The following is a 144179-nucleotide window of genomic DNA, read 5'->3' as shown; positions in this document are numbered from 1 at the left end:
AAGGCCACGGATTCAAGAATACGTGAGACCCTAACTTTGAAAAACAGTAAAAATTCAAGAGTGGAATAGGAAAGAGTGGAGAAAGGGAATTGTTTTGAGAACCAGCAAAAAGAAATGTATATTAACACATATGTTCCTTTTTTTAAAAAAAAATTTAAATGATTTATTTATTTTTTCCAGACAGGGTTTCTCTCTGTAGCTTTGGAACCTGTCCTGGAACTAGCTCTTGTAGAGCAGGCTGGCCTCAAATCCACAGAGATCCGCCTGTCTCTGCCTCCCAAGTGCTGGATTAAAGATATGCTCCACTGCCACCTGGCTTTTTATTTTTATTTGATGTGCATTGATGGTTTGCCTGCTTGTCTTGTGAGGGTGTCACATGCCCTGGAACTGGAACTACAGACAGTTGTGAGTTGCCATGTGGGTACTGGGAATTGAATCCAGGACCTCTGGAAGAGCCGCCACTGCCCTTAACTGCTGAACCATTTCTCCAGTTCCTTTTATTTAAAAGTGTGCACTATTTTTTATGATCTTTAACTCTAGTTTTGAGTTTATTAGTCCACAGTATTTTAATATGTAAGGGAAGAACACAAAGGCAAATAAATCTGTGCATTAGCAAAGTAACCCACTTTGAATGGCAGCTCTGCTAACCAGCCCCGAATCAACAGCTCAGCTAAGTAGACAACTTGACTGTACTGGGGAGCTGGGGAGCATGCATTATTTTGTTTATGATGATGAGATTGTTTTTATGATATCAAGACTGTGAGATTTGATTAGTATATTAGAAATTTCAAATTGTAAAGGGCTTTAAAAATTATCTTTTGTGCTTTCCATGACATGGTTTAGGATAACTGGATGCACATTAATGTAACCATGTAAATAGAATAATTATGTGATATTGAGCATGTAATGTTATCCTAAATGTTGCTTAGAAGAAAGCACCACTTAATTTTTAAAATCTGCATTCACTTACAGTACACAACAAGTAGACTAGAGGCCTGAATGAGCATAAATGAAGAAGGTAGTGTGGATGGCTGAGACTCACAAGTCCTAGCCGGCTAACCCTTTCTGAAGCACTAAGATGGGACGTGGTTTCTTCAAGTCCTGGGACTTGAACTAGACTCAGATCTCACATCCTCTGATTTTTTTTCTCTTTTCAGACTGGATTTTATTTAGCCACCGACAGTTCATAGAGATCCCTCCCTTCTTCAGTGCATTTGAGCTTTCACTTTGCTGTTGACAAATTCTGATTTAGGGTGCGAAAATGAAATTAGCTTCTTCATATTGCTTTCTGAGAACAAAGACTGCAAGGTTTGGTTTTAAAATAAGATTTGAATTCCGAAACCTTAATTGGAGGCCCAGTGTTGTCATTGGCTTGCAGTATGATTGGAAATAGCTAGATTTTCTCTGTGTCTGGCCTCAAGTACATAGGCATTTAAAGAGGATGGAATGACGCTGCCATCCAGTGCACCGAAAAGGTGAGCTTTGGTAATTGTGGAGATTTCTCTGGAAGCCCTTGGCTTTCCCTGTATAGTACATTCCTACTGCACTGACTTTTGCCTTCTCATAATCAGCAGAGGTGGAACCTGAGAGGGTCCCTTCACTGTGCAGTCAATTCTAGTTCACTTCTGTCTTACTTCATTAACTTAAGAAATACGATGAAAGAGTTGAGAACATAGCTCAGTGATAGAACATGTGCTTAGCATGCAGGAAGCCCTGGATGTGATGTCCAATATTGAAAGAAAAAAAAATCATCCATCTCTTTAAAGCTTTAAGAAAGTGTTATTCTATTTCTTCTCCCGGTACTTATTCCTAACAGGTCAAGGAAGATTTATTGGTTTTGATAATTTTAGATCTTTTAACAAGGTAGAATTGAATAGCCAGTCCCATCACTATGTATTTATGGCCTAAATGCTTATCACTCACATGAATTGATTCTCTGCAAATGAATGGGGAAGAAGGCACTATACACTTATGGAACTCAGAAGAGTCATGACAGGGGCCTAGGAATTGCTTTGAAATCCAGGATCCGCCTGTAAATCAAGGGAATATCTGATTGACTAGTTAGCAATCTATTTTTCACTTTTAAGTTATCTTTTTTTAAAAAAAAAAGATTTATTTTTATCTCATATATATCGGTGTTTTGCCCCATTTATATCTGGGCACCATGTGCATGCCTGATGCTCACAGAGGCCAGAAGAGGGTGTCAGAGCCCCTGGAGTTAGTGTTACAGATGGTTGTTAGCTGCCATGTGGTGCTGGGAATCAACACAGGTAGAGCAGCCAATACTCTTACCCACAGACCCGTTTTTCCAGCCCCAATTATCTACTTTTTGATGTCTTACTGAAGATAAATATATATGGATTAAATTCCTTAGTATATGACAAAGTTAGCCCCTTTATTCAGTATAAATGGCTATGCAAGGCCCTGTTCTAGGACATGGAGATACAGCAGGAAGATACCGAGGGCTATCTATGCTCAGACAGCTCACATTCCAGCTGTGAGAATCAGACACCAAATAAATTAATATTTAATACAACACCAGTAAGTTGAAAGTTATAAAAAGGAAAAGAAGCAGGCTAAGGAAACAGAATAATGAGGAATTTTTTTTACAAGGTGGCCATTATAGCTTCTAGTCTCTGCCTTGCCTTCTCCCAAAGTGTTTTAAAGGATATTCACAGTTGAAAAGCACCTCCTAAGAACAATGGGATGTGTTTATATGGGTTCTTTATAAAGAAACAGGGCAATAGGACACAGTTCTCCAGCAGTCAAATCAAAGTTTGCACTAATTTCCAGTGTCTGACTTGTGTTCGTTTTGGCCAGTGACTGACGTCTGTCAGATGGCTCATCTGGTCTGTTAGGACAGCTGAGACCTGCCGTTGGCCCTGGGAGCTGACCTGCTAAGCTTATTGGCTGGGCACCTCCTGTAAGCTTCATAGTTATTTTTGGGTTTTGATTTCTTTAGTGTTTTAAACTATACTTAAAAAATTTAAAGTATCTTCTAGGAAGAGAAAGAAAATGTTCTCTTGGTCGGTTGTCGTTCTTCTGCCAGGTCATATTAATCCAGTCTTTTCAAAGGACAGCTTTCAGGAATACGTTTTCTACAGCTTGAATTGCGGTTCTTTTTTGCTTCTGTCTTTGTTTTCTGTTGTTGTCGTCTGTTTTGAGGCAGGTTCCCACTTTGTAGTCCAAGCATTAGCAGCCTTCCTGCCTCATCTTTCCGAGTGCTGGATTATAGGTGTCAGCCATCATGTTAGTCTCCATGTTAGGTATTGTAAAAGACGCTTGTGTTTGTGTGTTTGTTTTTTCCTTTTTTAATGAGGAGTATTCTCATAGACTGTACTGCGTTGACCCTGGCCACTTCTGTCTTCAGCTTGTTGAGCTCGATTCCATGTGCTTCCTCAATCCTCTTGTGTGTGTGGAGACTGGAACTGTATTGCTTTTCCTGTTGCTGGCCAGGATACCTGGTGGCAGCAGTGTAGGAAGGAAAGATCTAGCTGGGCTCCCTGTGTGAGGATCTCCATCATGGAGGGGAGCATGGCAGCAGCAGTGTGGGAGGGAATGCCCACTGTGTGACCACAAAGGACTGCTTTGCAGAGTTGATTCTCCCTTCCTTTACGTGGATCTGGCAATCAAACTCAGGTCACCAGGCTTGCCAGACAAATGCTTTTACCCACTAAGCCATTTGATCCCGTCTTCTCCCACTTTTTAAAATTACATCTATCTTTTGTGGTGAGAAGCACTTACTGAGATCGAGGGCAATTTGTAGGAGTTGGTTCTCTCCTTCCACCAACCATCACAAGAACTAATTTTCATTTTTAAATGTAGCAAAATCTATGTGACAGCTTTACCAATAATATGTACTGTGTAATGCGCACAGAATCAAGTCCTTTCTTTGTGGCACAGTTGGTACAAAGTTACAATTTCCTGCTTTGTCCCTAACCTAAATTCCTGTCTCTCATTAGCCATTTATTTCCCAATTTTGTGGATTCTTTGATTCTACAACTGGCTAGTCTTCTTGGCAACAAAATTAGAAGATGATTATTTTGTTTCAAAATGTTGCTGGTCAGAGACACAAATGGCAAAGGCTTTTGAATGGAAGAGTTATATAGTGAGTGGCTTTTATGGAGTTGTTCTCTAACATTTTTATTTCTTTGTTTTGACTTTTGTCATGATTCAAAAAGGGATATATCTGCTTGTTCCCTATTGGATGTCCCACTTAATGAGCTTAAAGTCACTGAAGCTGCACAGCAGTGAAAAAAATCTTTATGACTTAAAGAACTGGAAAGCTTTGGGCATTATTTACTGAAGTATTATGCTAATGCATTTCCTGTTTGGCTGGAACCTGATTTTAAACTTGTTTATCTTTGCTCTTAGATAAGAGTTTTGTTTAGGGCATTTCTAATTTATTCATCCTTTTATTGGGCTACTACAGAGCAAAATATAAGCATAAGCATAATACAAGCCAGCCACTTGTGTTTTATGTTGGTGAAAAAGTTTGTCTTTACCCATAATTTAAGCCAATGAGAATAGTACACTTGATTTTAGCCAGAAATTAGAGAAATGGTAACAGGGTGAATACTTAAAAATTAGTTAATTATTTTTTTTATTTTTTTGTTTTTTGTTTTTTCGAGACAGGGTTTCTCTGTGGCTTTGGAGCCTGTCCTGGAACTAGCTCTGTAGACCAGGCTGGTCTCGAACTCACAGAGATCCGCCTGCCTCTGTCTCCCGAGTGCTGGGATTAAAGGCGTGCGCCACCATCGCCCGGCAAAATTAGTTAATTAAAATGCTATTCAGTTTTAGCTTTTGTCCATCACTGACCCTTCTTTAAAGTTAATGTATGAAAAACTTTCAGTTGACTAACATAACTGTATAGGATTTTAGCAAAGTAATTTCTAATTGTATAGCTGTAGTGACAGAGTTATATAAAATGATTTCATTAAAAGCTTAGATGACTTACATTTTTGTACTGCTCTCTCAGTTGGGGATCCTTAAACACTTCCAGAGCAGATGCTAGAACAGATTGCTGAGTAAATAAGGCCCCAGGGTTGAACATTGTCATGTAGCTCATCAGCTGTGTTCCCAACTCAACTCACTCACTCCTGCTTTCCCTGCCAGAGCCTAGATGTGTCCGGGAACAGCCCTCTCTCCCTCCTAACACAAGAATGCTTGTCATGAGTCTACACGGCACTTCCACAGTGAGCAACTGGGTCTTCTCTCAAAGCTGCCCGGAGACTTAGAGCCGTGCTGCATTGACAGAAGCAAGCTCTCAGCTCCTTGGAGTGATGTTGTTGCCAACACAGGCTTAAAGTGACTCACTTATTTTATAGCTTTAGTCAAGAAATGGAAAAATGTTCGAGAAAGAGAGTTATTTTAAAAGGGAGAGAAAAGGAGGAGCAGAGAAAAAGGGGAGTGCAAAATCCAGGGAGTAAGAGAGAACACAAAGAACAAGAGAGTATACTTTAGACTCACAGAGACCTACCTGTCTGTCTCCTGAGAAATCTGAAAATTACATTCCGGGGTCAAGAGAACTACTATTCACTCTTGAGAAGTGTAAGGAAAGAAAAGTAACACTTCCTTTGGCTGGGTATGCCACTGAGTGGTGGAACATTTGCCTGGTATGTCCTTAGTGTCCTATGTTGCACCTCCTGAACCCCACCACACACACACACACACACACACACAAGGAATCAGGAAGTAGGCACACTATGCCTGACTGCCCTGATTCACCAGGTAAACCTTTGCATATAGCTTTGGACCAGAGAAAAGGTAAATATTAAATATCATCTTAGGTAATGTGATTAACCTGAACCTCCTTAAAATGCCCATGTCCTCAGTCATCTAAGAATGGGTGAACTCATCTCTCCCTCAGTAAGACCATCTATTTTCATTAAAAACACTATCAAACCATTTGCTTAATTCTCTGATCTGTATGCGTATTGAGTATCAAATGTATGTTATATAATGTTACATTTACATGTACATTTCCATAGGGTTAGAACAGCAGTGTCCATGACATTGTGGAGGTACTGTAGTGATCTGGTAGCACAGAAAGGAGACTTCCATTTTCACTTCATGTGCCCTCAGCCTGTGATGCCCCTGACACTTTAGACTTCCCAGGAGAAAGGCCACATATTAGGTAGCTGTACCACCCCTTGCCTCTCCCAGGGAATTGACTGCTGGTACTCAGTTCAAACATATGCCTGGAGTTTCACTTCCTGGAGGATTTTTGATTATGGAATTGGTTCTTCCTGCCAGAAAGATTAGAGGTCCCAGAGTATTGTGTTGTAATATTAAATTGAGTAGTGTTAGTAAAGATGGCATTTATGAAAACAGCTTAGGCCTATATATATGCTGTATTTAAATTTAGATGTCTCATAAAAACTTTAGATTTTTTTTGGTTTTCCAATTAATTGTATTTTCTTTTATATTTAAAAATTTTTATTGCTATCTTCAGTGAGACTCTGCCTCCATTAAGTCAGGAAGATCAAAGGATAAAGAGAAGAGATACTAACTACTAAATTGACATAAATAGAGAAGCTATTAACGTTTTGAAAGTCAATTTAGATTTTTTTCCTTTCTTTAAAAAAATAATCTCTTTCTCTGAGACCTAATTGTGTTTGAGGAGTATTTACACAATTGTTGTAGAAGTTTATGATTGTCAAGTTCATTATGACCGTTCCTTTTCCTAGAGCCTTTCAGAGTTGCTGAGGGAAAAGTCCTAAGAGTAGCATTGATCTAGTCAAAGCATAGTTAAATAGAAAACATGTTTGATTCTTGGCTATAAAAGTAAACTTGGAAAAATGTGAAGTTTGAACTGGTTAAGTCCACATATGATAATTTTTATAAGCTTTATTTGTTTTTTTAAAACATTATTTTCAAGGAGAAATTGATTTCAGGGCCATTTTCTATCTCTGTAACATAATCCTAGAGACTAGGTCACGTGGTAGAGAATATGGCTAGATTTTTCAAAAGTTTTTGACTCCTATTACTCCTAGAGCTTGGGGTTTAACACCCTGCACTTGTGTATTTTTCTAGTTGGACAGTTTTAGCTCTGTAAGTGAGAGCCAGTAAGGTGGCTCAGCAGGTAAAGGTGCTTGCTGCAGGAGCCTGCTGACCTGAGTCCCGTCCTCAGGACCGGCACAGCAGGAGATAACTGACTGCCGAGAGCTGTGCTCTGCTCTCCACACGGGTGCTGTGGCACTCACGCTATATACACTAATAACAGTAAATTAAAATTTAAAGGGAAGTGTAGTAACAATGAAGTAATTCAGTTAAACCAGAACGAGAAAGAGGATTTTTGCTGTAGATATGAATGATTGGGTTTAGCTAATTAAATTTCACTTTTTCCCCTTTCTTTCTCTTTTGGGAAATAGGTCATAGCAAATGACAGAAGTCCTTTGGTGGGTAAAATCCACTGGGAGAAAATGGTAAAAAAGGTGTCAAGATTTGGAATACGAACAGGCACTTTTAACTGTTCTAGTGATCCCAGGTAAGTGGATTGGAATCTTTCTTGCTTAATAAAGACAATACTACCAGAAACCCACCTGAACAGAAAACTAATTTTATGTTTAGTGTACAGCTAGTTACTAAGATGTCTGTAGTTTTGCATAAGCTGCTGTTTGTTGACTTTCTGAGCGATCCCTTAAAATGGTCTGTAGACCTTTTGTTTCAGTATCCTCTTGCAGATAGACGGTGTGGGTGACATCACTGTTCTCATCTGCAGCTCAGACTGACTTTGAACTCACTGTAGCCCTTCCTCAGTCAAGGGCTGGAATTGCAGGCATGCACTACCACTTTCGTACTTCTGACCTCGAGTTTGCATTTCCTTAGTCACTTTCCTTCTCTTCTACAACTGTCCCTAGGCATGCCCTTCTCCCTAATGTCACATATACTTTCTAACTTTTCTACCCTTCACTGTTTTCTTTTTCTTCACATTTTCTTAGATGAGGTGGTTTGGTTTGTCATCATCGTCAATATTCAGTGTATTATTACATTCATTTTTGTCCTGTTATTCCATTTTTTAAATTTAAAAAATTTAGATTATATTTAGAGGAACATATATAGGTATAGAGGAACGTGTGTGTATGTAGAAGAACATGTATGAGTGCAGGTGCTGTTGGTGTTCAAAAGATGGTGTAGGATCTCCTGAGTCTGAAGTAATAGGCAGCTGTGGGCCACACTATGTGGGCACTGGTGAAAAAAAAATCAAAATTTTTTATATAGCCAAAAGAAGTGACTAATAAATTGGGCAAAGTGGTATGTGTCTGTATTCCCATTGGGAGGTAGAAACAGGAGAATCTCAAGTTCTAAGCCAACCTGTGTAGTGAAATACTGTTGCAAAAAAACAACAACAAAATTGAAGAATGTTTTTGTGATAGTATCAGTGAATTTATTCTGACCTTTAAAATGTTCTTTTTGAATTGGATGTAAAGGGTTTTATGCTGATACATGGTAATATAAGATTCTTAAAACAATATATGCATATAGTCTGGTCTTTATTTGGATACCTTTAGATTAGTATTTAGAAAAATGAATATTAGTAACCTAGTATTTATAAGTGTTAGAAATTATTACCCAAACTTGGAAAATATGATTTAATTTTAAAGTTGTGACATAGGGAATATTCTTCTGTTGGGTACTCTTAAGTTCTCTTCAGAATAACAAAACTTAAAAATATGAGTTCTGAACTGAAAAGAAAACATAAAAGAAAGAAATGAATCAACTAAAACCTTGCCTGCTCTACAAAGAAAGACTCTGTGTCATAAAGATTATCATTTGATATATGACACAAATCAGAAATGAATGTAGTTATAGGAGAAAAGATAAAAATAATGACCAAGTGTAGAGATGTGGGACTGGAGAGATGGTTCAGTAGTTAACATTTTTCTGCTCTTGCAGAGGACCTGGAGTCAGTTCCCAGCACCTAGATAGCTTCCAGCTATCTGTCTCTAGTGCCAGGGGCTCTGATATATTGTGCACACGTGATACACATAAACTCACACACACATGAAAATAAAGGCAGATGTAATGAACAGAAATGTGTCATCACAAGTATCTTGCACTGAAAGCTCCTTAGATAATATCTGAAGGAGGCCGTCATCTACCTGCATTTTACCTACTGTGCTTTTGGCCAGGGCAAAAACAGATTCTAACCATTGAACTATTTTACATTGGATAAATATATAGTTAAGGGGTAGAAATACGTCTAAGGCAGGTTGTTTTTTAAACCATTTCATGTTGATGGAATCTGCATTGTAAGGGAGTGAATCAAGGAGTAGGAAGCTGAGAGTCAGGATCCGTGATTCAGAGTTACTGAGATTGCTTCCCAGAGTCCTCAGCGGCCTGCTCTTTGAAAGTCAACATAGCATCTTCATTTATCTTTCATTAGACCACAGTGTTCCTAAGATTAATTAGTCATTTTACCATTATAGAGCATAGGCCACACAACTAGACTTTCCTCTCTGATTCTATGAATGTGTAACATACTCATTTAACCCTAATAAATATGAACATGTGCTTAGTAAATAAAATGAGCATCTATGACTTTTGTCAGTTTTCTGAGTAGCAGCATAAGAAACCAAGTGGAACCTGTTTTTAAATCTAATGAAGCATAGCCACGTGGTAGTTTTGTTTTTTTTTTTTTTTGTTTTTTTTTTTTTTTGGTTTTTCGAGTCAGGGTTTCTCTGTGGTTTTGGAGCCTGTCCTGGAACTAGCTCTTGTAGACCAGGCTGGTCTCGAACTCACAGAGATCCTCCTGCCTCTGCCTCCCGAGTGCTGGGATTAAAGGCGTGCTCCATCACCGCCCGGCTTATGTGGTAGATTTTTTAAAAAATCCTTTATCAAGATAAATTTTGTGTATCATAAAGTTCCACGTGGCAAGTTTGGGGCAAGGAAGGTGTTATTTAAAAAAAAGAAGGAGGAGGAAAATGTTTCCAGTTATCATCTATCCACAGTCATGCGGGAGCTGTTTCCTTTTTAGTACTTCTCATCACCTAGTTTTCAGAAGGGACAAATGTCCTAACGAGAGCTTGCTGGGTACCAAAAGGAGTCGAGTCCCCTGCATCCACGGAAACCTTAACCAAGAGCTGATTGCAGTTATGCTCTTCTGTGGTCACTGCACTGGTGGACGAGGCTCGTTCTTGGGCCACATCTCTTTGTCTGTATACTGTAAACCTTTTCTTCGAGTCTTCATTAAAGAGAGAAGAAAGCTACCTATGGAACTTGGAGTAACTCTCTTGGATTGGCTTGTGGAAAGATCAGTCACTCTGTAGTCGATAGTGCTGCTGCTCTGTGGGCATCAGGCCGTGTGGTAGTACTTAAGAGAAATCACAAGGTGGGGTTTCTTTCTACACCACCTCAGGCACCCAGCTTGTAGGAGCATTCATCCTTCTCTGTCTCTACTTAATGTCCAACCATCTTTCAAGGCTTATTTCATTTCCCAAACCTTTCTTGAGATCTTCCCATGCTCAAACCCCTGCTGATATCCCTTTTCTTTGATCTTTCATATTGGTTTTGCATCCTTTACAGGATTTTTTAAATTCTATATGAACAGAAATTACTTTCCATTATCTTTGGTTCTTATTATGTAATGAGTAGCACATAAGAGATGCTAAAGTATTTACTGATTCTTCTATTTTGTACAACCTTTTCTTTTCCTAGAAAGATACTCAGAGCAGACTATAGTAAACTAGCTTGTTCTGACACAATTACCAAGTATTGGTCTCTCTGGTTATTTGAAGGTTATCTGAGAAGAGGGTAAAAGGGGACTTTTCAGGCCCTAAAGAAACTGTTAGGATGTAAGTTGTGCAGTAGCCCAGCTGTTGACTACAGTTTACTCTCTTACAGGTACTGCAGGAGAAGAGGCTGGGTTCGTTCCACCCTCATTATGTCTGTCCCACAGACAAGTACATCTAAAGGAAAAGTCATGCTTAAAGAGTATAGTGGACGCAAGATTGAAGTAGAACACATTTTTAAGTGGATAACTGCCCATGCAGCTTCTCGAATCAAAACTATATATAGCGTTGAACATTTGAAAGAAGAATGGAATAAAAGTGATCAGTACTGGATAAAAATATACCTATTTGCAAAGCTTGACCAACCACCAGCTTTCTTCTCTGCATTAAGTATAAAATTTACTGGAAGAGTTGAGTTTATTTTTGTTAATGTGGAAAATTGGGACAACAAGAGTTATATGACAGATATTGGTGTTTATAACATGCCATCATACATACTTCGAACTCCGGAAGGAATTTACAGATACGGTAACCACACAGGTGAATTTATATCCCTCCAGGCCATGGATTCATTTTTGCGCTCATTACAACCTGAAGTAAATGATCTGTTTGTTTTGAGTTTGGTTCTAGTTAATCTTATGGCTTGGATGGACTTATTTATTACACAAGGAGCAACCATCAAGCGGTTTGTGGTTCTCATAAGCACTTTAGGGACATACAATTCCCTATTAATTATTTCCTGGCTACCTGTGTTGGGCTTTCTACAGCTCCCTTACTTAGATAGCTTTTATGAATATAGCTTAAGATTATTGCGATACTCTAATACAACCACACTGGCTTCATGGGTAAGGGCAGACTGGATGTTTTACTCTTCACACCCAGCCCTGTTTCTCAGTACGTACCTTGGACATGGTTTGCTAATTGATTACTTTGAGAAGAAGAGACGGCGCAGCAACAATGATGAAGTTAATGCGAATAATTTGGAATGGTTATCAAGTCTGTGGGACTGGTACACCAGCTACCTCTTCCACCCGATTGCTTCTCTTCAGAACTTTCCTGTAGACTCTGACTGGGACGAAGACCCTGACTTATTCTTGGAACGGTTAGCTTTCCCTGACCTTTGGCTTCATCCTCTGATACCAACTGATTATATTAAAAACTTACCAATGTGGCAGTTTAAATGTCTTGGGGTACAGTCTGAAGAAGAAATGTCCGAGAGTTCTCAGGACACTGAAAATGACTCAGATAGTGACAACATGGACACTTTTAGTAGTAAGAATGTATGTGAAGATAGACAAAGCATGGTTCACTGTGATGCTGGGGCTTGTTCATGTGCCAATAAATATTGTCAGACCAGCCCGTGTGAAAGGAAGGGGAGGTCATATGGATCACATAACACTAATGAAGATATGGAACCGGACTGGTTAACTTGGCCTGCTGGTACACTGCACTGTACTGAATGTGTTGTTTGCCTTGAGAATTTTGAAAATGGATGTTTGCTAATGGGGTTACCTTGTGGTCATGTATTTCATCAGAATTGCATTGTTATGTGGTTGGCTGGGGGCCGACACTGTTGCCCTGTTTGCCGTTGGCCTTCGTATAAGAAAAAGCAGCCATATGCACAACAGTTGTTGTCAAATGATGTCCCATCGTAACCATGTGCAATTTGTCTTTAATAAGCTTTGAGTATCTTACAGCTTGCCTTTTTAATGTTAGTCACAAGTTTTGTGGTTTGAAGTTTAGTTTAATGTTAGTGCAGTGACAGGAAGTACACATTATGCTGATGTTGATGGCAGAGTTGATCTGGTTGCCTGTGTGTCAGTTGAATGCATACTAAACTGTAAAAATTTATTTCCAGCATTGGAAATTCAGAAGTTAATGTTTTTTGTAAGCACAAAAGAAGTATAGTAGAAATTTATCCTAGGAAGACTTTACAAGGCAGAGTCAAATCTAGTGGGACTGAGCTGGTTTCTTATTCTAAATGTTTTCTCCCTTTTTACAATCTTTGTCCAGCACCTCTTGGTTAAATAATGTATGCTCTGAGACATGAAATTAAAGCAGATCTATGAAATAAATTATTTTAAAACCAGAAGGTTATAGGTTTTCCAGTGTTAAGCTGTGGTACAGCGACTGCTTTTTGTAGGTGTGTTGCTGGTGTGTTAATTCCACGGGGAAGGAGAGGGCAGGAATCCTGCCGCTGCCACTGGCTGTGAGTAGTGGAATCATCACCGCTAGGCAGCTTTGACAGGAAAGCATGTCATAGGGTTTTTAAATAAGTGTTACAATTTGTTATTTAGAATATTCATCTAAATAAAAGCAACTATGGCTTATTAGTCATACGAGGACTAGCTTGTATGTTTAACTGACTTTAAAAAAGTTTCAGTGCTAGAGAAAAGCTGAGATTATAGATAATATAATAAATATCCATTTCTCCTTAATGCCCCATATTTGTATTTTATTACATCTACTTTATCACTTTTTTATTACAATTTTAATATTTTTCCTTTTTCCCTCCGAACCTGTTGAAAATAAACTGAATCATCGTGCTGCTTTAGCCCTGATCTGTCACCGTATGTCCCCTATAAGTAAGGGCTTTCTCTGCAGACACCACATCACTGTCACCCCTGAAATAGAATACTCAGTAACATCTGCTCCATGACCTTTGTTCCCTGTGACTGCAGCGAAGAATCATTTATTGGGTTTGGTCTCCTCTCCTTTCATCCTGTCCTCTGGAGAAACTGCTGTCCTTTTGTTTTTGTTGATTTGTGTGGTGCTAAGGCTTGAACTCAGGACCTCGGCATAATAGGCAAGTACCCTGAGCTGCACCTCAACCCTCTTTATTTTTTAATTTTGAGATAAGTCCCACTAGGTTTCCTGGGCTACTCTCGAACTCAGTGTGGCTCAAAGAAGCCTTACACTCAATCTTCCTGCCTTGGCCTCTGGAGTAGCTAAGATTACAGGCTTGTCCCACAGGTCTGGCACCCTTTCTGATACTGATGTTGGAAAGGTACAAATGAACGGGTTTGCAGTGTTCCTCATTCTCTTTCATGGTAGATATGAGTGTTGCCCGTGTACACATCAGGATGCATGTGGTACAGCTTTATTGTTGGTGATGCTAAATTTGTGTGAGGTGCTATCTGTCAAGTCTCCTTTGTGGGACACTTTCTCTCTCTGTAGTTTAAGAAGCAACCTGTGAGTATACGATCCTTGTCCCAGGTGCTTAAACAGCCAGTGACGATTCTCTGAATCAGTTATCAAACAGCTGCCATGTGGGCACTTTATAATTTCACCTTAATGCTACATTTATTAACTAGAGGTGTTTGTGTGTGAGAGAGAGAGAGACAGACAGACAGAGACAGACAGAGATGGGGAGTGGGGAACAGAGAGAGCAAGACTTTCCATTTTTCTTCCATGTTTTTAATATCACTGAACTCATGGTTTTTGTTTTCAGTGTATTAAAACCTCAGGTGTTAGAAGAATGCTTAGTGGTTGTGCGCACTGGCTGCTCTTACAGGAGTCCTGGATTTAGTTCCTGGCATCCATGTGGCAGTTCACCACTTCTATCCGTAACTACTGTTTCAGGGGATTCAGTTCCTTCCTGCCTCTGCAGGCAATGAGTGTAATGGTACACAAGCAAAGCTGCCCACACGCATACTTAAAAAACATTTTTGGTGCTCAAACAATGTTTCTCTCTCTCTTCCCAGAAGTCCCACCTATACCTCCTGCCTAGCTATTGGCCATTCCGCTTTTTATTACACCAATTTACACTAATACATCTTCACAATAGGCACCTCTAAAATCCTTAGTTAACTTCAATCCAAATGGCAAGGAAAAAAGAAAACTCATACTAAATTGCTCCCAGTACTAACATCTTTTTATGATAAATTGTGCCTTACTTTCAAATACTAATAGAAAATAGATGCTTTCCCACTGTTTGTGGGATTATGTCATGATAAATCCATCATAAATTGAAAGTATCACAAGTAAAAGTTGGATTTCCAAGTCTAAACTACCAACACAGTACACTGTAGAAGAATGTCAGTTGTCTCCCTTCAAGACCCTTTGACTGGCAGTTCCAGCTAGATGCCCCATCCAGAATACCTTACTTTTCTAGGTTAGGAAATGCTCAAAATTTCAACTCATTTCTCTAAAGAGATAGACTTCTTTTTCATTGTCATAAAAATCAAGAAATCAAACATCATAAATAGGGATCTGGGGCCATGGCTCAGTCAGGAAAGTGCTTGCCTAGATAGAATTCATGAAGCCCTTAGTTGATCCCCAGCATCATATAAATCGGGCATGGTATAATCCCAGCACTCAGAGGTGGAGTCAGGAGCCTAGTGGCATCCTTAGCTGTCCCGCGCTACCGTCTCGCCAGCAAGAACGACGTGGCACACTCAGGATCCTTCTGCAGAAAAGCTTTATGCATCTTGAGAGGGAGAGCATAAGCTTACAGAGCGAAGACCTCAAGGGTCGAAAACCCGGCCCTTATATAGCTTAACAGTCCTCGTCTCGGACGTGTCAAACTCTGACTGGCTGCAGCCTGTCAAACCCTATGACGCCACGGGAGAGGCAAAGAGCAAGGGATGGAAAGTTATTATGTGCATGCGCACTGGCTTGACAAGGTAAACTGTCATTTACCATGCACATGCGCACTGGCTTGGTGGTGCTGATGGTCAGCGTCATCTTGCAATGGAGTATGTGGGAACGGCTCCCCACATCTCCCCCTTTTCATTTTTAAAAGCAATAAGGCTTTCCCAGGCTATGAGGGTAGAGACAGTGGTTGTACTTCCCAATGTAAAAATATGTAAGACGTGTACGAAATCTATCCCTAGATTCATTGAACCTGGGATGCTTTCGACCTGCCCTCTGCCATTTTTTCTGGGAAAGGGAAAATGAGGCAGGCAACCCTTATGCAGGACAACATGTCTCTCAGAGAGAACCACTCTCTGTGCGATGCCCTTAGCTCAACACCCCTCTTGGGAGGTCAGGCTGAACACTCTACCTTGTGCAGTGAACCTGAGTTCCAGGTGTGCAAGAGCTGTTCAGTCAGTGGCCTATTGCTTGAGCATAAATATCAGTGGAAGCCCCTTGTTCTAGGGTGACCAGAGCCTGTGCAATCATCACCTTATCTCTTTTGTTTTGGGTTTTGAGCTTACAGACCAGTCAGAGAAGTAACACCAATCCACAGCAAATGACTGCACCAAATAATTCCACCCCCACCCATTTCTTGAAGTATGAAACAGCAGACAGTCCCTCTGTGAAGGACAGATCAAGGCAGGTAGAGTTGATCTGGACAATGGCGGCTCTCAACTCGCGAAGACATCACTGGCATCGGCAACAGAAAGGTCGACACGATCAGCATGAGAGTGATCCCCGCCATCCTTCCGTTCCAAGATTTTTCTTGTTAGCCGTTCAGGGACCCAGAAAGGATTTTCTTCATTCTGTGGAAAAATACAAACAGCTCCCCTGGATCTTATTAAAATAGGATCCAGGCCTCTCCATTCATTAGTCAACACATCTTTCCATTTTACAAGTTACCTTGGCCGTTGTGGCTGTGAACAGTGTCGGTCCGCCACGGTCTGATCATGGTCATCCAAATTTAAAAAATTTATAGTGAACAAAGCAGTGGCAATGGCCACTCTTGGCGTCGGGGGCAACTCCTTCATTATTCCCCTTTTTTGTTTAATTAGATAAGACTTAAGTGTGCGATGTGCTCGCTCAACAATGCCTTGTCCCTGAGGATTATAGGGCAGGCCTGTATTGTGTGTAACTTGCATTTGCAAACAAAATTGCTTAAACTTTTGAGAGGTATAGGCAGGCCCATTATCAGTTTTTAAAAATGTGGGCTTGCCCCAAGCACTCCATGCCTCAAGGCAATGTTGAATGACATGAGAAGCCTTTTCTCCTGTGAGAGGTGTGGCATGAAGAATGCCAGAGCATGTGTCAATTGACACATGCACATATTGAAGTCTTCCAAAAGCAGTGATATGAGTAACATCCATTTGCCATACCTGTAAAGGCAAAATTCCTCTGGGATTTATCCCAGTATGTCTAATAGGGAGAAACTGGCAGCAATTGTGACACTGGGTCACAATGTCACGAGCCTCCTTTCTAGTGAGAGAAAAGCGCCTACGCAGGGTTTCAGCTGTAACATGAAAGTTATTATGAAAGAGTTTTGCAGCTTGTAATGGGGAGGCAAGGGCCACCGCAGCTAGTCGTGTAGCGCGATCAGCCAAATCATTGCCCGAACTCATAGGACCTGGGAGGCCTGAATGTGCTCTAATGTGTGTAATAAAAAATGGAGCTCTTCTGTTTAATAAACATTCTTGCAGTTTGTGGAAAAGAAATGCCACTGTGCTGGTAGTTCTTATAATTCCAGCTGTCTCAAGTAATTTGACAGCATTGGCCACATAGGCAGAGTCGGAAACGATGTTGAGGGGGCAATGAAATTTTTGAAAAACTTCTAATACCACCATGCATTCCACCACCTGGGGTGAGGTGGCAGAGAAATTTTTTGAAAACACTTTGGAACCCATAACATAAGCTCCCATGCCATTTTTGGAGCCATCTGTGTATACCACCATTCCGTCTTTTAGCGGGATGGAAGATGTTACCTGGGGAAACACAATGGGATGACATGCAGCAAACTGTAGCAAAGGGTGTTTGGGGTAGTGATTATCGATTTTCCCTGAAAAGGTGCTGACCAAAATGGCCCAGTCATCAGAAGTGGCAGCTAAGGTTTGTATCTGAAGGGAAGTATAGGGAACGATCATAACCATTGGATGTTTACCAAAATGACTAACAGATGTTTTCAGTCCTTTAAGGGCAATCTGAGCTATAGCTGCTGGATACCAGTCAATAATTTTTTGAGGGGAAGCATGTGGATGAATCCATAGCAATGGTCCATTTTGCCATAACAGAGCAGTGGGCAATTTCCTTGTTTTAAACACACAAAGAGAAAATGGTTGGGTCACATCAATACGGCACAATTGTGCCTCCTCCATGGATTTTTCCACTAGTGTTAAGGCTGCCTCTGCCGCTGGTGTCAATGTCCGAGGGGAAGTAATATGAACATCCCCCTCCAAGATGTCAAACAGGGGTTTTAAATCAGCGGAGGAAATCTTTAAAAAAGGTTGTAGCCAATTAATGTCTCCTAATAATTTAAATCTTTTTTATAAATTTTTAATTTTTGTGGGAGGATCTTATCTGGAAGAACAATGGAGCCTAAAAATTGGCCAGTATCAGCAATTTGAACCTTTTCAGCAGCTATCTGGAGGCCCCAAAGCTGTAAGTTTCTACGTAGTAATGGATAGGCCTTTTCAAGACCTTTAATTCCTCGTGACACATAAGCACATCATCCATATAATGGACCATAAGCAACTGTGGAAAACGCTCTCATAGTGGTCTTAGAGCCTCCTGTACATACAATTGGCACATAGTAGGACTGTTGGTCATACCCTGGGGTAAAATTTTCCATTGAAATCATTTATCAGGCTCCATGTGATTAACTGAAGGGATAGTAAATGCAAAACGAGGTCTATCAGCAGGGTACAATGGAATAGAAAAGAAACAATCTTTAATATCTATTATTATTAGGCTCCAATTCTTGGGCAGGGCAGAAAGTACGGGGAGCCCCCATTGCACTGCTCCGAGAGGATGCATTTGCTCATTGATAGCTCTTAAATCGTGTAGCAAACGCCATTTTCCTGACTTCTTTTTAATGACAAAAATGGGAGTATTCCAAGGGGAGGTTGATGGTTCTATATGTCCCAAAGCTAATTGTTCTGTAATAAGCTTGGTCACCGCTTCCAATTTTTCAGAGGTCAGTGGCCACTGGGGAACCCACACTGGAGTCTCTGTTTTCCATGGTATAGGTCGTGCTGCCCCAGTGGCGCCTAGGAAAAACCCAGGCCCTGTCTTTCTTGGTTGGGGTTGGGCGCTACCAGCTCTATCTGTCCTTGTCCTAGGCGACCCAGCCCTTTTCCTGCTTCGTACCCCATCTTTCTCATTATATCAGTAGCTTGTGGTGAATATTCATTAGACAATGTTAATCCAATGTCTTGCATAACGTCCCTTCCCCATAGGTTAACCGGCGGGGGAGCACATACGGGGTAAACCGTCCTTGTTGTCCTTCCATGGTTCTCCAGATAAGGACCGAGGAGCTAATGGTTGGGTGAGCATTATATCCTAAACCTTGTAGTGAATGTGATGCCTCAGTGATTGGCACCAGATGTCCCGCGCTACCGTCTCGTCAGCAAGAACGATGTGGCACACTCAGGATCCTTCTGCAGAAAAGCTTTATGCGTCTTGAGAGGGAGAGCATAAGCTTACAGAGTGAAGACCTCAAGGGTCAAAAACCCGGCCCTTATATAGCTTAACAGTCCTCGCCTCAGACGTGTCAAACTCTGACTGGCTGCAGCCTGTCAAATCCTATGACGCCACGGGAGAGGCAAAGAGCAAGGGATGGAAAGTTATTATGTGCATGCACACTGGCTTGACAAGGTAAACTGTCATTTACCATGCACATGCACACTGGCTTGGTGGTGCTGATGGTCAGCGACATCTTGCAATGGAGTATGTGGGAACGGCTCCCCACACTTAGCTACATAGCAAGTTCAAGGCTTAAGCAACGTGAAAAGTCTGAAAAAAAATCAAGAGTAGGCAGCTACCTAGTAGTAAGACCTAGTATCTATGGAATTTGTATTTCATAAATTTGAGAATTTAAAGTAGCAGCAGCCAGTACTGTATGCTACTGAACAAAAGCTGCACTCATTTCTTGTAGATGGGTTACACCATTGCTCACCTCTTTCTGCTCATACGTCTAGAAGATGGCTCCAGTCCACCTGTTCCTCAGAGATTCTTCCCGCATCGCCAGGTTTATATACAGCTACCTGTTGGGTGTTGTTTGTTCTACCCAGGTCTTCCTGGGCATGCCAGGCAAGCACTCTGCCACTGAGCTCCATCTTCAGCCCTTGTTTTTTGGGGGAACAGGGTTTCATGGAGCTTGGGTTGGCCTTGAATTCATAATCATCCTGTGTTCTACACTGCCATGCCCTGGCTCTGGATTCTTTCCATGAGCTATAGTGTTCAGTTGTCTCTCTTCATCCCCAGTCACCCTCTTAAAGTTCCAATCTCAGTTAATGGATATGAGGAAGAATGTGTGTGTGAGAGAGAAAATGTACATGAAAGTGTAGAAATGTTTAGACTAAATTTCTCCAGCTGTCCAGAGCACACCGTATTTTGGATATTATGGCCCTAGAACAGGTCTTTTAAACCTTTTTCATTCATGATCCCTTTCACCCAAGAAAATAACCTTGGATGTATAGGTATATAAAATAGCTATACAAATCAGATGTTTACTGGCAATAAAATCATAAACTCATTTAAAAACAAACCTCTATTATGCATACAGCTTTACTGTTCACTAAAGAGGAAGGCAATTTTTCACACTAGTGAGATAGGTCGGTGTGCTTAGTTTTACATAATTAAATCTTGGCTGAATATATTATGTTGATCTAGCTTACCACATCTTCATCCTTTAGAACTAATCAGCATTTTTATTTTTATGATTGTCAGCGCAGAAGATGCCACTTTGCATAAATATGTAATATAAAATGAAAAGCAGAAATACGTTTAGAACCATTTCAGAAATTATTCTGAAAATTATTCTATCTAATCCTATGTCAAAATTCAACCATTTTTAATAAAACTGAGTCAGCAACTAGCAATTCTTAAAATCAAACAATCTGATGCAATCCAACCCAAAGATATTTAGTAATTTCACTAGTATACTGATATTGGTGATTACATGCTGAGAAATAAGGAAAATATTTAAAGTCTTTGCTTCCTATGGCTAACCCAGTATGTTCTGTAAGAGCAGAATGTGTGTATGTACGAGAAACTCTTCAATCAGTCACATCTGATGGCCCTGAGTCTGAGCCGAGATGTTTCAGGCCGTGTGTGTTGGCACTGTGTGGTACCGCGGACATACAGTGCAGCCTGTGTGTTGTATGTTCAGGACAACGCTCTAGTGAAGCCACCCTGTGCAACACAGGTGAATGTCAGAAACACCTCAGATTCATCATCTGTGATTTTGTAATACCCTTTGACCTTTTGCAAATTCAGGAAACTTTGACTGTTATCAAATTTATCCAGACCCCCACATTCATTTACTGGACCCCCATAAGAGGTCACAAGCCACAGTTTTAAGAAGCTGAGGCCTAGATAAGGAATCTTAGCACTGGCCTGTAGTAATAAGGGCGGCGGCGGGGCTGCGTCCCCAACACCCCAGCTGCCTGCCCGGCTAGCTTTACCTGAAATAATTACACGGACACTGTATTCTTTTAATCACTGCTTGGCCCTTAGCTCTAGCCCTTACTGGCTAATTCTGATATCCCAATCAACCCATCTCTAACAATCTGTGAGCACCGGTCTTACCGGGAAGATTCTAGTTCAGAGCTTCATCGCGTGTGTCTGCCCGGGAGCTGGGCATGGTGTCTCTCCTGAGGCGTCTGCTCCCGCAAGGAGAGCTGTCGGGTCTGAGCTCACTTCCTCTTCCTCCCAGCGTTCTGTTCTGTTTACTCCACCTACCTATGTCCTAACCAATAAGATGGGCCAAGGCAGTTCCTTTATTAGCCAATGACCTTCCTCCATCACTGGCCAGCAGTGCCCCTTGTCACACATTCCTGGTTTACTTTCATTGGTGGTCCGCACTTGTGCCTCCCATGCTAGAATTTTTCTCCGGGGTTATTTTGTTATCATCCCCTCTACCTGGTGGTATTGTTCCCGCACACAAAAACACATCTTTGCTTGTTGTTGTTAAAATCCTTTATGCCAGTACAAAATTTCATATTGATTATTGCCAAGTTCTCTTAGTTTGTGTATGATGGGAGAATGGTCTCTTTACATGTTAAAATGGTGCTTGAATATGCCTTGTTGTTTTAAATGCCTGTTGTTATTGTTGTTTTAGACAGGGTCTTACTGTGTAGCTCTAGCTGGCCTGGAGCTCACTATGAGCCTCAAACTCACAGGAATCCAACTGCTTCTGCTTCCCAAGTGCTGGGATTAAAGCTGTGCAGATCTTGTTCCTTGGTGCTAGAGACCAGATCCAGGGCTCTGTGCATGTTAGTCAAGCTCTACCACTGACCTCCATCACCAGTCTCTAAAGGCTCTTATTGATAGTCTGTCTTAAAACATACTCAGGCGCCTAAGAGATGGCTCAGTAGTTAAGAACACCTACTGTTCTTGCAGAAGGCCAGCTTCAACTCCCAGCATCCCTGTTGGGCAGCCCACAGTTAACTCCAGCTCTAAGGGGATCTGACATACTCACGTGCATATATTCTCCACCATATATACATAATCTAAAATAAAAATAAACCTTTAAAACCTGTTCAGTATTGATATGGAGAATATTTGACTAACTGTGTAGCCTATGAATAATGAATAACAAAGGTAACCTTAAAATTAGCACCTAAAGATATGTCAAAATTAGGCATTTGTACCTCTTCATGGGAAGGTGGGTGGAGACAGTGTTTCTCTGTGTAGCCCTGGCTGACAGTGGAACTTGCTTTGTAAACCAGGCTGGCCTCAAACTCATGTACATCCACCTGCCTCTGCCTCCCGAGTGCTGAGACTAAAGTTAGGTGTCACCATGCCTGGCCGGCATTTGTGTCTCATTTTTTAGTATCTGCTGAACCAAAGAAGTCCCCCTCCCAGACATCCTCTAGGAACTTAGTTCTACTCTATGTAGGTTTTGAATGAATTTGATAACCTAGCTTCCTAGTCCCTGTCGCAGGAAATATACACATAGAGTCTATGGGTGGAGGCCAGAGGCAGCTGCACCAAAGAAAGACGGCACCTTTTCTCTCCTTGACGAACAAGAGGAGAGAGGAGTTCGAGCTGATTCAGCACTAAAAACCGAGTACTAATGTTGTGAAGATGTCACTGAATCTGACAAAAGAAAATGTTTCTATTTTCTGGACAAGTTATTTGGAAGATGATGCCGTGAGAAGACAGAGTTTGTGCCTGGAGTCCTTTACAAGATGCTAATGTGACTGGAGAGATGGCTCAGAGGAAAGAGTACCAGGGTTTCAGTCCCAGCACCCACGGCTCAACAATCCCCTGTAACTCCAGCTCCAGAGGATCTGAGTCCTCTGGCCTCTTCAGGCACCTGCACACACATACACACGACTAAAGGATAATTCATGACTAGCTCAGCCAGTAATGTGTGTGCTTTGCAAGCACAAAGACCTTAGTCTTCTCTAGAACCCTTGTAAAATGTGCAGGACAAGGAATTCTTATTCCAGAGAGACAGAGAAGAGGATCCCTGGAAGTCAGAAATGGATCTCTGGAACTGACTGGCCAGCCAACTGCAGCCTGCTTGTAGAGGCCAGTGAGGAACCCAGGCCAGAAAAAGAAAAATGAGAGGTACCTGAGAAACTACTTCCGAGATTGTCCAGTGGCCTCTGCATGTCTCTCTCTCTCTCTCTCTCTCTCTCTCTCTCTCTCTCTCTCTCTCTCTCTCTCTCTCTCACACACACACACACACACACACACACACAAAATCCTGCACTCGCCCAGTTTATCTATAAGCCTGGTGATATAAAATTCATAAATTTCATAGAAAAACAGTGTCTATAGAATATTTGTATCCTTGCAATTGCAAAGTTCTGCAAACTCATTTGGGGGCATATCTTTCAGAATGCCTTTTTTTGTTGACAAATCAGGGATTGGTGACATTTCTACATGGGTAGCTTACTTGAGTTTTGTGATTTTTTTTTTTGAGAACAACTGGCAGGGTGTTTTACAGTGAAGAGCAGTCAGAACACTTGTATCTTCAGGAGGCTCATATTTGTCTTCCATATGCTCTGGTTTGTTTTCACTTCAGTCCTGAGCCAAGTGGCCAAACAGTAGGTTTCGGAAACAAAACCCAGCAAGCTGACTCCTGCCTTTGTTGCCAGAGACCTGGGTAGGAGGAACATCTCAAATGCCAAATAACAGTATCCTGGGCTTTTAAACTGTGTGCTCAGTTCATTTCCTAGTGCTGAATATGGTGCCCTGCGACCCATCTCAGTGAACGAAGCAGTGCCCTGCGACCCAACTCAGTGAACGAGGTGGTGCATTGCGACCCATCTCAGTGAATGAAGAAGCGATGCACTCTGACCCATCTCAGTGAATGAAGAAGCGGTGCCCTGCGACCCATCTCAGTGAATGAAGAAGCGGTGCCCTGCGACCCATCTCAGTGAATGAAGAAGTGGTGCACTGTGACCCAGCTCAGTGAACGAAGGGCCCTGCGACCCATCTCAGTGAATGAAGAAGCGGTGCCCTGCGACCCAGCTCAGTGAATGAAGGGCCCTGCGACCCAGCTCAGTGAATGAAGAAGTGGTGCACTGTGACCCAGCTCAGTGAACGAAGGGCCCTGCGACCCAGCTCAGTGAATGAAGAAGTGGTGCACTGTGACCCAGCTCAGTGAACGAAGGGCCCTGCGACCCAGCTCAGTGAATGAGGAAGTGGTGCACTGTGACCCAGCTCAGTGAACGAAGGGCCCTGCGACCCAGCTCAGTGAATGAAGAAGTGGTGCACTGTGACCCAGCTCAGTGAACGAAGGGCCCTGCGACCCAGCTCAGTGAATGAAGAAGTGGTGCACTGTGACCCAGCTCAGTGAACGAAGGGCCCTGCGACCCAGCTCAGTGAATGAAGAAGTGGTGCACTGTGACCCAGCTCAGTGAACGAAGGGCCCTGCGACCCAGCTCAGTGAATGAAGAAGTGGTGCACTGTGACCCAGCTCAACAGACACTGATTTATTTTGAATCCACCCAGCATTGTTCAATGTGGAGTAAAATCGGGTGTGACTCTTCACTGTTTTCCTATTTAACACCATAGTACCTGAATGTCAGAATCGTGTGTGATGGCCACCTAGTCCAATCTTCTGCCTTAGTTTAGGTTACTGATGGCCTTGTTATATCTGGCACACCCGTCATCTAACAAAAGACACCATACCTTCCAAAATCTGTAAACCCCCCACCTGCCAGGACTCACAGAGAAGCATGGGGTAGCTGGCAGCTCTGTGGCCTGTGGTGTTGAAGATGAACATCTCATTGGATGCTTCCCACGCAACCATCTTTGGGAAGAAAAATGAGTCAGAGTTTGTCTTTTGAAAAATGCAGAAAAATATAATCTGCTCTCCTGGAACTGAGTTTCTGTCACTCATCAAAAGAGCACCCGTTTCACCAGAATCTTTATTTCAAGAAAGCCCTATGAGCTCCTTCCTGTGCTTTCAGGGTCAAACTCCTCCCTTCACCCCGATCATCTCCAAAAGGGGGACGGGGGCCACAGGACCAGCTCCTCATTCTAGGCAGGCAGGTCCTGCTGTTCACTGTGGGAGGGCAGATCTGTAGGCTCTGCTGTGTTCTCATGGCCGTGCAAAGGACCAAGGGTAATATGCCGAAACAAAAGGCAGTTTGTAGCCCAATATGCACCAGATGGAGTTGCACAGAAGGGACACTGCCGTTCTCTAGGGACTAGAAAAGCACACAGGAACCACTGACTTGCACGCCTGTCCTAAGGAAAGGCGTGGAGTTGGAGAACATTAGTTTGAGTTTTCAGCAGAGGAGGTCATAGTAAGTATAAATTACATTGTTTACCTGAGGCTGGTGAGGGCAACACTAGCGTTTTCAGAAATAATGTTCCTAGAGGAAGAACTACGGGTGGGAAGTGGGAATGGTTTTTGTTGCTTTGTACAATATATTCATCACCTAACAAGAGAGATGGGACAAGGATGGAACAAACACACAATGTTCTTGATGTCATTTTATTTAACCACTTCCAGACATGAGAAGGAAATATAGGGCCAAGGGGATGGATGACTTGGTGGGTAAAGGCAGGTTAAGAAAGACAACCCGGGTTTGGATTTGGAGAGCCCACATAACAGCCAGATGCAGCAGCGCACATTTGTGATCCCCACATTCCTATAGTCCTGAAGCCCATGGGTCAGCAAACTACAGTACACACAGAAACAAAAGAGACCCAGCCTCAGAGAAAGCCAAGAGTGAAAACTGACTTCTGACCATGTCCTGGTTCCCAACATGCACTATGGTATATTTCTTAGCTACTTCCCCATTGCTGTGAAGAGGCACCATGACCAAGACAACATATAAAAGAAAGCATCAATTGAGGGCTTGCTTCCAGTGTTAGCTAGGTAGTTCATGGCCATCGTCACACAGAGCATGGCGGCAGGCAGGCACTACACAGTAGCTGAGAACTTAGATCTCACCCACAAGCAGCAGGCAGAAAGATAGCCAGACTGGGCCTGGTGTGGGCTTTTGAAACCTCAGAGCCCATCCCCAGTGACACACTTCCTCCAACAAGGCCACACCTCCTAATCCTTCCTAAACAGTCTACCAACTGGGAACCAAACATAAAGACTTCTGGGTCTATGGGGATCATTCTTATTCCAACCATGACAGTAATGTTTGCCTGTACAGACACACAGACGCACACCAGAACAAAACCCATACCAATGATATACTTGGATATATATAATCCAAGACCACAAACAAGATTATTAAAAATAACTAGTAACTAGTGAACCATGCTCAGAATAAAAATATATGTAGTGGGGCTGAAGAGAAGGTACAGGAGCTAAGAGCTGTTCTTCCAGAAGACCTGAGTTTGATTTTCAGCAACCATATGATGGCTCACAACTGTCTGTCACTCTAGTCCCAGGAAACCTGATACCCTTTTCTGACCTCTTTGGGTACCAGGCATGCATGTGGTGCTCAGACCTATATGCAGGCAAAATACTTAGGAGGCAGAGGCAGGTGACTGTCTATGAGTTTAAGATCAGAATGCTCTACACAGCGTGTTCTAGCCAGCCAAGGCAACATAATGAAGTCCTGTCTTAAAACAAATTTTTTAAAGTGTGTGTGGGTACATTTTGATAAGCACTGTTGGGAATTTCCCAGAATATCTGTGCAAACTAAGATGGCTGCAATATTATTAGGCAGTATAATTTTATGGGAACATCATTGTACATGTCGTCCATCACTGACTGATGTGTCATTTCTTGGCACATGACTATATTTTGAATTAATGTACCACAATTTAATTATGCATTCCACCATGATGGACATACAGCTTATTTCTAGTGCTTGGCAATGACACATAGTGAGGTTATGAATATTCTCAAATATGATTTAGAGTGGGATTTCTGGATTACTGAGTTTCCCTATGCCCAGTTTTGGCAGACACTGATTGTCTGAAGTTAAGACCCAGCAGCTATCTGAGGCCTCAGATAATACCAAACCCAGTGATCACTTTTCCCATACATATTTATGATAAATTTCAATTTATAAATTAGGTACAAGCAAGTGATTAACAATAAATAATAAAAAGAATGATTATAAATTATGTTAATATTCTCCCTCAACGTCTTGTTTTTTCATTTATAGGAGACATTTTATGATTTTCCCTTGGCATTTCCAAATTACTAACATCATTATTTTTTTTTAAAATAACATTTTTTTATTTGTTCTTTGACAGTTCCGAACACCTTGCTCATATGCACCCAGACTTCTTCCCTCCACCACCCCTCCTCCCGGCACCTCCAACAAGTCACTCAATAGACACTTATTCTCAGTACTTGTACCGGTTGTGAGTCTCCGCATCAACTGTTGACGTAGCTTAGCTTAGGGCAGCCCCAAGCCATGGCATCATCACTCGTACCCAGGGCCATTACTCCAGAAACAAGTGTTACTTGAAACTGTTAAGACAAGCTGATAACCAAGACAGCACGTGACATTCGCAGTGTGCACACTGGACAAAAGGACAATTCCTGTTCTAGGCAGGATGGTAAAAAAATTCATCAATGTACCCTGAATGGGGTGGAACTTAAAACAATGAATGCTTATTTCTAAAATATTCCATTTTATATTTTCAGCTTGCCATTGGCAGCAGTTGACTGAAACTGTGTAGAAGGTGAAATCACAGCTAAAGGAATATGAGTGCACAGGTTATAAGACAGTATGTGCAGGGCTCGCTCTGTGCAGGCTCAGATGAGTGCACAGGCCATAGACAGTATGTGCAGGGCTCGCTCTGTGAAGGCTCAGATGAGTGCACAGGCTATAGACAGTATTTGCAGAACTCACTCCGTGCAGGCTCAGATGAGTGCACAGGTTATAAGACAGTATGTGCAGGGCTCGCTCCGTGCAGGCTCAGCTCCTATCAGATGAGCACACAGGCTATAGACAGTATGTGCAGGGCTCGCTCCGTGCAGGCTCAGCTCCTATCAGATGAGCACACAGGCTATAGACAGTATGTGCAGGGCTCGCTCCGTGCAGGCTCAGCTCCTATCAGATGAGCACACAGGCTATAGACAGTATGTGCAGGGCTCGCTCCGTGCAGGCTCAGCTCCTATCAGATGAGCACACAGGCTATAGACAGTATGTGCAGGGCTCGCTCCATGCAGGCTCAGCTCCTATCAGATGAGCACACAGGCTATAGACAGTATGTGCAGGGCTCGCTCCATGCAGGCTCAGCTCCTATCAGATGAGTGCACAGGCTATAAAACATTATGTGCAGGACTTGCTCCGTGCAGGTTCAGCTTCCATCAGGGCTTTGGGCACCCACCCTGTGGGCAAGTAGTGAGCTGTTGCAGTTTGGAAACAGGTTCTTTCATTTCCATTGTTTTCTCTTCTTAATCACTGATTTCTTTGGGTGAGGAGGGGTGTTTGTTTTGTCTGGTTTTGTTTAAACAGTCTCTCTATGTAGCTAAACTGACCTCAGTACACTCAATACAGGATCCTCCTGCCTCAGCCGTCCAAGTGCTGGGATTGCAGGGATGAGCCACAATACCTAAAGACATTACTCTCTCTCTCTCTCTCTCTCTCTCTCTCTCTCTCTCTCTCTCTCTCTCTCTCTGACAGGCTGGTCTCTAAGTCATTCTGCAGCAAAGGATAAACCTGAAACATCTAATCTTCAGATCGGGCAAACACCATAAGCCTGGGGTGCTGTTTCTAGCCCTACTGAAATGTGGTCATACAGTGTGCTGTGTACACAGTTAGCTTGTGTTTCATGTGTGACAACTTCCTATTTGCGTGTACAAAATATGACAGATCAGTGGGTATCATATACTTTATATGTGTCTTCCTGATCCATCAAGTATCAGAAGAAAGCTCTTAGGTTTTCTATCTGTAATAGTGGAAATTACAGCTCCTACTATAACTGTATTTGGCCAGCAGGTGTCTAGGGGGGCAGTGAAGGCTAAGCAAGGACATGTGTACAGAGCCCCCTTTTTGAAATCATTGTGACTATTTTTTCAATATAATACTTTTATTATTTGGGAATTTTGCATAATGAACCCCCAGACTCACTCCCCAGTCTTCCCAGGTCTACCCCTCTTGTGACCTCTCCCCTCAAAAAAGAAACAAAACAACAATAAATCCATCAAACAAACAAAAGACACAAGTCCAATTTGTGTTGCCCACATACTCACCCGAGCATGGTCGAACTCCCAGTGGCCATCCCCTTAAAGAAAACTGGGTCCTTTCCCACGTGCGTTCTTTCAAGAATCCATCGAGTGTGGAGAGTTGCATTCTAGCATCCTTATAATTTTTTTTTTTTTTTGGTTTTTCGAGACAGGGTTTCTCTGTGGTTTTGGAGCCTGTCCTGGAACTAGCTCTTGTAGACCAGGCTGGTCTCGAACTCACAGAGATCCGCCTGCCTCTGCCTCCCGAGTGCTGGGATTAAAGGTGTGCGCCACCACCGCCCGGCCATCCTTATAATTTTTAAGAGTTCTCTGCGATAACTTCCTGGGGGTGGGGGTTCTTAGAAGCCGTCTATGACTCTCTTTCTCAGCTGTGAGTCTGAAGTCATTGGTGCCACTGCGAAGTAGCTTCTTTGTCCCTTACAGTCAGCGAGAGAATGGACCATAGTCTTCTACATGGTTACTGGAGACAACACAGACCACGGACATACACATGGCCCAGGCATCGGTACGTGCGACGGACCTCGGCACAGCCTCCACTGGCAGTACAGACCACAGACATCAATGCAGCCCTCTGCTGAAACACAGGCCATGAACACCATCATGGCCCCTGGTGGCAGTTCAGCCAACGGACATCATCGTGGCTTCAGGCTGCAGTGGGACCACAGACCCCAACATGTCTTCAGGCGGCAGCATGGGCCACCCACTTCAACATGGCCTCTGGCGGCTGCACGGCCCATGGACATCACGGCTCCAGGCTGCAGTATGACCACCGAGCCCAATGTGGCCATCAGCATGGCCTCAGGAGGCTGTACAGTTGTTACATGGATTGCTGCTATTTTTAAAGGATTGTTACTATTTTTAAGGGACATTCTTTGGGATTTCATTTAGTATTGATGTGTGGTTTATGGGATTCTGTTGGGATCTTGTTAGGTTTTCTCTCGCAAACATTTTGTGCCCATCATCAGTCATTTGGAGAGAGTTTTCCAGAATGACTCAATTCTGGTGTGTTAGAACCAGCCCAGAGTGTTAAGAAACTGAAGAAGATCAGACAGGCCTGGGATCTCACAGAGAACAATGTCCTGGTGGCGCCCGAGCAGAGGCATCCCTGAGACTTGGTTGGAAGAAGAGAGCTTAAGGTGGCCTAGACAAAAGTAGCTTTTGCTGAGCTACTGGTCCTTCTCAAATTACCACCGAACTGCCTAGGCACTCCAACCCCAGGAATCCTTGCTAAACCTTCACGGATTACTCTGCTGGCTGCCTGTGCTTATAACAGACTTGGAAATAACAGGGGAAGAAGCTGGCCAGGGTTACTCTGAGCGACACTCACAGTGGCTGTCACCACAGCCGCACAGATGGCCATTCGGCAGGGTGCATGGCCACGAATAAGCCATCCTTTGGGTTTGCCACAGCACTTGGAAAGCATCTTTTTCTTTCTTGCAGTTTCCAGGTTGTTGTCCTTCTGATTGTGGCCCTATGTATTTATTTTCTCTCTGGTTATTTTTAAGATTGCCACCGTATACTTATCAGAAAAAGAAATTAGGAACAATATCCTATTGAGAATACCTTCAAAATGTTAAGTATTTAGGAATACATCTAATCCAAGAAGAGAAAGGGCTCTACAATGAAAACATCAAGACACTGAAGGAGGAAGTCGCAGAAGATATTAGCAGACACTAGATGATGGAAAGACCTTTTCTCGTGATCCTGAATTGGCAGAATTAATACTGTGAAAATGAATACTAAAATTAATTTACAAGACTTAATGCAGTAACTATCGAAATTCTGATGGTATATTTCACAGGCCTAGAAAAAAAAACAATACAAGAATGCATATAAACTGAAAAGAGCACAAACAAGGAACAGGAACACTGCTGGAGGCATTACAACATCCAGCCTCAAATCATGCTACAGAGCTCTCGGGATAGAGACAGCCTACTGCCGCCATAAAAACAGGCAGACCAATGGAGTAGAACAAAGGACCCAGCAATAAAACAACAAAGCTATGGACACTCAGTATTTGACAAAAGAGGCAGAAATATACCTTGGGAAAAAAACAAGTGTTATTTATGTCTCCGAGGGAAGAAATTCTTACAGCATAAGAAATTCTTAGGGATTGAATTCCATATTCAAACATGGAACTTCCACAATAAGGATCTTACTTAATCCCAATCGTCTCCCAAGGTACGTCATAGTACTTCACAATAGGAACTAAATTCCAACCTGAGTTTTATATGGAAAAATAATATCAAACATAAGAAATACTTACTGTCACTGAAAAAAGAAATTAAAGAAGACCCAGATGGTGGACTTCCTATACTTAGACTGGCAGAATTAATATTTTGAAAATGGGTATATTACCAAAAGTCATATACAGAGTTAATGAAACTCTCATCAAAATTCATATGGAAACACAAAAGGCCATACACAGTCAAAGCAACACTAAGCATGAAACACAACTGGAGGCATTACAATATTTGACCTTAAATGATACAGAAGAGCTAAGCTGACAAAGACAACATGGCACTTGTGTTGGACGCTTTAAGTCAAGTTGACACAAGCTAAGGTACTCTCCGAAGAGGGAACCTAAATTAAGAAAATGCCTCCATGAGATCAGGCTGTAGGCAAGCCAGTAAGGCCTTTTTAATTACTGATCGATAAGGAGGGTCCAGTCTATTGTGGGTGGTACCATCTTTCGGACAGTGGTCTTAGGTTCTATAAGGAAGCAGGTTGAGCAAGCAATGGGGAGCAAGGCAGCAAGCAGCCTCCATGGCCGCTGCATCAGCCCCTGCCTACAGTTCTTGCCCTGTTTGCATTCCTATCCTATCCTATCCTTCCTTCAACAGTGAGCAGTGATGTGGAAGCAGAAACCAAATAAGCCCTTTCCTTCCCAAGTTTCTTTTGGTCATAGTGTTTCATCACAGCAACAGTAACCCTAACAAAGATAGTACTGACACAAAAAAAGGCATGTAAATGGATTGAATAGAATTAGGAACTCATAAATAAATTCACACGGCTAAAGTTAAAGTCACCTAAATTTTAAAAAAAGCATCAAAACCATATGCTGAACAGAAACATAGACTATTCAACAGATCGTAGTAAAACCAGGTGTCTACATGTAGAAGAGTGAAGTTACATACTCATCGCTCACCCTGCACAGAAATCAGTCCAAAGTTGATCAAGGACTTTATTTAAACCATGAACTCTGGAGCCTGCCAGAGAGAGACAGAGGGAATACACTTCACGTTATAGAGGCTGGCCTAATAATACAGAAACCTTCGGATTCCATGCAGTCCCAAGAACCAATCAATGGGATTGCATGGAATCCAAAAGTTTCTGCACGGCCAAGGAAACTATCAGCAGAGCAAGTAGCCTACAGAATGGGAAAAATTGTTCCCAGCCACTCCTCAGATAAGGGGTTGATATCTAGAATACATAAAGAATTGCAAAAACTAAACACCAAGAACAAAACAAACAATAAAAAATGGGCTAATGAAATAAATAGACAGTTCTCAAAAGAAGCACAAATACCATTAAAAATATTTATAGTTGTCACCACACTTAGCCATCAGGGAAATGCAAATTAAAACTACAGAGATTCCATCTCACCTCATTTCGAGTAGCTGAGATCAAGAAAGCAAACGATGGGGCCTAAGACAGCAGTGGCTACTAGAGCACTGGATGTTCTTCCAGAGCACTGAGGTTGAGCTCCAGCATCCATGTGGTAGCTCACGACCATCTGAAACTCCCCAAGGACTCAATGTCCTCTTTGACCTCTGCGGGGACCAACATCCACAGACATCCATGCAGGCAAAACAGCCATATACATAATAATAAATAAATATTTTTTTTAAAAAAGAGGCATGGTGGCACAAACCTTTAGTCCCAGCACTTGGGAGACAGAGACAGGTGGATCTCTGTAAGTTTGAGGCCAGCCTGGTCTACAAAGTGAGTTCTAGGACAGCCAGGGATACACAGAGAGACACTGTTTCAGAAAGGAAAACTGACAGTGGCAGGGAATGCTGGAGAGGATCCAGGGAAGGAGAAGCTTTTCTTGCTCATTGCTGGTGGGAGTGCAGGCTAGCACAGTCACTACGGAAATCAATATGGGGTTTTCCTCAAAAAATTTAAAAGAAACACCATATGCCCAGGAAAGCCCTCCTGGGCACAGGCCCCAAAGATTCCAACTCTTACCACAGAGACTGGACACTCCTATTTATTGCTGCTCTGGTCACAATAGCAAGAAAATGGAGTCAGCTTGTTATATCCATCAACAGACGAGATGGTGAAAATGTGATATATATATATATATATATACACACACATATATATTCACATATGGAATTATACTCAACTGTAAAAAATGAAATCATGAAACTTGCAGCAAAATAGATGGATCTGGAAGGCATCATATTAAATAGATAACTCAGGCTCAGAAAGACAAAAGTCCTGTTCTATCTCATATGCAGATTCTAATTTTCAATATGTGTATATGTAAATAAAAGTGTAAGTGTTGGTATAGGCTAAGAAACTAAATAGGGGATCATGGGAGGGAAGAACGGGGGCAAATGGAGACAAATGGGTGAGGAAGAAAGGCTGCTGGGAGTGAGAGGGTACGGACATTTGAAAAATAACTGAGGCTGGAAGGTTGGAAATAACCAGGAGGTGACTCCAGGTCATGTTCACTTTCTCTTGAGATACATGATGGATAAGAGCCCCTTTAGACCTGAAGATTTGTCAGAAACAAACCATTTTGGGCCAGAAGAGATGGCTCAGTGGAAAGGGTGCTTACTGCCAAGCCTGATGACCTAAGTTCATCCCCAGAATCTACCTGGCAGAAGAAGAGAACTGATTCCTGAAAGTTGTCCTCTGACCTACACATGCGTAGGCTCCCTGTGTCCATGTGCACACATAAATAAATAAAAGTATGCAAAAATGCTAAGAAACAAAGATAAATCCATTTCAAATCCATTGTCATCTAGAAAAATTCTATTTCCCGAGATTGGCTTATACTTAACATACACTAGAATAAAGTCCATCTACGAGGTAGATTTTGGTTTTTATTAGGCAAAAATTCCTACTAGTGGCTGGACCGTGGTTTTCTCATCCAAAGCATTTCACTAAACAGCTACCTCATAAACAGGGAGACTGTGGGCAAGAAGCTCTGAAGATGGGTGTCTTACAAAATGAGCAACGCCAAACTGGGAAGCTAAGGAAAGATGATTCTTTGTATATTACATATTCCCCATTTTCATGTCAAATTCAGAGAAGGACTAAAAGCACAGGCCCTGAAGCATCTCTTGAGTCAGGGATACTCATCTATTTGCACCATTTTCAGGGATCGAGAGGAAAGCGCAGAGACAGCTTCTGAAAATGTGTGTGACAAAGTGTCTGTGTGAACCTTAGGCAGGGGCGCGTGAGCCCGCTCAACATGTGCTGTGCTTGGCAGGAGGACGGAGCCAGAATGTCTGCTCACTGAGTTCTTCCCACCCCCTCAGAAGTGAACGTCTTAGGAAGAAGGCTACATGGCATACTTCCTGACGTTCGTGCAAGAAGGACAAACTACAGCCACAGCAGTAGCTAGGAACGGGGACAGTATCAGGGCATAAACAGAGTGTGTGTTGCTGACGGCAGACTCCAAGACATGCGTGGAAGGAAGCTGCATGTTCTCCTTTCAGTTGCCAAGGGGCGGTGTGCTGCTGCGCTCCTGACTCTATTAGTCTCTGTGGTCTTTCCACTCTATTGAGAGCCAAGTACATGCATTAAGATGTAGGTATGGAAATCAGAGGACAACTTGCAGGAACTGGATCTCTCCTGGAATGTGGATTGAGCTCAGGTCATCAGACTTGGCAGCAAGTGCCCACGGAACCATTTTCTGGCCACAGGTTCTTATTATTAAAAAAAATGTCTAGGACTTTGCATGTTCTTTATTTATTGTGGCTATTTGATACTTTTCCTCACTAGGTTATATGAGGCTTCTTATGGGTTCACTGTTATTTTCCTGAGGCCATAGGAATGTCTGATGCATAGGGATTGATATGTTTTGTTGACTATTTGGCAATCCTGCTTGAAACATTACTGGTTTATGGTTTTATTTTGTTTTAAAAGTGGTTTATTCTTTGAAAAAAAAAAAGGGCTGTATGTGTTTTTTAAATAGGTGTGGTGTCACACCCATTTAAATTTATTAAAGAAATTCCGGTGGCCAACAATAAGCAAAAATATGATCATCAGACTAGTAAACAGGGAAATTAAAATTGTAAATAATGTTTATGGACTTCTAGGGTAAGATAACAGACTAGAACCTGCTTTCAAGTGACTCTGTGACAGAATCCTGGTGACAAAGGACAGATTATTCCAAATAGAAAGAGAAGAACACCGGCAACCAAGAAGGAAGAGAGCTAAGCACAGAGCAACAGAAGACTGTTGCAACAGGTAGGAGAAAGACTCCGGATCCAGTGGATGCTCCAGCCTCAGCTTCTACCAGCAAAGGGAAACTGAAGCTATAGCCAAAGGGTGGACCAGGCAGCCCTGTCACGACAAGGCTGGCAGGGAGCGCCCACCACGCAATCCGTTAATGTGTGGTACTTATATAGATTGGAGGTCTAAGCCATAGGATAAGTTCTGTTTGGTTAGGTCTTCAATCCAGTTGAGGATTTGTGGCAGTGAGTTCCCCTGTGTAGCAGGCCAGACATCCACTCTATCACTCTTGGTATCCTGCTTGAGGGGGGCCAACTGTTAGAGACTTGTATATTCTGAAGACAAGGGACAATTGCAAGGTGGAAGCCTGGGGACACTGCTAGAGGGACTCAGGGGCAGACAGTCACACAAGGGAATGGAGGAAGAGGTTTGGACATCAACATGCTGAATGTAGTCAACACAACAGCTAGGACTGTAAAGGGCACAGTGGTTGGTGGCCCAGTGGCAAGCAGCAGAGCCCTATCACTGGAGGGTAACTATGGAGACTGATGACAGTGCAGGCCCATCACTGGAGGGTAACTATGGAGACTGATGATAGTACAGGGCCCATCACTGGAGGGTAACTATGGAGACTGATGATAGTGCAGGGCCCATCACTGGAGGGTAACTATGGAGACTGATGATAGTGCAGGGCCCATCACTGGAGGGTAACTATGGAGACTGATGATAGTGCAGGGCCCATCACTGGAGGGTAACTATGGAGACTGATGATAGTGCAGGGCCCATCACTGGAGGGTAACTATGGAGACTGATGATAGTGCAGGGCCCATCACTGGAGGGTAACTATGGAGACTGATGATAGTGCAGGGCCCATCACTGGAGGGTAACTATGGAGACTGATGATAGTGCAGGGCCCATCACTGGAGGGTAACTATGGAGACTGATGATAGTGCAGGGCCCATCACTGGAGGGTAACTATGGAGACTGATGATAGTGCAGGCCCATCACTGGAGGGTAACTATGGAGACTGATGATAGTGCAGGGCCCATCACTGGAGGGTAACTATGGAGACTGATGATAGTGCAGGGCCCATCACTGGAGGGTAACTATGGAGACTGATGATAGTGCAGGGCCCATCACTGGAGGGTAACTATGGAGACTGATGATAGTGCAGGGCCATCACTGGAGGGTAACTATGGAGACTGATGATAGTGCAGGGCCCATGACCAGAGGGTAACTATGGAGACTGATGATAGTGCAGGGCCCATCACTGGAGGGTAACTATGGAGACTGATGATAGTGCAGGGCCCATCACTGGAGGGTAACTATGGAGACTGATGATAGTGCAGGCCCATCACTGGAGGGTAACTATGGAGACTGATGATAGTGCAGGCCCATCACTGGAGGGTAACTATGGAGACTGATGATAGTGCAGGGCCCATCACTGGAAGGTAACTATGGAGACTGATGATAGTGCAGGGCCCATCACTGGAGGGTAACTATGGAGACTGATGATAGTGCAGGGCCCATCACTGGAGGGTAACTATGGAGACTGATGACAGTGCAGGCCCATCACTGGAGGGTAACTATGGAGACTGATGATAGTGCAGGGCCCATCACTGGAGGGTAACTATGGAGACTGATGATAGTGCAGGGCCCATCACTGGAGGGTAACTATGGAGACTGATGATAGTGCAGGGCCCATCACTGGAGGGTAACTATGGAGACTGATGATAGTGCAGGGCCCATCACTGGAGGGTAACTATGGAGACTGATGATAGTGCAGGGCCCATCACTGGAGGGTAACTATGGAGACTGATGATAGTGCAGGGCCCATCACTGGAGGGTAACTATGGAGACTGATGATAGTGCAGGGCCCATCACTGGAGGGTAACTATGGAGACTGATGATAGTGCAGGCCCATCACTGGAAGGTAACTATGGAGACTGCTGATAGTGCAGGGTCCATCACTGGAGGGTAACTATGGAGACTGATGATAGTGCAGGCCCATCACTGGAGGGTAACTATGGAGACTGATGATAGTGCAGGGCCCATCACTGGAGGGTAACTATGGAGACTGATGATAGTGCAGGGCCCATCACTGGAGGGTAACTATGGAGACTGATGATAGTGCAGGGCCCATCACTGGAGGGTAACTATGGAGACTGATGATAGTGCAGGGCCCATCACTGGAGGGTAACTATGGAGACTGATGATAGTGCAGGGCCCATCACTGGAGGGTAACTATGGAGACTGATGATAGTGCAGGGCCCATCACTGGAGGGTAACTATGGAGACTGATGATAGTGCAGGGCCCATGACCAGAGGGTAACTATGGAGACTGATGATAGTGCAGGCCCATCACTGGAGGGTAACTATGAAGACTGATGATAGTGCAGGCCCATCACTGGAAGGTAACTATGGAGACTGATGATAGTGCAGGGCCCATGACCAGAGGGTAACTATGGAGACTGATGATAGTGCAGGGCCATCACTGGAGGGTAACTATGGAGACTGATGACAGTGCAGGGCCCATCACTGAAGGGTAACTATGGAGACTGATGATAGTGCAGGGCCCATCACTGGAGGGTAACTATGGAGACTGATGATAGTGCAGGCCCATCACTGGAGGGTAACTATGGAGACTGATGATAGTGCAGGGCCATCACTGGAGGGTAACTATGGAGACTGATGATAGTGCAGAGCCCATGGCCAGAGAGCAACCATGAAGATGGATGATAGTGCAGAGCCCATGACTAGAGGGTAACTATGGAGACTGATGCTAGAGCAGGCCCATTGCCAGAGGGTAACTATGGAGACTGATGATAGTGCAGGGCCCATCACTGGAGGGTAACTATGGAGACTGATGATAGTGCAGGGCCCATCACTGGAGGGTAACTATGGAGACTGATGATAGTGCAGGGCCCATCACTGGAAGGTAACTATGGAGACTGATGATAGTGCAGGGCCCATCACTGGAAGGTAACTATGGAGACTGATGATAGTGCAGGCCCATCACTGGAAGTTAACTATGGAGACTGATGATAGTGCAGGCCCATCACTGGAGGGTAACTATGGAGACTGATGATAGTGCAGGGCCCATCACTGGAGGGTAACTATGGAGACTGATGATAGTGCAGGGCCCATCACTGGAGGGTAACTATGGAGACTGATGATAGTGCAGAGCCCATGGCCAGAGAGCAACCATGAAGATGGATGATAGTGCAGAGCTCATGACTAGAGGGTAACTATGGAGACTGATGCTAGAGCAGGCCCATTGCCAGAGGGTAACTATGGAGACAGACTATAGCAGAGCCCACAGCCAGTATACTACTCAGTCTCTCAAGCTGCCTCCCAGTTGCCTGGATAATTGCCTGTGGGACTGACAGCACTTGAAATTCAGCTTCCTCTCTCTTTCAGGATGCTTCCCTGCCGGACAGGATCTGTATTACTTACATGAGGCTGGTCCCCAAGGAGGGATGGCAGGATTTGGTTTGCTTTCCCAGTTCTCTTGCCTTGGATGTTAGCCACCTCAGGGTACACAAACTGGGAAGTCCCTGAAGTGACTGTGACTTCTGGCATGCTCCAGAACTGGGTGTGGTAATCAAGACTCAATGACACACCACCGAAATTACAACGTCTGTGGTTACCTGCACTGGCCCTGAACAAGACTGGACCTGTCAACAGTCAGTCATGGGGAAGGAAAGATCTCATATGGCCCTACTATCCCTTACTGCTGAATTATTGGCTATTGACAGATTGGGGCGGAGAACTCAGGGTCTTCAGCTGTGTATTTACTGATGATCCCATCAGGTTCCAGCACACAGCTCCAAACCCAAACAATAAATGTGAGAGGTTTGAGGGGATGGGAGGGTGGTAGATAGGGGTCCTAGGAAGATGGGAGGGAGCTGAGAGTGGTCAGTCTGCATTATGTACATGTGTAAAATTAAAGACAAATTAATAAGGAACGTAATTATGCCTTATTGTATGCTGGTGAAATAAATTCCATTCTCTATAAAAACAAACAAATAAAAATTATAAACAGAGGTCTTTCTGTCTGCTTCTAAATACTTACTCAGAGGCTTATATTTGTTGCAAGGAGGGGGGGCCCGCTTATTTGTCCCAGCTGTCCAGCTATCTTAGCCTCAAAATAACCACACAGAAACTGTATTAATCAAATTACTGCTTGGCCCATTAGCTCTAGCCTCTTATTAGCTAACTCTCACATTTTGGTTTAACCCATTTCTATTAATCTGTATATATATATTGCCATGTGGCAGTGGCTTACCAAGAAAGAGTCTAACCAGCGACTGTCTCAGGCAGAGGATCCATGACGTCTTTCTCTTGCTCCACCTTTCTTCCTCCCAGGATTCAGTTCTGTCTTCCCCACCTATCTAAGTTCTGGCCTATCAACTAGGCCAATGCAGTTTCTTTATTCATTAACCAATGAAAACAACATACAAACAGAAGGAGCTCCTACACCATATATTAATTGTTAATGCTTGACTAATAGCTCAGGCTTATTACTAGCTAACTCATTAAATTAACCCATATTTTTATTTATGATTTGCCACATGACTCAAGGCTTGTTACATCATTTTCTATATATCCGGCTTATTTAGAGGCTGGCTGGAACCTCCTCAACTCCACCTCTCCTCATCTGAATTTTCAGTTTGATTGTTCTGCCTAAACTTCTCCTGCTTGGCTATTGGTCAAACAGCTTTTATTATTAACCAATGAGAAGAATACATATTTACATGTATAGAAAGATCATCCCACAGCATTTCCCCTTTTCTGTCTAATCAAAATGGAAGGTTTTAACTTTAACATAGTAAAATTACATACAACAAAACAGTTATCAAGTAAGAATTACAGTTATAATATCTAGTCTATTTGTATTTGATAAAATTAGAGAAAATATTTAAATATCTATTCTATCTTGGTGAGTTTAATGTTTTATATCTAATTTATCTTTTATCATAACTAAGAAAAACTATAACTATAATTATCTAGTCTTCAGCTCCATCAAAGACATAGCTTTAAAGTCTCATGTGGTCAAAAAAAAGATAGAGGCTACACAATAAGGAGAGATTCATATAAAAAAGCCTCTAAGAGGGTTACATTCTATTGAGGAATATTACATAGGCTTAGAAGAGAATGGAGAAAGAGTTACACAGTCACAGATTTAAAAACTATAGTTTATTGTCATTGCTTTTATCTTGATTGCATTTCAATTTCAGTGCTTACTCTATATTACTTGTGACACTTTTCCTCCAGAGTCATTGGTGATATATAGCAGATGGCTTTAAGTGTTTTTGGTTGTGTTTCTATGCCTAGTTTTGTTGGCTGTGTTGCTATTGCAGTAGTCTATTTTCTCCTCTCTGGTTCATTTTTAGGACTTGCTCCTCAAGAGAAGGCCTGTTCCTAAGAAGACTCAAATAAGAACAGAAGAAGCCACATGAGAGCCTGTCTCAAAAATAAAAAAATCGAGCTGGAGGGTGGTGGCACACACCTTTAATCCCAGCACTCAGGAGGTTGAGACAGGTGGATCTTTGTGAGTTTGAGGCCAATCTTGTCTACAGAGTGAGTTCTAGGACAGTTTCCAAACCTACAGAGAAACCCTGTCTCAAAAAAATAAATAAATAAAATAAAAAATTAAAAAATCTATTAGCCGAAATTATAGCAGAAAATTCTTCCAATATAGGGAAAGATGGACACTCAATCACAAGAAGCATTTAGAACCACAGATATACACAACCAGAAAAGAACCTCTCTAGAACACACTATAGCTAAAAGTTAAGAATGCTGGGTTCAAGCGGTGGGGCGTGGTGGTGCACACCCTTAATCCCAGCACTCAAAAGGCAGAGGCAGGCAGATCTTTGTAAATTCCAGGCCAGCCTTGTAATTCCAGGACAGTTAGACTTACATAGAGAGGCCCTGTCTACACACACACACACACACACACACACACACGCACGCACACATGTGAGCACACACACACGCACATACACACACACATATACACACAGTGCAGGGTGTGGTGGTGCTGGCCCATAATCTCAGCAACTCAGAAGATGAGAGGACCTCAACTTTAAGGTCAGTTTGGGCTACAGAGTGATACTGTGTCCTAAAATAAAATAAAAAATGGTAAGAAAGCAGCTTATTGATAGACTACTAGCATGTGCAAGGCTCTAGAGTATACTGCCCAGTAACCACATAAAACAAAATACAAGATAAAATAAAATGCTAAGAATAAAAGCAGAGAAGTGATATTAAAAGCTGTAGTAGGTGGTGTTGAAAACACCAACTCACAGTGGTAAACTCATGAGAATAATACCAGATCTTTTAGGAGAAACTCTAAATACAAGGAACGCATGGGATGATATATTTCAAGCTCATAAAATAACTGCCAAAAATGATCATATTTAGCAAAGTTATCTTTTTAAGTCCATGGAGAAATAAAAACCTTCTAGGATGTCTTAGTTATGGTTTATATTGCTGTGATAAAACACCATGACTGAAAGCAATTTAAAGAGAAAGGGTTTATTCTGTCATCCAGGGAAACCAAGGCAGGAACTCAAGGCAGGTTCTTGGCTTTTGTTGAACTGCTTGATTGACACCCCCCACCTCACCGCTGCAACTGCCAACCAGGAGGTTCTTCGTCTTTAAAAACTCCCTGTAATCTCCATCTGGGCTGCTCTGCGAGGAATGTTTCTCTTCAGGCAGTCGCTGGATAGCTTAATACAGACTCTCAGTTTGAATTTTGGTCATGCTGAGTGGTCTCTAGGTCTTTACCCTGTGACACCAGCACACAAGATAAGGATAAACTGAAACAACCCATACGTCCAGTTACAGAAGATACTTGAAGGATTCCTGCATGCAATGGAGGAAGAAATCCCAAACACTAGAGCTCTGGAAAGAGCAAACCTCATAGGAGACATAGATGAATAAATTAATGCCTGTCCAGCAAACCATCAATAGTTTGGACAGAACAAGTAATATTCAGCCAACCAGGAAAACAACTAAAATGAAAGGAACCAGCAAATACTTCTAAATAACCTAAAAGTAAATGGTTTACAGGTTTTTATTTTATTAGGCAAATTAACATAATTTATAATTAGGTTAATAAGTCTAAATGTAAATTGTTTCAACTTCCTAATTAAAAGTAACAGGCTACTGCTTGGATTAAAAGAAAAGATTCAAATGTTTGTTGTCTTCAGGAAGCATATCCATGGGTCAACAAACATACAGCTGAAATAATGTAAGTTGAAGCCTAGTGGTGGTGGCGCACGCCTTTAATCCCAGCGCTTGGGAGGCAGAGACAGGCAGATCTCTGTGAGCAGCCTGGTCTACAGAGTGAGTTCCAGGACAGGTGCCAAAGTGGAAAAAAAATGTAAGTTGATATAGCAGGTAAATGGAAGACAATGCCCATGTCTGACAAAGTAGACTTGAAGCCAAATTTAGTCTGAAAAGACAAAGAAGGCCACTGTATGTTAACAGAGAGAAAAGCCCTTCAATAAGTTATAATAATTATAAAAATACCAGCACCAAACACTGATATATCCAATTTCAATAAACACTTTTGGATATAAAGGGACAGAGAGGTCCAAATACAATAGTAGTGGGTGATTTCAATACCACACTCTCATCAACAGCTAGATAATTCACATAAAAACAGTTAACCCTGAGGGACTAGAGAGATTACTAAGCAGTTAAGAACACCTACTGCTCCATCAGAGGACCAGAATTCAGATCCCAGCATCTGGTAGCTCACAAATGTTCTAACTCCAATAGACACAGTGCCCTCTTCTGGCCTCTATGGACACATAAACACACAGAGATACACACACAAATGAACCTTTTAAAAAACATCAACAGAGAAATGTTAAACTGTCCTATAGATCAAATAAGTTCAACAAATATCCACAAAATATTTCATCCAAAAGCTTTAGGGTACACATTCTTCTCAGCATCCCATGAAACTTTCTTGAAAATTTAATCATATTTCAGGCCACAAAACAGTCTTAATAATTAACAGTTCCCCAACCACGATAAACCCAAACCAGATGGATTCAGTGCCGAATTCTACTTGGCCTTTAACAAAGAATTAACATTCATACTACTTCCTACTTCATAAAATAGAAAGAGAATGATTATCACTGAATTCCTTCTACAAAGCAAGCGCTACCCTGGTAACAAATTCAGATAAGAACAGAAAAAAAAAACTATAAACCAACTTCCCTGATGAATGTAGATGCAAAATTTCCCCAGCTGATACTTGGAAACCAAATTCAACAACAGATAAAAGGTGTGCCATGATCAAATTGGTTTCAGTCCAGGGATACAAGAAAATTTCAACATATGCAAATCAGTTAGTGTCTCAGAGTACATAGACTGGTCACATGGTTATTTCAATTGATGTAGACAATGCCTTTGGCAAAGGCTAGCGTCTCTTCATAAGAAATCAGGAACATAATGAAGGCTAAACATGGCAAACCTGCAGCCAATATTATAGTAAACAGGAGAAAGGTGAAAGCCTTTCTTCTAAAGCCAGCAACAAGGAAAGTGTTCTTTTTTTCTGTTCATACTCCATATGGAACTTGAAGACTTAGGCAGAGCAATAAGCAGGAGAAAGCAACAAAAGGGACACAAGTAGGAAAAAGATCAGATTATCCCTATTTGCTGATGGTAATGGCATCTTATACTTAAAAGGCTCTGAAGAATATAAAAAACCCTTTATATCTGGCTATCACTTTCAGAATATCAAAAGATATAAAATAACATCCAAAACATTAGTACCTTTATTATATACTAATAATGAGCATGCTGAGAAATATCTTAAGGGAAAATTGTTCCACTTGACAAGAGTTTAAGAAAACTAAAAAACGCAAACTTGCCTATCCTCTGGCAACCTCGGTGGGACTCTGAAACACAACTTGCTACAATACAGAGAGGACCAAGGGGTGAGTGAGCAGCCACACCACACCCTCTAGGACCTCCATAGTGGGGCAAAACCCCGGCCCCTCCCCCACCTGCCTCAGTTTCTCTAGCCAGCCAGCAGGAGAGTTTCTTGCTGAGAGGATCAAGAGAGAAGACCAAAAGAGGAACTCTGAAGCACAAGCTGTGCCTGCGCAGAGTGGACCAAGAGAGCGAACCAGGAGAGAAGACCAAGAGAGCAGGCTAAGAGAGAGGTCAGTGGCTCTCTGAGACGCAGACATTGACAGTACACAGCAGACTAAGAACTGACGTGGGATTCCCCTCTGTATGCTGTGAATATGACTGGTTAATAAAGAAAATGCTTTGGACCTATAGCAGGGCAGAACAGAGGTAGGCAGGGAAAACTAAACTGAATGCTGGGAGAAAGAAGACAGAGTCAGTGAGATGCCATGTAGCCTCCGGGAATAAACAAGTGGCCTCTTACTACAAAGAACAATTCCCAAACACTCAGACAGCTACTGCAAATATTGGGCCAAGATGCAAAGCCACTGCCAGCATCAACTGAAGGAAGAGATGGGTAGGCACCAATGCAAGAATTCATCCAACAACCTAAAAAACAACATGGTAACATCAGAACCCAGTGGTTACACAACAGGAAGACTTGATCATCCTAACTCAGTAGAAGTAGAAGAAAACGATTTTAAACATAACTTTATGAATATGATGGCTATCTTTAAAGAGCACATGATAAACTTCCTTAAAGAAATGGAGGAAAAGACAAAAAATTGTAAGAAATTGATAAATCCCTCAAAGAAAACCAAGAAAACTAAGGAAAATTAATCAAACAGGTGAAACAAACAGTTCAAGACTTGAAGACTGAAATAGAGGCAATTAAAAAAAAACACAAACTGAGGGAATTCTGGATATGGAAAATCTGGGTAAACGAACAGGAACTACAGAGGCAAGTATAACCAACAGAATATAAGAGATGGAAGACAGAATCTCAAGTGTTGGATACTATAGAGGAAATAGATTCATTGGTCAAAAAAAACCATTAAATTTAACAAATTCTTAAAACAAAACATTTAGGAAATCTGGGACAGCATGAAAAGACCAAACCTAAGAATAATAGGAATAAATGAAGGAGAAGTTCTCCAGCTCAAAGGCACAGAAAATATATTCAACAAAATCCTAGAAGAAAACTTTCCCAATCTAAAGAAGGCTATCCCTACGAAGGTAAAAGAAGCTTATAGAACACCGAAATGACTGGATCAAAAAAGAAATGTCCCCTCATCATATAATAATCAAAACATACAGAATAAAGAAAGACTATTAAGAGCTGCAAAGTAAAAAGGTCAAGTAACATATAAAGGTAGACCTATCAGAATTACACCCTACTTCTCAATGGAAACCATGACAGACAGAAGGTCTTGGGCAGATGTGCTGCAGACACTAAAAGACCATGCATGCAAGCTCAGACTACTATACCCAGCAAAGCTTTCAATCACCATCGATGAAGAAAACAAGATATTCCATGACAAAACAGATTTAAACAATATGTATCCACAAACCCAGTCATACAGAAAGTACTAAAAGGAAAATTCCAACTCAAGGAAGCTAACTGTACCCATAAAAATACAGGAAACAGATAACTTCCCACAAACAAAACAGAGGCAGAGACCCACATGGGAGCACTGGACTGAGTTCCCAAAGTGCAGTTGAAGAGTGGAAGGAATGAGAATATGAGCCAAGAGGTCAAGACCATGATGGGGACACCCACTGAAACAGTTTACCTGAGCTAATAGGAGCTCACCAACACCAGCCAGACTGGGAAAGAACAAACATAACATGAACCTAGTCCCTCTGAATGTGGTTGACAGTTGCATGGCTGGGGCAGACTGAGGGGCCATTGGAATTGGCATCCTGATTTATCTCTACTGCTTGCACTGGCTTTTTGGGAACCTATTATCTTTGGATGGATACCTTGCTCAGCCTAGATATAGTAGGGAGGGCCTTGGACCTTCCCCAAAGAAATGTGCCTTACCCTCTCTGAGGAATGGATGGGTGGTGGGGTGGGGAGTTAAGTAGAGGGAATGGGAAGAAAGGGAAGGAGTGGGAATGTGGATTGGGTATGTATAATGAAAAAATAGGGTTTTTTTTTTCTAAAAGAAGAAAAAGAAAAACACCCAGAAATAAACCTGTGGTTTGAATGAGAATGGCTCCCATAGGCTCATGTTTGACTGTATGGACCCCAGTTAGTGGAACTGTTTGGGAAGAATTAAGAGGTGTGGCCTTATTCGAGGAGGTTGTTACTGGGGTAGACTTTGAGGTTTCAAAAGTGCACAGAAGGCCCAGTCTAGCTTGTTCTCTGCTTATAGCTCTCAGCTACCACCCAGCACCATGCCTGTCTGTGCTTCAATGCTCTCTACTGTGATGGTCACGGACTAACCCTCCGAAACTGTAAGCAGGCCCCGAGTTAAATGCTTTCTTCTAGAAGCTGCCTTGGTCACAATGTCTCATCACAACATTACAACAATAGTTAAGGCATTATTCAATGAAATGAAACCTCTGCAAAAAAGTTTTAAAACCCTGAAGACAATTAGAGAGACCAAAGATGGAAAAACATTCATGCTCATGAGAATTGATGTTGTGAAAATGGAGGTTACTTCAAATGATAGGTCCAATTCCTACCACAATTACAGTGACATTGTTCACAGAACTAGGAAGATCAATCCTAAAATTTGTGTTGTGTGACAAAACTTTTGCTGGGGAGATAAAACACACACACCTACCCACCCCAGATGGGAAGACTGCCATTTGGTGGTATTGATACCACCAAAGTCTAACTTGGTGAATTAGAGTATTACTGGCCCAATAATATGGGTCAGGGGTTACTTTAGGAGCAAAAATTGAAGGGACACTAGCCCACTTGAGCATGTGGCTCTGGCAAGCTTTGCACTTCTCTCCAATTCCTTCTGCCTTGATAAAAACATAGATTACATTCCCGAAGCGAGCCACCCAGGCTAGCTTATTTGGCCACTTCCTCTTCCAGAAGCTAGTTACCAATGTTCTGTACTCAAAAGTCCCCTTTGGTTCACCCAATTAACACATCCAATTTAAAATTGAACCACGCACCCCGACATGGGGTTTCCTCCTTTACCTTTATAAACCACCATTTTCCTATGTGCCACGTCTGTCTCCTCTCTATCCAGAGGCAGACCTTTGCCTCTCTGGGACAAATACCACTTCCACTCTTTCCCTTTTCCCTTCCCCTTCTCGCTTGTCCCCTACCTCCTTTACCACCACATCCTAACCCATTCTATCATAGATCTCTCCTTTTTCTCCTCTTAAAATTATGCCTGCAAGGCCATTTGCTGCTGTTTTTTTTGCCTGAAAGCTGCCACTTTAACTTTTCTTCCCCACTTAATAAAGGATCTGTGTGTGTGTTTTGGTGAGGTTTATGCCTAATCTGGGCTCAAGGAGGAAGCCCACTTCCTGCTGTGCAGGGGTCCTCTTCATAATTGATTCAGACAGCTAGCTGCATTACCAAGTCCATCTCCACCCACATTAGTGTCAGTTCACAAAGCTGGGAACCTGGAGCACAGCCTGTATCAGCTCAACGGGGTGGAGTGTGTTCTTTTCAGATGTCTGAGTTGGTCTAAACCTCTTCTAGGCAACTTGGCTGGTTTCTACTTCTTCCATGCAGCTAGTCTTGTCTGTGAGTTTTCTTTACAATTCTGTTTGTCTAAGAGTTTTCTTTGCAACTTTTACTGCTCTCTCAGGCAGGGAGGGGCTCAGTGAATCTGATCAGTTTTGGGGACTTCCTGAAGCTATTTTGACTTGTTTACCTTTCTGTTAAAGGAGCTTCCCGGCAGGATGGATTGTTTCAATATGGGAGGAGGCCATTATCTAACATATTTTGGACATGGAAATAGTTATGGTTATTCTGAATAAAAAGAGCAAAGCTGGAGGGTTTTGAAGATGCATAGGACTAAAAATAGCCTTGCATGGGGACAAAAACAAGCATATAGAGCAATGGGCTACAATAGACAACCCAGAAGTCTACACACACAGCAACAGTTACCTGATGCCCAAAGCACACTTTGGTAAAAGGCCACCTCTTATCAACAAATACTGCTGAGGAACTGGGTAGCCACATGCAGAGGAAAAAAACTGGATTCCCATATGTTGCCTTTAACAAAATTAAATTCAAAATGGATCAAGAGCCTTATAAGACTTGAAACTTTGAACTTTCTAGAGGAAAATATAGGGGAAAACTTCAAGCTATGGGAATAGTCAAAGTCTTTTTGAAAAGGACTACAGCCACATAGGAAATAACTGTAATAACTGACAAATGAAATTGCATGAAATGAAAAAGGTTTTGTATAACAAAGACTGAAGAGATAGCCTATACAAAGGGGGAAACTCTTTGCTTTTTCTACATAAGAATATATAAAGAACTCAAAAAAGTAGTTCAGGCATGGTGACACCAGCCTTTAATCCAAGCAACAGGAGGCAGAGGCAGGAAAATCTTCATGAGTTTAAGGACAGCCTGGTCCATATAGGGAGTTTTAGTTTAGTTGGGTTTATATAAAGAGACAATATCTCAACACACAAAAACAGGAATTAAAAAATTAAACACACATGCCAAACCAAGGAAAAATAACCCCATCCAATCAAAAAATATGGAGGCAAATGAATTGAACAGAGTTCTCACATAGGAGAAAAATGTCAACATCCTTTGATATTAATTCATTGCAATTTAAAACTACCCTGAGATTCCCTCTAACTCCAGCTGGAAAGGCTCTCATCTAGAAAACAAACAAACACTATTATGGATGCAGTGGGGGAATGAACATTTGCACAGCACTGGTGGGAATAAAACAGAGTATCCCCAGTCCTGACATCACTATTGAGGAACCCCAGAAAACAAACAGAATTACCACAGATCCAGCGTTACTACTTTAGATACATATGCAGAGCAGTCTAAGACTACCATAGCGATACTTGCACGTCTATATTTATTGTGGCAATTCAAACAGCTGGTTTACAGAGTCTAAATGCCCACTGACAGACCAGTGGACAAAGAAAATGTGGCATAGATGCTCAATATAGTTTTGTTTTATTTATTTATTTATTTATTTATTTATTTATTTATTTATTTATTTATTTATTATGTATACAATATTCTGTCTGTGTGTATGCCTGAAGACCAGAAGAGGGCACCAGATCCCATTACAGATGGTTGTTAGCCACCATGTGGTTGTTGGAAATTGAACTTAGGACCTTTGGAAGAGCAGGCAATGCTCTTAACTGCTGAGCCATCTCTCCAGGCCCCCTCAATATAGTTTTACCTAGATCATAAAGAAAATAAAATTAAATAATTATCTGGGAAAATGTATAGAGCTGGAGAACCTTGTCTTAAGCAAACAAACAAGAAACCCAGACTCAGAAACACAAGTATCACATTTCCTCTTATATAAAATCTAGATTGTGTGTGTGCATATCATGAAACTACTTTCATGTGAGACTATTTGGGGGTAGGAAGGGAACTGCTGGAGCGAGAGAAGGGACAAGAAAGGATAATGGGCAGAATATGGAATATAAACAACTCATGTGGTTCAGTCATATGAAAGCATCATAAGGAAACCCATCATTTTGTAACATGAACATATACTAATTTAAAATGTAAAGGGACACAAAATTAATATTATGCCCAAAGGTCAGATCTTCCCACATTGTCTCAGATTTATCCTGTAAATTTATTGGGACTGAAGGGCTGAAGACATTGTGTCATTGCCTACATGTGTCTTTCCAGTTGAGCCAATAAGCTTCCTTTCAACCAGAGCTGTAGCCCGTTGTCTTGGGCTTTTTTCTGAGGCTACTGCACGTGCTATGGGAGATGCTTCCGACACCCACTTTGTTGGGCGAGAGGGAACAAGTGCCTCTTATCGTCAGCGTCTTTATGATCAGGCACTGATAGACTTTCTAAATTAAAAGAGGCGAGTTTACTAAAAGCAGCTAGAATTAGTTATTGGGGGAGTGCCAGGAGGAAAAGGGACAATTACTAGCGAACAAACAAATGCTCTGAAAACAAAATAACAGGGTATCCAACCAGTGCAGAAAACTCAACATCCACCTGAAAAGGGAGCACAGGTAGGCACAGCAGGCTTTGTGTTGGTATCTTGTGCCCATCTGGGCAACTCCTTAAGTGAACCTGCCAGTTTAGTTCCTTTGTTATTTTAAAAGAAGTTAGGAAGACAAAATCTCCTGAGTAAATTGGGAGCATGGGGACCTTGGGGGAGGATTGAAGGGGAGAAGGGAGAGGCAGGAGGGAGGGGAGCAGAGAAAAATGTAGAGCTCAATAAATATCAATAAAATGTATATATGTGTGTGTGTGTGTGTGTGTGTGTGTGTGTGTATATATATATATATATATATATATATATATATATATATATATATGAAGTTAGGAAACAAAAAACAGTAAAGGCCAAGGAAGGAGTTGGGGGATCCATTTGAATAAAACATTACATTTATGTATGAAATTATAAAACAACAAATTTGAAAAATGAAGTTGTGAAGAAAAATGAACATATCAATCAATAGTTTGACCAAAATTGGTGTCTGATTTTGTCCCCTCCCCGTGAGTGGTCATATTACATATGGAAAGCTGATACAAAAGCTAGAATATATGAAGACTTAACTGTAAAATATACTAAAAGACTTAACTGTAAAATATACTGCTTCCTTTCCAGAGGAAATGGACTAGGGCCCTGAGTTGCTTTGTTCTGTTAGAGAATAGTTTAGTTTTACTTATTTATCATTAAGGTTTCAGTGTATAAATAGGGTTTTAAAGATTTACTTATTTAGAAAAAAAAAGGGGTAAAATGAGGCTGGAGAAGTGGCTCAGCATTTGAGAGCATTTCCTACTCTTCTAGTGGGCCCAAGTTCCCCTGCATAGTTCCCTGTCTATGAATCCATTTCTCTGATAGATGCAGAATGAGTCTTTTGATATCTCTTCTTCAGAAGATAGCTTCAGCTGGGACACCTGCAGGTCTGTTGAAAGTTAATCTTACAAGTGAAATAAATGTAATAATCTGTTCTATCTATCTCCTCTTCTAGGGCTTCAGCATAGATCACCGCTACGGATCCGGAACTGGTGGCAGCCTGAAGAAACGCTTCCACGGTCGGGATGCAATGAGAGGGCTGAAGTTTTGACTCGATGAAAAGTTAGAACTTTTGAGACTTCCTAAAAGGGGAAAGAGGACGATGAACAAGTTTGAGTGAGGTGCTAAGAGGAGGAGGATGGGTTTGTAGCCTGTGAGGAGACTCCCGGACACAGAGGAAGCCACCCACAAATATCTGGGAATAAATATACGTAACCGCGTAGAGATATAGATTTCTGGAATAAGTGACAGGTTTTAAACGTAGTCAATAAATATAGTTACTTCCATACTTCATCTAACGACCCATAACTGGCGCAATGACGTCATCCGGACTGAAAAACCCCACCCAACTCAACTCTGCGCCTGCGCAGCGCGTGCGTACTACCCCTGCTGCCGCCGCGCCCTTCTCAGGGCGTCTGGCCTGCCTTCCTCGCGGCCCCGCCCAGGCGGCTGCCCGTGACCTGCCTGGGTGCAGGGAACGGGAAGTCGGAAGGGGTGAGAGGAGTCCAGTTCGCCATGGGGCTGTTTGGAAAAACCCAGGAGAGGCCTCCCAAAGAGCTGGTAAGGGCGAGCGACCGGGCGGCCGCGCGCTGGGCAGCGGAGTTGGGGGCCGGCCTGCCGCGCTCTCAGGCTGGCCCATATTTCCGGGGCCTTCCACTCGGTCTAGGGGCCGAGGGAAGAGTTTAGGAGCGTGCTGTGAGGAAAAGCGGGCCCTTGCTCCCCGGCGCCCGAACACGGTGCGAAGGGTCAGTTTCGGGGCGCCTTGGCCTCGCCCCCACCCGGCACTAAGGCGTCACACAGCCTGGCCCTGAGAAACCACTCCCCCCCGTGCGCGGTGGTACGGGCCGCCCGGAACCTTTCTCACGCGGGCACGCCGGGCCGCGGACCACCGGGGCACCCCCAGTCCCGGACCGGAAGGTTGGGAGCGTTGAACGGGTCAGCGACCCCAGAAGGTCCAGGCACCTGTGGTGCCTTCTTCGCTCACCTCTGTGGATGGAAGCCCGACTTGTGTTTACTTCAGAGGCGCAGTAGTTCTACTAGGACCCAACCCATCAGAAAGCTCCCGTATTTTCGGATCTGTTCGGAATTCGTAGATCTGCCCATAAATTGAGTTGTTCTGGAAACCAAGAATCAGCCTCTATTTGAGTCCTACTTTCAGACATCTTGGGTCTGTGACCCCGAGAGACTTGTCCGAGCCTCCTCCTTACCTGTCAAATAGAGCTGGTGCAGTAACTGACCACCAAGAGGTGAAAAGCTTGAGCGGGTAACAGTGGAGGTGTGCTCTTTACACCCCCGCCCTGTTGCCCTGTTACTCCCACTTAGACCGCCAGCCGCAGCAGCAGTGGCAGCACCCGAGCATTTTAGACTTGTGGGGGTCCTTTACAGACCTGCGGAATCAGATTTTGAATTCTGCCATGGTTAGTATGTGCCCTAATGTTCGAGAAGCAGAGTTTCTACAGCACTCACACTTGGCCCTCAAATCCTTTTGTAGGTGACTTCAGCTGTCTAGCCAGTCTCATTCATAAACGCTGCCATTTTCCAGTGTGTTTTCTATTTCTTACGTGGTTACTCTATTGGGATAGAAATTGATGTCGTGTTTTTAGCATCTACACTTATTTTTAAAAAACGAAAGTGTTATATGAGTAATGCACACATCGGGCACAAATTTAGGTAGTCCTGAGACTGTTTTCTTCAGACTGTCCGCACACTAAGACAATACAAGTACCACAGAGTAGGCATCAGCATAATGGTCTAAAGGGAAAGCGAGTACTTATCTAATCTAAGCTCCACAGACTCAGTTTATACCACTGAGAAAAAGGTAACAGGCGAGTGCTCTTAACAAAAGGGTTTTAAGAGGTGAGTGGGGCAGGCTTATAGTTTAGTTCCGGGGAAGGAAATATTCCCGAAGGCAAGATTTTGAGGCTAGGCCAGGCAGTTACTCAGAAAGCAAAGATTTTAGGGAAAAGTCTGGGTATTGTAGAGTTTATGAGTCATTACCGCGCATTTATTTATTTATCACACAATATTCTGTCTATGTGTATGTCTGTAGGCCAGAAGAGGGCATCAGACCTCATTACAGATGGTTGTGAGCCACCATGTGGTTGCTGGGAATTGAACTCAGGACCTTTGGAAGAACAGGCAATGCTCTTAACCACTGAGCCATCTCTCCAGTCCCGTGCATTTATTTTTTAAATTTAATCCCTGCATTAAAAAAATAACACTATAGCTGGGCGGTGGTGACACACACCTTTAATCCTAGCACTCGGGTGGCAGAAGTAAGCGGGTCTCTGTGAGTGAGTTCCAGGCCAGCCTGGTCTACAAGAGCTAGTAGTTCAAGGTCAGGCTCCAAAGCTGCAGAGAAACCCTGTCTCGCAAAAAAAAACAAAAAAAAAAAACAAACAAAAAAACACATTGTAAACAAAAATTTTACTTGGTGTGTGTGTGGTGGTGGTTTCAAACATTTGTATAAAAGACTTACAAGGTGGGGAAGATTAAAAGATCTTAATTCCTTGTAAACATAAGTTTTTATGAGTATATGATAGAAAAGACATAAGTTTTTTATAAGTATATGATAGATAAGACTCACTATTTGTATATATACACCAGAAGGCTTATAATGAATAGTCTCATTTTATTTGTAAACAGGTTCTTGCTGTATGTGCTGGGTGGTTTTTGTCAGCTTCACACAGCCTAGACATATCTTGGGGGAGGGAATTGTAGATGGGGAATATCTGTAGGCAAGTCTGTGTGGTATTGTCTTGATTAATGATGGGAATGGGAGAGCCTAGCTCTCTGAGCTGTACCACCCCTAGGCAGGTGGTACTGGATGGTCCTCCACTACCTCTGTTTAAGTTCCTGCCTCCAGGTTCCTTGACTTCTCCTCATGGGGCACTACAAATGTAAGCTGAAGTGTACCCTGCCCTCCCCACGTTGCTTTTGTTCATGGCGTTTATCATGGCAATAGAAACCAAACTAAGACATCGTGTAGCCCAGGCTGGTGATCCTTCTAAATACTGGTGGTATTCCAGATGTGTACTGCTATGCTTGGCTGCTAATTGTGGCCACCTGCGTCAGACCATGTCAAACAATCTGTGTTACTTTTTTCCTTTTGCTGCCGTTCAGTACAGTCTTGTGGGAGGCTGTATACTTGGATTGACCTGTAGCCTACCAAACCAATATAATTTAATCACAGTTTGACTAGTTGTAAGAAATGTTGCAGCCAATTAATTAGCAAAGTGGTAACCTGTTGACTAGTTAACGAAGCTATAGTACTTGTCTTGCTTTCTGGCTTTCTTCCATTTTCTCTAAATGCCATCTTATCATTATTGCTGGTTGGATTTCTCAGAACTTGCTCTGGTTCTGGATGTTGCCTGATTTATGACTAGGTTTTGTTTTGCTTTGCTCTAATAAACTCTTGGTTAGCCTTAGGAATGTAACATGACAGGTGCTACCTTGGAGTTACATGGATTGCTATGCAGTCTCCTTAACCCTTTCTCTTCAGTGCCTTAATGCGTAATGGATTTGAATGGTTTTCTGATTGATGATTTGTTTTCTAATTTTATCATTCCTGTCTTAGTTGTTGGCTGACAGTCTTCAGTAAAGATCTTCCTTTAGTTAGGCATGTTTGGTTACTTGGACATGTACTTTCTCCTAAAAAGGCAAGAGAAGTACGTGCCTAGTTGTCTTTTCTTTAATTACTGATGTTTAGAATAAAGGATTGGCATAATGGTTTCCAGAGATGGAAATACGTTTTTTGTCCAGTGCCATTTTAGTCTAGTGGATTTTAAGATGTGTTGTATGTCACAGTCACTTTTCATCATTATTTTATGTGATGTTGAAATGCAAGTCAGTGGTGTAAACAGTTTCTGTCACTTTTTACTATAATCTTAATGGTCTTCAAGTGCTTGCTTGCTTTCTAGTATAATATTATCTTGATACATATCTTGATATTTATATATATATATATTCCCATCCTAGCACCCCAAATCCACCATTTCTCTTATAATGGCAGTGCTGTTTAGGACCCAAAGTGTGGGTGCATGTGCTGTTTCTTTCTATTGGAATGCCTTCAGTTCCAGGCCTTTTAATGAAACATGAGTAGAGTGTATATTAAATTAAAAATTGTGATGGTGACTATAAATTGTATCAAACCAACCCTTTGCCAAAAAAAAGTACAACTGTACGAAACCACTGTAGATGCCAATGCAGTGGGATATCACAGTCAAGATCCCAAAGAACTGCGATGCTCAGTTACAGGAGCTCACTAGTGCTCAGTGCATTGGCCAAGAAACTCAGAACCTGAGCAGGCCTGTTGATTAAAGCCTGTGGCTGGCTACAAGAGCACCCTAACTGGATTGTGTGACACACCAAAGGGAAAGGTTTCTGGCATATAACTCTAAAAAAAAAGATCTTAGGAGTATGTGACTGGAGACAGGTGGCACTCGCAAATACTGAAGCTAATTGCAGGCAGTCACTGACTTCAACAGATTAACTGAGAACCAATTACCCAAGTTAGATGTTTCGCAGAAATAAATGTAAGTTTTCTGTGGAAGAAGATAAGGTCACATTCAGAGACTTAAATTATCCTGCAGATTCTCACACATAATGTTCAGAATTGATTTTTTTAAAAAGAAGACTTTTATGAGTAGGAGACCTTCATATATCCTGGATACAAAGTCTTTATACATTTTGGGGGACTTGTTTAGCACACAGTTCTAAGTGGATTGTGTCGTGGGATATTTGTACACTGTGTGCAGATGTATTGCTATGATTGGTGTAATAAAAATGAATGGTCAATAGCTAGGTAGGAGGTTTAGGTGAGATTTCTGGGCAGAGAGAGGGAGAAACTGGGAGGAGAAATCTAGGCACGTGGTGATGCCAGTGACTCTGAAGAAGTTGGACTCAAACTACAGAGCAGAAGTAACTGAGCCACGTAGTAGAACGTAGGTTAATAGAAACAGGTTAATGAGTTATAAGAGCTAGTGGGACCAGCTTAAGCTAATGGCCAAGCTTTTATGGTTATTAAATCTCTGTATAGTTATTTGTGAGTTGGCAATCCAAGAAAGTCCAGTGAGGAAGCTTGCTACAGGGATATTTCCATCAAATCCCTCCCTTCAAAGCCCAGGGAACCTTGTGAAAGAGGAGGCAGAAGGAATGTGACAGCCAGAGGGAATGGAGGACACCAGGAGAAAAAGGTCCTCTAAATCAATTGAGCAAAGCTCATATGAACTCACAGAGACTGAAGCAGCATGCAGTGGGTCTAAACGGGCCTGAACCAGGTTCTCTGCACATATATTTTAGCTTTAAGTTAAGTGTTTTTATGGGACTCCTGAGTGTGAGAGCAGGTGGATCTCTGATTCTTAGGCCTTCTCTTAGGGCTCTTCTTTTCCTTCTGTTTACCTTGTCTGACTTCGATGTGATGGCTTTTGTTTTATTTTATTTTATTATTTTGTTATTATCTCTTAGAAGCCCATTCTTTATTTTATTTTATTTATTTATTAAAAATTTCCACTTCCTCTCATTTCCCTCCCCTTCCTCCCTCCCCCTCCTCCTCCCTCTCCAGTCCTAAGAGCAGTCAGGGTTTCCTGTTCTGTGGGAAGTCCAAGGTCCTCCCCCCTCCATCCAGGTCTAGGAAGGTGAGCATCCAAACAGACTAGGCTCCCACAAAGCCAGTGCATGCAGTAGGATCAAAACCCAGTGCCATTGTCCTTAGCTTCTCAGTCGGCCCTCCTTGTCAGCCGCATTCAGAGAGTCCGGTTTGATTACATGCTCCGTCAGTCCCAGTCTAGCTGGCCTTGGTGAGCTCTCAATAGATCAGCCCCACCGTCTCAGTGTGTGGGTGCACCCCTCGCGGTACCTACTTCCTTGCTCATGTTCTCCCTCCTTCTGCTCCTCATTTAGACCTTGAGAGCTCAGTCCAGTGCTCCAATATGGGTCTCTGTCTCTATCTCCATCCATCACCCGATGAAGGTTCTATGGTGATATGCAAGATATTCATCAATGTGGCTATAGTATAAGGCCAGTTCAGGCACCCTTTCCTCTGCTGTCCACGGAACTAGTTGGGGAAATCCCCTTGGACACCTGGGAACCCCTCTAGAGCCAAGGCTCTAGCCAATCCTAAAATGGCTCCCTTCGTTAGGATAACTTCTTCCCTGCTCCCATATCCACCCTTTCTCCATCTCAATTATCCCATTCCCCCAAGCTCTCCCCAATCCTCTACTTCTCCCTTCTCTCTCCCCATCTCCCCTTATCTTCACTCCACCCCCCTGCTCCCAACTTTTGCCCAGCGATCTTGTCAACTTCCAATATCCAGGAGGATAGCTATATGTTTTTTCTTTGGGTTCACCTTCTTATTTACCTTCTCTAGGATTATGAACTATAGGCTCAGTGTCCTTTGTTTATGGCTAGAATCCACTTATGAGTGAGTACATACCATATTCCTCTTTTTGGGTCTGGGTTATCTCACTCAGTAAAGTGTTTTCTATTTCCATCCATTTGCATGCAAAGTTCAAGATGTCACTGTTGTTTACCGCTGAGTAGAACTCTAAAGTATATATGTGCCACACCTTCATCATCCATTCTTCTATTGAGGGGCATCTAGGTTGTTTCCAGGTTATGGCTATTACAAATAGTGCTGCTGTGAACATAGTTGAACAAATGCTTTTGTAGTATAATTGGGCATCTCTTGGGTATATTCCCAAGAGTGGAATTGCTGGATCCTGAGGTAGGTTGACTTCCAAAATATATCTTTGTTCAGTTCCCATTCCTCACATGGTAAGCTCACAACCATCCTTAACTCTGGGTCCAGGGGATCTGATGCCCTTATCCAAACTCCTTGGTAACCAGGCATATATATGGTACACAGACATGTAGGCAAACATATATATATGTTTATATATAATATAATATTTAAGTATTTTTCAAAAGTTAAATAAATGGTTTTATTTATTTTTGGTATGGTTATAAATATCTTCCCATTTGTGGTATTTTTTCTAATTTACAGACTTAGTAAAATAGAAATTTGTAGTTTCAGTTTAAGTAAAAGTGTCAGCCCTTTTCCTTCCTGATTATTGCTTGTGTCTTTTAAAACTTAATTTTAAAGATTTCTTTTATTTTGAAGTTAAGGGTATGTGTGTGTCTGGTTGTGGCTGTATACATGTGAGCCAGTTGCCTGACACATTGGGTCTCCTAGAACATGGGTGCTGGGAATTCCAGAGTCCTAACTGCTGGACCAACGCTCCAGTACTGTTTGTGTTTTAAGGAGTCCCTAACTTGATACCATGAATGTATTTTCCTCCTTCTGTAGACCTGAGACTTGAAGAGAGGCCTCATGGTGTGTAACAGGCAAGCCTTCTACCACTGGGCTGCATCTCCAGCCTTCTGTTTGTCCGGTGTAACAATTTTTCATTTCATATTTGTGTTTTCTTTTTTTAAGATTTTTTTATTTATTTTATGTATACGAGGACTCTGTCCGCATGAATGCCTGCAGGCCAGAACAGGGCATTGGATCCCATTATAAGTGGTTGTGAACCCGCCATGTGGGAGCTGGAAATTGATCTCAGGTCCTGTGGAAGAGCAAGTGCTCTTAACTGCTGAGCCATCTCTTCAGCCCTCGTATTTGTTTTCAATCCACCAGGAATTAGCTTCAGGGATTGGTAGAATAGGAGTTTGGACTATTGGTTTCTGTGTGCCATTTGTCTCAGCACTGGTTGTAGGTGATGCCTTCTTGCTGGTTTCAGTTTCCTTCACCTAGCTTGTGTCTGGCAGATAATAGACTCAGTAAAAGATTTGAATAAAGCACTTGTCTGAAACTTTCTGTAGGTTCCTTATGGTTTTTACAGCACAGTTTAACTTAATGATTGATTTTAAAATTTCTGTAGCTGTATTCCGTATGTTCTCTTTCACTTATTATATTATCTGTTTTGAATTTTCTCTACTGTATCTTTACAGTCATGAGACATGTTTGTAACATTTTATTGAGCTCCTGGTCTTGGACTGTTTCTTAACCCCTAAAAGAATATTGGAATCATCTGGATACATGTAAAATGCTGAGTGTCATTTGGGTTGACTTAGTCCAGTTACATTGGTATTTTTTATTTATACATTAATATTTACAATAGTCATAGGTAACAGCAAACTCAGATAACCATCAATAGATGAAGAGAGAAACAAGGTTGTGGTATGTACATATAATGGGATGAAAGTCAGGCATAAAAAGATCAACATGCTCATACATACCACATCATGGGTGAACCTTGAAAACAAGCTATGAAATGAAAGGTCTGGAGTCATACATAGGTCACACATTGTATGAGTACTTTTATATGAAATATTCAGAATAATCAATTCTGTAAAGACAGAGCAAATTATTGGTTGCCAAGGAATTGGTGGATGGGGAGATTTAAGGGATTATTTAAGGTCATACTGTATTCCAAGGCAATAAAACATTTTAAGGGTTGATGGCAAGTTGCACTAAGTTTCACAGTTAATCATATACTTGAGTATGATTAGTTACATATTATATGAATTTCACTTAAATGTACATAAACCTAACCTGATTAATAATTTAAAAATTGTGTTACATTGAAGTTTTATTTATGGGTTGGTTTTTTTTGTTTGTTTTTTTGAGACAGGGTTATTTATATATTTAATGTGTGTGTGTGTGTGTGTGTAGATGCCATACCTGTGCATATGGCAAAAGAGGATATCAAGTGTCCTTTTTTTTGTCACTTTCTGCCTGGAGACTAACCCTAAAAGCTCATTAAACCTGAAGCCCACCATTTGGCTAGATTGGCTTGGCTGGTGAACTCCAGGGATTCAGTTACCTCTGTCCCCCAACATTGGGGTTACAAGCACTCATGGTCATGCCTGGCTCTTCAGTGTTGAAACATTTATTTTGGTTGCATCATTGTTGTTGTGAATATTTTGCAGATTTTGGTAATTATTAAATGTTAAAGTTGAAATTTAATGAAAATACATCTTCTAATGACAGGAAATTTTACACTCTTTAATTCATGTATCTGTGGGTGAATGTAACAGGGTTCAATGTTCTATTGCTCTAGAATTAATATAGAATTATTTGATTAGACTTCAGTGCTGAAAATCCTTTTAGTAAGTAGCTGATGCTGGAAGGACAGAGCAGTGTCACTCAGTTCTTCCGCCAAAAAGCACACTGTAAGTTAATGTAAACTATTTTTAATTTATTTTTTAAATAATTAGAATGCTTTTAATGATCCATAAGTTGACACCTCAGATTTCCCTTCAGTATTTTTGAGTAAACTTGAAGAATTGGAAAACAGTTCACTTGCATGAAAATGTGTTAGTTATTAGCATTATCTACACTCCTATCTCCAGTTGGCTACATTTGGTGCCTCTGAGGTTTTAACCTGATAGGAAGAAAATTAACATATAAAAAGATGAGTTCCCAGTACATAAGCAAAAGTTTTTAAAATAATGTAAAAGATGAAAATTTTCAGATGTCCTGAGACTGTACTTGCCATGTACCAAAAGAAGCCTTGCGTGCCTAAGTCTTCTGTAAAGTGATCTCAGTCCCTGCCATGCAATAAGCCAAATAAGATTGAATTATTAAATCCAGATTTAATAAGCAGGGCAGAGCGAAGCAACTCCCAGGTGTCTCTTGGGAAGGCAGGAGAGGGCCTTTAATACCCTATAGGAGAGGTTTTAAATACCCTATAGGCGTGGTCTTCCGCACCTCCTGGGGAGGAGCTGAGCCTTGGCAGACTTTCTGAGGGCTGGGATCTGGGTTGGGAGGAATGAGGCTCAGTTCCAGTTGAACATTTGGGTGGGGTTCGGAATGGAGCAGAGTGAGGAGCCAAAATCCCCAGCATCTATGTACTGTAAATAATAGAGTTGGTTCAAAAAAGAAAAAAATAAATAAACCTAAAGGTCTTTCTTCCAAATTAAAAACCAAAAAATTTTGTCTAAACTCAGTGTAGAATTCCTAAAAATGCGCAAAGCTTGCTAGGAGTGTTTGCTTCTCTGATAATTCCCTATCTAAAATTTTTCTCAGGTCAATGAATGGTCATTGAAGATCAGAAAGGAAATGAGAGTTGTTGACAGGCAAATAAGAGGTAAATTACTACTTTATGTTTCCTTTTCTATACTCTAATGCTATTTTTCATTTCAGTGCATAACAGTAAACTTATTTACATTATAAGACACACTTTATTATCATTAATTATGTGTAGATATTCTCAATCTTTTGTTTTCTAATTCTATACTTAGTATAGAAAGGGTAATGGTTGAAATAAACTATATAGTAAGAGCAAAAGAAAGCCCTTGGTGCTTGCAAACAAAAGTCTTTAATGAATTTTAATTAAATAAATTGTGCATAAGAAAACAATGCAATTTCAGTATCTCTACTCTCTGCATATTTCAACATAACTTTAAATTGGGAACAATACATTTCTAAATAAAAGTTACTTGAAATTAAGGTGAGTGGCCAAGAAATGGTAATGTTTAAACTAAGTTTTTTTTTTAAGTTTTATATATTTTGACAATTTCATACATATAAGCAATGTATATTCATTATACCCACCCCAGATCTCCCTCCCATTTCCCTCAGGCAGCCCATGTTATCTTCCCCCACTTCATATTCATGTCCACACCTCCACATCCATTTGTAATCCATGGAGTCCAGTTAGTACTGTCTGGTGGAGTGCTGACTGGCTTTGCTGGCTTGACCTTGTGCAGGTCTGTGTAGGCCTCCACAGCTGCAGTGAGTTTATGTGTGCGATGGCCTTGTCCTGTCAGAAGACAACACTTCACAGTACTCTTCCACATGCATCCATTCTTTCCACCCCTTCTGAGATGGTTCCTGAGCCTTGGGTTGGATGCTGGTATAGCTGTCCCATTTAGGACTGAGCACTCAATAGTCATTTATTCTCAGCACACTGACTAGTTTTGAGTCCCAAGTTATAAGGTCCAGGTAGAGGACAGCATTAATCTGTCAACATGATAATTTAGCAAGCTGTCAGTAGGAGGCTACACAGTAGGGCCTAGACAGCCTAAGTCATGGACCTTTGACGGTGTTTAAAGTATCAGATACGAATTTCCTCCTATAATCAGATGTCAGATCAACCCAAAAGCTATTGGTTGCCCCAGTATCCTTCATGCCACCGTTAAACTAGTGACTGTGTTAGTACTGTAGTATGCAGGATCTGCTGCTGGATGATGATATTGATGGCTTCCTTCCCACCCCACAGTGGCCTGCTTGGCACTTTCTAGCACTTGAAGCTAACCAAACCAGTAGGGAGGAAATTTTCAGGTCAATTCTAGCTTGATTCCGCTATGTCTTGTAAGCAAAATATGTGTCATGTTTCAGCAATAAAGTCTTACCATCTAGTTCCGGCAGGCAGCCAAAAGGTAGCCTCTGTTATTTTTAGTGCCTCTGGGGTCCTCCTATTACCAAAAGCAAGCCTAGCACTGACATTTTTAATTCCTAATTCATGTCTTCTGGGAAAAGTATTGTTCATCCATGCCTTCTATCTGCATTTAAAAGCCTTAAAATTTGTTGTTGTGTTTTAAGACCGGGGTTTCTCTGTATAGTCCTGGCTGGCCTTGAACTTGCCTGCCTCTGCCTCCCAAGTGTTAGGATAAAAGGCATGGGCCACCATGCCCTGCCTGATTAGTTTACAAAGTAGTGGGTTTCTAAGGGTTTTTAGAGCCCTAGTTTAGGCTAATACTTGGTTCTTCTCTATCCTTTCTTAAGCTTCCAATATTCCCCTGCCTCTACTTTTATACCTTAGGGGTTCTGCTATCCTCTTCCTTCTTACAGGGTTTTTAAAAACTCCTTCATGAATAGAAAAGATTGAAACCAGGAAAGTGTCCCAGTATTACACTATCAAGACTTTAAAAAAGAATTAGAGATGAGAATTCTATTCAGCAGCGATAATTGATTTTAGTCTTACACTTCTACTTGAGTTGTCAATGAAAGTTTGGACAAGGCGACTATGAAACAACCACTTTCCACACTGGACAGGTGACTGTGAATATTGGGAAAAGAACAGTCCTGTCTTTCTCCTGAATGTGGCACATGGGAGGGATTCCAGAAAGAACATGGTAGTCTCTCTGAGTTGAAGACTTGGAGATAAGGGGTGAGCAAGGCTAAAATACATGGTGCAGAGTAACAGAGAAAAGGAATATAACCAAGGAAAGAACTCCAGAGATCTCCACGTGATCTGCGTTGTGGCTGAACACTGACCTGTGCATACTTAGAGTGGTATTTGCAGAGGCTGGACAAAGAATGATTAATGGGAACCGAACAACTACCAGGAAGTTTTAAGCGGAACAATCCTAAGCTAATAGGGTTGGAAGCAAAGACAGTAAAGAGATGTTGTTTAAATACTTAATATAGACTGGAGAAGGACCACATTTAGTATTAAGGTAAGAATAAATGCACCAACTGAGGGAAGCTTATGAACAGTAACTTAGCTCCAGTCCAAATAAAACGTAGTGCTCTTTAAAGGACTGCAGAATTAGGACATCCAGCACTGAGGCATTCTCAGTGACAGGAATGCAGTGAAAAGGCCACTTCAGGGGAGTAGAAAATGGCCCATATGAGTAAAATAAATAAGGTAGACAATAAAAATAGATCAAAAAAGCAATTAACTATAAAAGGATAGGAAATATACTAAAGAATTTAAAACAAAGCCATCAACAAAATGACCTAACTAGAAGATGTGGAAAAGAAATTGTAACTCGTAAGATAAAGGAAAACGACACTAAATGGACACAGCAGCAGATTGGACTCTATAAAAATGAGACCAAAGAAATTGGAGATTGCAAACTGTGCTACCAAATGAAGGAAGGAAGGAAGGAAGGAAGGAAGGAAGGAAGGAAGGAAGGAAGGAAGGAAGGAAGGAAAAGGAAAAAGACAACAAAACCAATAGAACTGCTATGATCTGTGTTTACATAGTGAGTTCTAGAATAGCCAGGGCTATGTAGAAAGACCTTGTCTCAAACAGCAACAACAAAAATAAAAATAAGTACCCTGTACAATGGGTGAAAATATTTGTAAGTCATATATCCCTCTAAGAGCACACAGAGAACTCCTAAAACTATTCAGAAATAGGAGAAGTTCTTGAAGAGACATTTCTCCAACGAGACTATACCAGTGAGAAACCATTCAAGGAACTGTAAGGCAACCACAATGGATACTGCTACATACCTAACGGGTAACTGTTATCAAAACAAAACAAGAACCCCAAACCACAAGATAGCAAGTGTTGGTTGGTAAGAATTTGCTGAAACTAGAAGTCTTGTGTACCATGAATAGGAACATAAAACAAGTGCAGCCACTTTGGACAATATAGAGTAGCTCCTGAGGAAATTAAAAATAGGATTATCAGGTCTGGCATCAAGGTGGCATACACCTTTAATCCAAGCACTTTGGATCTAGGCGAGCCTATTAAGAGAGTTCAGAATAGATAGCCAGGGCTACTTAGAGAGACCCTGTCTCCCCCAACCCTCCCAAAAAAGAAATTCCATATGATTCAACGATTCTCCTTTATGTATATATACAAACAACTGAAGGCTAGGTCTTGAAGAGATGTTTATAAATAAATATCCCTGACAGAATTAGTCATAGTAGTTGAAGTTTTTATAAGATTTTTAAAAAATAAGCATGTTATATAACAGAAAATAGTTACATGCTATATTGTGGATAAAGAGAACATATGCTAAGTAATATCAAAAAAGAACTAATGTTGCTCTATTTCACATGCACAAGGTAGCTAAAAATAACCACTTTATAAGAAAGTAGAATGCTACTTGCCAGGGACTGGGGAGAGTGGAGAATGTAGGATTTCTGGTAATAGATGTTTTTAGACTCAGACTTTGTGTCCTAAGGATGGAAAGTAGTGATGGTTGTATATAGCCTTACGAATGTGCTTATATTAGAGCTGAGCTGCTGAGCTGAGGCTTTCCCAGAGGCCCTGATAGCATGAAAAAGGAACACAGCTCCTTTTCAAAACCAGGAACGTGTTTGGCCCAGCCAATAATAGCCTGGGGCTAGGGCCTTTGGGAGATTTTTCTCTGAGACCCTGGTGTATAGAGAGGAAAGTAGCTACTTCTCTAAAACCAGGAAGTGGCAGAGCTGATAATGGCTTGGGACTGGGGCCTTGGGGAACCTTGGTTTGAGACCTTGAGGACCTAGTTCTTCCCACAGCAAGGGGCTATAGTTATCCTTTCCAAGGCCAGTGTGTACTGTCTGTAATGTTCTTAAGATACCCCATGTTCCCTTTGTGTAACATTGCCTGATTAGCTTTTTGTTGACTAGTCCCACTGTATTGTAGTTCTGCTGACTCTGTTTCACTTCTTTCCTAAAAATAGTATGTAAGATGCTGTACTTCAAGCTTGCTTGGCTTAAGACACAGCTTGTGCAAGACGTCCTGATCACAAACTTTATTATCTTCTCTATCTTCGTCTTTATCTTCTGATCTCCCGGTCTTTTCTCTCAGGACTCAGTCTTTGAAGAATGACTTGTTTGATTCAGATCATTATTTAATTGTACAATTGAGAATGGTTAGGATGGTAAATAATGTTAATGTGTATGTTGTCAAGTTTTTAAAGTTCAAAAGTTTTTACTCATTACAAAGCATATACAGACTTGTCTAAGCTCTAGTTGATGCTGATACAGTGCTGTCGTGTGCTCAAATTTTCCTCATGTTGTAGATTTTTGTAACAATTACTGTTCAGAGATTGTATTCTCATACTTGTAAGAAAGCTGCAGACTAATTGTCAGAATTAGCTCTTGGATGCATGCATTACGCTCCTTAGTATAGATAGGTACCAAGCAATGTAAGAGTGGGCTCACAAAAGTTTTTTAGGTACAATAGGATTATACTACTGTTTATTGTCAAACTATGTTAGTCTTGTTCCAGGAAAAAATAAATAGCCATACATTGTTTTTATTTCATTTATATCATGTGTAATTTTCTTCTTACAGATATATCTATATTATAATAAAAAACAGTTTGAGTGCTGCCAAGCCTGATTTGTCCTTCCCCCCCCTTGTGTATGTGTGTGTGTGTCTGTATGTATGTATGTTTGCCTACATGTATGTAGGTGGCCGAAGACTCCAAAAGAGGGTGTCAGATTCCTTGGGTTGAAGTTAGAGGCATTCTGAGAGCCCCACTATGGGTCCTGGGGTCTGAACTCTGGTTTTAAGATTGAGAAGCAAGTACTTAAACTGCAGAAATATCTCTCCAGCCCCTACTCACTGTTTTTAATGCTCTTTTCTAAATTTAGATATCCAAAGAGAAGAAGAGAAAGTAAAACGGTCTGTGAAAGATGCAGCCAAGAAGGGCCAGAAGGATGTCTGTGTAGTTCTGGCCAAGGAGATGATCAGGTCAAGGAAGGCTGTGAGCAAGCTCTATGCATCCAAAGCACACATGAACTCTGTGCTCATGGGGATGAAGAACCAGCTTGGTAAGGCCCAGGTACCTTACATTCCCAATAATGCTGTTATTGTTACTGTCAGCACTGATTTCCTTGCATAGGAAGAATAGGTTCAAGTCTGGTTTTTACTTTTTACACTGTCCTAACTAGGTACTGTATAAATGTAAAATATAATTGTCACTATTGATTTGTTATTTTTTGCCAGTGTTTTTGAAATAGATTCTACGTTGATGTCTTTGTTTAGAAGTTAGGATATATTGAATGTATATGTTTAGCTGCAGTCTGTACTCCACCTGACACTTGAATACTCTTTATAAAATGAACATGGCTCTTGAGTAGTCTGTTTAAAATGTCATGCCTTCTCAATGCATTTGGTTAAAGTCCACATTCTCAGTTTGATCTCGGAGGTCCTATGTGCTCTGACCTCATCTCCTTGTCTCCTCTGCATCCTTCTGTACTGCTCTTTCTCTTCCTGGACCAGAACCAGCTTCTTCTTATCTTAGAACCTTTACATTTGGAGATCTCTCTGCAAGTACGCACTGGTCATTGTCCTTCAGGTCTCAGTTCAGATGTTAGGCACACAGTGAAGCCTTTTCTAAAGCCTCTCTCAACAGCACATGACAGTGTCTTTAATTTCTTTATAATTCTTTTCTCTTTTTTTTTTCTTTTGAGACAGGGTTTCTCTGTGTAACAGCCCTGGCTCTCCTGGAACTTATTATGTAGACCAGGCTGGCTCAAACTCACAGAGATCCACCTGCCTTTGCCTAAGTCCTGGGATTAAAGGCTTATGCCTCCAAGCCTGGCTTCTTCTAAGTACTAATTTCTAATGAAATTAACTTGTTTGATATACCCCTGAGCTATATCTCTAGTTCTTTTCTGTTCATTTAAATTTTTTGAATCTCAGTGTGCAGCCCTGGAACACATAGATCCCTTTGCCTCTGCTTCCTGAGTGCTGGATTAAAGGTGAGCACTACATGGCCAGCATTCATTTGTTCTTAATGTAAATATTGTGTCCCCTTATTAGAGCTAGAATCCTAGTCTAGCCCATGGGTATATCTCCAGCTTAGAAGAGTGTGTGGTCATGGAATATCTATGAAGAGCACTCCCACAACATAGTCAAGTGCTAGTGGCTGTTTCTCTGTGTATATACTTGTTTTTCATATATATTCTTAATATTAAACATGTAGCAGAATTCTTTATTCATTAATTCAATTTTTAGATACTTTTATTATGTATTATTTAAAGATTTATTTATTTAGTTTTCTTTTATGTATATGAGTGTTTTGCCTGCGTGTATGTCTGAGTACCATGTGTGTGTAGTACCTGCAGAAAAGGGCATCAGATCCAGTGGAACTGGAAGTATATACAATTGTTAGTGGCTGTGTATGTACTGAGAATTGAGCCCAGGTCCTCTAGAATTGTAGCCAGTGCCCTTAACCACTAAGCCATATATCCATCCCTTTTATCTTACTTTTATTTATGTGTATTCATGTATATGTCTGTGCACATGCTTGTTGGTGCTTGCAAAGGCCAGAAGAGGGCACCAGATCTCCCTGGAGCTGCAGTTACAGGTGGTTGTCAGCCAACTGATGTAGGTGATGGAAACTGAGATTCTGTCTTTTGCAAGAGCAGCAGATGCTCTTAACCACTGAACGAACCATCTCTATAGCTGTATTTATTATTTAATTTTTTCCAGCTAGTTTTTATAGCTTTTTCCCCCCTTTTCTTTTTTCTTCCTCTTTTCTACATCCCAGTTTTGATCTTAGAACTTCAGATCTCAGGAAGCCCCTCAGCACATGCAGACGACATGATATCTCAATCTAGATCCCTTATGTAGCAGGTGTCCTGGTCTAAGAATTCTGTACTGACTCTGTTTCCAGGTAAAACTTGCAGAACTCATCCAGGTTCAGGCATCTTCACTGCCTATTATTGTAATGCTTTTTATACACCTTGGCTGCTTATTTTTAGGCATTTGTAAGATTTTTCAGCAATAGTGTGCTATTCCCGTATTAACTGAAGGTTGCAGTCTTGAACAGTACCTTTGGAACCTAGGTCCCTTCTTGACTTTGTTATGTCAAAACTCATTAGACTCATTATGGAATGCATCATTTTGTGTGTGTTGCGGGGGGCTCTTGTTAGTGGTGGTTGTTTTTGAGACAGAGTCTTATAGCCAGGCCTGGAAATCATGATTTTCCTGCTCACTCTCCTTGACTATATTTCTTTTGTTTCAATTCAGTACATTGGCTTCTGGTTTTCAAGTGTTTTTTTTGTTTGTTTGTTTCTTGTGCCCATAAATTGTAGTCATCTTAGAAATTCTAATACTTAGCAGCTAACAGACTCTCATACTCAGAAATAGCATATGAAACTTTTTACTTTGAGTTTTGACTCAGGAAATTAGGAAATTATATTCTGCATTTGAGTCTACTTTAGGAATCTATACGAGTAGATCAAACATTGAAAATAAATTCACAAAAGCACCAGAAGAAAATATGTCTAGAACGCAAGAAGCTGAAATGAAAAAATCTTTTCAGGGTCAAATAAAAAATCTTATAAAGGAAAAGGTTGATAATGAACAAGTTAAAAAGCATTTCCCATAAATCCAAAAGAAAAAGTGACTAAGCAATTGTATTATGCAAAAAATTGATAGCTTAATCAAAAACCTTTTGAAAACTATTTTAAAAAATTATACAGAGACAAAGGAGAGTAAATGGATATATAAAAATTCTCAATCCCAATAAGAATTCAAACTATGCTATTTTGTTACAGAATCTTATGTAGATCAAGCTGGCCTTGAACATCCTATGTAGAAGATGACTTGGTACCTCTGTTCTTCCTGTCTCTACTTCCTCTCAAGTACTAGGGTCAGAAAATGTGGGTCTCTGAACCTGGTTTTATGATGCTGGGAAATTGAACTCAGAGTTTCATAAATCCTCAGCAAATACCATACCAACTGATCTGTAGCCCTAACCCCCAAATGTACTTTGGAATGAGATGATCACATTCTGTCAGAGGGTAAAGTATAGGTTTTTGGGGGTGTAAGATGGCTCTCAGCATAAAGGTGCTTGCTGCCAAGCCTGGTAACTCACGTTTGGTCTCCAGGACCAGGACCCATGGTGGAAGGAGACAACTGACTCCTGCAAATTATCCTCTACAGTTTGTACACACACACAGACACACACACACACACACACACACACCATGGCATGCTTGCCCCCGCCAATAAATATTTGGAATTGGTAATTGAATATTTTGGTATAGTACCTATAATCTCAGTACTTGGGAGGAAGAAACAAATCAGTGAGTTTAAGGCCAGCTGTTTTCTTTTATTCTTTCTTCTTTTTTTTCTTTTTCTTTTCCTTATTTTTTTCTTTTTGTTTGTTTTTTTAAGGCAGGGTTTCACAGTGTAGCTCTGGCTGTCTTGGAACTCACTCTGTAGACTAGGCTTGCCTCAAACTCACAGGAATCTGCCTATGTCTGCCTTCCAAGAGCTGGGATCACATGCATTTACCATCATTCCCAGCAGTCAGCCATTTTCTTCTAGAAGATTTTCCAAAGGAGTCAAATAATATATTCTTTTTTGTGTGACTTTTCTTTGAGAATTAACAAATTTTAAGTCATCTTTTATATTTTTTATAAACCTGACATGTATCTGTAGGTCATGTTATGGTCATTTGCTTTCATGAGATTTTTAACTTTCTTATTTGCATTTCTGACTTGGTGTTGAATTTAATCATGGCAGTGTAATGTGAAAAGAGCAAGTACAGGTCAGACATGACAGTGTATACCTTTAATCCTGCACTTCAGAGGCAGAGGCAGAGGCAGAGGCAGAGGCAGAGGCAGGTGAATCTCAGTTGGAATTGGAAGCCTCCTGGTCTATATAGCCAGTTCCAGGATAGCCAAGGCTACATAGTTAGACCCTATTTCAAAATAATATAAAAAAAAGTGGAGTGTTATCAGAGGTTCTCTCCTGCCCACCAGTTCCCAAACAACCACTCAGAGGCTCATTATTACTACTTATAAATGCTTGGCCAGTGGCTCAGACTTGTTACTAGCTAGCTCTTAAATTTAAATCAACCCATATTTTTTAAAACTATGCTTTGCCATATGGTTTGTGGCTTACCACCTCATTTTTTACATGTCTTGCTTCCTCAGTGCTTTCTTCTCCTGTATCTCTGCTTGCCCCCCCCCCACATCCTGCTTTGCCATAGGCGAAAGCAGCTTTATTTATCAACCAGTGAGAGCATCACATATTAGTGTACAGAAAGATCATCCCACAGCTTTTTTTTTATTAGACCGAAAGGGGGAAAATACTGTTTGAAAACCCTTCTGTACGCTATGAAAATATATGTTGCTCTCATTGGTTGATAATAAAAGCTATAGCCAGGCAGAATAAGGCTAGGAGGAAAAGTCAAACTGAGTTGAGGGAGAAGAAAGGGTAAAGTTGGGATTGATGCAAGCCCAAGAAACAAGATGCCAAAAGACTGGTAAAAGTCATGGCCATGTAGCAATACATAGATTAATAGATTAATAGAAATAGGTTATTTTAAATGTAAGAGCTACTTAGTAATAAGCCTGAACTATAGGCCAAACAGTTTGTAATTAATATTAAGCCTCTGAGTGATTATTTAGAAGCGGCAGCAGGACAGGATGGGACAAAGAAACCTCTGTTTACAGTGGAGTCCAAACTACTGTGTAAATGTTCCCACTACTTGGGAGGCAGAGGCAGGAAGATCTCTGTGACTTTGAGGCCAGCTTGGTCTCAGAGTCCCAGGACAGCTAGGACTACATAGAGAGACCCTTCTCAAATAAATAAATAAACAAGCAAACACATAAATAAATAAAAAGAAATAGGTGAGGAGTGGGAGGCAGAGGTGGGAGAGATGGCTCAGGCTGGTTAAGTGTGGGCTCCATCTGTCCCCTGCTCAGTCTTTTCATGCAGATGGACTGAAAAGGAAAATTCATTCTTCCTTCCTTCCTTCCTTTCTTTCTCTATTTCCTCCTTTCCTTTTCTTTTATGCATAAATGTTTTGCCTGCCTGTATGTATTTGTGTGCACCATGGCATGCCTGGTACCATGGGGACCAGAGGAGAGTATCTGATCCCTTAGAACTAGAGTTGAAGACAATTGTGAGCTGTCCTGTAGGTACTGGGAACCAAATCCATTTCCTCTTTAAGAGCAGCAAGTGCTCTTAATTGCTGAGCCATCTGTCCAGTCTTCTTTTATTTATTTATTTTTCTTTTTTTCTTCAAGACAAGTTTTCTCTGTAGCTTTGGAACCTGTCCTGGAACTCGATCTTGTAGACCAGGATGGCCTCCAACTCACAGAGATCCACCCGCCTCTGCCTCCCAAGTGCTGGGATTAAAGGCGTGCACCACCACCTGGCCACCTGGCTCTCAGTCCTCTTTCTGTTGAAGAACAGTAAAAAAAGAGGGGGGGGTGTTTTTACACAATATATGCAGAGTGTTTTTACTCAACACATGCAGAGTACATATATATTATACTCTGCATGTGTTGAGAGCAAACCTGCTACAACACATGTGTGAAGGTCAGAGAACAGCTTTTGGGAGTCAGTTCTCTCCTGTCATGTGGATCTCAGGAATGGAATTCAGGTCATCAGATTTGTCAGTAGGTGTCTTTGCACATGGAGCCACTTACCTGATTCCATATATATAATCCATATAGATAGACATTTACATATCTATCTATCTATATATATTTATTTTTATCTCTATATATGGAATATATATGCATTAAAATATGAATGATACAGACACAATTATTTTAGGAATATAATAGAAAGCAAGTACTTCAAATAAATTTAAACAATAAGCTTGATCAAATCAATATATGTTTATAATTGCAAACTGCTAGACACTGGAAAGCTGTAAAGGGGAACTCCTTGTAAGAGTCAAGGAGGTGTCTTTCAGGCCCTGAAAGGTCTGAAGCAGGGTATGAGGCTGAGAGCATGTGTGTGGGGGGGGTGGGTATTCCAAACTGAGAGGACTGGAGGAGTCAGAGAACAGTGTTTGTAACACTAAAGGGGACCTGGGAGGTTGGGATGCTGAGCAAAGGGTGAGGTGTCGGGAAAGAAGGGATAATGAGGTGCAGAGTGTTTACAGCTTAGGAGACCAGTTTTTAAAGACAGCTCCAAGTGCTGCCTGTTGTAGTGACAGTACAGATAAAGGGCAGTGGGAGTTAGAAGGCGAGATATTTTGGGGAGATCGAGGGAGGTATTTGAGTGGAAGGATTAAGTGCGCAGAGACAGCTGAAGCATCTCAGGCTGTGTTCAGGAGACAGTTTGACAGGAGTGCACTAAGGAGAAAGTTGGAAAGTGGAGCTGGGAAGGAAGGTTGAAGTCAGAGTCCTCAGTTAGCTTGAGGGATTGTAACTTCATTTTGTGGGTATGGAGAACTCCTCTGGGCTGTTGTCAGTGCACGGACACCTGAAGCTGAAGATGCGGCTTACGGCCTGAGAGGACATGTAGTGTACTGGGAGTCTGAGTCAGTGCATCTCCGGAGTGGAAGGGCGAATCTGGAGAGAGTGAAAGCCAGAGGGAGGTGTTGTGATCCTGGCAAGACTGTGGAGCCAGTAATGAAGAACACTGAGAACTCAGAAGAACTTGCCTATGACAGGTTCCACTTGGAACTGAGCGGGCTAGCTCCATGATATCAGTGGCTGTGGTGGAGGGTTGTATGCCAGGAGGTTTAATACAGCTGAGGGGTAACAGGATGGAACCCAAGAAGGAGGCAAAGGGAAGTCTTTGTTCTGGGAGTGGAAACAAGGAAATAGTATAACCAGCGCTCCTAGGCACTGTTTGTCAGTTTTGGCCCCAGTCTCCTGCATCCCAGCCCCAGCCTGTGACTGTTCAGAAGTGATCGTTTTTTTTCTTAAACTGTTCCTCCTATTAAAATGTACCTGTCTCCAGGTGGGTGATGTTAAACCTTGTCAGCTATTAATATATTGTCGTGATTAGTTACTTGGCAATTAACAGCTTTCTGACAGCAGCTGCTTGCAGAAAAAGACAGATGATGAGCATGTTTTGATTGGGGGCAAGAGTTAAGGAAGAGGTTCAAAGGTGGGGCAGGAGCAGAATTACCATATGATCTGGCAATTCTGCTTCTAGGTGTGTACTCAAGAATTGGAAGCAGAGGCTCAGATATGTGTATCATCATGTCCCTAATGATTTGTAGTATCCAAAGGGTGGAAGCAACACAAGTGCCCATTAGTGGATGGAGAGATAAATAAAATGTTTCCTATATGTAGTAGAGCTGCGGGGCTGCATTCCGCCACCCAGCTCCCGCCACCGGCTAGCTTTACCCGAAATAACAACACACAAATTGTATTCACTTAAACACTGTTTGGCCCATTAACTCTAGCCCTTACAGGCTAATTCTCATATCCCAATCAACCCATCTCTGATAATCTGTGTAGCATCAGTCTTACCGGGAAAGATTCAGCATGTCTGACCTGGCAGCTTGCTTCATGGCGTCTGCCCGGGAGAGGGGAGCATGGCCTCTGAGCTCACTTCCTCTTCCTCCCAGCATTCTGTTCTGTTTACTCCTCCCACCTATATTTTAACCTATGAGGGCCAAGCAGTTTCTTTATTATAATTAACCAATGACCTTCCTCCATCACCTACACATGTTAAAATATTATTCAGCTTGGGGCTGTGAAGATGGCCCAGTGGGTAAAAATGCTTGCTGTGCAAACAAAAGGGCATGAGTTTGAATTCCCAGCAACCATTAATAGCTGAGCATGGCCACTCATGCATGCAGCCTCAGGGCATTAACAGATGGGCAGATCCTAGGAACTGTTTTGGCTGGCCAGCCAGCTCAGCCAAAATAGGAAGCTTTATGTTCAGAGAGAGACCCTGTCTCAAAAATTAAAGTGAAATGGGAGGCGGTTGTGGGGAGGAGGCAGAAATCCTAAATAAATAAATAAATAAATAAATAAATAAATAAATAAATAAAATTAGCAATGTGTTAAAAAAAACAAACAAAAAAACCAAAAAACAAAAAAAAATTAAAGTGAGTAGCAATAGAAGACAAAACCCAGTGTCTGACCTCTTCATGTACAAGCTATGCAAACCCGAGCATACTTGTGGACATACACCATGAACATACAAAATAATACTCATTCTTAAAGGGGAGAAAACTCTGACATACGCTACAATGGATGAGCTGTAAACACACCTCCTAACAAAGGTTAGAGATTGGCACATATCTCCCAAGTACCTAGAGTTCGGCTAATTGTTTAAAAATGTAGCAGACATTTATAAAATGGTATGTTCATACCTTGCATGGAAATCAACTCCACTTTCTCTAAACACAGAATCTTCAATTGTTGCAGAGGAGGATAGGGCCACTCTGTCCATCTGTGTGACATTCTTGGTCAGCATGCACATAGTATAAGTTCATGGTATCCTTGGCCCTGGAAGATGACCGTGTATGTGGAAGATCACTGTCTCATTGTGGCTCTACCTGTGGCATGGGGCGTTCTGGGAAGTCAGCGTCTCCATTTCCTGTGAGGTTCTGAAATAGATGCAGCTGTTGTCTACCTGCTGCGAGTAGTCACAGTTGTGTCACCACGTGCCGAAACGTCGTTCCCTTTGACCGGAATTGTAAACATTTCTAGGATAAAATGTGGTTTTCACCTGCTTGGTCAGTTAGCATATTCATCTCTCTTGCCTGGATTTTTTCATTGTTACAGTGCTGAGTGAGGGTTGAGCCCCAGGCTGCGCATATGCATATGCTAAGCAGGCCCTCTGCCACTGGGTTGTGCCTCTAGCCCCACTCTGTGTTACTTTGAAATATATGTTATTATGATCATAGTTACTCTACTGTGAAAAATACATTTCAAAAGCAATTCCTACCTTTTGGTCAGCAGTACTCGTTTATCCCCTTCAAAGTTCCTTCTGGCTGGCATCCTCTGGAAACCATTAGATAGAACCATTGTTCTCTGCTTCTGTAATCTTAGCTTATTAGCATGTCCATGTAGGTGGTATGTGTATTTTCTGTTTTTCATGTCTACCTTACTCCACTGACTAATTATGTTTTTCAGATTCCTCCTTATTGTTATGAGTGACAAGGACTTTCTCCCCCTTTAAGGCTGAGTGTAGTTTTCTGCTGTGTTATGTTAGTTTGGTGCCACTGTAGCCAACATACCTGACCTAGGATGACAGGTTTGACTCTTTGGTCCATTAAGGTAGGGAGGGCAGAGCAGAGCACATTGGAGTGAAGAGGTTACAGAGAGCAAGACGAGAAGCAGGGGCTGGATCTAACTTACGGAGGACCTCTCATAGTACCCACTTCTGCCAGGCAGACTCCAGTTCCCAAAGTTTCCAGATACTCCCAAATAGTGCCGCTACTAGGCATCGTTAGACTGACGCTAACTGAGCCAAAGCAGATTGGAGCTGAGGCATATAACACTTGAGGTTTAAACCTAACAAGTTTATAGATTTTCTATATCATTCTTATGTAGATGAGTGGGTGAGTTTGGTTCAGTATCTTGGTTATTGTGAGACTGCAGTGAACATGAGAAATGAGATGCCCTTTTGACATTCTCATTTCACTAATTTTTCTATATACCTAGAAGTGGGCTTACTAGATCACATACTTAGTGGTTTTTAAGAACCTTTATACCATTTTATTGTATTTTTGTTTTGTTGTTGTTGACTGACTTTGTGCTACCTAGTTTCATATCAACTTCACACAAGCTACAGCCACCCAAGAGGAGGGAACCTCAATTAAGAAAATGCCTTTGTAAGACTAGGCTGTAAGCAAGCCTGTAAGACATTTTCTTAATGAATGATTGATGGGGGAGGGCCAGCCCATTGTGGGCACTATAAGAAAGCAGGCTGAGCAAGCCAATAAGTAACACTGCTCTCCATGGTCTCTTCACCAGCTCCTGCCCCCTACCCCACCCCCGGTTCCTGTCCTGCCTGAGTTCCTTTGTTGGCTTCCCTTAGTGGACTATTATGATTCAAGTCAAATAGACTCCTCCCCAAGTTGCCTTTGGTCGTGGTGTTCCTCCCAGTAGTAATCCTAACAAAGACAGTTTTGCATTATAGCCCAGCTATTATGTAGCCTAAGTGGCCTACGACTCTATGTAAGTTTAGGCTGGCTTCAAGCTTAGAGTGGTCCTTCTGTTTCTCTCCCAATTGTTGGAATTATAGTGTGTGTCAGCAGGAATAGCCTTCATATTATTTTTCGTAACAGTTATACTAATTTATATTCTTATGATAAAAGTTCTTAAGTACGTAAATTTTCATAATCTATTATAGATAAGATTATTTTATTTCCTTTCTGGGTGATTCATTATTTGTTCATAGAAACAAAATTTGTTTTACTCCAGACTCATGATTCTGGAGGTTTCATCCTTGGTTACTTGGCCCTGTTGCTTTGAGCTTTGGGTGAGATAAACGCTGGTAAGAAGCCAGGAAGTAAAGAAAAAGAACTGCTACTGATTTTTGGATATCCTGTTGTTCTGGGTCATGGAAGTCCTGCAACTTTGGATCTGCAGGACTAGCCCCTTCTCATGCTCCAGCAGATAATTGATGGGGTGGGTGTTAGGGTGGGCCAACTCATAGCCCTGGTTCTGGGCCTGGTGGTTGCTGAGTCGGTCAGCCTGCAAGCTCTCCCGCGTCCTCATTACCAGGGCAAGCTCTCCACCTTATGCAGCTGTGAAAGCTTCCTAGGATATGAATTCTGCCTAAGTTAAAGTTTTAGGGCCTCCCGCCTTAACCAGGTACTGTAGTACAGGGCAGGTCTGACTCTCAGCAGACAACTTGCTTTATGTTTATAGTGAGTGAGCCCTGGGTGGGCACGTGGTCTTTATGTTTATAGTGAGTGAGCCCTGGATGGGCACGTGGTCTTTATGTGTATAGTGAGTGAGCCCTGGGTGGGCACGTGGTCTTTATGTGTATAGTGAGTGAGCCCCAGGTGGGCACATGGTCTTTATGTGTATAGTGAGTGAGCCCTGGGTGGACACGTGGGTCTTTATGTGTATAGTGAGTGAGCCCTGGGCGGGCACGTGGGTCTTTATGTGTATAGTGAGTGAGCCCCAGGTGGGCACGTGGGTCTTTATGTGTATAGTAAGTGAGCCCTGGGTGGGCACGTGGTCTTTATGTTTATAGCGAGTGAGCCCCAGGTGGGCACGTGGTCTTTATGTGTATAGTGAGTGAGCCCTGGGTGGACACGTGGGTCTTTATGTGTATAGTGAGTGAGCCCTGGGCGGGCACGTGGGTCTTTATGTGTATAGTGAGTGAGCCCCGGGTGGGCACGTGGTCTTTATGTGTATAGTGAGTGAGCCCTGGGCGGGCACGTGGGTCTTTATGTGTATAGTGAGTGAGCCCTGGGTGGACACGTGGGTCTTTATGTGTATAGTGAGTGAGCCCTGGGCGGGCACGTGGGTCTTTATGTGTATAGTGAGTGAGCCCTGGGTGGGCACGTGGGTCTTTATGTGTATAGTGAGTGAGCCCTGGGCGGGCACGTGGTCTTTATGTGTATAGTGAGTGAGCCCTGGGCGGGCACGTGGTCTTTATGTTTATAGTGAGTAATCCCTGGGTGGGCACGTGGTCTTTATGTTTATAGTGAGTGAGCCCTGGGCGGGCACGTGGGTCTTTATGTGTATAGTGAGTGAGCCCTGGGTGGGCACGTGGGTCTTTATGTGTATAGTAAGTGAGCCCCAGGTGGGCACGTGGGTCTTTGTCTCCCACTCTTCATGGCCCTGAGCAGGCTCTGTCGAATTTTTTTTTACTTGTAAGTTTACTGGATTTGGTAATTATAATAGTTTCTTTGAGTTAAGCATTTCTCTGTATATGATCAACAGCATACAGAAATTTCACTTCTTTCTTTCCTGTTGGGATGCCTTTTATTCTTCCTGAGTAGTTGTGATGGCTAGGATCGCCAGTACTGTGCTAGAAAGAAGTAGGTGGGCATGGTGGCTCATGCTTGTAATTCTGATACCTGGAAGCCTAAGGCAGAGGGTTGCCATGAGTTCAAAGTGAGTCCTAGGCTAGTCTGAGCTACATAGTAAAACTCTGTCTATAAACAAAAGTCCCCCCTCCCCTCCAAAGTATTATTGGGCTCAGGAGCAGAACCCTGGCCTGGCATCTGAAGCTCTAGTTTCAGTTTGTCTCCCTACCTAGGTGGGGCGAGGAGGAAACGAAGTGGGAAGAGTGGGCCTGCTTGTCCCTAACTGGTCTTGCCATCTCCTTTCTCTACAGGTTTGCTATAGTGACCTTTATTACAGCTATGTCCCTTCTCTACCTAATCTCTTCCAGGCTGTTTTTACTATGGAAGGATGTGGGGGGGTTGTTTTGTTTTGTTTTATCTGTTAAAATAAGTCCACTTTTACCCTTCATTTTATTAAAATGGTGTCATACTATTTTGTGTATGTTATCTTTCCATCCCAAGGATAAATTCCATTTGATCACGGTGAATTATTAGTAATCACTTTCCCTTCCTTCCCCCTTCTTCCTCTGGCTCATATCATATATGCTTGACTTTCATTTACAATATTTTGTTGAGAAATCTTGCATTTCTGTTCACTTAGTGACATTAGCTTTTATTTTTCATGTAGGTCCCTAGTCTGATTTTGGTACCAGGATAATGTTAACCTCAGAAATTTGTTTGAAGATATTCACTTTAATTTTATGGAAGTTTCAGAATAATTAATTCAGCTAACTCTTTTGTAGAATTTAGGAATTAAGCTGCCCAGTCCTGTGTGTTTCATTAGTGGGAGACTTTTTATTACTGACTGAATTTCCTTGATAGGTCAATGTGCATCTGTAGCAGGCTTTCTTTTGAGCCACCAACCAGATCCCAAATCATGACACAGAGACTTATTATTAGTTATGAATGCTCCGCCTTAGGTTAGGTTCATCTCTGCTAGCTCTTAGAACTTAACCTGTTTCTCTTCATCTACATTTTGTCTCACGGCTTTTTAACCTTCTTTTTTTTTTCTGTATCTTTTCTGCTTCTCGAGTCTGGATGACTGGTGACTGCCTGGCTTCTGACCCTGGGCTTGTTCCTCTAGTTCTCTCCTGCCCGCCAGCCCCGCCCGTCCCTCTTTTGCCTAACTATTGGCTCTTCAGCTTTTTATTAGATCAATTGGGTGCCTTAGGTAGGCAAAGCGAAACAAATGCAACACGTCTTCACATAATTAAACAGTTAAACAAATTCAACACGTCTTCACATAGTAAACAATTAAACAAATGCAATACAAACAAATGTAGCACATCTTTACGTGGTTAACAAAGGCAAGGGAAATAATGTGACACACCTTCACATATTCTGCAGCAGAAACAAATGTAACACATTTTTGCCTCGTTCAAATAACATTCTACAACATGTCTAGCCTAGGAATTTCTGGATGCGAAGCACACAGGAGGTATCGATAGGTACTTCTTACCTGCTGTGTGCCAGTGGTGTCAGCTATTCAAGAGCCAGCACCATGGCTGTCAAGCATGCTCAGTGTTTGCTGCACATCTTGGTGACCTGAGTCCATCCCCAGAACCCACTATGAAGGAGAGTCCCAACTCCTGAGAGGTCTCTGCTGACCTCTACACGTGCTCTTTGGACTGGAGGTAGAGATCATTGTTGGTGCTTGTCTGGCATGTACAAGGCTTTGGGTTCCACACCCAGCACCACAAATAAAAAATACCAGTTCCCCTGAGAGATGTGGTGGGTAGTGGTTTGGAACTCACTACCTAGGCCAGACTGACCTCAGGCTCACACATCTTCTGCCTCTGCGCCCTAGTGCTGGTTTTGGAAAACTGACATTTCACTGATGAAGCTGAAGCAGCCAATAGGAAGACAGACATGAGACTCACTTGACACATAACCAAACTAGAGAGCAAGTTAGTGAGTCTGCTCTGAATAAAAATTAAATTGAGTTCTCCTCAGTGGCACCTCCAGCTTCAGGAGGTCTAATGCCCTCTTCTGACCTCCTCATATACCAGACAGCCTCACTCATATGCACAGACTCACATCTATACATCCATACACGTAATTAAAAACAAGTGAAGAGCCGGGCGGTGGTGGCGCACGCCTTTAATCCCAGCACTCGGGAGGCAGAGACTCACAGAGGATCTCTGTGAGTTTGAGGCCGGCCTGGTCTACAAGAGCTAGTTCCAGGACAGGAACCAAAAGCTACGGAGAAACCCTGTCTCGAAAATCCAAAAACAAAAAAAAAACCAAAAAAACAAATGAAGAAAGCAACTTTTCTGGTCTGCTTTGGTTTTTGAAGTTGTCTTTTTATGTTTTATTTTCAAGATCACCTCTTATTCCCTCCTACTGCACCAGGTTTCTTCTCTTCTTTATAACTAATCATAACTTTCTCAAAAAACACTCATTTATTTCATTTTTATTATTTATTTTACACTTATATTATTTATTTTATATTTATTATTTATTTCATTTTTATTTGGAGCAGACTCACTAGCTTGTTCTCAATGAGCACATGCACTCATGTAATAGCTGGCAGCCAGTATTCCAGACCCAGTGCTGGGGTGCAGAGGCAGAGGATGTGTGAGCCTGAGGCCAACCTGGCCTACACAGCGAGTTCCAAGCCACTACCCGCCATGTCTCTCGGTGTTTCCTGTGGTGCTGGGGTTGGGACCCAGAGCCTTGTAAATGTCAGAGAAGAACCAATAATGATCTATATCTCAGTTGACTATTTCCTTTTTTTCTTTTTAAAAATTATTTATTTATTTATTATATGTACAGTGTTCTGTCTGTCTGCATGCTTGCTTGCCAGAAGAGGGCACCAGATCTCATTACAGATGGCTGTGAGCCACCATGTGGTTGCTGGGAATTGAACTCAGGACCTCTGGAAGAGCAGTCAGTGCTCTTAACCTCTGAGCCATCTCTCCAGCCCTCAGTTGACTATTTCCAATTGTACTAATTTTGAAAATTATTGCTGTATTAGTTTGTGTCTGTATACATAAGTGTGCATGTGGAGGTCAGAGGACAGATCATAGGAATTAGTGCTTTCCCTCGGTTGTGTGACTTTCAGGGATCAAACTCAGGCCATTGGGCGTGGTGGTAAGTGTCTGTCTGCTGACCCATCTGGCCTCAGCTATTTTACACTATTTTTATATGTGTCCTAGTCCACTCTCTGTTTCTATAACAGAATCCCTGAGGTGGGTACTTGATCAAGATGATTTTGTACTTGGCAGTTTTGGTATCTAGAAGTCTCATCATTTTGGTGCCTGCGAAGGCTTCATGATGAGTGACTTCATTAACAGCAGCATGTGTGAGAAAAATTTCATGGGGAGGCTCAGGAGCCAGGCAGGACTGCGCCTTTTAGAGAACTAAGAACTAACACACTTTGTGAGACCAGCACTGCCGCTTCCATGGTACCATTCCCTGTGGTCCTGTGCACTCCTAGAGGTTCCCTCACCCCACCAAGCACTGTATTGCCTGAGCCAGCAATCTGCTATTTGCATTTCAACTGAGTGATCACTGAGAAGTGCTAGTGTACTCTGCTGCAGAAGTAAGACACAGGCCGCACAGACAGCATGTTTTCATAACTCAGAGCCACATGGGATTCGCCTTTTATCTTCTTTTTCTTTGTGTACACTTGAACAATGATCAACAGTAACTTTAGCATTTTCTTTATTTTTGTGTATTTGGATATGTGTGTGAGTGTATGTGCATGTGTGCAAGTGCACACACCTGGGAATGTGCAGAGTTCGGAGGTAGATGTTGGATATCCTGCTGTTTCACCTTATTTGAGACAAGGTCTCGCTGATTTTGGAGCTAGGCTGGTGGCCGGCAAGCCCCAGAGCCCCTCCTGTCTTTTTACATACATTTAATGGTGTGGGTACTTTGTTGCTCGTTTCAGCCCTCGTAGATTCTTGACCCTTCCTCAGATTCTACTTGTCATAAATTAATGTTTGACTTTCCTATTCCAGTGCCAGAGAACTGAAGAACTCTCTGGACCTAGCACCTTCCTCACCTCACACATCCTCGGTGTATGTTAGACAGGCATTTTCCTGCTCACACGTGTTTTCTGTTAGTAGTGAAAGATTCCTATAGTCTGGATTCTGCCAAAGTTAAATTTTCATTGCCTCCTGGCTTAGCCAGGTACCGCAGTGCAGGAAGAGTGTGGAACTTTCAGCGAATTACTTGCTTTATAGTGAGTGGTAATTCTAGGAAGTTTAAATCTTGAAATTCCCTAACACATCAGGTTGCTCACCCTTTACTTGCATGTTAACAATGAACACAGAAAGGGGAATGGCCATTTGCTTCTTTGGCAGTTTCTTGGAAAGAAGATATATATAGTATGAGATCACAGAAGGCTTTTCCCTAGCAAGGGACTGTAGCTGTGTGTTGACCCACATAAACTTACTCAGTTTTAACTCTGTTTATCTCACTTTTCTAAGAACAGCAACAGGCTCTTTACAGAGCAGGCACTGTCCATCATCTGGTGGGTGGGAGAGTCTACCTGGGGAGCTGGAAGCCTTCTGTTTTCCACTGTGGTTCTAACCTTAGTCTAGAACCCTGCCTCTCATTTGCAACTGTTTCCAGGTGTCATACTAAGCCTCCCTGATGGTCAGCTGCACGCAGACCTTCAGGCCACTCTCCACAGTGGCCCATTGGTGTGACTGCTCAGAGAGTTCACACCATAATATCCTTGTCTTAGTTTGGGTTTCTGCTGTTGTGATGAAACACACCTCCCCTCCCCCCAAAAACAAGTTGGGGAGGAAAGGGTTTATTTGGCTTATGCTTCCACATCACAGTTCATCATCAAAGGAAGTCAGGACAGGAACTCAAGCAGGAACATGGAGGCAGGATGTGATGCAGAGACCATGGAGGGATGCTGCTTACTGACTGGCTCATCATGGCTTACTCTTGCTTTCTTATAGAACCAAGGACCGCTAGTCCTGGGATGGCACCAACACAATGGGCTGGGCACTCTCCCATTAATCACTAATTAAGAAAATGTCCTACAGGCTGTGTACAGCCTAGTTTAGCGAGGCGTTTTCTTAATTGAGGATCCTTCATCTCAGATGACTCTAGCTTGTGTCAAGATGACATGAAACTATCCAGCACACCTAGGTGGGACTTAGTTTCAAAGAATGACCTCTCAGCCATCTAGCACAGTGATATACCATAAAGACATGGCAGTAAGTTTGGTAGTCTACCCACCAGAGCAGTTCTGAGCTGGGCTCTCTCATTCCACATTCTGTCTTTTGAACAGTCCTGGCTGATGCAACCTTTCCTTTTCAGCGGTCCTAAGAGTAGCTGGTTCCCTGCAGAAGAGCACAGAAGTGATGAAGGCTATGCAGAGTCTTGTGAAGATCCCAGAAATCCAGGCCACCATGCGGGAGCTGTCCAAAGAGATGATGAAGGTGATTGTGCTGGTTCTGCTTTGTCTCCAAACCCCTGAGAGTCCTCTGAGCTGGGGCTGAGAAAAGTGTTCTGAGAAAAGGAACAGATGTTGTTATCTGCTTGAAACCATTTGTGCAAGCATAGTAGAGGCTGGGTGGAATCGTAAGTGTTGGGAAGAAGCACAGCTTGCCTAGATCTCCAGAAGGGATCCATCCAGTGATGGGGTCTGTGGGCTCCAGCAGGAGGGAAGAGACAAACGCCTTTCCACTGTCTGCTCTGAAGGCGCTAGTGAAGCTGGCAAGGGAGGTGATTTCATTCTTACAGTGTTAGATATAGCAAAATGCATGTTACACTTTGATGGTCATTCTTGTAACCTCTCAACTTTGCCTGTCATTGTAAAAGCAGCCCTAGATAGCATTTAAACAAAGTAACTGTGGCCCAACTCCTTTGTTTAGGAAACACCAGATCTGGCCTGCATACTGCAGTTATTTATGCCTATTTTAACCACAAAAAAGGAGAGACTGAGAACCAAATGGAAAATATATAGGCACCTGCCACCCTAGGATAAGGGTGTGGCAGGAACTACACTAGGGGTCTCCAGACAGGGCCAGGGATCAGAGGAGAGATTGCTACTGAACCACAACTGATAGCACGTAGCATTTTCTCCTGTCTTGTTCTCCAGGTGCCCTCTTGGGGTATTTTACACAGGACATTGAGTTTTAAAGCTACCAGGCAACCCAAGATCTCTTGGATTATATATAAGTAAATTTGGAGCTGAACCACAGGTGTGTCTGCCCTCATCATCGGAGCTGACATCTTGTATGAGTGCTGTTTCTTAGTTTAGACTTGTGGTCTGAGAACCAGGAGTATGCAACTCAAATCCTGTGTGTGGGTCTCCTCCTACTTACCAGAGTGTCTTATCTGTGAACGTGAACCATACACTGGGCACTGGGGGCAGCCAGAAGGGGTGTGCAGACAGGCTGGAGAAGAACAGATAGGAAAATACTGTAAAAGTCCAGAGCCCAGCTCTTTAGAAAGAAAATGCTTGGGCAGTAGCAGTTAACAGGATCAAGTGTGTCCTTTATATCTGGGATGTACTCAGACTGGAGATTAGAGGTGGATGGTGGGCTCCAGGCCTGCACATTTTAACTTAGGTGGCCACCAAAATTTGAGTGAATGAATTAGTAAAACAAAAAATCCTGTAAGCTCCTTTCACAGTGGTTTATGAACATTAAAGTTTGTTTTGAAGGAAGCTTGTGTATTGTAGATTCTAGGACTGAGTGCCAATAGTGATGCATGGTTGCATGTATAATTGAGGCTACCCATGGTGACCCAGCTCTGAAAGAGCGGGCACATGTTCTTAGACTTTGTATTTGTCTCCAGTATCTTGCTCTATTGGCTGTGTCAGGAATTAGATGAATGACTGAATGAACCAATAGATAGATGATACCCTCTCTCCAGAAAGAGGAGGACCGTTACAAGTTCTTTTAACCAATCAACAATTATTTATTGATCCTCTTTTTGTTTGAGTGTTTGGTTTTCCTAGTCTGTGGGGTTTTTTTTGGTTGAGACAGGCTACAGTCGTCATGCTCCAGCCTGCCAAGTGCTGTTTGTTGAACAGTAGACTCCAGCATAGGAGTAACTTCAGTTCCCTAGGCTATAGGGCTCCACCTTGACGACCATGATATGAGCTTGTTCATAGGGTAGGGAAAGGGGCTCAAATTGGGCTAGGCACTAGTAGATCTGTGTCATGGAGAGTCACCTCAGGTCGGGAAGCACAAGGACTAGAAGGCCAGAGCTGTCACTGCCGCCTGCTCCAGGCTGTGTAAAAGAGGTATGCCTCTTGGTTTGTAGAATACTAGGGTTCCCTTCTGGCCTTTTGTCTGGGACCCCTTTCTGACATGGGAAGGTGCTTTTCTGACCCTTTGCTCTGCTAACAGACACCGAGTGGCCTCCTCTGGAGTTGGGGGACACTGTTAAGCAGGACAGTTTCAGGGCTTTGGCGAGCCTTTTGTTTGTGCCTAACAGTAGTCCCTTGCTATTTTCTTTTTAAAAAGTGTGTTTGCATGCATGTGCATGCACATGTATACACATTCATGTACATGTGTGAACACTATTGCATGGTGATATATACACATTCGCATGGATGTGTGCTGTGTGCATGTGGAAGCAGAGGTTAGCATTGGGTACCTTCCTCTATACTTTCCATTTGTTTTTGAGATAGATTCTCTCTGAACCTGAACCTCACCAGGCCAGCCAGTTAGCCTAAGAGACCACCCTGCCTCTGCTAAAACACCCTCCCTCCCCGCAGTGCTGGGTACAGATGTGGGCTGTCCATGCCTAGCTCTTGAAGTGGGTGCTGGGCATTTGAAAAGGTCCCCAAGCTTTTGTGGCTCTTTATCAACTGAGGCATCTCTCCACCTCCTTGCTTCTTTCTGAAAAAGAAAGCTGCATCAGGCTGCCAGGCACAGACTTCCAGTAATATGGCTGACCTTGCTTTGTAGGTCAGGAACTCTTGACTTCCTGTAAGAGAGGTGATCAGAGTTTGGTGATGGATTGATACTCAGCATACCCACCCACCAGATTAACTTTACCAGCAGCTGTGACCTGCCATGCTGGGATTTTTTTTTTTTTTTTAGCATTTTCTGGATTCCCTCCTGCTCAAGCCTCAAGCCTTTGTTATCCTGTTGTCTCCCGTGGCTCCAGCCAGTTTCATCCTGTTTCAGGTCCTATTTGCTGTGTTAGGGCAGTGCTTTCCAGGCAGCTCAAGAGTGTGCTCCTGAGGCCTGCTGCCATAGTCAGGGTTCTACAGGAACTGCTACCAGTAGCTGCGGCCTCCAGTCCTGTGAACTGAGAGCACAGTTTCCCTTTGGGTCCTTGTCTGAGAGAGGCCGTCCTCCGGCATTTCCTTTCCACTGACTCACTTGTCGCCTGGGAAAGGTGGACTAGACTCAGCGAGACTACAGCTCCCTCTGGGTGCTGTCTAGGGGTGTTGGGAACACATGTAACATTGAGCGAGATGGCATTTTGTTGTCTATTCAGGCTGGAATCATAGAGGAGATGTTAGAGGATACATTTGAAAGCATGGATGATCAGGAAGAAATGGAAGAAGCAGCAGAAATGGAGATTGACAGAATCCTCTTTGAAATCACAGCAGGTATGGGCCTTCCTCCCACAGGTAGTCATCACTGGCTATTGCATCTTTCCTCTATTGGAATGTGCAAGGTACTTCTTGAGGGATGTGCAGTAAGAGGATGTCCAGTTTTCAAGGAACAGAGGATTCTTAGTTTCTGATTTTCACAATAGCTGAAAACAGCTTCTAGGAATTTGAGTTAGTATAGACCTGACTTTAGTATAAAACATGTCTGTGTTGAACATAGAGATAAACAAAATAGTTATTTCTAGGAACTTCATAACTTTTTAATTCTGAGTTTTCTGAATTTTATGCTAATAAAATGGTGGGATTTCATTTTTATTTTGCTTTAAATTGTTGGGAGAAGGAAGATATTTTGAGAAAGTATTTTGTGAAAATTTGGAAATGGTTTAGATTTTTGTTTATTTATTTGATTTGTTTTGGTGTTTGAAGTGTCTCATTTTACAGTCCACTGTGGTCTCAGACACTCTTCTTGCTTAACCTGGAAAACTGGATTACAGGTGTTTACCCCATACCTGGCCAGGACTGGATTACAGGTGTGCACTCCACACCTGGCTAGGACTGGATTACAGGTGTTCACCGTACACCTGGCTAGAACTGGATTATAGGTGTTTACCCCACACCTGGCTAAGACTGGATTACAGGTGTTCACCCCACATCTGACTAGAACTGGATTATAGGTGTTCACCCCACACCTGGCTAGAACTGGATTATAGGTGTTCACCCCCACCTGGCTAGGACTGGATTATAGGTTCACCTCACACCTGGCTAAGACTGATTACAAGTGTGCACTCCACACCTGGCTAAGACTGGGTTACAGGTGTTCACCCTACACCTGGCTAGGACTGGATTACAGGTGTTCACCCCATACCTGGCTAGAACTGGATTACAGGTGTTCACCCCCACCTGGCTAGGACTGGATTATAGGTGTTCACCTCACACCTGGCTAGGACTGATTACACGTGTGCACTCCACACCTGGCTAAGACTGGATTACAGGTGTTTTCCCCATACCTGGTAGGACTGGATTACAGACGTGCACCCCAAACCTGGCTAACAATGTGGTTGTTTGCCTTTGGTTTCTGTGGCACTGGGGACTGATCCTGAGGCCTCCTGCACATGAAACAAGCACTCTACTGCTGAGCAGTACTCCCAGCCTTCATTTTGAGATAGGGACTCATTAACTTGCCCATGCTGCCCTTGAACTTACTCTCTAGTGTAGGTAAACTTGTTTTCTATCATCCTGTCTCAGTGTCCCAGTTAGCTGAGACCTGTGCCACCCAGACTAGCTTCAACAATTAAAAAATGAGATTTTCAGTAGTATTTGGGAATTTAAATTAGGAGCTTCAGAATTATGGCTTTTTTACTTTTTTTTTTTTTTGAGACGAAGTCCCACTATTTTGCCTAAGATGGCCTCAAAATCCTGAGCAAAAGTAACAAGTATGTGGACTCAAGTTTACACTACCATGCCCAATTTTCTAGAAATTAAAATTCTTATGATTTGGGGTGGATGTGGATTACTCCTGTAGTAGTAGCTACTTGGGAGTCTGAGGCTGGATCCCTCAAGGGCAACATAACAAGTCCATCTGTCCATCTGCACAGTTCTTGCTCTCAGCTGTGATGTGCATTGTCAGAGGAAGCAAATTCCCACTCTGACGGCAGCTCCACTGCCTCGGTCCTCGGTCCTCGGACGAGAGGAGGCTGGGAAGACCGAGGGACTGTTCTTACGTGGTGTGTTCTAAGCTCTTCACTCTCCTCTCTTCAGGAGCCTTGGGCAAGGCGCCCAGTAAAGTAACTGACGCCCTTCCTGAGCCCGAACCTTCAGGAGCAATGGCTGCCTCAGAAGAGGGAGATGATGAGGAAGATGAAGAGGACCTGGAGGCCATGCAGTCCCGGCTGGCCACACTCCGAAGCTAGGGCCACCCAGTTGGGGCCTCAACTCTCTGGTGCCCTCCTGTAGGTGTGGGCACAGCCTCGAGGAATCACCGTTTCCTGTATCTCTTGCACTATACCTCTGCGGTGAAGCACTACATTTTGGAGAGGGTTCTGTGGTAGTTTATCTTCACTGTCGGCAGAGGCTTTAAGGATTGCTTTCATGAAAGTGGTGTAATCCAGTGCATCATTTTCAAGAGCATAAATAGTATAAGTATCTTCCTTGGGGGAGGGCAAAGAAACCCATTTTCTCATGAAGCAATTCTGAGAGGAGTTGATTGAATGTTGACAACTCTCTGCTGGTGTGTGTGTAAAATACTACTTAAGTGGATGTCAATAAACTTCTGCTTTAGCTCTTGGTCTCACTGTAAATGTCACATGCAGTCCACTCAAGGTGTTGATCTCCCAGATGATGTCCCAGTGTTGGCCCTGGAAAGAGGGTGCCATCGCCAGGCATCAGAACGTGGGAGCTCAGCAGAAGTGCCTTCTGCTCTGCAGCCTGGTCCTAATCTTCACGGACAGGGTTTGGGGGCCATGCTTGCGCAGTCGTCATCCCTTTAACAGATGGATGTTGGTAATGTGCTGTGTTGGCTGGGGATCATATCACACACTGGCGTATGCATGGGGCGTCTTTGCAGCTGCTAGGCCTTCTCCCCACAGCAAGGGTCATGCAGAACAGACAGCACTGGGATTGGGACTCTTACACCCCATTCTTGCTTGGAGCCAAGTGTCTTGCATACAGGGACATAGCCTAACCATAAACACCAAGAACTAACCAGCAAGAAGCTTTGGTTAAACATCGAAAACAGGACATGCTTTAGATACATTGAGAAGTAACTTGGCAGTTGCACTGTGTGTCTGAGACAGTTGGAAAAGCTCTTTGATGTACATGGTTTCATTCAGACCTCACAGATGGCAACAGCTGTTTGCTGAAGTCACAAACTCTAATGTACAGTGGCGTGTCTCCACCATTATTGTGGCACAGAATGGCCTTGCTACCCACAAGCAATGCACCCTGTGCATCCCCTCCTTTCTGATCCCTCGGCCTGTTTACTGCCTCCTTGGGTTTTCCTTCTCCAGCCTTTCAGACTGTCTTCCCTCGTGGGGCCATAGGCATTTGAGTTTGCTCTGTGGGTCTCGTTGAGCAGCACTCCGCTTCCTGGATGTACCACAGTTTGTCCTGAAGCAATGTCTGCAGCAGTTTTCCCTGTGTGTGTGTTTTCAGTTCCTGTGGATACGAGGGAGCTCAACCATGTGCTCAGCACATACTTACTTGGTTCCGTAAGAGGCCAAACCAGCCTTGCCTAGGAGGAAGAGTACGCCTTTCTGTGACCTTGGCAGTATTTGTCATGAAGGATTTCTGTTTCGTTGGTACCTTGTCTTGATCTGTAATCCCTGGTGAAGTACGCTGGGCACCTGTTTTTATACTTGCCTTCTCTGTATTTTGTTTGGAAATGTTGAAATAGTGGCCTTGAACTCATGACCTCTCTGCTCTACCACCATGCCCAGCTTGCCACCTGAATTTTTTGACTGTTGGTATTTGTTCATTTTATAAACTGGATTGTTTTCTGATTATTCAATTTTAAGGTCCTCTTAATATATTTTGGACCAATCGTCTATCAGATTTTATCTTATTCTCTGGTTTGTTCTCTCATTGTTGACATTTGCTCAAAGCTGAAGTTTTTTTTACTTTTAATAAAACCCTGCTTCTTACTTATTTTGTATATCATGCCTTTGGTGTTTAAAAAAAAAAAAAGAGTATCACTACAGGGGATGTAGCTCAGTAGTTAGAGTACTGGCCTGGCATGTACAAGGTCCTGGGTTCAGTTCTCAAGTGCCAGCACACACATGATCATTCAATGTTTGTGCTACTAGTAGTTGTCTTGTTTTAGTTACGTATGTTTATTTTGGCGGGATGTATGAGCCATAGTGTACATTTGAAGGTCAGAAGACAACTTGTAGGAATTGGTTCTCTTCCCACATGTGTTCAGGGATCAGACTCGGGTGCTCGGACTTGGAGGTAAGCATGTGTTTTCACTGAACCAGATTATGGCCCTTGTGTTGTATTTTATATTGCGGACTATAACCCAGTTTCAGTTCATCTTCATGAAGGATGTTAAAGTTTGTGTGTAGGTTTGGTGGCTTTTTTTTGCATGTGGATATTCTGTTATTCAAGATCATTCATTGAAAAGGCTGTCTTTGTAAAGGCTGTCTTTGTGCCAGTCTAATTACATATTTCTAATTAAATAAATTTTATATAGTTTTATAAAATGTTGATGACCAAAACAGCCTTATAGTACTTCTCAGTCAGGCCATAATTCTGAGTCACCTTTGACTTGTTTGAGACCGTGGCTCACTATCACTGGCTGGCCTGGAACTTGCCGTGTAGACCGGGCTGGCCCAAATTGATACAGGTCCACCTGCCTCTGCCTCTGGAGTGCTGGGATTAAAGGCGTGCACCACCACACCTGGTATTCTTTTCTTTAAAAGTTGTGGTGGTAGTTGTGGGTCTCTTGCCTCTTAATGTAAACCTTAGAATTAATTTACTGAGATTCAAAAAAAATTTGCTAGTTTTTCCTGGGATTGCACTGAACCTGTGGATTCCATTGGTAAGAACTGACATGTTGTAATGACGCCACAGTGCTTTACATTAAGCCAGTGAGCTTCTTTACAAGGTGACACTGGTGTTAGCTGCCCATATCCCTGGGCACTTGAGTTTGTATATTGATAATCAAACTTTAGCCAAGTAGATCACAGTGACAGCTTCTCTTCTAAGCACTCAATGAGCAGGTTATCACATTCATGTTTTCTTGCTAAGCAGAGCGTTTTTGCTTGTCTGCCATGTATTCCTTTTCCTCCTCATATGCTTTGATGGCATCCCGGGAAACAGTTCAGATCTGCAAACTGTCCCTCTATCCCAGGTACTAAACTAGATACAGTAACAGAAACACTGGCTTTTCTGCCATCCCATCAGGACCCACTTGGCACCATCAAGGGTACCTAAATTATCACTGCACTCCCAGCCCACTCACTCTTAACAGTTTACTCTGAAACATCACCCTAGGCAGACAGTTGTGGCCTTCCCTGCACCCCTGCCGTAGCCCCTCCATCTCACAGCCAAGCTGCCTCCTATGTTACAGGGGCAGATGAAAAAAAATCCTGTTTTCTGTCCTCAAGTATTTTGCTTAAAAGTCAATGAAGAAAAGAGTCTAATAGAGTGTTCCCATTGAGGTTAATATTATAGATGGCAGTCTCAGGACAAAGACAGTATTTGAAGAAAGAATGCCTGAAGCTCTCCCGAGTCTGTAAAAATTTCTTCAAGAAGCACAAAGTCACAGCACTGGAAGAATGAGGTAGAAAAGATCAATCAATAACTAGATACTGATACATGGGTATTTACAGTGATTGACATGAAGCACAGTTGTACCGCCGCTTGCCAAGCGTGACTTCACTGCTGCCTGGAACAGAATGTCCTGGAGAAACAGCTGAACCAATGGATCACTGCCCCTAACAACCTGACATCCCATCTTATGGTTTTAGAGCATAAAATGAGAATTCAAACTGTTCACAGCCCCGAGACCTTTCATGCGCTGGCCTGGCATCTGCCCACTGATGACATCACATCCACTCTCACTGGTGTCGGAGTGCTCATTTCAGAAAGATGCTAAATTCTTCAAGGGACTCTGATTGGGACATGTGACAGTAGAGGCTGCAGAAGAGAAAGATCTTTAAAGCCACCAAAGAGTAGATAAAGGGGTTTTCAGTAAGATCTATGTATGCTTACTGATTACAGACCGCTGTGGCCAGGAGACAACAGGGTAACATTTTTAGAATGTTCAAAAAAAAAAAAGCAATCTGTCCAGCAAAAGAGTCTCTTCAGAACAAAGAAAAAATAAAACATTTCTTGGAGAGTAAAAGCTAAAGGTATAGGTTCTTCTGCATGTCCCCTGTGCAAGGCTAAAATGACTAGATAGTAACCTAAAGCTATACAATATGGAGATAGGTAGGTGAACAGGAGAGGAGGGGCGAGTCTACCAACCAGAGGCTGTATGGGGGCTGTATGGAGGTGAAAAGGGACTAGCACAGGCCAGTGGCACACACCTTTAATTCCAGCATTCCAGAGGCAGGTGGATCTGAGTTCAAGGCCACTGTGGTCTACTTAGAAGTTCTGTGGCAGAGCTGTAGAGACGTCTCAAAAGGGGTAAGGCATTGCTGGATACAGAGCTGCTGTATGGAGTGATGAAAAAGGACTAGTGTTGTTCCCACTTCATTGTACACTTTTGTTCAAAGCAACAAATATTGTCATATGTTTGATTTGGAGTTTAACAATTATTTTGTGTATTGTGTAGACATGTGTGAAGGTCAAAGGACAACTTGCAGGGCTTGGTTCTCTCCACTCACCAAATGGGTTCCAGGAATTGAATTCAGCTTGTGAGGTTTGGTGGCAAGTGTCTTTACCTAACCCATAGCTCGAGTGCGTTTACTTTTTGACAGTAGTCTGTGTTCAGCCTGAACTGTACTTTGTTAATATCTCAAAATGAACATGTAAACCCAGATAGTGATGGGCTTGGGTGGAGACAGGTGAATCTGAGGCCAACCTGATCTGTACAGAGCAAGTTCCAGGATGGTCAGAGTCACACAGAGAAACCCTGTCTCAAAAAGAGAGAGAGAGAGAGAGAGAGAGAGAGAGAGAGAGAGAGAGAGAGAGAGAGAGAGAGAGAGAGAGAGAGAGAGAGAGAGAGAGAAAAGAAAAGAAAACTAATTTATGTGGATAGTCCAGTATCGGGCTGATCATGCATATCTGCCATCCCATTTTTGTTGCATTTGAACTTCTCAATATTTCTCACCTATAAGTTTTTGTTTGTATTCTTAAATAGTGTTGACTTAATTTTCTTATTCTTTGCATGTGAGATTGGCATCAAATCCACAGGCTTTTGAGAAGCTTGTTTGCGTTGTCTTTCTCCCTGGCATTGGCTCACATTCTCTCCCTCTTCATGCACTGTACTGTCAGGGCTGCCACCTACCAGGAGACTGTAATCAGAGGCCATGGCTCCAAAACTGATCTAAATAATTCTGTTCTTTATAAAGTGCCCAGCTAGAGAACACTTAATCTCAGCACTTGGCAGGCAGAGGTGGGTGCATGTGAGCTAAAGGCCAGTCGAGGCTGTCTTTGAGAAGTAGAGGACACATTTAGTCAGCTTTGAGTCAGTTCTGTTTTGGTAATTTTTCTCCTGATCACTGTATTTTTCTGGGTTAGTTCTTTAAATATTCTTTACAAAAAGAATATTTTTACAAAATATCATCTCTTTACAAAAGTAAGTAAATGGGTTTAGGCTTGTATGTATTTTCTACAAGCACTTTCCCTCAGTTCAGAGCATCAACTTAACCTGCCATTTTTGTGGCTTCTGAGTCTTGAGATTATTGGGTCAGTAGTAGCTCCATCTTCATCCACACCTGCTCCTCCAGCAAGTCCCTGTTCTTTTGAGTCACTGGTGTGACTGGGTCAAGAGAGACCGCCATAGAGAGTAGCTGTACTGAAGGGCCTTGTGCAAGACAAGCACACCTACTAGGCTGCCTCCAGCATCTCTTAACTTTTATTCATAGAAGCAGAAGATTGTCACTTTTTAAAAAGCCAGTCTTTAGAGATTATTTATTTGTGAGACAGGGTTTCTCTGTAGCTTCTGAGCCTTACTGACGTCCTACTCAGCTCACAGGTTTAACGCCTGCACTCTAGGCTTGTCTACTGTCACTGATGAACAGATTAGCCACAGGGAAGAATCTTCACCACCAATGCTCCCCCTTCATGGAGATGGGGATTCCGGGTGCAACTGTCCTGACCCGCCAGCATTGCTCCTCCTCCTCTGTACACACAGGACCAGCTAGCTCCCAGTCACTATTTGGGTTGTGGTTAGTTCCCACTTCCAAATGTGGTGGCTCTTCACAGAAGCAGGACAGATCAGCACTGTGTTATTAGTCACTAAGAAATGATGACTCCCTAGGATCTTTGCTTTTAAGAAAGGCTCCTGCACCAATATTTTAAGCCTAGAAGGTGTGCAAACACAGAAAAAGGCCAGTGAACCAAGCCAAAGTATTATATGAATATTTTAATGCAAAATGGTTACCACTTAAAATTAGCAAAGCTTCATTTAAATTAAAATTCCATTACCTAAAGATGGTTAACCCTAAAAATTATACAGTAGTTATTTCTGCTATATAATGCCAGTCCTACACAATACATTTAGAACTGCACCATTAGCTGTCATTTCCTCCATTGTTCTTCTGGACCCTAGTGGGTGGGGAGGGTTTCCAACGGGCATAAAATAAAATAAAATCCCATTAAACATAGCAGTAATCCTTAATAGTTAAAAATTCCATTTGAATGAGCTGTCCAAACAAACAGCTGGGAAATAACTGCAAGTATTGTTTCAGAGCCAACAGGTCTTCAGCTAGGTAGAAGATCTGCACTAGGTGAAGTCACAGTATAAGGATGCATGGTCTGTAAATAGTTACTACATATACACACTTAGTGTCTGTAAACACTAGAATATACATTAGAGACAGTACCCTTGCAAGTCGGGTGTACTTTAAAAAAGATGAGGTAACATGAAGTCTCAAAGTCCACAGGAAGCATGCCTGAAGAGTTTGATCAGCTGCCAATAATCATCTCCAATGTCAGGAGCTAAGGTTTGCCCAAACTGGCTTCACTGGCTTTCAGCATAGCAACTGCATCCTTCACTGCATGGTAGATAACATTCTTCACCTAAAGAAATGAAAGAAAGAAAAATGACTGCTTCATTAAACCAAAACTCCCTCACTAAGAATAACACTGCCATACACAACATGTACTGCCAAGGACCTGCCTCCTGGAGACCAGTAGCCACACAGAATGCAAGCCTTCTCTGGAGAACTTACAAAGCTCTTAACTGGCTTTGCTCAATAAGACTAATTAATAATTACTGCAGTTTTCAAATATGAAGCAATATGTATTAATTCACTGTTAATTTGAAGTGTGATCTTGCTGTGTAGTTCAGGGTGGCTTCAAACCCTCCAGTCTTCCCCCAGCCTCTAGATTAGAGTAGCTAGGACTGACTGCAGGTATGAGCCAAAATAGTATGTGTAAGCCACTACTCAAACCAGGTCTCTGAAAACACCGCCTTCTGACCCCAGTGTCTATTCAGTCCTGCTCTATTGCATATGACAAAAAACACCACAGCACTAAACACCAGGCATGTGTTCCAGACCCCTGCTAGTGGCTAAGCCAGGGAGCAAAAGCCTTCATCATCAGCACTAAAAACTCTCAGTGCCTAAGCAATATGATAAGGGTGAGGCTTCCTTCTGAGCTTGTGGTTCTGTCACTCACTAGAGAGCAAGCTACTTCACTGTTCTGTGATATGGCCAAGAACAGACTATTGGGTCATGAAGCCATAGGCAGCAAATGCCAGGAGTCGGAGCTATTTTTACCTGCAGTTTATCTTCATGGTTGGTATGAGTCTGCGACAAATAACGGAATTCCTGAGTGAGCCAGAAGCAGTGTTTAACATGCTCTGGAGACACAAAGTCTTCGGCCACTTTGATACAGCTGTATAAGTTATGAACCTGAAAAACACCAAGCCACAGCTGTAACAAACCCACAAGTTCATAGTAGAAACACAATAAATAGGAATAACTGGTTCTGACCTGATGTGGAGCTCCTGCTGGGATAAATACCACATCTCCAAGAAATTGTACAATAGCCCAACCTTGAACTCCATACTCTTGATAAAGGCGCTTTCTTAGTGATCGGTCTAAATACCAGCTCTGATCATGAATAGGGTCGTGGTCTGCAGGATTTTCTTGACCCTGCTCTTCGGATACCTACAACACGTTAAAAATAGCATGCGACTTAGCAGATGCCAAGAACCAAAGAGGGTGTTACCCCTTCCCAAAACACAAGCAGTCAATAAACACATCGGGCTGCCATCAAGTGGTGTTCCCATCGGCAGAAACCGCACTTGAATACGTGAACAACATGAATCAAAAGAATCACAAAGGAAACCTAGCCTGCCTGCTACTGTTTCCTACGGTCTAGATACACTCTTAAACAATATTTTAGATCCAATTTTTAAATGTAAATAGATTCCTTATGAATCAACTTGTCTTATACTTATTAATGGTCCATATGCACTTAAAGCAGTCTGAATTATGAAACAGTCTCAAAGATACAGACTAAACTTCTTTATTCCACATCCAGTGTCTGGAAAAGCATACATTATCAAGGGAACACGTGACCAGTAGGTCAAAGAGTCCGTCTTTAACAGAAATACTCCATTTCTAGCAACTGGCCATTAAAGAACCTACTTGGTGTCAGGACCACAAATGGGCTAGGAATGTTATTCCTCTGACTCAAGTATGACTAGAGAAGATCAGCCCTGGTTTGCAACAAGTGCCTCAACACTGCGTGAGTTGAAGAGAGAAAGCTTTATCTGTCCAGAAACCTGCACATCACATCCCGCAACCACAGCGACACTGAGTCCTCCCAACTCCTGCTGCCCTCTAAAACAGGGTGGCTCACCAACTGAGAACCAAACCAGCAGGGACTTGAGTAAATCACTGAGAACAGAAGAGTTTGGGGCCCATGGCTGAAAGATGAACTAATGAAATGCCCCTATTTTCAGAGCAATATTAAAAGAAAAAAAATGCAAGGTGATAATCTGATGACCTCAACTGAAAACAGAACAAAACTCAAGTGCATTACAATAGGAAACAAATACAGAAGACAAGACCTCCCTTTTTAGAATCCGGTCTCTTAGCAACCACTGACAGCCCATCCAGTTGATATGGATTTGCATCATGTGGTAATTTATACTATTACTATTCTTATACTCTCTTCGCGTGCCACAGGATAAGAAGCACACCTTTTTAAGGAATTCTCTTATCTTCTCCGTGTCCTTAGCAGCATATATGTGCCAGAGGGCTCCCGGTTTCTCTTTTCCTTCAATAAATCGTTTGATTGTGAGTTCATCAGAATCTCCATCTTGGATGGTTCTAAGGACTTCTAGAATAAGAGAAAGCAGGTGTGAACCGCAGGTCCTAGAACAGACAGTAAGACAGTAGAGGCCCAGCTTCCATGTTTCAGATCTTACCTTCTTCCTGCTCACACTGTCCTTTGGGAATTCCCACATAAACCATAACATTAGCTGCATCAGATACATCTAAATGAAGATTTGTGGTCCCATATTTTCGATCTTCTGGGGTGATCAATCCTGTGAAGATAAAATGCCCGAGTGCATCAGGCACTCGGAACCAAGAACATGAGCGAGGAGTCTGAGTCGTGAAGATCTGCAGGTAAGATCTGCTCAAAGGATGCTTCCAGAAGCAGCTAAGGGCAAGCTCTGGCTCAAAGACAAAAGCCATCATTAAACTCACTAGGAGTCCACATACAGTGCAAGGTCAGGAAGCGCCACTAGGTCAGAGGGAACACTGCCCAGCACACGGAGTTCCCTGCAGCACTCACAGTGTGGCCACCCAAGAAAGCTCCCCTGCTCAGTGGCCCCTGGGCACTTCTGACACCAGGATTCTCCTCTAAGTATGGCAGGCACAGGCCTGTAGCATCAGAAAGGTTTCATTTCTGGCTGTCATTTGAGGGAGGCTCCAGCTGAGGGACAGTGGTTCACACCAACCTGGTACCCAGCTACACTTTGTTTTGTGCACCGTGCAGAAACACCAGCCCTGAGAACAGAAAAGCCCTAGCTATCTGAGAAGAGCTTTAAAATGCTGAGGACCAATAGGAAGGGAAGACACAATGAGACGATCATAAACAGCTGATCTGGGTTTACACTGCAGCATGAACAGACGGGCCCTGCACTAAACACTGGCGTTTTCAATGACTTTAAAAATAGTTCTGTGGTAAAAAAGCACAAAACATAGGTTTAAAATGTTCTTTCAAGCTAAAAATAAGATGAAAGAGTTATATATGACCACATGAAAAGAGTATTTTAAAAGTCAGATTCTACTTAACATAAAGCTTAAAAGCAGGGCATACACAACACTATGCCAAAATAGATCCACTATCTTTAAAACATTTTTTCTGTGTCTATGGGTTTGTGTTGTGTGTATGTCACATGTGTGCATGTACCCACAGAGGTCAGAGGTCAAAAGATTCTCAGGAGCTGAAGTTATAGGCAGTGTGAGCTAATGACATGGGTGCTGGGAACTGATCCCTCTGGAAGGGCAGCAGCAAACACTCTTAACCACGGAGCCAATTCTCTAGCTCCAGAAATCTATTTTATAGAATTATAAATACGAGAGAATGATAAGCATAGACCTCAAAGATAGTGACTAGGGACAAGAGACTTAGGGTAGAGCCGGAAGGAAAAGTGTTCAAAGAGAATGGTAGCTGGGGACTGCCGGCTATTTTGAGCTGTGCAATACTGGGTAAAAGTAAGGGTTGCAACAAAATAAACTAACTCCTTCTTGACATAGCCTTTCCAGTAATGGGCTACTATTACTGAAACAACCTGACTCCTCACAGAGGCAGCCTTAGCTCAGATGGAACCAGGATTACACAACAACCTCTCCCTCCAAATCAGGAGTCTCAGTTTTTCCCTATGGAAAGCTTTTACAGACACTGCCACCTATTGGTGTCTGGGAGGAACACATCTATCTGCTACTAAAATACTTCAACCAACCTGAGCTTGAAACTTTCTCACATACTTCTACAGTGTCATGGCGTCTGCAAAGCAGACACACACGGAAGAGAGTACTTTAAGTACTCTGCACTTAAGTAGCAAACGTTAAAAATACTAAGAGTTAAAAAAGCTAGCAAAACTGACCTAGATCTCCACCAAGATTGAAATGACCACAAAAATGAAATTTCTGCAATTAAAGTTAGATGTTGAAGACAGAAAAACATAAAATTGCAATCTGCCTTAGAACTGCAGCTGTGAAAAGCAAATTCATATACGCGTGACAGAGAGAGAGAGAATGTCCAGCTGTTCTCTAAGCATTTTTACAAACACCTTGTTTTATTACCATTATGCTCAATTACTATTTCCTTCTTACCATAAGCATTGTACATCTTGGGGCCCAGGTCTGGCCGTACAAAGTAGTTTGGCAGTCTAGAGGCCAGGTTCAGTTTGCCATCTCGCCTGGTGTACTCGGGCAGTGGAATGTTGGCCATCAGATCATCAAATCTAGAACAAGAAACCAAGAATTTTTCAAAGCAAGGTTCCTTTTCTACTCTAGTACTCTAGGACTTCTTTTGTCCCCTCTTTACAAAAAAGGGCACATCTAGGAGACATGGCTAGCCCTGGTGTTTAGAACTACAGTGGTCACGGACAGATGTCATCTTTCCCGTGGCACTGATGTATCAAAATGATCTGGAATGTTGCAGGCACTAGAGATGACATGTACTTGCTGAGGGGAGCTAGCACTCGGGTGACACTTTACTCCTTAGTCATGAGGCTCCTTTGGATCTACCAATTCACATGTCTTAGTGGTTAGTGAGCGAGCTCTGGTGTGTAATCCCAGGAAGCCTGAAAACCAGCTTGTAGGCCTTCAGGGCAGGGCACTTCCTTATTAAATATGCAGACCACCCATTAGCCAGAACTAAAGTCATTACCCTTTCCATTTCATTTTAAAATAAGCATACATAAAAAGGGTATGGACACAATGTAAAAACATCAGAACCAACAAAACCAGGAGGCTGTCTTCCACCTCTTAAAAACTACCTTCCCACTACCAGAGAGTGCGTTATTACCAAGTGAAGGACAGAATTAGCTCAGCCACACCTGAAGCCATACCTGGAAGGCATCATATCTCTGAAGTCTTCTCCTGGTGGCCAGTCCTTAAGTTTCAATACCATCGGTTCTTTTTCTTTTTCGTTTTTCAAACGATCTTTAGATTAATCAGAAAAATTGTTATTCATAATTCAGAAACAAAAAAGAAGACAAGTTAGTTTATACCTTAATATTGCAAATAAAGAATTTTATCTGTACAACTCTGCTCTCTCCTTCCCACCAATTGCTAACTATTTTTATGGCATCAAGAAATAAAGTTGGCCAGGTGGTAGTGGCAAACACCTTTAATCCCAGCACTCGGGAGACAGAGGTAGGCAGACCTCCGTGAGTTCAAGACCAGCCTGGTCTACAGAGCTAGTTCCAAGACAGTCAAAAGCTACACAGAGAGAGAGACCCTGTCTCAATGCCCCCCCCCTCCAAAAGGCGGTACTGTGGATATAGCAAAATAAAGATTGCTAATTAAGGTCTACTGGGTTCCTGTTTTTGAACACACAAAACTTGTTCCTGGAACCCTGGTTTTGCTTCTGCAGTGTTGTGAGTGCTGCCCACCACTGTCCCACACCATCAGAACCCTGGAGGGACTAGAGGAGGGTAGGATGGGACTCAAAACCAATCTCCTAAAGTCAGCATGAAACAGAAACAGCTTGTTTTACTCAGAAACAACCACCTCCTTTTGTCCTCTCTGCCCCATCTTCTGGACTACACAGAGCAGGTGTAGTCAGAACTGCTCCTACACTAGTGGCACCACCAGTGTCAGGCCAACACGTCAGTTCAAATGCAGACACTTTGTAAAAACAAAGAGAACAGAGACACAGCTAATTTGTCAAGTCCTGAATCCTTCGCTCTTGCTATCCTGCATCCCCTCTTTACACATCCTCAACCTCCTTCAAAGACCTTTAATACATACTTGGAACATCTTCAAATCCATCCCAGAAGTCTCCTACTGTGGCTCCCGTGATGATTTCATTGGTCCTACAATTGACTAGGTCCACTTCTTGCTCACCAAACTCTTTCCTGAAGGACTCAGGTTTCCAGAGTTCAGTGTTTAATTTATGGTGCACTCCTGACACCATCACTGGCTAAAGGAAAGAGAAGATGTCAGTCTGCCCTTTGAGCAGCTCGTCCTCACTCTCAGCTGCTGCAATGACAGCTAAGTTCTCTAGCTTCCACAGTGGCTGGAGCCTCACTACCCTCCTGCTTTGCTCTCAGGGTGTGTAATAATCCTGGACTATTTTGCTGTTAGGGGAAAGGATCACTTTTTTGATGCCCTCCGAGGCACAACCAGGTTGGGTGTGTATGAATATGATATTTAGGCCAAAAAGTGTTACCCTCAAGGCAGTGAGCCAGTGTTGGATCATAGTAACTGGATCAGCCAACAGTGCTGTCCTTGACAGCAGGCCCCATCAGAAAATGACACACCAATTCCAAGATAACATTACATGGCTGTGGTCCAGACAGAACTGCCTTTTTCTCTATATGGATACCTGTGTGCCTCTGTGTATATCTTGCCATCTGTGTTTAGGTGCACTTGGAGGCTAGAAGATGATGACACAGGCAGTTGCAAGTAAAACATGGGTTCTGGGAAGCAACTCGGGCCCTCTGCAAGCCCAGCAGCTCTTAACCACTGACATCTCCCAGCTCCAGCACTGTTTGAGTCCATGAAAGCAGGAAGGGATTTTCTTTTCAAACTGCATTTGTCAAATCCCTCCAGTCCCAACAGCATCTTAGTCACTTGCACGTGCACTGCTGAGGTTGACAACATACGATCACTCAGGCCTGTCTCTCTCATCAAACCCAAGAAATGGCTGGCTGAAAGCAACCATATTCTGAGTGGGTAGAGTGCAGTCCAGTCAATTTATACAAAGTAAGAAACAGCCACACCCAGCCCTAATTACATCCACCCCAAATAAATACAAGGACAGGAGAGAAAATAAAAACCACCCAGGAGGGAAGTGAGGATAGGGATGGGATTAGCCGAACTCTGCTAAAGAACAGGAGAGGGAGAGGGCCAGTATTACCTGCCCTTGTTTCCAGCACTCCCTAAACACATTCCAATTGCTCTTATTGTTGGGATCTTGCAAGCACAGTAGGCGGTTATCACAGAGCCAGTAGTGAGGAGTGTCAAAGCCAAGAATGCTGGGCTTGATCGTCAGTCCTTGAGGCCTCTTGGATAAGTCAGAAGAAGTCTTGTTTTGCACCAAAGAGGCAAAGATGTCATCAAGGATTTTGGGTGTGTTTTTTAGTCCATTTTCTGTCTGAATTTGATATAGAGCACAAATCTTAAATATGCCATTCTCTACTGTTGAAAACCCATCTCAATAATGGTACAATGAGCACATATCACATATCCACGAGAGACCAAATCAGAACCAAATCTGAACAAAGAGGCAAGCCCTCAACTCACACAACTGGGTTTAAGAAAATGAAAACAAACAAAAAAGAGTAGCTGGAGTCAAGCACCCACCCACCCCTGGAGTTGTGAAGCCCGGCAGTGACAAATGCCTCTCCATCTCTTCTACTCAACTTCATACCAGTACAAACAACAAAACAAGCACATACCTTTCCTGTGGAGGAATTCAAGAGATTTCGAAGGAAACCAGAATTATTGTTGCTCACTGGTGTCAAAATTGTGCTGTTAAAAGTGTGGAGGATAGTGCTGGACTTGTTCAGAGGGGGCAAGGGTGGAAGGCATTTGATTTCATTCTTTAAAATTGGCATAGTTGGCTGTTTTTCTAAAATAAAAACAAAACATTCAGGTGTGCATTCAAGGCAAACTCCCTGTTAGTAGTCTCTAATATCAGCAGAATGACTTCAGGATATAACTTCCTCTCCTAAAACCAAAAAAAAAAAATCTACAAGGATAAAACTGTGAGTTAGTTAAGAATTAAAAACAGTATCAAAAACCCAGGGGAAACCAGCAAATTGTATGTGTTTTAACTGTTATTTTATGGAGGTGGGTCTTTTGACTGCTCTGATCCCCGTGAAGGCTAGAAAAGGGTGCTGATATGTTGGGATGGAAATTACACAGTTGAGTATATGTGGATGCTAGGAATCGAACCCAGGTTATCGGGAAGAGCAGCAAGCACTCTGAACTCCCAAGCCATCTCTCCAATATCACAAATGGTATTTTAAAAATATTATTGTGTATGGTGTTATCACACTGGTCAGGACTCCTAATACAGTGCTTAAAACAGTAAGAACCTTCATCTTATTCCCAAGTATAAACAATCTCTTAAAACAACTTCAAAACAAGTCAAGACAGTTGTAGTGTCCTATCTACTGAGGAGGCTGATGCAGAAGGATCAACTAAGCTTAGGAATGGAAGACCAAACTGGATAACATAGTGAGACATTTCCCCACCCCACCCCCCAAAATCATTTATAACACTTGGTGTGAGCATTTTTGCTGGGGAAACCCTTAATGATGGTCTCTTCTAATCTTAATTTCAGTTTCATAAAAATTACAGGTGTTAAACTTGTTTTTTTTTTACATCTCATCACACAACTATCTACTTTTAGATATTCAATTATCGGTACATGTCTGAGTACGGTCATCCATACAAATCCTTTGTTTATGGTATCAAATCTGATTCAGAAAAATTTTAATATGTCTGCATGAAAGAACTCACTTGCAATTTTTCCCTGACCAGAAAGCAAAATTACGTAAATTCTTGTCTAATTTTATCTGATTCCAAAGTCCACGTCTTTGTATTTATGTCAAGCCATTCTGAGACAGCACACTGAGACTAAGACAAGACAGACACAAGTCAACAGTCAGTCACTCAAGGCTCGGGAAATACAGAAGGAATAAAAAGCATAAAGAATATAAGAACCAGAAAACAGGGAGAATGCCTGGGAAATGCCACGACAGTGAACCACAGCCTACATCTACTACTGGCACTGGCCACACAGATCAGCCCACCCAACAATTAGCTATGGCTGAGATGGGGCGGTGAATAGGACCCTGCCACTCACTGCGAACTAAAAGATTTTAGTATAGAGGGAGACACGGTGCCCAGCTGAGCACACACTAGAGAGCTGGCCAGGTTCAAGCCCATGATTTAGAAAAATAGCTCTAGTTAAACTCTGTAAACAGACGCAAAACAAAAAGTCATTGAAAGAAATTTGTAGGAAAGAGGCAGGACTGTTGGGTAGGGGGAGATACAAGAACAGGGGAAACTAACCAGAATGCACTGTACAAGTGAGAGCTTTGTCAGTAGTAATGATGAAGTCTCAGCACCACTCCACTCTTGCCAAAATGATTTCAACTTAAGTTCCCTGAGTAGAGAAAGCTCCCTTCCTGGGACGAGGCCGTGTCCCTGGACGACAGCAGGGAACACTTTCCATGCTGCAACTCCTAGTCCGGCCCTCACAGCGATTTTAGCTGCGCAGTCTCTGAAGGTACTCAAGTACTCCCAAAGGTAGGAAATGCTCACCCTTATTCTCCTTGTTGACGTTCCTACTGGTAAGGTCAGCCAGCCAGTTTAAAGGCGATGTGTTTGCGGCGCAGGCAGGCTTCACACTGCTGGCTGTCCTGGAGGCTGCTTCCCCACCCGCAGTCGTTGGCTCCAACACAGGGGAACTTTGCTGGAGCATGGCTCCAGGAGATGGTTTTTCTCCAGGCAAGGGTATCTGAAAGTGTAAAAGGAGAATTAGGTGTAAAATAAAGATTGACATCTTCTTTTTCTTACACCTTTGTCCCTAGCAGCCTGCCAGTAAGAGACACACAGCTAACACAAAGTCACCTAATAGCCCCAGCTATCATGACTGTAGCAATCTTCCGGTAATAACACAGAACAGTAAGGATAAGACAGAGATTTTCATTTTTAGCTTTTAAGTATTACTAATGAAAACACAAGCTATGGTAACAAGCATGCTATGGTATTGCCTCCCTCCCTCCCTCCCTCCCTCCCTCCCTCCCTCCCTCCCTCCCTCCCTCCCTCCCTCCCTCCCTCCCTCACCAGAAGTCTTGCACATATTCCCACGGCCCCATATACCAAGTGGCTTTACAATGACTGATCTGTGCCTGTTCCTCCGGGGAACTCAGCAAGAGCCCAGAGCAGGCACTGAAAACACCTACAGTCAACAAATGAGGTGGGTGGTGAAAGCAGGGGGCTCAGAAGTCTGCACAGAGATGGGATTCTCTGTTGACGCAAACTTTAAATGTGATGAACTGCTCTTCAGAAAACCACAACAACAACTAGGAAGAATGCACACTCACTCTGTTACTTGGGTGCAGTGAGTTTACACAAATAATCAGAAAGGAAAACGGGGACTATTCCAATTCCTGTGGTGGTCCTGGCCCTTCCTCTCTGTTATGTGCTTCAGTGCTATCTGGTCCCCAGGGCTTTCTACCACTGTGTTCTTACTGCTAAGACCTGGTAAGCAAGCTGAAGCACACGCCAAAGTGACAAATGGCAGTAAAGAATTCAAGTTCAACAAGTCTTTAAATTCAGTACTAGGGAGGCAGGAGCAGATGATCTCTGTCAGTTTGTGGCCAGCCCAGTCTATAAACCCATTTCTAGGCCAGACAGGACTAGAGAGAACTTGTCTTAAAACAAAAAGAACGCAAGTTTAGTTCTGTCACCAAGCACCACAGCTTTCTCAGCCATTTCTAAGCATTCTGTAAAACTGTTTATTGAAGGCAGTATGGTGATTCCTGAGCACAGGGTGCAGTGGCAGCTACTGGGTGAGGGCTGGAAAGCAGCTTGGGAATAGGTGTGATGGTAACACCACCAGGAAGAGGCGTGTGAGATCAAGGACTGGGCATGGCAGGGCTCATTTTCAAGAATTCCTTTAACTCTTCTAATACTATATAGGTAAAATACAGAAATTAAAAAGTTAAATCTTATATTTTTGCTTTTCAAGGAACAAAAATGTAAAACAGACTAAGAAGTCACCGATAAAGTACATAGGCAGGATGCTGAACTGTCACAGGGAGGAATGAAAACTCTCTCCAAACTAACCGCTGTCTTTGTGTTCCTTAGGTTAACTGAGAAACAGACAAAACCACAAGGACAGTGCACTAAGCATTAGCAGCAATACCTGTTTCAGGTCTTCCTTCAAGGCTGGCTTTGAGAAGAGCTTGAACTGCCTGTTGGAGCAGGGACAATTGGCCTTTATACCCCATTTTGCTCTAATAGAATGCACAATGTCTCCAACATCGTAGAGAGCTAAAACAGAGGACAGAGGCGAGTAGCTTAAAACGGGCCCTGTGCACGTTCACCCTCAACAGAGTAGAAAATAACTTTCCATAAGAATGCTTTTCTCAGCAGCATGAAGGTCCATCCATCCTGCCTTTCTCAAATGCACACTTTGTTTCCTTCTACAAACCTGTCCCCGAGATCTTAAAAAGTACAGGGACATTATTTAACATGTTTCCTGAGAATTTTCAGGACAATACTAAAAGTTAGCAGGCAATCATACTAGACCTAGTAAAACCAAACTAAAGCCCTTATAAGATACCCAAGATGTGTGTATATGTGTGCGGGGGTAACCCTGCCTCACAGGAAATACCTTTGCCAGGGATGATCTGTGTGGGCATCAGGTTTTCAGGCTCATGTATCTGGCTCTTCACACACCTTATCCAGGAGAAAGTCTTGTAAGCAGCACCTGCAAACAGACTTGTGCTGTTTACCATAAACCACAGCCCCGGTGCTTCAGAAACCCATCAACCACAAACCAACAAAGGACTTAAGTCCAGTGTATCAGGGGCTAGAGGAGACTCAAGTCTGTTACTCACCCTGTTGGCAATTCATCCTCTTCATCCGGTAGCAATCCACGCACACTCCAAACCCACACCGAGGGCACACCCAGTGCAGGTTGAAAATAGTTGTGTCACACACATCACACATTTCTCTAACACCTTTGACAGCTCGCTTCCAAGCAACCTGTCCTGCAAAAATCAATTAAGTCGTTGAGTCTTGAGGTAAGAAGGATTCTGAAATTAAACAGGTGGGGGTATAAGTCCACTCTGTGCCCAGAGTTCCCATCTGAACTGTTAACTTCATCACAGACGCTACAGCCCATAAAGCTCTCCTGAATCCCCCAGCATGCCTGTTCAGTCTAATGGTGGACACTTGCTCTTACTATCAGGCTTGAGGGGAAGCCTTCTTGGTAGGGTGCTATCTTTCCATACATATCATTCATGGTATTTCATTTCCTTCTCTAATGCAACCAGCTTGTTACATAAGAAAGAGGAACAGAATTATCACGAAAGCAAGAAAGAAAGAGATTCAAAAAGAAAATTCTTTAATTATACTCTTAAAAGACAATTCCCTGTGCTTTTTTTCAATATGGGCAGAAAAAAAATCATTACTTACTTAAAACCTAAAGTGGCAGCTCACAACTGTCTATAACTCCAAGATGTGACACCCTCACACAGACATGTGTGCAGACAAAATACCAATGCACATAAAATACAGATAAATAATATATACAAATAAAAAATATACATAAACAAAAACCCAATGGGGTCTGAAGAATCAGGAGGGAAGCAGCATTTCTGTTTCATTCATGTGTCTATGAACTGCAATCAGATGCAGGCTGTCACAAGAACATGCAAGAAGGTTCTGTACTTGCAGTACTTTTACCTGCACCTGTATAAGGAGCCCACTGTGCACATGAGAAACTTATCCTATCCAGAGCACAGAGAAGAGAGTTTAATAAGGCCTCTGACTTGTGAACATGCAGACAGAAGAGTAATTCTAAAGCTGACCCTCCCCTCAGAATAACTCCAGCAGCCCCAGGAGCTCTTGATCCCCAGGCACACTTCTGGGTTCTATTGCTTAAATCTAAGAAATAGACAGGCCTGGAGAGATGGCTCATCAGTTAAGAGCACTTTCCGCTCTTGTAGAGGGACCTTAGTTCAGTTCCCAGCACCTACATGGTGGCTTACAACCATCTCTAACTACAGTTCAGCGGATCAGGTACACTCTTTCAACCCCCATGAGCTGAAATAGATGCAGTTCATTCACATATGTGGAAGCAAAACCACTCATACATATAAAATAAAAATCTATAAAATCTTTTTTAAAGCCCTAAAAAAGAGATAAGAGGACCCACATGTATCAACAGTATTTCGTGCTTCAGTTTGTTTATGGCAAGTATAAACAAAATTCTGAATGGATAGACACTGTCATTCAAACATGGTTATTCAAAATCCAAAATGATAGACACTACTGTGTCTATCAAATTTATGTATGTATTAAAATTTATGAGACTTGTAAGCCATGAGTCCCATGGTGCTTTTGTGTTGATATGTCATTTCCCCAGACCATGCAGAGAGGAAGAAAAGTGTTATTCTTCCAGGCACCCTACCTTGAGGGTATATATATGATGCCAGCACTGACCCCTGCAACACACTAGACTGAACACTAGTAAAGGAGTGCTCTTGAAGAATAGAGGGCACAGTCACAGGGGAGCTAGCAGCTGCTGCTGTCCCCTCAGAACTTGATATGGGAAGAACTGTTTCCATCTGACCTGGCTCCACTCTCACACCTAGGTATCCATGAGACCTAGCCCTGCACAGTGGAACTCAGGAGGCTAAGGAAATGCCTATCCACTCTTACTGTTTTTAAAATGTACTATGGATTAAGAATCTTTTGTCTGTAACCAATCTGAAGTCTCATTCCCTTGCGGTGAGTTTACATATCTGGTGTGGCTATGCAAATGCCATTTTAATACCTCACACTGACCTTTCAAAACAACAAAAAAAGGAATATTCTTCCTTTGATAATTGTTGCACAACAAATCCAGAGACTGAACAGCTCAGAAGAAACCTGTTGCAAAAGGAAAACTGCAACTAAACTCACAATACCATTCACCTAGACTGCTGGTGGAAATGAGATCAGAGCAACTGGAACTTAGGTGTCACGAAGAAACAAATATGAAGCTGGAGTCAAACATCCTATCCCTTAGGAGATGCTCTTACTGTGTGGCTCAATAGTTGACATAGCTTCCTTCTCAGAAATGACCATCTGACAGAAGTGGTCTCCAATATTGGCCAGGATGTACTTTGCTGTGTCCAAATCAGTCCCCACAACATTCTTGGTCAAAGGCAGCCACAATCCAATGGCTTCACTGTCGTACTTGTTTGGTGTTAAGAAGCCTTCTACCCGCAACACACCATGTTTGTTGAACTGTAACCTGGAAGTAGGAAAACACACAAGATTGATTTGCTACTAGTACTTACTACATAAATACTATTTCAACCAACACAGCCTCTTTTGGTTTTCTGTACTCTCCTTGGCTAATGGCAGCCAATTTATTGGTTTTAAATCTTATTGAAAAGATTTTTTTTAAAAAATATTACTGTTTTTCTCCTAAAAGAGAAGCTAGATAGGACATGTGAGAGAGGAGTCTATTTTGAACTCAAGCCAAATTATCAGAGAGCCCTCAAAGACACTCTCTACCTACTAGACTTGGATTTAACAGTAAAGACAGTAACAAATCAAGGAAGGGACCAACAACCAACACAACGTAAGAGCAGAAGCACTGCTTCAGGAATAATGCTCAGCAAGGGGAGGGGCTGTGCAGTCACGGAAGCTATGGCCATATGGACTTGAGCGGTACCTTGGTCCACGTGCACCCAAGAGGTGCATTACAATGTGAATTCCTGAAACCTTTCAGAGTAAACCTGAAGACGGAACGCAGAATCTAAGGAGTACACTGGCAGGCAGAACATTCTCAAAATGTACTTTTAATACTTTAATATCTGGATGTTTGAGAAGCTGTGGATTAGCTCTGAATATTTTTAAAACTTAACATTTTACTTGCAGTTGGAATCATAAGAAGTTGACATAAGCCATTTGGTGAAGTAGAATATGATAAACATCAAGAACAGTCAGAGGACAAAGTGCCAATCTGAGTTTGGTAGGGCTAACACAAACAGCTACCTTCCTTCGGGAAGAGATGGTAAGACGGTAACTAAGTTTGCCTTGTAAGAAAAGGAGACATTAGGAAAGAAGCTAAGTTCAGTAAAACTCCTACAGAAACAAGAAAAAGGCAGGTACATCATGAGAATGCTAACAAGGAATTAACTAAGGTTTCATTTGTGTATATAAAAATCAAGAGCTTGAAGGGCCAAATATTGACTGCCTTCAACATTTTGCTGGAGGACTCCAGTATCTTTGCTGGGCACTGACTATCCGAATTCTCTAAGTCTATGAGATATACAACTTTCAGAACCACTGGTCAAGGAACACCAATGGCGGTGTATGAAAATACCATAATGAAGCCATTATTTTTACACATACACAAACCTCTTCAAGAGTACAGAGCAAATAAGACAAGTCCCTACAAGCTGTATAGCAAATTCAAAATGACTTCATTTATCCAAAGGAGATGTAAATTTCCAGAGTCCAAACTGGAAATAGCCATAACACAGAAGGTTGAGTATCACACTGGATTTGAGTGTACACCTCTTAACACCAGCATTTAAGCCAAGGCAGGAAAATCACAAGCTCAGGGCCTGACCTAGCTAGAGCAGAGTACAATGCCAGTCTGCACAACTTAGTGAGCACAGCTTGAAATTTTTTATGAAGGAGTAAAGATAAAGAGTACGTTAGGGATGTAGCTCACTGGTTGGGTACTTCAATCACAAGTACTAAAAAACAGAAGGAGAACAAATGAACAAAACTTTCTCTAGTTTCTCCACAATACGTCCAAGTACAAATGTGTATCTATCTTAACACATTTATTTGCATAACCAACAATTTTCCTGAGAGGAAGTAGACTGTAACCAACTTTATTAAGAAGCTACTCCAGGTCAGGTGTCACTCAGAAATGCATCATGTGCACGACAGCAGCTCTAAATGCTACACATTACCACATTTGTGCAACTACTCAGGAGCAAATGGGGTAAGCTGTTGTCTACAATGCTCCCACTTTACTAATAAACTATGTGCAATGATACTCGACTATCATTTTCAGACCATAGTAAGACCTCTAAAGTGGTTTAAATCACCTGTGTATTTAACCCAGCTCAGCAATCATTTTTCAACTTACATTTAAAATTATATTTTAAATTAGATGAAAAGACAAAGACAACCGGAAGAGACAAAAGCACCACTTGTTTATAACTAGCTGAACATGAAAATATCACAACAGAGAAACTGAACTATCTAACCTTTATTTATATCCAGAACATCATTCATTCATGTCTCAACAAAACAGAAAACAAAGTTGTTTCACTCTGGGCAAAGGGACCTGAATAAAATGAATCTAAAAAACACACACACATACAAGTTTTTCTCTTATATGCAGAAAAAAAAAGGGGGGGGTCCCAAAGCAGAAGAAGGGGGATTTACTTGTGACATTGGAGGGATCAAAGAGGATGTGAGGGAGTAATCTGGAGAGACACAGTATATTACACATGAAAAGGTTACCATAAACTCACCTCATGGTCTTCTACAGTGACTATATGCTAATGGGAAAAGTAAGCTAATAGCACCAGTCAAGTAAGAGACGTCAATCAGAAGTGAGGACTAAGAATTTTTAAAGTCTAAGAGGTCTTTAATAATAAGTTATAAATAGCTGCCAAGCAGTTAAACACTGATGTTGTCTATGTCATTCTAGTAAAATTCTGTAAACTCTACTTTTTAATTGTGAACAATCGAGAGGAGGGGAGCATCATTAACATACTGGCTTAGGAAAAGAAACAGCAATTTTATTTCTTTTGTCTACCTTTAAAACATTAGCTTATTAATGACTAATTTCTTCTGGTCACTTAAGGGTTTACTCTATTTTTACTAAAGTACTACCTGCAAATGATTAATAATTGTTAATCTGATTTAAGTAGTAGAAGCCAGGCCTTTAATCCCAGCACTCAGGAGGCAAAGGCAGGCGGATCTCTGTGAGTTTGAGGCCAGCCTGGTCTACAAGAGCTAGTTCCAGAACAGAGACTCCAAAGCTCCAGAAAACAATGTCTCAAAAAACCAAAACATAAACAAACAAATTAAGTAAAAAGGAGTGGAATAGAAGGGAGGAAGCACCCAAAGAGAAAAGTCAACAAACTACATAATGTGCACAAATTTAAATGAAAGAAAAAAATGAAATAAGAAATTATTCACATGCTCTCCATGCTGGAAAAGGAGTACAGACAGACATGCTTGATCTGCTAATGTGCCTGGACACTGGTGTGCCCTTCCTACAGAGGAGAGGAGTCTGGAAAAGGAGTACAGACAGACACGCTTGATCTGCTAATGTGCCTGGACACTGGTGTGCCCTTCCTACAGAGGAGAAGAGTCTGGAAAAGGAGTACAGACAGACACGCTTGATCTGCTAATGTGCCTGGACACTGGTGTGCCCTTCCTACAGAGGAGAGGAGTCTGGCAGAACAGCCTTAAAACTCAGCTAACCCAGCAATGCTACTGCTAGACAACGCCTTCAAAGTAAAGAGGGATGTGGGCAAGGGGATGATCACTTGAGACCAAACAGCTATAAGTTCTAATGCATACAACACAGAATCTCCAAGTATTTGCAGACAACGATAAATATGATCAAAATATTCCTTCTTATGTTTGGTGAAGATTCAAAACAGTTTATATAATACACTAGGTCAGGTGTGCCAAACAAACCTTCTGAGCACATACTAGAAATGCACTATAAGGAAAAGTTAGCTGCAGTGATCTCCAGAAACGTCAGCATTCTTCTATGACAATTATCTGAAAAGTACTTTTAGTGTGGGTTTTTTGTTGTTTTGCTTTGTTGTTGATATATATATATATATGTATATATATATATATATATATATAAATTGAGGGTTGGGGATTTAGCTTAATTGGTAAAGTGTTTAGCATGCTCTGGGTTCCATCCCCAGCACCACATAAACCAAGCACAGTTTCTGCATGCCTATAAATCCCAGCACTCTGGAAATGGAGGGAGAAGAATTAAGAGAGTTCCAGGTCCTCCTTGGCTATACAGGGAATTTGAGGCCAGCCTCGAATCTATGTATGAGAAAAAGTTGTAAAAGAATAATATACAGTTAAGCTCTAGACTGCCAAACACATAGTAAAAATACAATTCTTACATTCCAGGGTTCCTGCACAGAAGAAAAAGTATGTAAACAGAGCCCACATCTTTCCTCAAATACCTCACCTCCGGAAGTGAAAAAAACGACAGAACACAGGCGAGTCCTTCTGCTGGTCCTTATCCTTCCGCAGGCTGTCTAATCGACACTCCCGACACTTGGGCAGCTGGGCCACGATGTTAACACAGGAGTCATCCTGAACAAAGGCCTCTCCGCTCTGCTGCAACTTTTTGAGTTTATCTGGGTCTGTCAAAACCGATTTCCGGGCTGGGGCTAGGAATATAAGAGAAAGAAAATGAAACCTCGAGTTTCTGAATAGAATGTCAACATTTGACTGAATTCTAATTAAAAAGTCAACATTCCTAAAGAAAGGGCATTCTCTACTTTTGGTTCAGCTAAAATTTCTACAAAATAGCTCAAAAGAAGACAAAAAAACAACTAGCAAAGTTTTGTTTAAAAAATAATAAAATTTTTTAAAAAAATAGTAATAATAATTAAAAAATCCCCATTTGGCAACCTAAACCACCAAATTCAAGAGCCAGACTCACAAATGAAAGTCAGTCATCTATGTCTTCCCAATGTTAGATGAGAGCAACCTGCTAGGAAGACCTCCCCTAATCACGCTCGGTGCAGTCATCGCAGAGTGGGGGAAACCTACCCAGGCCTGCCTCTGCAGAGAGTACCTTGATTTTCATGCTCAAAAAGAAACTAGGTTAAGGCATTTTCTTGAAGTACTCTAAACAAAAAAACTATTCTAAATAAAAACAAAATCATTCTCACATTGTTCTACAAAATTAGAGCTATTTTCTAAATGTCTTCCATGGGTAAGTAAAGTAAGGAGGGTTTTAAACATAACAGCACAGTGATTTTAGTTGCTCAGATAGTGAAAGGCACCACCCTTTGAGAGCTGTTCCAGGCTTCCACATATGATAAGTAGGTACAGTCCAAACTTTGGTTTTTTTTTTTAATCTGGCTTGAAAGAAGTACCTATAGATTAGTAAATTAAACAGTCTAAATGTGGCTTAAAATGGAATCTCTCAGGCCAGAGGCAAAAGTGCCAAAGCCCACTTCTGAGGCACCAAACTGAACAGAAAATCAGCTACTTGATTCCAGGTGTTTTTTGCTCTGTAGCTCCTATATGGAGCAAGGAGGCAGAATCCTTCTTCAGAGTCCATCTATATCCTCAAGCAACTGAAGTGGGCACAACCCAGAGACTGATGGGCTGCTGGCCCACACCCGACAGCAGCATGTGCAGGTCCAGATAAGGGACAGAGGCACTGCACAGCGTGATAAAGCTGGACTCCAGAGCTCACTCAGGTACCTGCCACGGGTTTACTCAACTAGGATTTTCACTCCCTCTTCACAGAAACTAAAATGACTTGCTTCACCAACTAGCTGTGAGGGCTGATGACTCAAAAGAATAAATAGAACAGATACATGGTTATGAATATTCACTTTCTCCTGGGGGTTACATAATGCCGAAAACAGTATGATATTTATGTAATTTTAAGCAAACTAACTACTTTATCAACTTGAGCCTCAAGAATGACAAAGCTGGGTTGAGAGAATTCCTAGCCCTTTATTTTTCTATTTTTCCAGAGCTATACGAAAAAGAACACAAGTCAAGCTAACTACCCTGTCTTCTGCTGTCAGAGGCCAGCTATCACACTAGTGTGGGTCTGGCTGTCTGTGAACTCAGAACACACTGTATACACAGAGTTCATGGGACAACCTGAGGGAATTACTTTCTCCTTCCACCATGTGGCTTCTAAACTCAGGACACCAGGCTTGGCAGTAGACATCTTTACCATCCCACTGACACTATGGTTTTGTTTTTTTCTGACCAGGGTTTTTATACTAGGGTTTTCAATAACTTTATAAAACCCACACTCATTTTTCATATACTGTTAATTCAGGTTACCTTCTTGTAATAGCTTTGAACCTTGACACACTGAGGTCCTTCCAATTGTCTAATCACTGTAACAGCACTTCTGATTACTGTCCTCATTAGAATGGACTGGCGCACAAGTTGAGGAATGCTTACCCAAAACACTTAAGGCCTTAAGGTCAATTTACATAAGGACTATTGCATATACAATTCATTTATGTGTGCCCATACTGTAACTACAATTCCATCACATGAGGTCAAGAATGGAATTTTCCACTTGTGGTGTCTTGCTAATACTCAAACAGTTTCTAATTCTAAAACATTTATGAACTGGCTTAGGAATGTGCAACTTGTAAGTATGAACCATACTGCACTACTGTCTGAAAACTGAGTATGCTAAGACCTATCCTTAACAACCATGCTTGGTGTTTCCACCCATGCCTGAGATGAGGGAGAGGGAAGAGGGAGAAAGCACACACATACATACGAACTACCTGTATGAGCACAAAGCCCCACTTCTCCAACCCCAGATGGATGCTACAAAAACAGCAATAGTCTAAAGACAAAGTAATCACCAGATCACTCTAGATTTTGCTTCAAATAGGATTTTTCTTACCATCAAATTAGTAATCATCTGACCCATTTTAGGTCATAGGGTAAATGCTGTAATAGAGTCCTTGCAGCATTAAATGTTAATAGAAACTAATCCACAGGGTAAAATAAACTCATTTCTATAACATGGCTTATCTGAACTTGTTCCTACAGTCATTCTCTTTTTTTTTTTTAATCACAAGGGAAGAAACATATCATTCACCAATAAAGATTTCAAAACACTTACAAGTCTGGGTTTTATTACTGCTTCTTGTACAACAGCTTTCATTATCTACTTTTACTGACGTTTCCTTTAAATTTTGAGATTGGCACCCTAAATCTGAATGTTCAACCTTCTTTTCTGCACAACTATTAAGGCTACCGACACCTGCTTTCACTTCAGGCTTATCTGAAAGACCATCGGATGTAGAAGTTGCATGTTCTAGGTGCTTCTGCAGTTCAGGAGTAGTGACAACGTCCAGTTCTGCCTTAGAAGAAATCTTTGCAGGAAAGCACTCCTCTGGAAGGCCAGTAACTGGCTGTGGGGCAGACTCCAGTCTGCTCTCCTCATCAGTGCTTGTTTTAGGCTGGATACAGCTACCTTTGGGCTCACTCAGAATTCTCAAGTCTCCAGCCCCAACCTGAGAAGATTTTGAAGAAAGCAATCCCACTTTGCAGACATCTGGTTTTGTTCTCAGTACTTCAGGTTTTGTGTTTAGACAAGAAGAAAGTTCTTCTGGTAAACTCTGCTTATGACATCTGAAAAACATAATAGGGGAAAGTAGTAGCATCCTGGTCTTTCTTATCTCTTATCATTCTAAAATAATTCAGTTTGCTATGACAACCAGCAAGAAAGAAAAAAGGAAACTGTTATGGTAGAAAATGTTGGCTATGTTTCTGTGAGATAGAGTGGAGAACAATCCGTCCATGGCTCTGGAAAAGTATCTTACACACTCAGAAAAATGTAAACCTAACTGCTCCATGCATGCTCTCTAACTCTGTAACTGCCCCAGTCACTTCTGCTTCTTAGAGCATGATGAACCTTAGCTTTCCCTCAAAACAAACACTGTCACATGTAATCAGAAAACACATACAGTAGTTAAGAAACCCAGTAGTTTTTAATGTGTCAAATTAAAAGTCTACACAAGGCCAATTACCAAATCTCTTCTTTTTCTGTTTCAGAAAAACTTGCGCTGATGTCTCTTATATAATAAAAAAAAATTTAAATTTAAATTTGAAAGAGAAAACTAGTATTCTTGCATACCAAAACTTGAAAACTCAATCTCATGGCTTGCAGATGTATCAAGATAAAAGCTTTGAAGTATGTTATATATATTAGAAATATCAGAAATCCCTTCCTATACAAAATACAAATCTAACACTACATAGCACCAGCAGGATGAAACTCTTGTCCCGCTATGAATAGCAAGCCACCATGAGTGGTCAGAACCCAAAGCAGCAGAACAAGCTGATTACTTGCTTGTACATAAAATTTATTCACTATTTCTTCTACTTCTTTTTTAAAAAATATTTTTATTTATTCTTTGACATTTCCATACATTTATACAATGTATTATCTTTATTAGATTTATTCATTTTACGTATGTTTTGTCTGAATGTGTGTACCACCTGTGTACCTGCCTGGTGCCTCTGGAAGCCAGAAAGAGGGCACTGGATCCACTGGAACTGGGGTAATGGATGGCTCTGAACATAGTGCTGGGAATAAGCCCCAGGTCTTCTGCAAGAGCAACTTCACTGCTCTTCCAAAAACCCTTAAGGCATTATTCACTCACCCTTGAGGAAGTTTCGCTCCAATGTTAGGTGGAGAGTTGGCTGCCTGGGGAGTATTTTGCTGTCTTGGGTCCTTGCTAGAAGGTGTTGCTGCAGTACAGCCAAGCAGGATCTCCTTAAAAGCTATTGTGGGAACAGACTCTACAGGGCACACACTGGGAGAGGCCTAAAAGATACCAAACCAACAGACATTAAATACAAAACCCTAGTGGAAAATAATGTTAATGAAAGTAAAGATAGTTTCGTTTGTTTAATACTAAGCAAGCACAAAATCATTGCCAAATAAAGACCAGCATAACAAATAAGTGATAAATCAAACACCAAGAATGCTTATCTGATCTCTGCCACTATAAGGAAATGTGGCAGTGCATAGAGGTGGACTTTCAAGTGACAGCTTCAACGGTAGCTGCTTCACATGCAATCATCTGGACATGATTGAGTGCCCACCACGCACTTACTGCGTAGACTGGCAGGAGACCAGACCACATAGGACTCTTGTAGGCAATGGAACCTACTGGGTACCACGATAAGCCTTGGCAATGCAATAAAGATTTGAGGACACGATTCTTGTTCTTATGTGGCTCATCAAGTCACAAAGGTCACCCCAAGCTGTAAAAAATATTAAGTCATGACTGGCCTATGGGAAAAAGCTTGGATATCTTTCCCCCTTCCCTTTCCATGTAATTTTACCTTTGTAAGAATAAAAATATTAAATATTCATATCTGCTATTTATATTAGCTACAGAAATAGAATTTCCTACCATGAGAAAAAAAAAACAACATATAAACTCTAGACAACTTCTGTATGGTAGAGTGTACAGTCCGTCTACCAGTTTTTACTGGACTCCATCTGTCCATCAGGCCCTTCTCAGTATGTCATATACCATGATCTGTATTTACCAAATCCAAACTTAAAGTCTTCAGTTCTACATCCAATAACCTCTAAACTGCGACACACGAATTTCCTCAAATTCTTAAAACCTAACAATTGCCAATATGTTAAACGCTATCTACTCATGAATCATTTCCTCATTTACTCTGGCAGCCTTGAAAAGACTAATACAGAATTTTATAAAAAAAAAAAAGAAATAAAAATTATCAATGTGCTGGAATTGTTTTGATAACCACTTATGAAATCACTGTCTCCAAAAGCCAAATCACCACATTATTATAAATGCTTATTCAAGGTTCACTTTTACCAAGCATCTCTTCCATCTGCCACCTCCCTTTCTTTGGATACTTCTAGAGGTGATGCAAATACTTCTCCTTAAATTACACTCCAAAAACAACATACTTAAGAACTTAGATTGTAAACTGTAGGACATAGTTTTACTCTGTACAATATCCATCAATCTGTTTAAGTCAAGAAACTTTCCATCTTCCCCACTTCCCACAACCAATCAATAAATCATGTCTCCATTTTCAATCTACTGAATCTTTCCCTTTTTATGACACCACTACTGTTTGTCCCAGACTAGTCTGACTTCCCTCCATTTTTGCTAATCCTAACCCTCATGTTTCTTCTACCCAGATCTATCTCATTGTAGACTAACATTTATAAAACATTCATCAAGTAGTACTATCACCCACTACCTACAAGAATTCCATATAGTTCAGCCTGCTGCCAACCATCACTCCCTCTCACTGAACTATCAGTTGTCCGCATTACTAACTAAACTGGCTTTTCTTCCATCATTCATCCTAAGCCCCTGCTAGTCTGGGCTTTGTACTTGCTATTCCTGCTGCCTAGTTTTCAGTGGCTGGCTGCTTCCATCTTCTTAACCTTAGTTAAAGTGCTACTCCTCAGGAGTCTCACTGCCAAGAGTGTTCTAGCAGCCACTCCTTAGCTTTATCACAGCCCCATTTCCTTTCCAAAGCACCTGTTACACTAGGAAGTATCTTTTCCTTAGTTGTTAGGCCCACTCCTCTTTCCTGTCTGAACTCATCAAGCCAGACATAAGGCAGAGGGCCAGTAACACTGGTGGGATGATACGTGCATGAAGAGACGGATGACACACAGCAGCACTCACACTCTTAGGGAGCTGGAGGTGTGTTAGAAGTTACCTGAGAAGACAGGCAGTAGCAGTGCTCCCCACAGCACATCTATCCCCCACAGAGCACTCAGTAAATATTCACTGCAAGGGGAGATACAGTCTGCTGTTTTTACAATGGTGATTCCCCAAACGAAGGAAAGGCATTGGGGAGAAGTAACAACAGTAGCACAGTGGGTAAAAGCACTGGATTCTGGTGTCAGACCTTGGTTTGAAATTTGAAATTTTCAAAGTTTCTGACACTTCTTATCCTCTGTTCCCATTTACTACAGTGCTTAACACACAGGAAAAGCAGTTTTAGAGATAAGCTCGTAAAGCAAGAAAATCTTGTCCAAATGTTCTTGATTATGTCCCTGTGTGACAGAATCAGCATTAACTGAGACTGCATTTTAAGAATCTGAAGAACACCTGTACACACCCTGTCTAAGACTCAACTCAACAGGGACAGGATTCCTGATCCCCAAACCCATCTTCACGCACACACTTCTGCACTAGCCTCTGACTTGACAAAGGTCAAAGTTTCTTCTTACCTGAAGAGTTTTCCCTGAAGGTCTTCTATACCAGTCATGGCAATAGTTCCTCCCTGCCAGCAGACGGAGATAATATAATTGAGTGTACGACAGTATTCTAAAAAGGTCACTGCTGGCTCGCACTCCTCAGCAGACTCTCCCAATTAACCAAACAGCATCATAACTCTGAGGAATAGTCTGCTAGGCAGAGAAGACCTTCAAGGAGCCAGATGACACTGGCAAACATGTTTATCTTTACCACACCACAGCCAAATGTCTCACCTACCTAACTCCTGTCTTCCAAAGGCCACCCTAAAAGTAAACCTGTGCCAGTGCAGTGTATTTGGGAAACGAAGCCGAGTGTATGGCTGTACTCACCTGCCACTTCTATTTACAGTAACTGCCTGCTTCCTCTTTCTTTACCTTTCCAATTCCCATGAAAGCTACGTCAGGCCAGTGTTTCCAAACTTTTAATTATAAAATCACTCAGAATATTAAAGAACACTGATTTGGGAAAATATTCACAAGGAATCAAGGAGGATACAAGAGAGCAATCTTTTAGTTTCAAGAGAGACATTAACACCGGGCCTCTGTGACACATAAAAAGAAGGGCAAAAGGAAGGAGACCAGAGGAAAAGCCACCATTTCTTTGCTTTGTTGTACTTTTCTAGACTAACCACAAATTTTGAAGTAATAGCGCCGGATTCCACAAGCCTCCAATAAAAACCTACTACTTACAAATTCCTTTAGAATAGCATAGAATTCAAGCTGAAGTTCTTTCATTCATCTTCTGCTCCCAGAAGTCACCCATAATGATGAAAAACTTAAGGTGGAGACCCAATGAGCATATCCCATCATAACCCAGACTTAAGTGGTCCTCCTGCTTCAGATCTCTAATAACTGGGACAGCAAAACTACACCACTGTGTCTGATAAAAAGTGACGTCTTTAAAATACAGAATACGGTTTTACATTTCCTGTGTGTAGGTTAATGAACTATCTCCAGGCCAAAGTTCAGACTTAATTTTTAAATAGTCTCTAACAATCAGTTCTTTCAAGAGCATACAAACTTACCAAGCATGAAGAGATAGTACAGACATGCTCCAAGTTAAATGAAGTCTTCCTTCCCTCCCAGTGGAAGGCAGGCAGAGAGAGGATCACTATGTATAAGCATGTTACAAGCACCTCCTTAAACAAAAGTTGACCTGACTTCACTGCCCTTCCCACACTCAGAGGAACTGACACACCCCAAGAAGTTTCTACAGACCCCAATTCTGTCAGCATCTCAGGACGATTTTCCAATATCCAAACAAGGTACACCATCCTCATTCCTTTACCCTTCCCCACACGCCACTCACTCTTACACTTCTGACTACCCAAGCCGATGCACTCTCCATGACAGGTAACAGCCAACTGGCCTTCCCTCACTTCATCATAGATGGTTAACAATGCTCCCAAGCCAAAAGCTGGCAGGTTAGAATTGTTCCCACTCTTACTTAGCTTCTCACAACCCTGACTTGGAAAGATCCTCTCTGAGCTTCACACCCTAAGATGCACTGCAACCATTTTCTCTTTATAGTCCTTTAATACTTTTTCCTAAAACCCTTACTACCCACTTCCTTCTAGAGTAAGGATCTCTAACCAGTGCAGACCCTTCCTATATTAAGAAACTACACAGTACTATGTGATCAGCTGACCACATCACTTGAGTTTTCAACTTGTTTGTTCATTACATTGTACCAGGTATTCCCCTACATCCTCAGCCTTAACACCTAGTCTTCCACCAAGTCAAATTAACGTTATTCTCTTAGGTTACCGCCTCATTTGACGCACACTTACAGTAGCTACTAACATTACCAGTGCCCATGTTTCCACTGTCACTTCCTCCCAAATCACAACATACATTCAAGACCAAACTGAGGCATCCCTTTCGCCTCTAAAGGTGCTTCTTTTTCTCTTCTCCTGCCTCTTGTCCTCCAGCCATAATGAAATACTTCCCCTTAAGCAAACATGACAAGTTCTTTCTCTGAGAGCTGCTTGTGAGGTGCCTGAACAGCTCTTGCTCAGGACAAGCCCTTCGAGTTTGGAAGCACCTCTGAGAGTCTCTCTTTTTCTCTAAAGAGCTGGCTCTTCGAGAAGGGAACTCCAAATACGTTTAGTCTCCAAGACTAGACATCTAGCACATAGTAAACACACCATCTTTTTACTTTCCTGGATTAGTATTTTTGAAATTAAATGAAAAGAAATAATACTAATTTCTACAATGACCTCTTTATTCTTTCCTGAACGATGTGAGCCTATGCCAAAAATGTTCAAGACTAGACATTTGCAAGGAAGACAAAAAGCTTTTATCACCTTGATTCAGGAACCCTTGGGCAAAGTACCAAAGCTCTTATTGTCTTAATATAGACAAAGGTGCAGGCAAGGCCATTAGACCCCAAACTAATCTGGGTTTCTGTCACACAGTGCTTGCTTTGGTTCTACATAATCCTATTATCTATCCTCCTGCACTTGATCCAGAACCCTAGCTAGATTCATTCACTGACTCACGATCCAGTCTGTTTTCCTTTTCCTTATTCCCTTAATATTCAAGTGCCCCTCTTAATGCTGTAAGCTCAGTATCATTCTAGTCAATTTTAGAACTCTAAACTTGAACCTGGAGAATCATAATGTGGGAAATTATTAACATGTTCATTCGGATCCCTAAATGGTAAAATTTATTAGTCCTGTAACAGGTCCTAAAGACAAAAGAACAAATAGCCCTAAACGGTATTTCAGAAGAGAATTAAATAAAGCAACTAAACTCACATGGCATCCATAAAATCCTGTTTTTCTGAGCCAAGATTAATCAACTATTTATTCTAAAAAGGTAACATATCTATATACTTAATCACAAATGATCAATGTGAGGTATCATTATCATGAAGCTGAGGGTCCTATTTCAACAGACAAGCTCCTGATAATCCCAAGGTTCTTCCCTTTCTCTCATGCCAGGCATGTTTCCTTCCAACTTAACCATACAACTCAATTACCTTCAGAAACATCTCCAGTGATAAACTGTCACACAATGAGAGTGTTCATCAAATAACTATTAAAAAAAATAAAACTTTTGGCCCCCCAAAATAGTGAACCAGATATTTATATTATCTCCATCTGCTTGAGTACAGAAATTATGGCCAAGATCTGGAACTTAAAGCAGCAGCAGACAAGACAGAACAGAAGAGCAGAACAAACTGCTGCATCACTATTAAAGACTAGCCATGCAATGTCAGAGTTAAACAGTTTCACAATGACAAAAAGAAATCAGTTACCTCGGAGCAAGATTTTGCTTGTTTAGAAACCAAACTTCCATTCTTCTCAGAAGACTTGCGTTTTACAGCCCCAACTCTTGAAGAATTACCTACAACACAGAACAGTGGGTAAGCAGGGCTCCTTTCTCTTACTGTGAGGATAAAGAAAGGAGGAAGAACAGTTTTAATCAATGTGTCTTACCACATGTCACAAAGTTATCATGCACAACTTCAACATGAATCAGTGCAGGGTCGACAATTTTCAGTGCTGGAATCTTAAAAATAAAACAAATACACTGGAAATTTTTAAAACGTTGAGAATAATACTTGGAAATGAATGCAACTAACAGGGACACCATACAAACAACTTCTTTTCACAATGACTGCAATGCTTTTCATTTCTAACTTTAACATTTGATTGAAGAAGGGGCTTAGAATGACAGTTGCTCTGTCTGTATCCTGCCCTAGAGGATGACATCAATTATCACTGCTTTTACCTCCTCACAGCTGACTTGAAGGGTTTTTGATGTTGGGTTTCCATTTACAACAGTTGCTGAAAACCACTGAGTAGATGGATCCAAGCTATAAATTTTTACTTCTGAACCAACAAGGTTCTTATCACCTTAAAAAGAAAAAAGAAAGAAAAAAGAAAAACAATTGCATTCTCTTTCTTAAGAATATCAATATATTTATACTGTCGTACTCGATGAGACTGAAGAAGTACCAAACTAGTCACCACAAGTGAGCTGTTCCCTGTAACTGTTAAGGCTCAAAAAACAAACAAACAAAACTAAAGCAAAATCTTATGGCTATGAAGCTGACTGAGAAACCCACAACAGTAAACAGAAAGGTGAAGATTATCAAATAATATCTTACCAACTTCATATAACAAAAATTCCAAAAACAGCAAATCTATGTCAAAATATAGCTGGTTTTGTAAGTGTCACCTCTCAAAATTTATTTGGCATAATAAACCCATTGGTCACTTCTTACTTATAGAAAGCAACAAACTTGCCTTTTTTTAAATTTTCAAATTAAAAAGAAATTTCCAATTTCCAACATCAAAAAAAATGTTTCTTCCAATAAAGAGTAAGTGAAAAATCTAAATACTAGCTTCTTATCGGTCCATCATTGGCTAATTCATGACCCATCAACAACAGATTATCTACACACCTTGTAAAAGATGGCTTTCATCCAAATGTTTTACAATCAAAGCTTGAAATTCTTTACTGACTATCTGATTATCAGCAAGAGAAAGCCGAAGACCGTTTACATCCTGTAAAATTAAAGACCACAGAGTTATTTATGAATGTTAAGAGTTGGATCTTTCAATTGGTTCAGTAATATTAATTAAGATGATATCTATTAATCATTTGATTGTAAACTACTACAACTCCAGTGAATTGAACAGGTCAAAAACCACCAATCAAAGTATTCAGCAGACTGAAATTAAACCACCCAAGTCAGGAGCATGAAATGAACTATGGGCTGGACTGGAGAGATGGCTCAGGAAGAGTTCTGAAGTCTTAGTCTGCTCTTCCAGAGCACCCATTTTGGTTCCCAGCACCCACATCAGATGACTGTTAGCTCCAACTCCAGGTCACCCAATGCTCTCTTCTGGTCTTCAAGGGCACCCATACATATGGCATACACTCATACAGACACATAAAACTAATTTATTTTCAAAAGGCAAACTAGGAGTCAACATGACATAATCTTGGTTATAGGAATAAAACACAAATCAAACTGACCAAATAAAAATATTCTATATCCCAAACCCTATTAAGGATCAGGAAAAGTGGGAAAACACACAAGACAGATGCATAATGTCAATTCATTGAAATTACTGTTTTTATCAAACAATTTATTTCACATAAACTCATTTAATCTAATAGTATTCCAAATGCATTTCTTGTTATAAAAGGTGAAGGGACAAACAGAAAAATCTGAATGAATAGCCTAAGACTTCAGAACAAGCTTGTTCTGAGACACTCTGTTCTTGGCAGTAGCTCCATTCTTGGCACTATTCCACAGCTCCCTGGTTTTGTGTGCATAACCAGTTATGATAAATTTATACAGAAACTGTCAATAGGAATCACTTGACAAACCCAACTTCTAATAGAGCAAAGAAAAAAGGTATTAGGCAAAAAGCCCTCCAGCAGCAGACCTTGAGGCTTACCCTGTACTGCCTTGGATGAGGCTCACTCATGTCTCCTGCTGGAAACAACTAGTCTCAGAGTAAGAGGCCATGCTAGAAAACTGCATTTATTTAGTCAGGTAACATCAGATAAACCTAGAAGCTCCATAAATACTCTAAGTCAACGACCAAACACTCAGATGCAGGTGTTTTTATTTCATGCACTTATTGTTATTATAATTTCAGAAAAAATATTTTAAGATGATTCGCCAATTCCTACTACAAAATGAAATAATGTGTTAACAAAGATGGCTACACAGGGTTCACTAATGAAACAGACCAACTCTAGTTGTCTAGGAGTTTTAGGGCCCAAGAAATCAGTCAGTGAGTTCGGATACCCTTTGCTTACTCACAGATTATCATATTCAATGTCAAGACAGTTTCAATTCCAATTTCTGCATATGTCAAAGGGGTTTTTCAGGTGCAGTCTATATTACTTTAGAGCAAGCATACCACAGGGTAATAACAGCCTCCAACATGGGATGTTACAGAGAAATGCCTATCTACGAAGATGGTGCCCTGAAGAAATAAAACTTTGACTATTCTTTAGCAAAAAAATAGCATACATATATTATATCCCCTTCAATTAACTATATGTTGCTAGTAACATTATATAAGTAAATTCACACTGACAACCCACCATGCGTTTTTCCTGAGGAAAAAAAAAACTTCAATCTAGAATTTTCAGTCTTAAGGAGCAGAACTAAGAATTCTACTTTCACTGAAAAGCTAGGACACACGAAAAAATGTAAACTCTGAAAACCCAGTGCCCAGAAGTAAAAACTACTCTCAGAAAGTAAAACATCTATTTCACTAATAATTCCCTGATCCTTTTTATAGACAAGTCCTTCTTCCATTTAAAGTAGGAAAATCCCTTGAACTTCCCTAACACACATATAAGTTGCATCTGAAACTAACTCAGGAGTAAGCATGTTCCCATGTCAGCACTTAAAACACTATACAGTACATGCATTATCAGACTTGTTTTCCAGGACAAGGAAGTGAGATAGGAGTAGAGAGAAAGCCAGTGTTCCAGGCTTCCCAATACAGGCTCAACAATCCTGTTGACCACATGGATTCCAAAATGTCTGTTAGCAAATGGAGAGGTTTAGTTAACTCTACATAATACAGAAAAAGAGACTCCAAATCACAAAGTGAAGTGAAAAGGGGTGTTGGTAAAGCTTAATAAAATGTTATCTAAAAGATGAATGTTATTATGAAGCCAACACTATTCTTAAGGTAGTGATCCCTCCCTTCTAACAAACTTAACAATCACCTATGAGCAAGATCCAAGACCTTAATTGTTGTAGAGAAGAGGTGCGAGTTCTGCAACCTGACTGCACACACAGTGATACTGTTGATAATGAGAACTGACTAGAGTCTCTAAGAACACTGAACTAGGGAGCATGGAACAACTGCTCCAAGGAGAAACACGGGCATTTGTGAACCTCTAGTTCACATTTTCATCAGCTGATCAATATGCAACAATCTTATATTATGTGTACATCTGTTCAAAGATAATGTCTCAGTATATATTACTGTTCCATTAACCCTGAATCTCATGGCTGAGAAAAACTTGGTATCTAATGCAACAATTCTTTCTTTACCACTTTCTTGCACTAGACAGCACTGTAACATTTTTATGGACACTTCAAATAATAATTTTTTTAAAAAAAGAAAGGAAGAAAGGAAAGAAGGAAGAAAAAAGAGAAAGAGAACAAAGAAGGGGACAGGAGCAAATGGAACAGGAAAAAAAATCATCACTAAGATGCACAATGAAATTTCTTCCCACTATCAAAGCTGAAAATGGCAGAAGACAACCTCCCTGTGTTACTTCAGCTGGAGCTTGTCTCAGAAAACTGAAAACGTTGCTCTGTGCAGGACTCCGCAGAGCCATGCAGCACAAACAGCAATTGGGGATTATAAATGTATTTGAGCGAACAGGCAAACTCACAAGCCATGAATGAGGATTGCATATGTGTACACCTTATATAAAAAGTAATTTTAAAATATCACACCTACCTCTTTCCATACCACATTACACATCAATGTGATACTGTTGTCCTTTTAGTTCTAAAAGAACAGCACAAACCCACAGGCTAACACTAAGAGATGCCACACAACAACTAACTTTGGTCAATTTTTCCCTATTAGGTATCGGAATAGGGGCAATGAATAAGTGTTTTACTTCTCACATTAAAAAAACTTCTTTTTGTATGTTAAATACCATTCCTAAGATTTACCTGTACAGGCTTCAAAAGGTCTTTGGAAACAAATACACTTTGTTGATCTCCAAGGAACCGAATGGAAGTTATGGATCCCAAGCCAGCTTTGTCTATTAGAGATTTGTACATCTAAAAGCAAAACAAAAAACTGTTACGACATTTTAACTGCTATCAATGCCATTCTGGAAATAGGAACTGGCAATTTTCCACACATGAAGAACGTGACAAAGCCATTAAGTTTTTATTTACTGCAAGGATTTCCTAACGTTTGTGTTGCCACCAGATTACAACATTTATTTAAACCCAGTAATTTAATGTAAACCAGATATACATTTGGGAGTTATTAACACACAATCAAGTCTACAGATCCATGAGTTCCCAAAAACTTATATGGAAAAAAATGTGTACATGTTTTTGGCTTGATTTTCCTGAGAGACTGGGTATATTTTTAGAAAATTCTTAACAGCTGGAAAAAAAATACATAGGGCGGAATACAACTACAACCCCATATTGCTCAACCATCTACAGTGGCTTTTCAATTAGAAACAAAATATAGACTTTTGCTAGCAGCCTGCACAATCTGGCAGTTCTCCATCTGCTTCCTGGCTTCTCCAGCTTCTCCGTACCTGACTCCTGCTTCAAGCTCCAGCTTGTTGTCATCACACACAATCTGGCCTGTCCTCTCCATATCCACCTATCACTTTTTTGTTGTTTTTGGTTTTTTGAGAGAGTTCTCTGTCTAATATCCCTGGTTATCCTGGAACTCATTCTGTAGACCAGGCAGACCTCAAACTCAGAGATCTGCCTGCCTCTGCCACCCAAGTTCAGGGATTAAAGGCGTGCACCACCACACCCAGGTAGAACATTTTTGCTCCATACTTGTGACGTGGGTAGAGCAAAGCCTGGTTTTACAGAATACTTAAGGAGTCCCATCATATTCTGAGTCCTTCTACCCACCCCTCCCAGCTCAGGCCTCTGTATCAATGCCCACAGTGTCCAGTCAACACTGCCTGTTAGAACGCACCTGCCATACTTCTCTAAAGCCAGCAGCAAACTCCAGATTTCTTCAAGTGCTGACCATCTGGCCAAACCAAGGGATCTGTGTGAATGCATGTCTGTTACTTTCTAACTTGTGACCTTGACATTACCTCCACCTCTACTTCTAAGTGAAGAAAGCGAGGCCCTAAAAAGTCATGGGACCTGCCTAGAGCCACAAAGCTCCTGTGAGGGTAGGCAGAAAACCCTGAGTGCTCTTTTAACTCTTCCACCTTGTCACACACTTCACACTTGTCTCCCTGAAAGTCAAAGGGGCATTTTATTCCCCTTGCTTCACCCAAAATGGATTAAATGTTCTCTACTTGTCAGCTCAACAAAACGTAAGTTTTACTCACTATTGCAGGCCATTGAATAACTCGTTCAGGAATTTCAGGTGATTTTCGTTCCGCCAGAACCAAGTTATGTTCTACTAAAAACGCTCTCCTCAGAAGGTTGTAGACATCTACCCATCTTCTCTTCCTCCAAGACTCTCCATCAAATTCCACACACACCTAAACACAATAAAGCAAACTCAATTATAAATGCTGAAGTTTTATGCTCTCATTATCCTACTTGTAAGCATGATTTTTCTACTGGGCATATGCTATCCCCACTTCACAGACTATACAATATGGAAGATAATCATAGGTACTCACACATGGACCAAGCTCTAGCTTCCAGGATACACAAGTATAGAGAGCACTTAGGGTCAATACCCTCAAGATGACCTCTGGAAATCCCACAACTCAAAGAACTCTGAACTAGAAGGGCTTTAAACATGCTAGTCAGTGTGCCCTTTGGAGAGCTAGAAGGAATCTGGAACCCCTGTACTTATTCTACTGCACTGTACCTCCCTGTTAATATGAGGAGCATGTCTAAAATGACTCTTCCACTCCCACAACCCACCTTTAGAGTTCCCCAGGATCAGAAGAACTTAGCACAAAGCTTCTCTTCAACATCCACCTCAGAGTTAGAAGTCTAAAACTAATTTCTTTACGCCATTAAGAAACATAGACGTAGCTCTAAAGGTCTACTGTTATCTGATTTTCAGTGCTGAGGAAGAACCCAGGCAAGTGCTCCATTACTGAGCTACAGCCACAGCCAATACAGTTACTTAAATGAAAATTATGACAAAACAAAACCTACAAGCAAAACAAAACAAAAACCAAAAAGCAACAACAACAAAAAAACACACATGTACCAAAAAAATAAAAAAAACCCACCACAATCCCAAAGCAGGTCTCTATAATTCCCTGAGTCAGGAATTGATCACAAAATCTTAAATTATATAAATCTGCTAAAAAAAAAAATCCCATATTGAGCTGGGCAGTGGTGGCATACACCTTTAATCTCAGCACTCACAAGGCAGAGACAGTGTTTCTCTGAGTTCAAGGTCTACAGAGGAAACTCCAAGACAGGCTCCAAAACTATATGGAGAAACCCTGTCTCAAAAAAACAAAACAAAAACAACAGCAACAAAATACCAAAAAAACAAACAAACAAAACAACAACAACAAAAAAAAGTATTTAAGTCATTTATTCTATATATTTAATCTTCTTTAGCAGATTTCAAAAAATAATCACTTAATATCCAATGCAAAAGAATCAATTTTTATTTAAAATTCCTCCTACAAACCAGCCCCTCATTTTGAGTTTCAAGGATTAATCACTGTTTTATCTATGGAGTCTGCTCATGACTCCTACTCCTCCTCAGCAGTGAGGATTACTAGCTCATCTGCTAGAAACTAGAGAATCCTTTCCTTGAAGACATTTTCCCTTATCAGAGTCAACATCTCCTACGGATGGAATGAAAACACCTACTTTTCCTTCCTAACGCATGCACAGTGCTATCTGTGGAAGGCTGACACGTGAAGTCTAACGGGTCAGTCTGTGTCTGCTTCTATTAGCACCATATATCCTTGGCGCACAATTTCTAATCATTAACCAAATTATCAAAAATGAATAAATCAACAATTCCTCTCTAAACTGGCTCTTGTTTCTGTTATCTACTTAAAAGGCGATGGGCTTCCAGCTCAATGTTGGTAATGCCAATCCTAAACCTTCCTGGTCTACACAATACTTCTTTTAAAACTACTGAGGCCAGCAAGAGATGGCTAAGCAGCTAAGAGGGCTTCTTGTTCTTACAGGGGACTTGGGTTTGGTTCCCAGCACCCAAACAGTGGCACACAACTTTTAACACCAGTTTCATGTTCAAAGATCACCATGTTCCTGTTTCCTAGGCAGAGAACCTGTACGCATCAGTCTTAAGCCTAGCCCAGTTTTCAGGGACAGTTTTACTAAGTATTAGAAATTTGGAATAAAAGGAATAACCATAAACAAAAGTACAGAATTAGAGATATGGGCTTGAACCCCAGCTCCAAAGCTTTACTAAAATGATTTTACGCGAACAAAATCAACCTAAGAAAGCTAAGGAAGCAACTAACCTGAACCCCAGCTAAGAACCCATCACTTTGTATGATGTGATAATAGAGAAGTAGAGAAGTCTGATGTACAGCATGAGGACCCCATTTCATATTCGTCGTATGCACAAAAACCTCAGCATGGCAGCATCTGCCTGTCATTCCAGTGCTGTGAACAGGAGATGGAGAGCTGGGGGTCTGATCAGTCTTGCACAGTCAGCAAGTTCCAGGCTCAGTGAGACCCTATCTCGAAGAGTAAGTGGAAAGTAATGAGACACTCAGCATCAACCTCTGGTCTCTACAGACATGCATACAGACCTGCACACAACACACACTCAAAAGAAAGAAATACACTGGTTAAAAAGTCTAAACCCTAAATTTAATCCTTTGATTCTTATTTTACTAATTTCAAAATAAAAATAGTAACATCTACCTTTCACTGGATTTAGATTTAAAAATAATTATGAAGCATTCCTTTTATTTTCTCGAGATAGGTTCTTATATAGCCCTAGCTTGTCTATTATTTGACTGTACAGACCAGAATAGCCTTTAACTCAAGAGATCTGCCTGCCTCTGCCTCCCAAGTGACGGGATTAAAGTTATGTGCCACTCTGCCATCTTAAGACTTCATGATAACCTCTCACTGCTAGATCACATATTAGGACTGGCAAAGTTGACAACATGATTACGTAGTATCTGGCTGTATTCACAATAGGTGAAGGATTTCCTTTAAGATACTAAGTAGATTCCCAAAAGTTAAGTAACAATCACAATTATTATCCATTCACTATTTGAAGCTTAAGATAACTAATTTAAAAATTGGACAAGAACTCTTAAATTCGAGAGAAAAAAAAAAGCTTAGCTATTGAAAACTGTCCAACTTTCATCAACTTTGTAGATGACACTACCATCTACAAAGTGTAATTCCAAAAGCTATACAATCATTTTTTTAAAAAGAACAAAAAACTCTAATATTTTAAGTATACAATTTTTTGTTGGGCTGCATTTATAGCCTACCCTGGGGCACATGCCAAAGGTTGGACACATCTACGTGACTTTCAAGTATCAGATTGTGTTTGGCTAAAATTCTTATTAGCTTTGGCTTAAAAACAAATGACTCATACACAATACATACTGTAATCTCCCCACCATCTTTCAGTTTCCTATTAAAATCACGTGTCTTTTAAAAGCCAGGGCTGTTGCTCAGTGCGGACACTTGCCCAGCACACCTGAGGTCCTGAGTTAGGTAAGGCAGAGTGAGGCAAAGCAGGGGGATCACGAGATCAGGTCTTCCTCAGACACATGGAACCTGTCTCAAATTAACAAAATTAAGAGCACTCCTCTCAAGATAATCACCTGCCAATATTTCTGTCAGAAGATACTCATATTCAAAGACAACTCTAGTAACAACTGCATGACAGAGTACCAAAGACAACTCTATGTGCTGATCAATCTGCCTGGTTCCCATTGTTCTTTCCGTGGGCATACAAAGAGATACTACTTATGCTTAATTAACTATGGTTCACTACCTATACTTTCAAAGTTTGTTTTCTTTTAATAGAGTATTTATAAGTGGTACGTATTAGTCTATGAAATCTTGATCATATGTTGGATAGTTCAAATTATTTCAAGTAACTTTTCCCCCAACAGTAGTCTTTATGCTACATCATATCAAGCTATTCTCCAAACCTACAATTTTGGCTTTAAACTCATCTCACCTGAGTATCTAATCATACAACCATTGGAAATGCCAGGGAAAATGTGTCCAAGTTCACAGAGGATGGCATGGCTAGAGCAGAAGTGTTTGGTTATACAACGATTCATGCCTGGCTCTACAGTTCAGAGCACTAGTACTTTCACTAACCCATAAATTAAAAAACAATTCAATGTGTGTGTATATGTGTGTGCAATGCTACTTGAAGATCCTACAACCTGACATCCAAATTTAAGAGGTAAACAGTGTTTACTACACTATGGTATGAGTTTCTAATTTTACATAGCTTCAGTGGCAGTGGATCCACAATTTTCCAGTTCAAGTGGTAGGGAAGGACAGAGACTAGGCACCAACCAAAGAATCTAATTGCTGACAGTTGTAAGAAATGACCTACACAGGAAATAAAAACTATGTATTTGTTAAAGACAACCAAAGGAGGGGGTAGGAAACTCAAGAAATAGCAGACTGAAAGGAAGCTAAAGACCTACACAGGCAAGGTGGGGGTAGAGGGCATTCTAAACACGCATATGTACCCTTCACCCTCTAATAGAAACAGTTGGGCAAGGGTAAACAAGTACTGAAACTAGGAAATGGCCACGGCCTCATCAGTAAATGATTTCCATATTTCCCCATAGTAAAGTAAATGGTCTTGTAATCCTTCGTTTATTCATTCAAGTATTTGAACACACTAACTGCTAAGCAAAGCTCCAGGTGTTAAGACACAAAGACACATATAAATAAAGAACACTAACCCCATTCTATCTGAATATTAAAGGCACTGCCTGAGGTCTGCAGAAGAGTGACAAAGTTATTTAACTTCTGTAAATCTCAATTTTCTGTATTAAAAAAAAGTATCTTCCTAAACAGAATATTTATAAGGGTTCAAAATGGCACTTGCCACATAATAACCATCTGACAATAAATGATTCACTTTAACTTTTTCAGAATCCACTGCTATATATATATCTTTTCTAATCTTTAAAACCACTTTGTTACAAAGTCTTTTTCTAGGTGAAACAACGTTTTAAGCGGCATTCATCTTGTTATCATTCATCCAACTGCAAGTCTAGGAAGGCTAACATGTGGACTAACAATAAATGGACAGTTGCAGTTGCATACAACTTGAAATTCCCTTGAATTTAGCCTAGTCACTCCGCCACCCTCAATGCCCCTAAGCCCAAATGTAAACATGGTCTTATTTTTTGCTGTAGTCTCACAAAGCATAACTTGATTCTAGAGTTTAAGACACATTTCTGTTAAATACAATATGCCCCCCCTAAACTTAATTACTGTTACTACTCAACTAGGGAACAGAGTAATAAATGTTTGGAAAATAAAGCAGATTTGTACCTACACAAGAACTGAGTTACAAAAATTTGCAGTAAGGCAAAATCCTTCATAACAAAAATTTTCTTGAGCTGAAATCCAAAAATACACACTGGGAAACATGGATTCAAATGTTCCCACCATCATGTAGTGGCTAGTTATGTCAGCTTGGACCAAAGAGTTCTCTGAAAGTGAAACTATCACCTCCTCAAAGGCTTGGGGGAGAGGGGATATGGAGATGAAAACATGTTAAGGACATTTTACATATTTTACATTGCATGTGTAATCCAACAGGTCATTAATCACAGAAGAAAATACCTAGCCTCCTGTCACCTTCCCAAGAACTAAGGACTACAAAGCTTAAATACCGCTCCCATTTAGATCAGATAAAAAACAAAACAAAACAGGTATCAGAGGTTTTTTTTTTAGCTTTTTTTTTTAACTTGTCAGGTGAATAAACCACAACAACCATGATTGAAGTTTGGTACACTGCCCACTTTATGCAGTGGTTACTACCCTAGAGCAAACAGACTGGTCATTCCCACACAATTTACTATCTCTAAAACCAGACTTGGTGGAATGAGTGGGATTAGGAGAAAAGCAGCAGCAGCAGCAGCACTGTGGCTCCAGTCTCTGATGGGCAGTATGATGGTTATGCCGGAAGCCTCTGCAGGAAAAGGTCCTGAGTTAGAATACAGGCTGTATTCATTCCTAACTAAGAGGCCCACAGGCTAATAAATTTAGTCTTCTTTAGGCATAAGATCTTTATCTGTAAAATGGGAACAACAGTCCTTTGTAGCCCAAAGTACGGGAGTTAAAAAAAAAAAAGAGTGTAGCTGTTAGTGATCACAATGATGCTTGGAGCGTGGATGAATGTTCAGTGGTTACTCTTCCCTTGCAACATGAATACAGGGCACATGGTAAAAACTCTGTCAATACAGAACCAAATATCCTTTTCCAACAATCCTCTTAAGACCCACAACAGTATAGGCATGCACTGTCAAGTCTGTGTTCAACTGACGTGTTTCAGAAATCAACATTCAACTGACAACAGCTAAAACTTGCATCCTTTGAGTAGCTTTCCAGAAGCAAAGATCCCAACGCATGTGCATTACTCAGGGTAGAACTGTCTTCTGTCCTGACAAGCTCCAAGTTATCACCACTTAGGAGTCTTTGTTATGAATTTTTTTCGAGAATGTTTTTTGCACAAGGGAGTCTTTGATGACACAATGGCTTCCTTACTGCTTGTTTCCAGACTATCTTTCCAATACTTGTATCAGAGAGCAGAATTCATCCTTGCAAAAGAACGAACTGAAGGCTTCCAGTTTTCATTAACATCAAAAATATGTTCACTGGTCACACCAGTTCCCTTTCTCTCCTTCCTCCCAAACACCCACATGTAGTATTTCTGAAGGCATTCTTCCCAAACACCCTGTACGGGACAGCTCCACCCAAGGCATCCATATATGGTCATACCCAAACCAACCCAGCCTCTCTGACAACAGGAACTCACTCCGGCCTCATTAACCACACACCAGCAAAATACCCACCTCAACAAGCGGAACGGAACTAAGCTCCGCCCTCTACATTCATACTTCATTTCCAAGTTGTAAAGTTCAAAAAGTTGAGTGAAGAAATAAAGAGCAACACTCCCAACTCCAATCGTCTATTTTGAAAGCACTTCCAAGCTAGCCTCAATAAATGTCATCCACTTCTCTAACCTATTGCTAATAAACAACACTCCTCCCGTTGGGGGCATAATCAGAGAGTCCTAGTGGGACCCAGCGCCTGCATTAATGAAGCATGTCTGAACAATCCTAAGCCCATTATTAATCTCAGGCAGCTGGAGCTCTAAGCCAAACACACCTTGACGCTACAAACCATTTCAAAGACTTTCAATGTCTAGATTTCTGCACCTTTAGATCACATGCCAACTTTCTAGTGGCCCATTTCAAAAAAGGGAGGGAGGGGAGCTTGACTGCCGCGTTACCAAGGTAACTGAAAACCCTCCGACCGCTCAGCCCCAGGAGATGGGTTTTTTGTTTGTTTGGGGGTTTTGTGTTTTGTTTTGGTTTTTTACCTTCAGATCTTTCTTGGTAACGTCAATGTGGGAAACAGCTCGAATGGTCCCAGACTGCCAGGGCCACTCCGCGACTCGCTCCAAGTCCCAGCTGTCGTGGCCGCCTTCGCTGCCTTCGGCTGCGGACAAACTAAGGAATCGCTTCCCCACCAATACTGGCCAACTTTCTCCGAGAGTGAGCACCATGGTTTCCACGCCAGCAGGAAGGGCTCCTCCCTGCAAAAGGCACAAAAACAAATTTCGATGGAGGCGGCCGAAGTCGGAGGCGACCCGAAGAAGAAGCGCCGACCGGGACCGGTGGAGTGACACCCCCGCAGGTGGACCCCATACTCCAAGCTGCCACCCGCGCCTCCCCACCCCCTTCCAGCCCTCCCCGGCCGCAAGCACCGGCCCGAGTGCCGCGTGACCCTCTCACCCCACCAACTTTCGCTTTTTCCAAACCTTTCAAAGCAGGACGCTGAGCGAGAGGAGGGACGACGGAGCCGCAGCGCTGGTGCTTTTTCCTAAGTGTTCGTCCCCTTGCCCCGGCAAAGAAAAGGCTCCCCAAGTGCAGAGGGCCCGTCCCAGCGGCCGGTCCCCGCCCCGGGCGGCCGCGGAGCCGCCGTGGACTAAGCTCGCGACTCGACACTTGCCGCGCCCCCGCCCCCCGCTTCCGGGCCGCCGACTCGGGCGCACCCCCGCCCCGCCTGCGCCGTGAACCGAGGAGACGCGGCGACCGCCCGCACGGACTCTCCACCTTTCTCTCTCGGTCTCCCGCAGCCGAGGCCCGCGGCGCGCTTACCCCGCCTCCCGCCTCCCTGAGTCACCCGCGACGGCGGCAAGAGAGCCCTGCCGCCCAGCCGACTCCAGCTCTGACTTGGTTCAAGAGCTCTCTCTCACAAGACACGCACAGCCTGCCGGGCCCGCCCCCTCAGAGCCGCTGCCACCGTTCATTGGCTGAGCTTCGGGGGCTGGGCGGGGCATCTGAAGAAACTGTCTGTTTCTATTGGCTATCCTGAAGAGGGCGGGGCGAGGAAAAAAAAACAATTCCTTGGCTGCCTCCTCCCTTCCCCCCCCCCTCCGACTCGAAGCCGACCCCCATTAGAGGGCGCAGGACGCAGTCGGAAGATCCTTCCGCCGCTGCTCCATTCTTCCATTTGTTGCCTCGCGCTACGCAAAAAAGTCCCGCCGAATCGGTTATCGACTTTGAAGCCAGGCAGGAAATCGCACAGGCTCACAGATAAGACTGAACGGGGAGACCCTGGACCGGGAGCGCCGATTGGACTGCACTCGAAGCCTAGGCTGTCGAGCGAAGATGGACCTTCCCAGAGGCGGAAGAATCTCACGGGAAAGGGGCGGGGGCGGTCCACAGCCCGCGGGGGAGGGACGGTACTGGGACGTGCGGTTTCAGGCGTACGCAGCTAGGGGGAGGAGCCACTAGGCTCCGGAGGCTCGTGCGCAGGCGCCGGCAGGGGCGGGCTCTGGAGCTTGGGCTGCTGGGTGAAATGGCCGCTGGAGGCGCAGGCGCACGTGGTGCCGGTCGTGCATGCCTAGGGCCGCCATTTTGAAGGCTAAGTGAAGAAAGGCATGGAGTTCCTGGAAAATGATGCTCATTAAATCTGGAGGCAAACAATCTATTAAATACTATGTGGGATGGATTTTTTAATGCAAAGTGCATAAAAGTTGTTCTGAGACCTAACAAAGAAGCTGAAAAAGTGGATGGAGTTGATGATAAAAGTGATAATGGAAGAGAAGGTGACTTTGGAGGACAAAGGAGAGAAAAGATTATGTGGTTTGTACCAGAAAATTATTGGTTGAATGAAGAAAAGGAACAAATAGTTGGAGACTTCTTCATGAAGCCTGGTGCTTGACCCAGCATCACATTTAAACCTTAACATAAAATGGATGGAAATTGCCTGTTTTACAAATGTGAAAATGGGACATCCGACAAAGTTCAAAAATGGATTGAGGAATGAATATATAACGCAAATTAGTATCATGTTCATTTTGAAATATATTTGGTCTGAATATATGACATTAGAAAGTTAAAACTTGAATATTGCTAACGAATTAAGTTGAGTTGAATTTATAATATGCAGACCATAAAGAGATGGAAAATGGAATGAAGAAACCTGCCCACTTCAACAGAAGACGGAAATAGGAACAAGAAAAACAAAAGAAAGAAGAAGAAAGTATGGTAAAAAAATAAAATAAAATGTCTAGAATAAGTCCATTTATCTTTACAATAAATATAAATGGGTTAATTTTATTCATAAGCACAGAAAGGTACTTAGTATTATAAAAAAAAAAAAGTGTTGACCCAAGAAAACTGCAGCATGAGAAGCTTGAAAAATTATGGTAAATTTTATCAGAAGGTAATCAAAAGAAAACTACATTAGCATCTCTGTACAGTTATATATATCATTTAATAAGAGATATGCTCTAGGAACATAACCTAAGGCTGCTAGGTTATTTCAGCATAGTAATAACATAGTGTCCTTACAGAAGCTTGCATGTCACAGAAAATCATATGGGATTGTCATTGTATATATAGTATGTCGTTTGCCAAAATGCTATTATAGGATATATAACTAATTAAAATTAAAAGCCTAAAAAGAGGCCTGGTGGTGCATGCCTTTAATTCTAGCACTTGGGAAACAGAGGTGAGTGGATCAAGGCCTGCCTGGTCTACAGAGTGAGTTCCAGGACAGCCAGGACTACATAGAGAAACCCTGTCTTGAAAAACAAAACAATAAAAGTACATTTAATAGACCATATGTTAAAATATGCCTGGCAAGATGGCTCAGTGGATAAAGGTACAGTCACCAATCCTGTGGACCTGAGTTCTAGCCCTAGAAACTACACATAAAAATTGGCCTCTGGCCCCCCACATTCACACTGTGGCAAACACACAGAAATGGAGTCAGAATATTACAAGTGGTGTCACCACACCTGGCATTTTAATTTTTTTTAATTACATTCATTTATTTATTAATATGTATGTGCTCCTGTGGCTGTCAGAGGACAATTTTTTGTAATTCCATTCTTCTGCCCTGTGGATCCAGGGATAAAACTTGGGTATTCAGGCCTGGCAGCAAATGCCTTTCCTTGATGGTCTTGGCATGTTACATGGGCTCTTGGCATCAAACTTAGGTCTTACTGCCTTCAAGGCAAGCACTTTACCAACGAAGTTGCCTTCCTGCCCTTCCTCTATTAGTTCAGATCCTAGCATGCTGAAGTACAATGCCTGAGAAGAATGGAGAAAAGGTCTGTTTACAGAGTGAGGGCTGATATGAAGAGCCACAGAACAATGAATGAGACATACATCCAAGGCTTGCAAACCAACCACAGCCTAAAGGGGCAAGAGGACTATGATGGCTATTTTTCATTGTCAGCTTCACTATTTCTGAATGAACTACAATCCAGAAATGACTTGTGATCCAAATCTTGAGATTGGAAGACACAGGCTTTTGATCCAGATCTTTTTTCTTCTCCCCCTTTTGATTTTCGAGACAGAGTTTCTCTCTATGTAGTCCTGGCTGTCTTGGAACTCTCTCTGTAGACCAGACTGGCCTTGAACTCAGAAATCTGCCTGACTTTACCCCTCAAGTGCTGGGACTAAAGATGTGTGCCACCACACCTGGCATTGATCCAGATCTTGAGGTGGAATGACACATGCCTTTAACCCAGATCATGAGGCAAGAAGACACACCTTTAATCTGGGCCACACACTTGGTGGAAGCCTATCTAAGGACAATGGAAGAAGCCTGCTTGCCCTCACCTTGCCAGAACATTCATTCCTTCACTACTTCTTTGGGATTCTAGCATAAACATGAGACCAGTTGATACACCCAGCCTCATGGAACTGAATAACTACTAGATTCTTGGACTTTCTTTCTTTTTTTTTTTGTGTGTGTGTGTGTGTGTGTGTGTGTGTGTGTGTGTGTGTGTGGCTTTTTTGAAATAAAGTTTCTCTGTATAACAGCCTTGGCTGTCCTGGAACTCTCTTTGTAGACCAGGCTAGCCTCAGAATCATAAAGACCCATATACTTCTGCCTGAGATTAGGGGTGTGTACCCCCACACCCTCAATTCTTGAACTTTCCATTCAAAACCAACCACTGTTGGATTAGTTGGGACTACAGCCTTTAAGTCATTACAGTAAATTACACTTACACACACACACACACACAGAGAGAGAGAGAGAGAGAGAGAGAGAGAGAGAGAGAGAGAGAGAGAGATTCATCCCAAAAGTTCTGTGACTCTAGGGAACCCTGACTAATACAGGATGGAAGGATTTGTGGGATATTCCTTTACACTGCATGAACATATGTCACAGTGATTGCTTTAACAAAAAGAAACAAAAAAAACCCTAAATGGCCAATATCTAGACAGGATTTTCAGTATAGAGAAAATACTGGGAAGAAGGGTGGAGTCAGGGAGTCGCCAGCCAGATGGAGAGGAAGCAGAATGTATACAAAATGAGATAACAAGCCATGGCCCCTGGTGGCAGTAAGTAAAGGATTAGAAATGGGTTAATTTAAGTTATAAGAGCTAGTTAGTAATAAGTCTAAGCTATTGGCCAAGCATTTTTAATTAATAATGAGTCTCTGTGTGGTTATTTGGGAATTTGCCAGCAGTCCCAATGAAAACTCTGCCTACAGGGGTCGCTACTGGAACCTGGAAGGAGCAACAGTGATTGCAGGAGAGTAGCATACATCAGGCACTGTGACCTCTAGCAGGGACAAGCAGTAGAGCTAAGGCTCAGCAGGGAGATCCAACCTGAGAAAAAACGCCCCTCAGCATCTATCTCTGTCTCATCTCCTTTCCAGTAAGATGTCATTCTCTAGGCAGATCTAAAACTCAGGGTACAGAGAAGCCATCAAATGAAGCTACAAGAAAACAACTGGGCACTTACTAAGTTGACTTCAATGATTCAAAGTTCATTAGATATAAGTACTGTATACAAGCCTTATTTTTTATTAGAATTGTTCGCTGTGACTTCAAAGGATCCTGGTCTTATATACTTCTGCAATTTCTTTTGGAATTGACCTTGAAGCTGATTTCGAAGACTGATCTAAGATTTACCCACCACAAACACATTATGTTTCTGTTTCCAGCAGGGTATTTTTTTTTTACCATACTCATGAAAGTATTTTGTTTACCATCTCTCTACACCATTATCTTCTTGATGTGGCTTATTAACAAGCGATTAACAAAGAACTAATTACTTCCTTCTTCCAGTAAAATTGAATAAACTCTCTTTTTGAGTGTTAATCTGGAGTTTCTAGTGAGATGTTCTAAAATATATTCAAGGCTGGAGAAATGTCACAGTGGTTACGATCACTGACTACTTTTCCAGAGGACCCAGGTTCAATTCCCAGAGCTCATTTAGCAGCTCACATGGTCTGTAACTTCAGTTCTAGGGGCTCTAGTGCCCTCGTCTGATGTCCTTGATTTCCAGGCATGCACATAATACACAGGAAGGCATATAGGCAGACAAAATATCTATACACATTAAAAAATAAATTAATATTTAAAAGTAAAATAAAATATACTTGAAAGTGCCGGAGTGGTGGCTAGAGATAAAGAGCACTTGTTGCTTACGAAAGACCCAGAGTTCATTTTCTAGCACATATTTAGGTTGTGTAGTTCATAATCACCTATAGACCTGTGTTCTAAGCCCCCAGCACCCAGCTCAAAAAGCTCAGAATGCTGCTCTTCAATCCAGCTGCTGGGGAAGCAAAGATAGGAAGACCCCTGAGGCTTGATGATCGGCTAGTCTTGCCAAATCAGCAAGCTCCATGCTCAGTGATAGATCCTGTCTCAATAAGATGGAAAGCAATAGAGGAAGACATCCTAATATCAAAGTCGGGTCTAGGCACACACGTGTGTGTATACTCACACACATACAAACATGTATACTCATGCAGCACGCATGAACACACACATGTATTCCAGGTTGACTGAGGAAGACAAACACCCAAACTGACTTTTTTTGAGATATTATTTTATTTTCATTGCATGTGTTTGCATGCACACATGTGTGCAGGTTCTCAAGAAGGCAGAGAGGGTGTCTGTTGCGTGGGGCGCTTGTTTGTTTGTGGCTGCTTAGACCCAAAATAATTATACAGAAACCATATTAATTAAAACACTGTTTGGTCCATTAGCGTTAGCTTTTTATTGGCTAACTCTTACATATTAATTTAACCCATCTCCATTAATTTGTGTATTGCCACATCATAGTGGCTTACCCAGTAACCGTGGGGCACCAGCAGGGTTACATGGCTTCTCCTTGACCCCGCCCTTCTTTCTCCCAGCATTCAGTCCAGTCCTCCCCGCCTAGCTCTGCTCTGCCTCACCCTGCTCTGCCTTAGGCTCAAAGCAGTTCATTAACCAATAAAAGCGACACACAGACAAAAGGACCTCCCACACCAAGTGTCAGATCCCCTGGAACTGGGGTAATAAGCAGTTTTGAGCCACCTGGCATGGGTACTGATTTTGCTGGGTCCAAACATCTTTCTCGGGGGAGGGGGTGAAAGGGTAGAAGGTTTATAGCAGACTCGCTGTGGGGGGAGGGGTAGAGGGACTTTTATAACTTCCCAGCACCCAGGCGTTCTGACCCAGGCATTCTGATCCGTTGACAGTTGACATTTCATGCTCGTCCCTCATTGGTTAGGCAACATCAGGACCTCT

General features: G+C 42.0%; 3 protein-coding genes across 7 annotated transcripts in view; 2 read left to right on the top strand and 1 right to left on the bottom strand.

Annotated features, from left to right (window-relative positions):
• Rnf103 (ring finger protein 103) overlaps positions 1–12825 on the top strand; it is a 15455-nt gene extending 2630 nt beyond the window's left edge. The window contains exons 3-4 of the mRNA XM_075983865.1: positions 7374–7489; positions 10846–12825. Coding sequence (XP_075839980.1) covers positions 7374–7489; positions 10846–12388 — 1659 coding nt within the window. The 3' untranslated portion in view covers positions 12389–12825. The remainder of the gene's footprint in view (positions 1–7373; positions 7490–10845) is intronic.
• A 39282-nt stretch (positions 12826–52107) lies between these two features.
• On the top strand, positions 52108–89943 carry Chmp3 (charged multivesicular body protein 3). 2 transcript variants are annotated; one of them, XM_075983867.1, is made up of 6 exons: positions 52133–52301; positions 61771–61831; positions 67011–67190; positions 84398–84519; positions 87542–87656; positions 89418–89943. In XM_075983867.1, the coding sequence occupies exons 1-6, from the start codon at positions 52257–52259 to the stop codon at positions 89567–89569; spliced, it is 675 nt and encodes a 224-aa protein (XP_075839982.1). In that variant the 5' UTR covers positions 52133–52256; the 3' UTR covers positions 89570–89943. The 2 variants fall into 2 exon arrangements, with proteins under 2 accessions (XP_075839983.1, XP_075839982.1); XM_075983868.1 differs by lacking the exon at positions 61771–61831 and having other exon boundaries at positions 52108–52301.
• Positions 89944–95673: 5730 nt separating this feature from the next.
• Kdm3a (lysine demethylase 3A) lies at positions 95674–138418 on the bottom strand. 4 transcript variants are annotated; one of them, XM_075983864.1, is made up of 27 exons: positions 138288–138392; positions 137507–137722; positions 132411–132629; positions 130323–130478; positions 128950–129060; positions 125683–125785; positions 125007–125131; positions 124712–124784; positions 124531–124619; positions 118663–118826; positions 117117–117628; positions 114459–114663; positions 110293–110507; positions 108103–108255; positions 107877–107972; positions 107406–107533; positions 105797–105992; positions 103921–104093; positions 103380–103616; positions 102269–102440; positions 101365–101458; positions 100625–100755; positions 98707–98826; positions 98479–98618; positions 97262–97438; positions 97046–97180; positions 95674–96344 (listed from the first exon to the last, which is right to left on the bottom strand). In XM_075983864.1, the coding sequence occupies exons 3-27, from the start codon at positions 132546–132548 to the stop codon at positions 96264–96266; spliced, it is 3924 nt and encodes a 1307-aa protein (XP_075839979.1). In that variant the 5' UTR covers positions 132549–132629; positions 137507–137722; positions 138288–138392; the 3' UTR covers positions 95674–96263. The 4 variants fall into 4 exon arrangements, with proteins under 4 accessions (XP_075839979.1, XP_075839977.1, XP_075839978.1 ...); XM_075983862.1 differs by lacking the exon at positions 132411–132629 and having other exon boundaries at positions 138288–138418; XM_075983863.1 differs by lacking the exon at positions 132411–132629 and having other exon boundaries at positions 138243–138350.
• Between the last annotated feature and the right edge of the window lie 5761 nt (positions 138419–144179).

Source organism: Microtus pennsylvanicus, chromosome 8 (genome assembly GCF_037038515.1).
Source record: "Microtus pennsylvanicus isolate mMicPen1 chromosome 8, mMicPen1.hap1, whole genome shotgun sequence".
Lineage (NCBI taxonomy): Eukaryota > Metazoa > Chordata > Mammalia > Rodentia > Cricetidae > Microtus > Microtus pennsylvanicus.
This window is presented reverse-complemented; position numbering and strand designations above follow the sequence as displayed.

Bases quoted from the DNA above. Each gene is read 5' to 3' on its own strand.
- Chmp3 (XM_075983867.1), top strand. From the start codon at position 52,257: ATGGGGCTGTTTGGAAAAACCCAGGAGAGGCCTCCCAAAGAGCTG. The intron at 67,191-84,397 runs GTAAGGCCCAGG...TTTCCTTTTCAG, and splicing joins GGGGATGAAGAACCAGCTTG to CGGTCCTAAGAGTAGCTGGT. The intron at 87,657-89,417 runs GTATGGGCCTTC...TCCTCTCTTCAG, and splicing joins CCTCTTTGAAATCACAGCAG to GAGCCTTGGGCAAGGCGCCC.
- Kdm3a (XM_075983862.1), bottom strand. From the start codon at position 137,692: ATGGTGCTCACTCTCGGAGAAAGTTGGCCAGTATTGGTGGGGAAGCGA. The intron at 125,786-128,949 runs GTAAATCTTAGG...TTAATTTTACAG, and splicing joins ACCTTTTGAAGCCTGTACAG to GATGTAAACGGTCTTCGGCT. The intron at 104,094-105,796 runs GTGAGCATTTCC...TTTTTATTTTAG, and splicing joins CGTCAACAAGGAGAATAAGG to AAAAACAGCCAACTATGCCA.